Raw genomic sequence first — 124,740 nt, 5'->3', positions numbered from 1 at the left:
AGAAGTTTTCTGTAAATTTTCAAGCATTCCTGTACATCATCGCAATGCTCTTCAAACTCTTTCAAAAAATTTGTTGAATGAACTCTTATTTTTACTCTTCGGGCAACAGGCTCTGTTAAAAACGCTGATCGAAGTAGAAGACCATCTAATTTAAACGATCAGAAGCTGCTTGATATTTCGGAGCTATGACCGAAAGTCCATCGAATCCAATGCCTAAGTTAGCATACCAGAAAAATATCGGATTTGCTACCAGAAAAAAAGCTGATAAAACTGAAACGTTTGCCCTATACAATAATTTGTGTTCAAGTATTTAAACCTAAGATCACACCAAAAGACTAAATTATTCTGAATGGTTTAAACATGTTATTCATCAAAATTCCGTAGCTATCCTAGACATAAGGTTATTTTTTTACAAATAAAGCGTGGTTTCATCTAGAATGGTATATTAATTCACAAAATACACGACTGTGATCGACGACAAACCCTCATAGATTACACGTTCTTTACACAATCGAAAAATTATTTTTGCGTCGGTGTGAGTTCAACGCTCATTGTGGATCCAATTTCTTTTTGAAATTTCAAATTAAAATGATTGTTATTGTGTTGTTTTACAAATTGCATTAGTCAGTTAACGGAAGTTTCAATCGATGACGGTTGGTTAACAACAGATGGTGCCTCAGCGCATGTAGTTAACAGGTAAATGACTTTTTTTACGAAATGTCTACGGTGAATGAATAATTTCGAGGGATTTATGGCCTGCACGATTGCTCTATCTGACTCATCAGATTACTTCCTATGAGAAGCAGTAAAACAAGTTGTGTATCGCAACAGACCGCGAAAATTGAAACGTATGTACTGTTATATTGATGTTGATGGAGTTCATTTTCAACACCTTTTATAAATTTTTGTAGTTATTGTAATATCCGTTTCTATAAAATCTATATAAATAAAAATGTAAATGTTCGTTTGTTCAAAATTTCCGAAAGTTATTCACCGACTGCTGTGAAATTTTCAAGTATTGAAACCTACAGATCACGGCAAAAGACTAAATTACGTTGCATGTGAATACGCGCATATTATTATTATTATTATGCTTTTACGGCCAACATGGGACCACTTAAGTCAATTTTAGTTAGATCTTTTCTGAGAAAAGCGTGTTATTTTACTCTTCCGAGCTGCCCAGTATTTCTTCATCCGTTCAGATCTTGCTTTCTTTTCTTCATCCGTAAACATCCTCTTCGTTGTATTTTGTCGTTTGTCTGTCTTTTGTTTAAATCCAATGCTTTTGTCTTTTAGCTTTGTAATTTTTCCAGTTTTATTCTGTAGGTCGGTCAGGGAAATTCCCAATTCTTTCATATCTTCTCTAATTTCTTTGATCCATCCTACTTCTAGCTTTTGGAACCAGAGCTTTTCAATGATATTTCTTGACAGTCTTGTTTCCGGTGTCCTTATGAGATGACCAAAGAAAGAGATTCTTTTTTTCCGCATAGTATCAGTAACAAGCTCTATTTCTCGATACACCACCTCATTTGGCACAATCCACCATCGGCTGGATTTTGGTGTTTTTTATCGATACACGTTCTGACAATTCTCCTCTTTATTTTCAGAATTTTATCAATTCGGTTTTTCTAAGTGATTTTGAAAAGGGTCTCGCTTCCGTAGGTGACTTCTGGCTGTACTACAGTTTTATAATGTTTAAGTTTTGTTTTAGCAGAAAGGGATTTTTTGTTATATGTTGACCGAGTTAATTTTTGGGATTTAATCATTTTATTTGTCCTGTTTTGCCATGTCACTTTTTATTTAAATTATAAGTTATTATTTCCCCTAGATATTTAAATTGTTTTATTATTTTAATTTTCTGATTGTTTACTGTAATGCGCTCTATTACCAGAGGATCTATGGCCATTAGTTCAGTTTTTTCGAAAGAGATATGAAGCCCTATCTTTGATGCTAGGTTTTGAAGGCTCATGATTTGTGTTTTGGCTTCTTGAATATTATTTGCTAAAAGAGCGAGGTCATTTGCAAATCAACAGGCAATTTAGTGTGATGGAGTTTTTCTTAGTTCCCATTTTTATATTTTTGGGATTTATTTCATACCATTTTCTCATGACAAATTCGAGGGCGCAGTTAAAAAGGAGTGGTGAGAAGCCGTCTCCTTGCCTCAATCCAGTTTTTATGTAGAAGGGTTGAGAGAGTTCACCTCTGAATTTCACTCTGGACTGGGTAATATAATGTACGCGCATATATTATATATCTTATATTTATTTATATTGTATACCTTATATTTATATACCTACTATTTATATACCTAAGATGACACACCTATGAACGGTAAAATCATTTTTTTTTTTTAAAAAAGCGCTATCCGTTGGCTGTAAAAGCAACACACGCTATACTAAATATCTTACTATTCCATTTCAATGTTTCCTATATGTGTGTCCGCTATAGACTAACTTACTACTGGATCGATTTATGCGTGGATAAAAAGGGAGAGAGGGAAAAATCAGAAAAGAAAAATAGAGAAAATTCTGAAATGGGAAAAATAAATTGGAAAAGGAAAGGAAAAGGGGGTCGGAAAGGAGGAAAAGGGAAAAAGGGAAAGGTTTTATTTTGTGAAGTTTCGTAATATTCATTTTGTTAATGTTTTATCAAACTTTCAATTGTGTTCATTTGATCTATATATATATATATATTTATACACACATGCATATACTCAAATCTAGCAATGGCGAATCATTGCCGGGTCTGCTAGTAATTAAATAAAAATACAAATTAATAATTAAGAAATTTTCATCATTATATTTCCATAATTCCAATCCACACCAACTTTCGAACGAAATCTATGTCCTGTAACTTTTCTCTTTCAAGTTTCAATTATGTGATAATTAAAAATATTTTTAATTTATTTAGTTATTTAATATATTTATTCTGCGTTATTACATCGATTTACAATAATATAAATAAGTGTTATCGATCCAGTCTAAATTAATTATTGTGAAGAATTATCAGATTGCATTTTGTATAGTTTTTTCATCTTATTGTCTTAACAGAATATCGAGTAAAAACATTAAAGAATCAGTTTTATACATTTTTAGTACTGAAATTTTATCGGTATAAAATTCCGTATTTCTATTGTTATTATACTTACTTACATCACCAATGCTTATTGTTTAATATAATATAGGTAGAAGAATTTTGTTATTTGGGAAGTAGAATTACTAAAGATGGACGATACAGGAGCGATATAAAATGCCGAATAGCACAGGCGAAACGAGCCTTCAGTCAGAAATATTTACATCAAAAATTAATTTAAACGTCAGGAAAAGATTTTTGAAAGTATATATGTTTGTAGTGTCGCTTTATATGGAACTGAAACTTGGACGATCGGAATACCTGAGAAGAAAAGATTAGAAGCTTTTAAAATGCAGTGCTGTAGGAGAATGTTATAAATCAGATGGGTGGATAAAGTTACAAATGAAGAGGTGTTGCAGCAAATAGATGAAGAAAGAAGCATTTGGAAAAATATTGTTAAAAGAAGACATAGCCTTACAGGTTACATATTAAGGCATCTTGGAATAGTCGTTTTAATATTGGAGGGATAACAAGAAGGGAAAATTTGTGCAGGTAGGCAACGTTTGGAATATGTAAAACAAATTTTTAGGGATGTAGGATGTAGGGGTATACCGAAATGAAACGATGGTACTAGATAGTGAATCTTTGAGAGCTGCATCAAACCAGTCAAAAAAAAACTAATACAAAAAAAGACAACAAAAAATATGTAGATTTAAAATGCTTTTTGTTAATAATTGATTTTTGTATGATGAAATCAAGAAAATATTTTTCTTTTATTTGTTCATATTGTATGGAAAATTTCAATCTGTAATGTAAGTTGTATGTTATTATTTATTTACATTTCTGCCTTGTGTTTTCTCTGCACATCTGTAAAATAAGATAGTGTTATCAACACGTGTCAATATACATTATTTCATTATATGTTCAATTTAACAATTATTTTTTACTTTGGTACATTTATTAAAAATTAAAAAATAATAATATTTGCAAAAAATGTTTTTGAATAATTGACCTCTCCACCACCCCAAAACATATCTAAACTAGTGATATGCTATAACATCATAGGTGAGCGATGGAATTAAATAAATTAATAATATTTCGAAAGTAAAAAGATAACTCCGGTCTGATTAGGCGTCGAAACCCATCGGGTTGGTCTAGTGGTGAACGCGTCTTCCCAAATCAGCTGATTTGGAAGACGAGAGTTCCAGCGTTTAAGTCCTAGTAAAGTCAGTTATTTTTACACGGATTTGAATACTAGATCGTGAATACCGGTGTTCTTTGGTGGTTGGGTTTCAATTAACCACAAATCTCAGAAATGGTCGACCTGAGAATTTATAAGACTACACTTAATTTACACTCATACATATCATCCTTTGAAGTATTATCTGAACGATAATTACCGGAGGATTAACAGAAAAAAGAAAGGAAAATGATTAAATGATTAGGCCTAGAATGCGATCGCCCGGGTACCTGATGCGTAAGCCGTGAGTCTATAGCTATCTGCCGATCGTAAAATCGCAATTTATTTTATATTAGTATAGTTAGTACCGACATACCCGCACCAATTAAATACAATATGCATGCGGGCTATGGTTAGAATCATTGAATTTAATTTTAAAAAATATTATATTTAAAATATTATTAATTAAGTTATGTGTTTAAGCCATGCAACCAAAAACCGGCAGTTGTCAACGTTTTTGATAAATTAATATCTTAAGATTTGTCATAGCTATTTCATTCATTTCTGTATTAATAACGGCGAAACTGAAATGAAAACTGGCGAAAGAAGAGTGGATTAAAGAAAAGTGTTCAGAAGTGGAAAGAGAAATGAACATTGGTAAAATAGATGGAGCATACAGGAAAGTTAAGGAAAATTTTGGGGTACATAAATTAAAATCTAATAATATGTTAAACAAAGATGGTACACCAATATATAATACGAAAGGTAAAGTCGATAGATGGGTGGAATATATTGAAGAGTTAAACGGAGGAAATGAATTAGAAAATGGTGTTATAGAGGAAGAAGAGGAAGTTGAGGAGGATGAAATGGGAGAAACAATACTGAGATCTGAATTTAAGAGAGCATTAAAAGATTTAAATGGCAGAAAGACTCCTGGAATAGACGGAATACATGTAGAATTACAGCGCAGTGCAGATGAGGAAGTGATTGATAGATTATACAAACTGGTGTGTAATATTTATGAAAAAGGGGAATTTCCATCAGACTTCAAAAAAAGTGTTATAGTAATGATACCAAAGAAAGCAGGGGCAGATAAATGTGAAGAATACAGAACAATTAGTTTAACTAGTCATGCATCAAAAATCTTAACTAGAATTCTATACAGAAGAATTGAGAGTATAGTGGAGGAAGTGTTAGGAGAAGACCAATTTGGTTTCAGGAAAAGTATAGGGACAAAGGAAGCAATTTTAGGCCTCATATTAACAGTAGAAGGAAGATTAAAGAAAAACCAACCAACATACTTGGTGTTTATAGACCTAGAAAAGGCATTCGATAACGTAGACTGGAATAAAATGTTCAGCATTTTAAAAAAATTAGGGTTCAAATACAGAGATAGAAGAACAATTGCTAACATTTACAGGAACTAAACAGCAACAGTAACAATTGAAGAACATAAGAAAGAAGCCGTAATAAGAAAGGGAGTCCGACAAGGATGTTCACTATCTCCGTTACTTTTTAATCTTTACATGGAACTAGCAGTTAATGATGTTAAAGAACAATTTAGAATCGGAGTAACAGTACAAGGTGAAAAGATAAAGATGCCACGATTTGCTGATGATATAGTAATTCTAGCCGAGAGTAAAAAGGATTTAGAAGAAACAATGAACGGCATAGATGAAGTCCTACGCAAGAACTATCGCATGAAAATAAACAAGAAGAAAACAAAAGTAATGAAATGTAGTAGAAATAACAAAGATGGACCACTGAATGTGAAAATAGGAGGAGAAAAGATTATGGAGGTAGAAGAATTTTGTTATTCGGGAGGTAGAATTACTAAAGATGGACGAAGCAGGAGCGATATAAAATGCCGAATAGCACAAGCTAAACCAGCCTTCAGTAACAAATATAATTTGTTTACATCAAAAATTATATTAAATGTCAGGAAAAGATTTTTGAAAGTGTATGTTTGGAGTGTCGCTTTATATGGAAGTGAAACTTGGACGATAGGAGTATCTGAGAAGAAAAGATTAGATTCTTCTACTATGATTTTATACTGGGTGTTGGCAATTAGTAAATTATACTTCGTGCAAAACTCTCTAAGTCAGTCCCCTCTTTTATTCCTTTTGCCCAGCCCATATTCATCCTTCCTTGCATTTTCCAATGCTTGCATTCCATTCTCCAACTATTATTAAATTTTCATCTCCTTTTATGTGTTTAATTGCTTCATCAATCTCTTCATATACACACTCTACCTCATCATCATCATGGGCGCTTGTAGGCATATAGACTTTAACAATCGTTGTCAGTTTAGGTTATGTTTTTATCGTATTACAATGATTCTATCGCTATGCAATTTGAAATACTTTACTCTCTTCCCTATCTTCTTGTTCATTACAAAACCTACTCCTGCCTGCCCATTATTTGAAGCTTAGTTAATTACTCTAAAATTATCCGACCAAAAGTAATTTTCCTTTCCCACCGAACCTCACTAATTCCTACTACATCTACATTTATCCTATCTATTTCCCTAATTAAAATTTCCAAACCTACCAAACTTTTTTAAACTTCTAACATTCCACGCTCCGACTCGTAGAATGTTATTTTTTAATTTTCTGGTGACCCCTTCCCTAGTAGTCCCCAACCAGAGATCCGAACGGGGGAGTAGTTTACCTCTGGAATATTTTACCAAGGAAGGTGCCTCCATCATTGCTATATGAAAATGCAGAGAGCTACATTTTCTTAGAAAAAAAGCAGCTTTAGTTTTCATTGCGTTCAGTTGCGCAGTACTCAGAGGACTGACTGATGTTGATATGGCCGTTTAAGTCGTCCTGACTCACGCCCTTTAGGGCCCCCTATAGGGCTGCTGCCCTAAAGAGGGCAGCAGCTTAGTCTGCTCTCTAGTCGGGCTCTCAACAGATACCTCTCCGATATGGTTGCACCTTCGGCCCAGCTACTCTGTATCACTGAGCACTCAAGCCCCCTCACCAACAGCAAGGTATCATGATTCATAGAGCGTGATTAATTATTTGTTGATTTAAAAAAAATGTTTTCTTGACCTCAAAAGGACAAGGAATTAAAAATAAAAATTTAAAGATGTAGTATTTACAAGAGTTGTAACAGCAAGTTTAGATATACATATAAAAATTAAAATACTAAGAGATAGAATTATGTTTAATTGCAATAAAACAACAAATCTATTGAACCAAAAAACTTCATTCATAACACATTCAAAATCTAATTATCATAAAATAATTTTAATTATATGAAAATATTAAAGCTAATGTAACATAGAACTTTAATTATACAATAATCCTTAGTTGCAACTTTTATCGCATTACAATAATTTTCTTAATACAATTTTTTTGTAAGTAATCATCACGGTTATAATTGTAAAAATTTGATGGTATTTTAAAAAAATTATTTGGGTTTGTCATGTTGAATATTAATGTTTTTTTTTTTTTATATACACTCATAAACACAAGAGTGAATGCATAATAATATTTATGTAGATAATTTTAAAAAATATATATATCTTATCAGGTTTATAATTTTTTATGAAATAAAAAAATTTATGCTACATATATAAATACATACATCTATGTAGCATAAATTTTGTTGTACTATATGTTTGTACTATATTTATGTATAATGTTTCTGCTTTTGTTTGTTTGATTGTTGACCTTTTGAATTGCATTGAAAGTTTTCTATTAATATGGATAATTTCCTAACTTATTTGGCTTTTATATATATATATATATATATATGTGTGTGTGTGTGTGTGTGTTAAACAAAAATTGTACACTGATTTATAACATGAAAGCCAAAGTCGATAGGTGGGTGGAATATATTGAAGAGTTATATGGAGAAACTAAATTAGAAAATGGTTTTATAGAGGAAGAAGATGAAGTTGAAGAGGATAAAAGGGGAGAAACAATACTGAAATCTGAATTTAAGAGAGCATTAAAACATTTGAATGACAGAAAGGCTCCTGGAATAGATGGAATATCTGTAGAATTACTGCAGAGTACAGGTGAGGAGGCGATTGATAGATTATACAAACTGGTGTGTAATATTTATGAAAAAGGGGAAGTTCCGTCAGACTTCAAAAAAAGTGTTATAGTCATGATACCAAAGAAAGCAGGGGCAGATAAATGTGAAGAATATAGAACAATTAGCTTAACTAGCCACGCATCAAAAATCTTAACTAGAATTCTGTACAGAATTGAGAGGAGAGTGGAAGAAGTGTTAGGAGAAGACCAATTTGGCGATCTCACAACACTTCACCCATGCACCATCCTTTTTTTGGGAAAAATGGCATTTATAGTACAATGGAAGAGATTGTTATGGATGGAAAATCAAATGTGATTGTATTGTTTTTATTATTTTTATTATTACAAGCAGTATAATATATTACAATGAAAAAAAAATTATAATAAATAATAAATAGAATTACTCATTTTAATTAATAAATTAATTAATTTCCTAAACCGTTTTGTAAAACGTCAATGGAGGCACCTAATGTCCAACTAACTTCATGTTCATTAATTTTTTTCAGCAACTGTAAACATAAACAAAAAAATATAGAGTACACATATTATATACGCATATTCTATATTTGTTAATACATGAGCAGGTATACAAGTAAATATAACATCATATTACCTTAAATTCTAAATCTGTAAATATTTTATTATAATTGTCTTTTAACAGATTCATTTCTAACAAATGAATTTGGAAAGTTGGAAAAGGATTCTTTATTAAGCTTGTTACAGTAAGTTTATTATACTTAAATTATTAACTTTGTTACGTTAATTAAATGAATTTAATTACTACTCAATAAAGAAAAAATACTGTTTGCTTTATTAAAGTTATATATGAGTTTGTTTTATATGTACGCGTACCTTTTCATTAGCAATCACGTATATATACCGTTTTTCTAGGAGGTACCAACCAGAGAGCAATTCGGTAAATATACGTTTTTAAATTTACCGCAAACCAGTATTAATACTGCTTTGTTTATTTTAAGTTAGATTGATGCTGCCATCTGTTAGGAACAACTAGAACTGTTTATAGCAGATTTATTTAATAATCTCTTTGCAGGAGATGTGATTTAGTGAGCAGTATACATGTGACTTTACTGCAGTATGTTGAGAATTTATATTTTGTTGGTTATGTGTGTGTTTTATATCGTGTTAATCTGTGTTTATGTTAATAGAAATGAAATCTTTTTTATTTGTGTTAGATGAAGAAAGATAGATAACGGTTGTTTCTAAACTTTGTTTACATATTAGTTGTATTTTCCATACAGTTCGTGCGTACATTTGTAGGCTATTTAAATGTTTTTTTTTCTCCGATTTGTTTATTGATTAATATAACTAATTTATTTATTTACATTTTTGTTTTGAAAATAAATTTAGCATACTTGTAGTTTTTATAAACATTTTATTAGTAAACTTTTGACAATAAGTTCAAGATTTAGTATAAATAAAAAAAAACTTGCTCCCATACATGCAAGAAAACTCAAAAAATACGCCAATAAAAAGGTTACAAAGATTGGAATATAAAACTCTTCCACAAAGACTGAAAAATTGTACTCTTCCAACAGTCGTCTTCTAATGTTTATTTGTTTGTCACGTATGCGTACCTATATCATTCGTCCGATTGCTATGAAACTGGTGAGTTATTGTGCGCACGCTAGCGAAAGTTTATGAATTAGTTTGGACCCGCTAGGTGGCGCTGGGGGTTGAGATATTTTGAAAAAAATATATTTTGGTCCGATTTGGCTCATATTCAAAACACATATTAGTTACGTGAAAATAAATATTTGTTGCAAAAAATGGACCCGTTAGAAGGCGGTAGGGTTGAGATATTTAGAAAAATTTAATCACATAATAACTGTCTGAGGAAGTCGATATTGACATAGACAACGATCGATATAAACAATACAATCGATGTAGACGATATATCTCGATATTAAATTTAGTAAAAGAAGTTTTAGGTTATTTATTTACTCATTTTTTTTTTTATTAGTTTAATGAATACAAAGGGGTGCAGAGCCTCCTGGTTAGGTGGGAAGGGCAAGTAAAGCGAGCCTTGACTGGTTAAACATCCCTGATCGCGATGGGAAACGCAAGTAACCATATAACGCGGGCGAAGCCGCGACTGGTCTTGCAAAAACTATACTCGCTAGGTGGCGTCGGTGTCGAGATATTTACGAAACTAATATACAAACAGACTTTTTTATATATATAAAAGGTTCGTATATGTGTGTGCTATAGACTAAAAAACTACTGGACCGATTTACGCGTGGTTTTTGCAAAATTGTCCGCGTTCTCCGGAGAAAATTTTAAAGCTGTTGAAATCCTCGATCTAACCAGAATAAAGAAAGTTAGGGGTATTTCGAACCGACTACTGTCTTTACAAAGTAGTTTGAATTAAATCCGATAGGTAGTGCTATTTTGACTTTTTGTAAAGTGAAAGGTTAACATTTGTGAAGTTCTGTAATTTTCAGTTTTTAATGTTTTATTAAACTTTCAAGTGTTCATTTAATCTATATATATATATATACTCAAATCTAGCAATAGTAAAGCATTGCCGGATCACTCAAAGTTTCGGGTCATGTACTGACCAAACTGTTGCTTGGAGAAATTATAATATACTGATATATTTTCTAAATTGTTAAATTGGCTGAAATTTTTATTTATAAATTATTATTTTCACAAGGATGAATTTAATGAACAAAGCAGAATCAAAGGGTATAGAACTCTGGCTAGATGGGAAGGGTGAACGAAGAGAGCCGTGACCAGCTAAATATCCCCTGACCGCGACGAGAAAACCAAGTAACCATATACAGCGGACGAAGCCGCAACGGGAATGTTGAATAATTTTTTTCTTTACCTTTCAGTCTATATTGGATTATTTCAGTTCATGTATAAGATGGAAGGTTGTTCAATTTTCTTATCTTCCTTTTTTACTTCCTTGTACGAAGTAAAGGAAGTATTGTTTGTGATCACGAAAAATTTCGGTTTTCAGATTTCAACAGAAATATTCATTTTGACCATCCCTGAAACCATTTTGACTAGTTTCCGCGTGAAGTCTGTACGTACATACGTATGTACGTATATCGCATAACTCAAAAATGATTACCCATAGGATGTTGAAATTTTGGATTTACGACTGTTGTGCACCTCCCCTTTTGATTGCAATCGATTAAACCAAAAGTGTCCAAAAAAGTCCATAATATTTGGATTTTGGACATTTTCTTAATTGCAATAATAAGCCCTCATTGAGAGATTTTAAACGATATATCATAAGGGGTATTTATTTTCATTGCTTTCAGATTTATAGCCAAATAAAAAATTTTAATTAATGAAATATTTGGATCTTAGGGAAATCAGTTCAAACCAGACTTCATCTCCTTTTTTTTTGAACATTTTTTTAAAAATTTAAATATATTTATTTATTAATAATAATTAACTTCTGATTGTAAAAAATGTTTTACAATAAACAATTATTGAATAAGAAAAAGTAAAAAACTTTAAAAAAATTAATTAAATATGTAATTTAATAGGCGTACAAGGAAGTCTTATGGTGTCCACGTAAGTGTTATGGTTTTTATTTTTTTAAGCGATGGGAAACAATTCGTTGAATTCATTATTTATCGTACAACTTCAATAAAAAAAAAATTATTTACAGTTTCATCAGGATTTAATGAAAATATAAAAACAATATTTTTGAGTAAACAATTTTTATTTATAAACTAGCAGACCCAGCAATGCTTCGCTATTGCTATATATATATATATATATATATATATAGAGAGAGAGAGAGAGAGAGAGAGAGAGAGAGTTTAAATGAACACACTTTGAAAATTTGATAAAAAAATTAAAAACTGAACTTCACAAATTTTACCTTTCACTTATTCTCCTTACCCTTTTCCCTTTCCAACTTCTCCCTTTCACCCTCCTCCCTCGCCCCTCTCCCAGCTTCCTTTTTACCATTTCCCTTTTTCCCTTTCCACCTTAACTCCGTTTTCCATTTTCCCCTTTTTCCCTTTTGTCCGTGCGTAAATCGGCTCATTAGTTTTTTGGTCTTTAGCGGACACACATACGAACATGCATTTTATATATATATATATATATATATACACCCGAGGTGCGACAATAAAGTAAAGAGACTGATTTTTCTTTGCAAGATGTGGCAACCCTGCAGCTTGCGTAGGCACACCATCTTTTACCTTGGTCTATAAGCTACTTCTAGTCCAAGCGGCACATTGATGCAACTGCTCAGTCGTGAGTTGTGCTGTAATAAGTGAATACGTGTTTGTGTCTCCCGTCACAGAAATGAAACCGCAAAATATTTCGCAACGGTATGCCATTTGTTTTTGCGTTAAATGGGGTGAAAACGCGACGACAACTTACGGTAAGCTTCAGAAGGCTTTTGGAGAGGAAGTTATGTCGAGAGCTCAAGTTTTTCGGTGGCGTAAAATTTTTAGTGAAGGCAGAACGAATGTTGAAGATGAAGACCGCAGTGGACGACCATCAACCTCACGGACAGATGTCAACTTGACCAGGGTGCGTGAAATCGTACGATCTGATCGAAGATTATCTGTGAAAATGATTGCAAAATAACTCGACATCGATCGAGAAACTGTTCGTCTAATATTAACTGAAGATCTTGGTATGAAAAAGATTTGAGCAAAAATGGTCCCCAAAAATCTCACACAACAACAGTGAGAAACATGGAAAATGTGGCAGCCGATCTGTTAGAGCAAACAAAAATCAATCCAGATTTGTTGAGCCGTGTTATCACTGGTGATGAAGGTTGGTTTTTTCAATACAATCCAGAGACAAAACGCCAAAGTTCGCAATGGTGCTCAAAGGGATCACCCAGACCAAAAAAGCTCGCATGTCAAAGTCAGAAGTGAAATGCATGCTCGTGTGCTTCTTCGATTCCAAGGGAATTGTTCATAAAGAGTGGGTGCCTCCTGGACAAACAGTTAACCGATATTTCTACAAAGAAATTTTAGAAAGACTTCGTAAACGAGTTCTTCGTGTTCGTGCCGACATTGCTGATAATTGGATTCTGCATCACGATAATGCGCTATCCCACACTGCTCTGTCAGTACAGCAATTTTTAACCTCAAAACAAATTTCAGTACTACCACAGCCACCTTATTCACCAGATATCGCTCCGTGCGACATTTTTTCTATTTCCTAGAGTCAAAATGACGGTCAAGGGACACCATTTCATCCAAGCCACCATTCAAACAACAGAAGATGTCCAAAAAGTTGTGACGAGGGTCTTGGAGGATATTACAGAAGATGAGTTCCAGAAATGTTACCATCAATGGTAGAAGCGCTGGAATAAGTGTGTGCAATCAGAGGGGAACTACTTCGAAGGAGACAACACTAAACATGACTAAAACGGTAAGCAGCATTTTTTTTCACATCAGTCTCATTACTTTATTGTCGGACCTCGTATATATAGAATAAAAAAGTCTGTTTGTATACTTGTTTGTTTGTTTCGTAAATATCTCGACACCGGCCTCATCTAGCGTGTATAGTTTTTGCAAAAATATTTCTTTTCACGTAACTAATATTCATATTCTGAATATGAACCAAATCGTTCCATAAATATAATTTTTCTAAATATCTCAATCCCAGTGCCATCTAGCGGGTTCTTTTTTGCAGAGATAGGTCTTTCCATATAAGTAACATGTATTCTGAATATGAGGCAAATCGGACCATAAATATAATTTTTCGAAATATCTCGACGCCAGCGCCACTTAGCGGGTCCAAACTAATTCAGAAATCTTCCCTGGTATGCGTCCAACCATTCCCCAAAGTTTCATCGCTATCGGTATTACAATCCCAAATCTAGCATCCCTATCGCGGCTTCGCCCGTGCTCTATTGTTCCTTGCGTTTCCCGTCACGATCAGAGGGTGTCGGCTCGCTTCGCTCTCCCTTCCCGATTCCCTTCCCGTTTCCCTTTCCTTCTCCCGTTTCTCTTTCCCTTATTACCCTTTCTCTTCCCCCATTTCCCTTTCCCCCTTCCTCTTTCCTCTTTTCTTCTCCCCTGTTTTTCCATTTTATCCTTCTTCCCTTTTACCTTTTTCGATTTTTCCCTTTCTCCCTTCTTCCCCGCGCGTAAATCGGTCCAGTAGTTTTTTAGTCTATAGCGGACACACATATCGAAAACATTGCAATGGAATCGTAAAATATTTAGTTTAGCGTATGTTGCTTTTACGTCCAACAGATAGCGCTGTTAACACGAAATTTATTTTTTTATCGATTTGAACCCCTTAAAATAAAAATTTCGCAAAATCCTTTCTTAGTGCACGCCTACTTAAAGATACGAAGGTACTCTGAAAATTTCAAGTCTCTACCTATAATAGTTTTGGTTATACGTTGATTATTAGCCAGTGAATCAGTCAGGACATTCTCTTTTATGTAAGAGATGAACAGACGTATAAAACTGAACATACTTTTTGAAAAAATTTCTAAATGCATATCATGTAATTAAAAAAATAATAAATAAATTTTCTTCAGTATTATAGCTAATGCCAGAGGGAAAATAAATGCAATCAATTACTGAATGTGTTATAAAGTTGAGGGAAAAAAATTTGAAATAGGTTATTAAATATTTTATTTAAAAATTTATTTTATTGCAGTCACGAAAAGTTTACATTTATAAATAAGCATACAAATATTCTAATCAGTTTGAAATATTAAAATAATTTGTTCATAAGTATTAAAATATTTTTGAACAGTTATTAACAAAAAGTTATCTCCAATTAAACGATAACAAATAACAATAATTAAGCTTATCACTGTACATAATAAAAAAATTAAAAAAACTTACAGTAATTTTTTTGTCGGGCCTCAAACCGTATCCATCAACCAAAAGAAAATATATGATAGTTAGATCCATGCACAAAAATGGATAATGTTCGTTCAGATGTTTACAAGCTAAAACAAAATTATTATGTGTAAATACTTTTTGCTTGTATAAATTAAATTTACTTACCAACAATTTAAAAAGTGTAAATCGGTATTTTACACTAGTGCTTTCGGTGCTGTTATTCCATCTTCAGGTATTTTCTAAAAGATGTTAATTTAAATTCAGATCAATAATCGTTTTTAAATTAAACTGTTATGTTCATAATAGTTGGACGTCAAGAATTAAATTAATTCGTAATTCGTACGTTAATAAGACAGTAATGTTATGTTTGTAAAATGTTTGGGTCTATTATATTACTTTTTATTTATTTTTAGGTTTTTAGGAGCGTAGACTACTTTGGTCATTAGCCCCGCCCCACTTAAAAAAAAAGGGTTCATAATTTCATATTCTAATCAACTTTCGAATCCAATATTTACCGTCTAGGCTTTCCTTTCGGCCATCCTTTCTTGCACCGTTTTTCCATCCTTCGAACGGACTCTGCTTCTGATGAAAGTGTGTCTGAGGCCTCGGACATGGCATCTTCTTCTCTTTCTGATACCAATGACGTTCGCCGGCTTACATCAGGTGATGAAAGCTTCGTTGGTGCAGTTAGCATCGTTGCTATTGAATCTAAACTCGCAAGCGATGCATTTTCGGCGGCTGATGAACTGGATTCAATCTCTAAGGCTGTGATAGGGCCGGCTGATATAGTCGCTCTCACCGTAGCTGCTCTCTGAACTTTTGGAGGCTCTATAGGTACTGTTTTAATATCATCTGTGTCTGGTGCTTTCTCAATAATGACTTGCATCTCCATTCCGGTAGACTCAGATTTATCCTGTACTTTTGGCACAATTTCCTTAGCCTTCTGATTAAAAGAAGGAGTGATATTTTTTCCTTTTCCGGATAGATCAAGATTTTTCTTCATTACGTCAATTGATGGCGTTATAATCGCAGGTTTTGTCGGTTTTTTAAGCTTCGCTGGTACGTGATTTATGTCAACGACGTCAGTCCGGGAATGAGCCTTCTCATGTTTACTTTGTTCTGTCCGATGAGTCGACTCAATCTTTGAATCAATGATTCTTTCTATCATTGTCGCAAGACTCGGTGCCATCGTATTAAGCAACTACTCCACATTAATTTTAGATGTGGAAGGAGCAGCAGTTCCTTCTGCATATGTAGTCGATGGTCGAGGTGTTCGTGAGTTGACAATTTTCTTCGCTTCAAGGTAACTAATTTTTTGAAGCGTTTAAACTTTCTGAATGGCCGTTTCCAATTTATATATAGGGCAGTACCTTGAACGACAGTTGTGGTGCCCTTTACAATTAATACAGATTGGAGGGTCTTTACATGGATCACCCTCATGTGTTTTCATTCCACATATACATATTTCCTGCGCTTCACATCTGGCTGTAGTGTGTCCGAAACGTTGACACTTGAAACATCGCATAGGCTGCGGAATGAATGCACGTATATCAAGCCGATGTATGCCAGCACGTACCTTTTCAGGAAGGCTAGGCCTATTAAATGTCAATACATGCGAGGCCGACGGAAGAACCTCACCATTTCTTCTCATTGTTAGTCTGGGATACTGAATCACTCCTTGACTCGACATTTCCTGTACTATTTCTTCTTCTGTACAATTTAAAAGATCGCGGCAAACAACTCCTCTGGATGTGTTAAGGGTGCTATGCGGTTGCACAGATACCGCAAATTCATCGATCATCTTCAATGCCTGGACTTTCTGGCTTTGACTCTCGTTGATAGCTTCGACATGTAATCCATTAAAAGTATTCTGGATTTCTTTAACAGGACCACCAGCGCAATTAGTAATCTCTCTAACGATTAAGAATGGACTAGCCTTTTGAAAGTTTCCATTCTCCTTCGTAATAATTAAAAATCTTGGCTTGGGTACATTATAGCCAAATAAACTTTTCCGTAAGTCTTTACTGATTCTATCAGCATCTTTTCTTATCTTATCTGACTCCTTGCTTTTTTCCTCTTTGCTTGTGGCGAATCGGAGGTTTCTAAACGAGGGGGTTTACGTGCACCCTCTGCCACGTTTGTTTGTTCAAGTATATCCATGTAAGTTTATCCCTTCTGTAGGAAGGCTAGCCGCCGGGGTACACCCCCACTCCAGGGCTACTAAACTTAGAGGTCCGATCCGGTACTCCGGTGGAACCGGCATATGTCCTGGCAGAGAGCGGATGCGCAATCTCTGCACTGACTCCAGGCTTCTACTCACCGAAGCTTTCAGAGCTCCCATGCACATGGGAACCATTGCTACATGCTTGCCATCGCAGGGGGCATGTGGGCAACGGAAGGGTCTCCATTACACCTGCAATACCCTGGCCGCCACATCGCCAGCTCTAAATATGGTATGTGTCCACTTCCTAATCGTTTAATTGTTCATATCCTGCAGGTGGCCGAAAAATCCAATCCATCTGGTGACCTGAAGATGGAAACAGGTCAAAAAAAGTAATATATCCGAGGAATTTACTCGGAGCCCCGTTAGCCAGCTATATGTATAGTACGTAAGTACAGCTGTTACCGCCCTGGACGTGGAACGTAGATGTTCTGTTCCGGACGTGGGGATTATCTACCTCAGGGCATTATTATTATTATTAATTTTTACCTTTTACTTCCTTGTACGAAGTAAAGCAAGTATTGTGATCGCGAATAATTTCGGTTTTCAGATTTCAACGGAAATGGATTCAGGGATGGCCAATCCCTGAATCCATTTTCACTAGTTTCGGCGTGAGATCTGTACGAACGTATGTATCTCGCATAACTCAAAAACGATTAGCCTAAGATGTTGAAATTCTGGATTTAGGACTGTTATAATATCTAGTTGTGGACCTCCCTTTTTGATTGCAACCGACTGAACCAAAAGTATCCAAAAAAAAAGCCCAGAATCCGAACAAATTTGGATTTTGAACTTTTTCTGAAGTAATAAGCCCTCATTGAGAACTTTTCAATGATATATCATAATTGGTACTTATTTTCATTGATTAAGTTAATTAATAAAATATTTGGATCTTAGAAGGGGAAGGCACATCGGTTCGAATCAGATTTCAATTCCTTTTTTTTTTTGTAATTTTAATACATTAATTTATAAATAATTAACCTCTTATTGTAAAAAAAAATGTGTATATGTAATTCAATAGTCTTGCAAGGAAGTCATGTGGTATCCATTCAGATTTTGTTTCTACTTTTGTTTCAGCTACTATTTGTAGATTTATTTCATTAAAGAATAGTTTCATAGATAAATGAATCAATCAGCAGAATTATTAAACAAAAGCTAGATATTAAAAAAATAAAAACACGAGTCAGAAAAAAAGACATTGCATTCAAACATTGTTCTTTTTTTTTGAGGATTTTGTGGTCAACTCTAAATTGTTGGCAATTACTAAATTATACTTTGTGCAAAACTCTATAAGTCGGTCCCCTCTTTCATTCCTTTTGCCCAGCCCGTATTCACCCACTATATTTCCTTCCTTGCCTTTTCCAATGCTTGCATTCCAATCTCCAACTATTATTAAATTTTCATCTCCTTTTACGTGTTTAATTGCTTCATCAATCTCTTCGTATACACACTCTACCTCATCATCATCATGGGCGCTTGTAGGCATATAGACGTTAACAATCGTTGTCGGTTTAGGTTTTGATTTTATCCTTATTACAATGATTCTATCGCTATGCGTTTTGAAATACTCCACTCTCCTCCCTATCTTCTTATTCATCACGAAACCTACTCCTGCCTGCCCATTATTTGACGCTGAGTTAATTACTCTAAAATCACCTGACCAAAAGTCGCCTTCCTCTTCCCACCGAACCTCACTAATTCCTTTTATATCCACATTTATCCTATCCATTTCCCTTTTTAAATTTTCCAGCCTACCAACCTTTTTTAAGCTTCTAACATTCCACGCTCCGACTCGTAGAATGTTATTTTTTAATTTTCTGGTGACCCCTTCCTTAGTAGTCCCCACCCGGAGATCCGAACGGGGGACTATTTTACCTCCGGAATATTTTACCAAGGAAGACGCCTACATTATTGCTATGTGAAAATGCAGAGAGCTACATTTTCTTGGAAAAAAAGCAGCTGTAGTTTTCCATTGCTTTCAGCTGCGCAGTACTCAGAGGACTGAGTGATGTTGATATGGCCGTTAAAGTCATTCTGACTCACGCCCCTAACAACTACTGAAAGAGCTGCTGCCCTCTTTCAGGAATCATTCCTTAGTCTGGCTCTCAACAGATACCTCTCCGATATGGTTGCACCTTCGGTCCAGCTACTCTGTATCCCTGAGCACTCAAGCCCCCTCACCAACGGCAAGGTCTCATGATTCATAGAGGAGGATTTTGTACATATATAGTATAATTCTTTTTCAATTTTTTTTAAATTTATTTAAACATATATATGTATATATATATATATATATATATATATATATATATATATATATATATATATATATATATATATACATATATATATATAGCCTTTGATAATCCTGCATAATGTAAGGATTCCAATCATACATCTAAATCAGTTCAGCGGCTGAGTTGCTACGGTGGAACAAACATGCATAAATCCTAAATACATTACACCCCTTTTTGGGTAGTCATGTAATAAATCAAGAAGTATGTTACCTTGAATTTTAAAACTTTAACTTTTCCATGAAATAAAAGTTTTGCATTTTGTAGCGAATCTACGTTCATTTTTAATGTTATTTAAAAGGTACACCTCTAGTAAGACAATTGTAACTACATTTCTGTAGTGATAATTATTTAACTTTCCACTTTATCTCTTAAGAAAGAATTATAAACTGGTAAAAAGATTTCTTGTTAAGTTAAATTTAAAAAATGTTATTCAAAAATTGTTATTTATTTTAAAAAAATTTGTTCGAAGAAACAATAATTCGATTTAAGTTATAAACTTAAATCATATTCTTAACTCATATTAAGCAAACAGGAATCTTTTTCATATTTATTCCAGAAGATCTTCAGTTAATGCCCTGTAGAATATTAGTTTTTAGTTTAGAATTATTCACTAAACGGACTTTATAATTCAGCAATTTAAAGAGCTTTAGAAACATTTTCAAGTCTAAAACCGATCAATTTAAAATTACAAAGTTTGGTCAATTAGAGGTTCATTATCAGAGGTGTGGTAGATAAATGAGTGATTCAAAAAGGACTACTTTAAAAAGATATAAAAATCCATTGAAATAACTAACAGATTTGGTGGAGATCACATTTCATAGAAAAATACACCAAATTTCTCACCCAACTTTCACTTTGGTTTGATCTGGCTTCCACTTGTAATGTGAGTTATATCGCACCTGAAGTCATTTCATATTAAACTGTAGACAAAAAGTCAGGCTTTACCTTTGCAGCTGTGGCGTTAATTTCAAATCTTAGTTCAACAAGATTAGCAGGCAAAAGCGGTACATAAACCCGATCTTTAATGAAATTCCAAAAGGAAAAATTTAACAGAGTCAAATGTGGGAGTGAGATGGCTGTGCAATTGGACATTCATGACCAATCCACCAACCTGGGAGTTGAGAATCAAGAAAATCTTGAACCTCTAGGCTGTAGTGAGGTGGTGCTTCATCTTGCAGTTAGTAATGGTCCCCATCTTGATCATCATCATCATCATCTAACTGAGGAATTAGAAAATTTTGAAGTATGCCCAAACAAACTCTCACTTACGGTTCCCTCCTGGAAGAAGAACAGTCTTTGTATGATTAGAGCATGAAAAATATTGTCCTTAGATCTATCATGTATATGTAGCAAAGTTTATGAAGGTTTTTGCTACCCATTAATGTTCACCTTGCCATTAATGTGAAATTTGATTCATCACTAAAAATGTGTCGTTTACGATTCTATCCATCATTTCCACTCGAAACTGCAGCTGAGCAGTTTTGTTGTCATCTGTAACATGTTGAACCATAAGTAGTTTGTACTGCTTCAAGTGCAATTGTTTATGTAATACAAGCGAGTCATTTTTAGAATACCAGTTTCATGTGACGCACATCAAGTTGAGCTCTTCAAACTATGTGGAAAGTTTTCTCTGAGTTGTTCCGCAGCAGCTTCGGGAAAAAGTGGTTTTCCTGGTGATTTAGAATGTTTAACAGAATGACCTTTCTCAACAAAGGTTTAGTGCCAAGAATAAACTGTATGCCTACTAGGAGGCTCCCTACCATACTCTCTAAGAAAATTTTGTTGAACTTCAGCTGCTGACTGCAAATCATAAAACCAAAACACATAGCGAGCATGATCCACACCACTAAATGTATCCATTTTTAACAACACAGGTGACGGTGCTGGTGGTCAAATTTGGTACTAATGAACTATGTGAATCAAAAGCTTGATGTGCTTTGCTATGTAATGAGACCTTGATCAAGTTATCTAAACATATAAATTATCTCAATAAATTTTTATATCATTTTAAATTTGTGAAGTCATTTTTGAATCATCTGTTACTATAAAATACTGACACTCAAAAAGATTGCAATGAAGTAAAACTGTCTCTAATTAAACCATAAAAAAAACATTGTAATTTGTAAATATTGTCATTTTTGATGACACATCTTTATAAGTTTTGTTTTTCAAAAATTTTGTAAATTTTTATGTCAGTGTTTACTTTTTGTGAATTTATGCATACCATTTTATTCAGAATCAAATTTTAAACAAGTTTTGTCTATTACCCATTTAACAAAGTTATTTTACACCAAAAAAAAGATATTGAAAATGAATTCACAAAACATTTAATGTAGTTTTTACATGGTATTCATGGAACAAAGAGTTAATAATATATTCATTGAGGTTAGTTCTGATCATCATTCATATTTTGAGTATTTTTCTGGATGTAACTGGTGCATTCGATAATGCGTAATGGTAAATTGGTAATTTTGAAACTTTTTAATGTAAGTTGGCAAAATGGAGGAAGTTAGAACAGATAAGAGTTATATGGTGAAGGAAATCTTAAAATATAGTGGCTTCACTCTGGAAAAGTTTCTTACTTTTTTATTACTTATGGGTTCAATAATTAGCATCCTGGACTTCTGTTACTTTCTTTGTGATTTTCCTGAGATGACAATGCTCTTAAGCACTCTCACTTACATTAAATTGTTGGAAAACATCTTAAAAAAGAAAGAAAAGAAAAAACTAACTTGTTTACTAACCTTATAACTAAGTTATAGTAAAAACGTTTAAGAATGAATGTGGTCTACTAAGCCTTAGTGAAGCACGTGTTCATGACTAAAAATTGTAAGGCCTCATATATTAAAATTTAATGAAGTTAAGATTAAAATAACTCAGTTAAAATAACTCAGAGCAAATTTGGTCCTTCGTTTCATACTGTTTGATAGATTTTATGCTAAATATGAACATTAAACCTCTTTTCAAGTGTTTTCCATGCGGATACTGAATTCATTTTGGGAAAATAGGTAATGGGAATTAGCTTTCTTTACTTAATAATTACTGTACAGTGGTTTTTTTTCAAACTGGCATCTTGGTGCATCTGTCTAACCTGATAAGCCAAACTTTTCAGTGACAACAGGCTGACAAGACTAAGTTTAGTTCATGTGTATGCTAATACTAATTTCAATTGGAGAGTCTTTCTGCCTTCAAGCAACACATTCAAAGTGTGTATCTTATTTATTACAACCAAATGGCAAAGCATATTTTAAAAAAAACATAGCTACTGGTACTCAACATTCAATATAGATGGTTTGGAAAATGGCTGGATCTGCTTCTTATAGTAAGCATCTCTCTCTTGGGGTTCATAGATTTAAAGTTACATACATATATACATAAATATTATGAAGTAAACATTTTATTTTAAAAATGATAATTAAATATCATAGTTACCTACCTTCTGAAGCAGCAGTCTGATAAGCACCTACAGTTGTTTCAGCCATCTTAACTGATTCTGAAAATCAATAGTAATTAAATTATCAAATTTAAGTATCAAATAAACATTCAGATAACTTGGACTAAAATCAAACTATGAGACTAAAATCAAAATTGGACTAAAATCAAATTCAAATTCGTACAATGCTTATTCTTCAGAAAGTAAAACTAGACATCCTAATTTGTAAATTGCAAGATAATCTGAGTACAGCTTCCTGAAAATATTTATACACAGTTTTTAGAATTTATTATTACCAACACCATATTATTTTAACCGTTAAATTAATGACTTAATTTTTATTTAAATTGCAGTTTATAAACTAAGAAATAATTTTTGATAATTCATTACTATTTTTTCAATTTGCTTTTATACGTTTACTTTTTTTTATTTTTGTTACTACTGAAATCAAGTTTGAATTTTATCACAATATTGATACAATTTTTTGTTTATCAACTTTATAAAACTTCTTTTTAATTACTTAAGTAAATTTTAGTTGAAGGTGAAAGTTGATAAAAATGTTAGGAATCTAAGCTCACTTTTTTTACTTCAGAGATTTTAAAGAAGTCTAATTTAGAATATAGCTTGCTAAGATTTAGGTTACGTTTTATAAATTTCACCATCAGTGTAAAAGTCTTGTAGTCAAATTAAAAATTGTTATATTTTTTGGTACGGTACAGTATGGGTACTAAAATTCAAACTTTTATTGTTTTTTCATCTAGATATCTTAAAATAAATAGATACAAATCGCAGTCTACTAATATTATGAAATTTTATACTTTAAAACTTAAGTTTGTAATGTATTTTAGAATAATATTTTCTTATTTCTGTTATGAAATAATTTAGCCAACAGGCAGTTATCTCTTATATTATTGTTTTTTGACAGGAGAATCATTGTAGGTTTTTCTTATTATTCTTGATATAAATAAAAGTTACATTATTTTTAACCCTAGAATCATAACAAGTGATTTGCCAGACTAAAATGCAGATTTTTCCAAGTATAAAAGGGCATTGTTGAATTCAGTCTCTTGTGTGCCTTCCTATCCTCGCAAACCCTTAGTGCTGTCTTAGTCAACAACCCAGTAACTACTGTCAAATTTTCTGTTCTTAATCTTTGTAGTCTTAGTGACCAAACAAAATGAATAGTATTAATTTCTTTCCATATAACTGTAACAACCAATAAATGAAAGCAATAGTAGAGTATATCAAACTATAATTTACATTCTTACTTTGATCCTGCTAACCACTGCTCTGCTTGATTCATTTAAAATAACTTCTGTCAAAACATTAAAACTTGAAATCCCTGCTGAAATGGAATATCATAATAAAAAATTTTATTCAGAAAGAATTACAGTTGTTAGGCCACAAAACTGGAATATCACAGATTTAGGTTGTCTTTCAGATATATGGGTAGTGAGTTCATTGAGTGAAAATATTTTTATCTAATTGCAGAGAGAGTAATATCTTATGTATAATAAAACGGCTTCTATCTGAATCCCTTTGGCAGCCCAAACCCCTACTCAACCTGAAACAGTATTCATATACTATTCCTTGTTACTGTTAGTCCAATAGTACTTATTCTTTAAATGTACAGATTTTTTTATTTTCCTGTTTAGCCTCTGGAACCACCGTTCAAAAGATAATATGTATGAATGTAAATGAAGTGTAGTCTTGTACAGTCTCAGGTCAACCATTCCTGAGATGCATGGTTAATTGAAATCCAACCACCAAAGAACATTGGTATACTCAATCTAGTATTCAAATCCATATAAACATATCTGTCTTTACTAGGATTTAGAACTCTCGACTTTGAAATCAGCTGATTTGCGATGATGAGTTCACCGCTAAACCATAACGTTGAGTTTCTTTGGATGTACAGACTAAAGAAACAACTGTTTGTGTAACTTCTAAGAACCAAAAGTATTAAAATACCAGAATGTTAGCCATCCAATTTACATTATGCCTATCTCAAAAATTCTTCATATGATTTCTACAGTATTAGTGTATCAGTGTAGTTAAATATGTAGTTATACAGTAAAGTATAATTTTTCATATTTTGATATGCAATATTTACTAAGGAGGTATGAATTCTATGATATTGTTTCATAAAAAATATCAACATTATTATACAGTCACAAAAATTAAATTATGAAGAAAAGAATCTGTTATTGTCAAAATGTATGTCCAATTGCATAATAGAGCAAACAATTTTGTTCAAAAAGTAAGATAGGACAGCTATAAAAATGCTGCGTATAAACAGAAAAGATTCAAGATGATATGTAAAGTGGAAAATTACCCAAATATTATAGGACTCCATTAAATTCTAGTCTGATTAAGCATATCATTAAATCTGACTGATGGGAATGAGATAATGCTGTATAAAAAAAGTTATAACAATTAGATAACTGGAATTATCATGTAGAAATGGACAAATACTCATATTAATCATATGGTAAATTTACTTTTTTAGTAAAGATTTCAAAGTAAAGAAAAACAAAAAAAAAGATCAACAATCAATAATATTACATTAAGAGGAAAAGGGTTTTGTTTGTTTGGGATAAACAAAAATACTACCTGATCAAACGCAACTAAATTTTTACCCATGTTTCTTGGCATAACTGAGAATGTTTTTAGATATATTTCATCTCAGAAATAAAAAAAAAAAAATATATATATATATATATTTGTAATGGTGGAGATTTGCTGGTTGAAGTACAAACTTTAATGAATTGAATTAATGAACTGTGAACTTTGAGAATATATCACTGTGGGAGCTGTTTGAACTGAATTATTTGAACCAATCGAATGAATAATATTAAAAAATAATAAAATTAAGTTCAAATAAAATAATATTAAATAAATTAAAAAAATTTCTGTTTAATAGGCTTCCTGTGGGGACTGCATGTGAGGCTAAAGTGGTGAGATATGCAAACACTTCATGAGAGGCTAGACCAATTATCATCATTGATTGGCCCTGGGCCACTGTTTTGGGAGGTGCAACGGGGCACTGTTATAATATTTCTGTTAAAAAAAATCCAATTTTCAAAATTCATATGTGGTATTTGTTAGTAGGTTCAAGGCCAACTTTTGCATGCATCAGGAACTCTCTCGATGTAACAGGTCACAGTTATTTGGAAATTACCTAAAAATTATTTATGAAAATATATAAATAATAAATAATCAATGACCGGTTGAATATGTTCATGACTGTGAGTAAATGTTAATCTAGTCTCCCTATTTTAATATTTGATGTAATCATTCTAGTTTAATTTATAAACACTTGGGTTTTGTGTTCATAAGTGGGTGGATTTTTATTGTCAGGTTTGTCTGATGATGTTACAAATTTTGTTTTTGGTTATTAAATAATGGAGAACCCACTTACCTCAAAATGGGTGCAATTTGCATAAAAAGCAATTTTTTTTGGTCACTGTTATTGTTCTTTTATTGATTTTGTTCTATATTTTTTTTGTAACATATTAATGTTCAGTTGTTACATGTTAATAAGTGTCAAAGTTTACCTTAAATGATGTAATTTATTTTTCATCCCTATTATAATATTTATGAAATAATAATTATTATGTAACTATGAGATCACATTTAAAATTATAAAAAAAATTATTACTTACTTTCAAAGATACCAGCTTCAGTAGCTAAACCGTAAAAATTTGAGAATGCAGTCAGTTTAATATCGCTTAATTCAGTCGGTAAGTAAACATTTTGACTTTTAATATATTTTCTTACAATTGCATTACATTTTTCTATACTTATTACACCATTAGCTGGCCCTCTACAATTAAAAAAAAAAAAAAAATTGAAATAATTCTTGTTATTATTTCCAGTAAAAGTCTAATTACAAGACAAATTGAATAAAATAAAAGCTGGAGTATAAAAATTATATCCTTGAATCCCTTACATCTTAAATCTTTTCTGTCATATTTCATTATCACTGGTTACTTTAAATCCTTCACAAGCAGTATTCTTATGAAAATTATTCTTTATATAAAGTAAAAAATAAATATTTATTATTTCACAGAGAAATTTCTCCTCCAAGTCTGTTTTTTAGTGAAAAAGTGTTTCTAAATATTTACTTGTGAATAATGATCAGAATAACAATTTGACTACTGCTTACTACTGTCATTTTTAATATCTTCTTATAAGAACGTTATTGTTTTTTTAAACGATGAAGTTGCTTAAGTCCATGAACACGTATCTAATGATAAAATTTAAATTAATTTAATATCTGTAACATGTAGCCAATTTTAATAAAAATGTAGATTTTTATCATTCATTTTGACAATGCATGTTTTTGTCATTGAATTTATTGTAAAAATTGACATTTGGCAACTAAGCTATGTGAATGGAAGTTACATAAAAATGGATAGTTTACGTTATTAACAACAAAAAAAAACTGATATTTCCTGTTTTTCTTCAAAGACGGTAAAAATTAGTATATATACATAGCCTTTTATTGTAGTTTTTTTTTAAGTGTTCAAAATCCAGGATCACATAATAGAAATATTCCAAATTTTATATTAAAATTCAAAACATTCGAAACTATCTTCAAAAGAATTAACCTTCTCCCCGTTTTTGGTTGTTGAGTTAAATAGTTGTTTAAAAGATCTTCTTTGGTTAACAACCGTTAGGCTCGTTAAATAGATGAAGAAAGAAGCATTTGGAAAAATATAGTTAAAAGAAGAGACAGACTTATAGGCCCATACTAAGGCATCCTGGAATAGTCGCTTTAATATTGGAAGGACAGGTAGAAGGGAAAAATTGTGTAGGCAGGCCACGTTTGGAATATGTAAAACAAATTGTTGGGGATGTAGGATGTAGAGGGTATAATGAAATGAAACGACTAGCACTAGATAGGGAATCTTGGAGAGCTGCATCAAACCAGTCAAATGACTGAAGACAAAAAAAAAAATAAGGCTCGTTGACAACAGCTCACCACTCTTTTCGCTTATCAGCCCTTCTCTTCCCAGTAAGAATAACAGTTCATATCATCCATTATCTGTTTTATAAACTCCGACTGAGGCTTCCCCCCACAATTCTGACCAGTCAAAAGGCGAAGGAAAGCGAAGCGAAAATGATGAAGACTAAAGCTAAAATACAGATCGAAAAAATCCCCACTCAGCAATCTGGGAAACCAGAAGGAAAGGATTTTTGAAAAAAAAAAGATTTCTAAAAAAACAGTAAAGGAGCCTCCGAAAGCACGGAGGCCTTTTAACGAGAGGGCGAGTATTTCAGCCGCTTCACAAGCTCTAGAGGGAAGTACATCGAGTCTTGACTCTGATGATCTACATACCGCACCATCTGAGCCGGTGTCATCTGATACCGTCAGCAGGAGATCCTCCATGATTTACTTAAGAGGATCAGAAGAATCGATCTAGGTCTCTGATACCTTGGAGTTTGTCATAGAGGCCTTCAGGAGGAAGATGGAAAAACGGGAAAAAAGAACTGCCTAAGGGAAAACCTAGACGGCAGAATTACTGATTGAATTTTTTTATGAACCCTTGAAGAATTTTATTACTTCTGTTTGACAGTGAATTTATTTTCATAGTATTTCGTTAGAAATGGAATGAGCTTTTTTAAAGTGTTTTTTAATTTTTTTTTTTCTTAAGTGGAAAGGGTGCTTTTCACCCTTATGTTGTATTTCATTTGAGTTTTTTTAATACCCTTGACAAGTTTATTTCTGGATGATTTATTATAACAACACTCGCCTACGGAATATGTCGCTTTAACAGGAAGGGTGAAGAATCTTTTCATTTTGAATTGGAAAGAGGATAATGATCACACAACTCGATTCTCATAAAACTTCAAAAAAATAAATACATTCTATAATCACATGAGGAATGGTTGAATACGGAATTTCATGGATGAAAAACGGAACTAACAGATGTGATTAAAATCAAATTAATTATTTAAAATTTAATCATGTGAAATAATATTAAGATGACCATATTATTTATTTATTTTTTTTTTTTGGCAAAGATTGATCATCGTAAATACAAACAGAAGGATACAGTAACAGGTTTATTTTTATAAATATCAGTCTTTCTTTTTCCTGTTTAGTCTCCGGTAATTACCTTTCAGATAATACTTCAGAGGATGATATATGAATGTAAATGAAGTGTGGTCTTGTACCGTCTTAGGTCGACCATTCCTGAGATGTGTGGTTAATTAAAACCCAACCACCAAAGAACACCGGTATCCACTATCTATTATTCAATTCCGTGTAAAAATAACTGACTTTACTAGGACTTGAATGCTGGAACTCTCAACTTCCAGATCAGCTGATTTGGGAAGACGCGTTTACCACTAGACCTACCCGGTGGGTTTATAAATATCAGTCTTCTTCTTTCTTTTTCCTGTTTAGCCTCCGGCAACTACCGTTTAGATAATTCTTCAGAGGATGATATGTATGAGTGTAAATGAAGTGTAGTCTTGTACATTCTCAGTTCGACCATTCCTGAGATGTGTGGTTAATTGAAACCCAACCACGAAAGAATACCGGTATCCACGATCTAGTATTCAAATCCGTGTAAAAATAACTGGCTTTACTAGGACTTGAACGCTGGAACTCTCAACTTCCAGATCAGCGGATTTGGGAAGACGCGTTTACCACTAGACCTACCCGGTGGGTTTATAAATATCAGTCTTCTTTCTTTTTCCTGTTTAGCCTCCGGCAACTACCGTTTAGATAATTCTTCAGAGGATGATATGTATGAGTGTAAATGAAGTGTAGTCTTGTATATTCTCAGTTCGACCATTCCTGAGATGTGTGGTTAATTGAAACCCAACCACCAAAGAACACCGGTATCCACTATCTATTATTCAATTCCGTGTAAAAATAACTGACTTTACTAGGACTTGAATGCTGGAACTCTCAACTTCCAGATCAGCTGATTTGGGAAGACGCGTTTACCACTAGACCTACCCGGTGGGTTTATAAATATCAGTCTTCTTTCTTTTTCCTGTTTAGCCTCCGGCAACTACCGTTTAGATAATTCTTCAGAGGATGATATGTATGAGTGTAAATGAAGTGTAGTCTTGTATATTCTCAGTTCGACCATTCCTGAGATGTGTGGTTAATTAAAACCCAACCACCAAAGAACACCGGTATCCATTATCTATTATTCAATTCCGTGTAAAAATAACTGACTTTACTAGGACTTGAATGCTGGAACTCTCAACTTCCAGATCAGCTGATTTGGGAAGACGCGTTTACCACTAGACCTACCCGGTGGGTTTATAAATATCAGTCTTCTTCTTTCTTTTTCCTGTTTAGCCTCCGGCAACTACCGTTTAGATAATTCTTCAGAGGATGATATGTATGAGTGTAAATGAAGTGTAGTCTTGTATATTCTCAGTTCGACCATTCCTGAGATGTGTGGTTAATTGAAACCCAACCACGAAAGAATACCGGTATCCACGATCTAGTATTCAAATCCGTGTAAAAATAACTGGCTTTACTACGACTTGAACGCTGTAACTCTCGACTTCCAAATCAGCTGATTTGGGAAGACGCGTTCACCACTAGACCAACCCGGTGGGTTTATAAATATCAGTCTATATGATTCAGTCGTAACGGTGCCATAAAACGATCTGATAATCCAGTTTTGTATCTTAAAAATTCATTCTGGCTTTTGGAAAAACCCCTCCCCCATAATCCCATAATGAGAGAATATTTTACTTCAGATGGGATACGCATAATCGTAATAAATATCTAATAATAATGATGAACCTTTATTTTATTAAGACGCTTCAAAATAAAACAGTAATTTAACAATTTGTGAAATATACTTACGACAACGAATATGTAACACCAGTATACGTCCAATCATGGTTTTTAATTTTAGGATTAATGCATTCATTATTAATTTTTGTTTCTTCTCTAACATTATCAATATTCAGTACCCCTTTTCTAGAAGAATTTAAACCTAAATGCTTGTAACTGAAATAATAAAAAACAGTTTACAACATATTATATTTATATATATATATATATATATATATATATATATATATATAAATTGAAAATCAGATATCCTTATAGATATCAGATAACCTTTATGCTAACATGAATAAAAAAAATCTAATAACATAGTTGTAGGAATTTCCCATCCCGTTGTTTTTTTTTGATGCACGACTTGCACACAATTTAAAATACGTCAGTGCTACATTAGCACTTCTTGTGGTGACAGGAGGTACTGTTGACGCATATACCCACTTAGCCACTAGTTTAGAGCTTTTTTTGGAGGTGGGGGTGCGATCTTGCACATTTTTTTTCAAATATTATTTTTTAATTATTGACATATGTCCCTGAGAAAAACAAGACCTAAATTAGGTGAAATCTCGAGATACTGAGGGTGACCTTGGTGTATAGCCTTACCCCGTTGACTTTTTAAGTTGAAAATTTAATGGCATCTATTGGTCAAAATCGGTCTAGTAGTTCTGGAGTTCGCTTTATATGGTAGTGAAACTTGGACGATCGGAGTATCTGAGAAGAAAAGATTAGAAACTTTTGAAATGTGGTGCTATAGGAGAATATTAAAAATCAGATGGGTGGATAAAGTGACAAATGAAGAGGTGTTGCGGCAAATAGATGAAGAAAGAAGCATTTGGAAAAATATAGCTAAAAGAAGAAACAGACTTATGGGCCACATATTAAGGCATCCTGGAATAGTCGCTTTAATATTGGAAGGACAGGTAGAAGGAAAAAATTGTGTAGGCAGGCCACGTTTGGAATATGTAAAACAAATTGTTAGGGATGTAGGATGTAGGGGGTATACCGAAATGAAACGACTAGCACTAAATAGGGAATCTTGGAGAGCTCCATCAAACCAGTCAAATGATTGAAGACAAAAAAAAATTCTGTAGATAGAAAGTGATTTAGAGGCCAAAATCGAACACATCCGGAAAATTTCCATCCGGTTTTTTGGGTTCCTTAAATGTCAAAACGTCAAGATCTGGTGAAAACCGCTTATGCCCAAATTGGAGAGATTACAATAATGTAAAAGATATAGTATTGTAATCAGTCAAACTGGGGCATATGGAATTTTCACCGGATCTTGACGTTTCGACATCTAAGGAACCCAAAAAAATCAAATGGAAATTTTCCAGATGTTCGTATATACGTATGTGTGCTCAGCGTCTCACACCATATATAACCAGAACTACTGAACCGATTTTGACCAAACATGGTCAGTTTACTTCTACAGGGCACTGAGGCCATTAAATGTTAAAGTTAAAAGGTCAACGGAGTGAGGCTGTAGATCAAAGTCATCCTCAGGATTTCCTCTCGAGATTTCGTCTAATTAAGGTATTATTTTTCTTACACTCATTTATTAACAATTAAAACATAATACTTGCGAAAAAAACATTTGTAAGATCGCACCTCCATCCCAAAAAAAAATGCTCTTAACTTATAGCTAAGTGGGTATACTGCGTCATTAATACCTCCTGTCACTACAAAAAGCGCTAATGTAGCACTGACGTATTTTAAATTAAGTTGTGTATGTAGGTCGTGCTATAGAAAAGAGCTGCGTGACGGGAAAGTACTGCAACAGTGTTGTCAGCTTTACTTTTTTAATTAATTAGTTTTTTAGCTTTTTTAAAATATGGGTAAGTTCACAAAAACACATCCTTGCCATCTAAAACAAGTAATTCCCAAGAATTACAAATCAAAAATCTGTATGTTGATGATAGAAAAGGGAGGTTTAGAGAATAATTACTGACACTTAAGCTAAGGCTACCTTGAACATAAAGATTTCAAAATCTTTAAGTTTAAAATTCAAATTTTGTTTTCGATTTTTGGGCTTTTTTGGACACTTTTTGTCTAGTCGATTGCAATCAAAAAGGAATGTGCATAATTAGATGTTACAACAGTCCTAAATTCAAAATTTCAACATCCTACAGCTAATCATTTTTAAGTTACGCATGATACATACGTACGTAGGTACAGATGTCACGCCAAAACTTGTCAAAATGGATTCAGGAATAATCAAAATGTATATTTTGTATTGAAATCTGAAAACCGAAATTTTTCACGATCATAGTACTTCTTTTACATCGTACAAGGAAGTAAAAGTATGTTCACATACAGCAAACAAACAAACAAACCCACGCACCATCCTTTTTTATATATGTACTAGAAAAAAGGCGCCGCGAAAATTTTACGTGATTTATGTATATGATTTTGTTAAATGTTTTTGCCAACTATAATTAAATAATGTTCATGAATTTTTCTGTACTAACAACAAAAAAAAAAAAAAACGTTTACAACGAAAAACTTCAAATCCTCAACATTTTTATCTGTTTCTTGAGTTATGATTTTTTAGCACAGCTCTAACCCTAATATTTTTCTTTTTTATTTCAAAAACACAAATATAATTTTAGATAAATCGTTCGTAAAAGAAGTATAAGTAGTTCAAACGAGTCAATCGTTCGTGCACTGCGCTCAGCTGCTTGGCGCATCACATGGTCCGCTCTGCGCCAATAGCAGCTAAAATAAAAATGTGAGCGCATACAAACAAACCCACGCACCATCCTTTTTTATGGTAAGGTTTATATTATATAGTAAATAAAACATAAGATTTTATTACTAATTTATATTATCTCCGTTTGGTTTTGTTTATTTTTACTTCACACTGACTACAGGAAGGGCACATCACAATTTTTGTTGAAATGCATAATCTGAAATATGTGTATTAATTATAATTTCGTTCAGGCAAATACTGTACGCATTCATAATCCCAAGATATAGAAAAAAATAAATTTATCAGCTTGATTTTCTTATCGAAACATAATGTCATAATATTTTAATATCGCAAAACAAACAGTAATTATTCAATAATTGCAAATTAATATGTGAGAAAAACTATTTTTAACTAAATTAATATAATGAACAGGGTGGATAACTTCTCAAACATTTTCTATCCCTGATTACTACAGAGTGATTTTTTAGTCCTGTTACCCAATTTTAAATGTAATTTAAGAAAGGGAAATTTAGGTGGAATAAAAAAAATGTATTTGTTACTTACAAAAGAGATTTAATAAAAAGCTATTACTTACATAATTATTAAACAATATGCTCAAAATGCCCACTCCTTGCGGTTATACACGCACGGACTGTTTTCAGCATATTAGCAGAAACCTTTTTAAGAGTCGCATTGGAAATATTCGCGATTAAGTCTGTAATATTGACTTTAAGTTCATAATTAGTGTAAGGATTGTTTTTGAAGACCTCGGACTTAATATAGCCCCACAAAAAGTAGTCAGAAGATATGAGGTCTGGGGACCTTGGAGGCCATAAGCCCTTGGTTATTATTCGATCATCAAAGAACTCTTGCAGAAACTCCATGGTTTCTTGAGACGTATGGCATGTAGCGCCGTCTTGCTGAAACCAGCAATACCGTTCTTGAGGTTCCAGGAGTGACACAAATTGGCGCACAATATTCCTGTATACTTCACCATTTACTGTCTGTTTGAAGAATATGGGTCCGGTTATACGATGACGATATATCGCACACCACACACCAATTTTTTCAGGATGCAAAGATTTGTCTTGTAAAGCGTTAGGATTTTCAACCGCCCAAATGAGACAGTTTTGACTGTTCACATAACCATCGAGATGGATCCAAACTTCATCACTAAAGAACATCCGTACGCGATACGGATACAATTTCAATTATTTAGCGGCTTTCTGAACATTCGAATATTACAAACCGACTTGCGTGGAAAGTTTTCGTAAACTTTTCCGTGAAGAATTGAGCAATCTTGTTTTCACATTCTCTAAAACGTCATCTGTCAAGCGAGTCGGTCGATCGCTATGTTTTCTGTCGCAAACACTACCTGTCTCTCGAAATCGGTTTGCTAGCCTAGAAATTGACATTTTTTCTGGTGGAGAAACACCACCAAATTTAATTTGAAATGATTCTTTTACACTTGCGTACGATTTCGTAGCAAAATATTGTTCAAGAATAAAAACTCGTTGTTCTATGGTAAAAGACATTCTGTTCATAACACGACCGGAAACGGCACAAAAGTATACACAGCTCAAGGAGAATCAACTAACACTGCCGTATCTATACCGGTTGAGTAGCGCTACCAACTTCGTGTCACAAAACAAAATTTCCCTTTTTTAGAAAAAAATTACCAGACATTAACAATTGGGTAACAGGACTAAAAAATTATCCTGTAGAATAAACTCAAAAATCATAAATGTTATTCATTTCCACTCAACAGTATTTCAAATCACTCCTTGTATACGAGGTGCGACAATAAAGTAATGAGACTGATTTTTCTTTTCAAGATGTGGCAACACTGCAGCTTGCGTAGGCACACCATTTTTGACCTTGGTGTATAAGCTACTTCTAGTCCAAGCGGCACATTGATGCGACTGCTCAGTCGTGAGTTGTGCTGTAATAAGTGAACACGTGTTTGTGTCTCTCGTCACAGAAATAAAACCGCAAAATATTGCGCAACGGTATGCCATTTCTTTTTGCGTTAAATCGGGTGAAAACACGACGAAAACTTACGGTAAGCTTCAGAAGGCTTTTGGAGAGGAGGTTATGTCAAAAGCTCAAGTTTTTCGGTGGCATAAAATGTTTTGTGAAGGCAGAACGAATGTTGAAGATGAAGACCGCAGTGGACGACCATCAACCTCACGGACAGATGTCAACTTGACCAGGGTGCGTGAAATCGTACAATCTGATCGAAGATTATCCGTGAAAATGATCGCAGAAGAACTCAACATCGATCGAGAAACGGTTCGTCTAATATTAACTGAAGATTAACTGAAGATCTTGGAATGAGAAAGATTTGTGCAAAAATAGTCCCCAAAAATCTCACACAACAGCGAGAAACACGGAAAAATGTGGCAGCCGATCTGTTAGAGCAAACGGAAATCGATCCAGATTTGTTGAGCCGTGTTATCACTGGTGATGAAGGTTGGTTTTTTCAATACGATCCAGAGACAAACCGCAAAGGCCCTCAAAGGGATCACCCAGACCAAAAAAAGCTCGCATGTCAAAGTCAAAAGTGAAATGCATGCTTGTGTGCTTCCTCGATTCCAAGGGAATTGTTCATAAAGAGTGGGTGCCTCCTGGACAAACAGTTAACCGATATTTCTACAAAGAAATTTTAGAAAGACTTCGTAAACGAGTTCTTCGTGTCCGTGCCGACATTGCTGATAATTGGATTCTACATCACGATAATGCTATCGCATACTGCTCTGTCAGTACAGCAATTTTTAACCTCAAAACAAATTTCAGTACTACCACAGCTACCTTCACCAGATATCGCTCCGTGCGACATTTTTCTATTTCCAAGAGTCAAAACGGCGGTCAAGGGACAGCATTTTCAAACAACACAAGATGTCCAAAAAGGTGTGATGAGGCTCTTGGAGGATATTACAGAAGATGAGTTCCAGAAATGTTACCATCAATAGCAGAAGCGCTGGAATAAGTGTGTGCAATCAAAGGGGAACTACTTTGAAGGAGACAACACTAAACATGACTAAAACGGTAAGCAACATTTTTTTTTCATATCAGTCTCATTACTTTATTGTCGCACATCGTATATCTCTATGGAAATAGTAAAAAATAATTTGTAGATAAGATAACTGGAATGAAGTAGAAAAGGACTGTCAAAACCAAATTAAGATGAAATATTGTTTGTGATGATAATATACACAGCTGATAAGGAGTGTTTCAAAAAGGACGTAACCCCTTTGTTTGACGAAGTAAATTTATTTAAAAAAATATTAATGTTAATAAATTACTTACATAACAATATTCAAATTGCCTTTAATAACTTTACAATAGATGTTCAAAATGATTTCCACTAATCCCCGTGCAAATTCGTAACCATTTCATAAAATTTGCAGCTACTTTTCGTAATGTTTGCCCAGTAATGTTTGTAATCTTACTTTCAATTTTTTTCTTCAATTCGTCAAGCGTATGAGAATTGCTTTAAAAATTACATTTTTTAAATACCCTCGAAGGAAAAATTCTGCCGGTCTACTGATCTCGGAGGCCACAACCCTTTTGATATCAAACGATGGCCAAAAAATTCCCGTAACATATCCAACGTTTCATTAGTAGTATGATGCGTCACGTTATCCTACTGGAACCAACATACTCGTTTGTGAAAAATCTAACAGAGCAATAAACCATTCGATTAAGTTGCAATAAACTACACCGTCTACAGATTTCTCAAAAAAAAAACCCCAATTACACGACGCCGGGAGATCGCATACCAAACGCCAATTTTACGTGCGTGTAACGGTCGTTCATGGAACGCGTAAGGATTTTCAGCGTTCCATATTCAGCATTTTTAGCTGTTAATGTAGTCATCCGAGTGAAACCGTGCCTCGTTGCTGAAATAAATACGATCCAAAATTTCAACACCGTTGTCATCAGCGTGAAAACGAAACCGATGAAAATACTGTAAACGGTTTCCTCAGTCTACTTCTTTCAGTTCATGAACGAAACCGATGCGATTGTAATTTTTTAATCCTGAAAGCTGTAAATAGTGAAAGACTGGTCTGTAAATATAACTTTCTGAGCGATTTACTGTGCGAGCGAGACAAACGTTCTTTCATTTTTTCTAGAACAGTGATGGTCGATCTGTGCTTTTCCGATCGTGTACACTCCCTGTTTCATGAAATTTATTACGCGATATTGTCGATTTATTAGCAATTGAAGTCGGGAAATTTTACTCGAAACTCGTCTTATTTATACACTCAATAAGGTGGTTCAATAATTAACACACGTTTGTCCTTGGAAAATGATATAACACAATAGAGGCGAATTTATACTGGTATAGAACTAGTGTATAAGAAGGAAATTTCAACTGCTGGAAGCTGTTAGCCTTGAGTACAGTGTTGCCAACTGATATGTAGGGAAAAATAAAATTTACGTATGCATAATTTTTACCTTCTTAATCTTAGGATTGCGTCCTTTTTCGAACACTCGTTATATTTCATCAGAAAATATTAAAAAAATATATTAATTCTAATAACAATTTTTCTGCTGTTTACCTTTGAATATAAACTGTTATTTTTTTACCATTTATTAAAGTTTCTCGAAAACAATTATCACTGTTACACTTAATACTTTCAGGGTTGGTTGGAACAAAAGCAATTTGCGTAGAGCCACCACCAAGTTCTAATACAGCTGCATATTTCTGATAACCATCATACAAATAGCCTAAAAAAAAAAAAAACATGTAAAACTTTATAATAATAAAATCATAATTAAAGATCTATTTCAATAATAATAAAAAATTGAACTTTTATTCAAAAGCCCTTCTGTAGAAAGCCCTTTGTTTTGAATTTATAAAATCAAAATTTTATTGTTTTGAAATAAAAATTTTAATAAAAAATTCTTCTGAATTTTTTTCATTTCAAACATAAAATCTCCAGTACAAAAAATAGTAATCGTTTGGTTATCAGTATTGGTTTGCTTGGCATTTCTCCCGCCCAGTTAATTTGGGGACAAATCAAAATTTACGTAGCGTCAGAAAATACTACTTTTAAAAAATCTAATATTAAAAATGTATGCTTAAGTCATCGACAAAACAGGCCATCAGGAGTGGAAAAACTGTAATGGATACTTGTTGAACCATGTAACGAATACTGTTGAACCAAATTATTGGGAATTGAGTAAACAGATAAACAAAATTGAGCCTATCATTGTTCTCTTTATACTGACACCACTACAGATTCCTCACAATTATATGGTAATAACTGAATTGAATTTATTATTTATTTATTTTCATAAAAATTCAATCAAAAATATTAAAGAACTTTTACTGTTAGTAGACAATTGACAATTTCATAACTCTTGAAAAACTTAAGGAAATTACGTAACAATAAACGATTTTAACGAATAAAATACTCATGGGTTATGAGATGTGCCGAACAAGGTAAGAAATATTTGTTAATCATTTAACAGATTTAATTTATTTAAAGTTAAAATATCTGTATAATTTTTGTAAAATATAATAGCGCGTGGGTGCTGAAGATAACGCTTTTTTTTTTTTGTATGCATCAGGATTTTCACGAAATGCAAGTACAGGCAATTTGTCATCAAAATAGGCTATATTTGAAAATCCTTCCTACCGATTGATCTTTTGTCCATGCGTTAGGGGTGATGAAGGAAGCTTAACTCCATATTTTTAACATTCCCCCTCCCTTAGATTTTTGAAAAACTCGAAAAACTCAAAAAGTTTTTGAATGCGGTTTTCTCTGAATTTATGCATTTTAGAGAAAAATTTTACAAACAAAAAATGTAGAGGACATTCTCCTCCACAATTAATGTTTTTGAAGTTATACCGTATAATTTGAAATTGAAATACTAGTTGGCGCTGAAGTTGTAAAAAACGTTGTAAACGAGTAGACCGGTTTCGAACGCTTGCCCAATTCACAACATTTCCTCACTTTCACAAGCTACAGCTCCAAAACGGTAAGTCGTACAAGAAAATTATTTCAATAAAAGTTGTCTGTTATTGAGATTAACAACTTTTCCAAATGCAATACAGACGAAAAACAATTTTTTCCGGTGAAAAAATCGAAAAAAAACGTTTTTACAACTTCAGCGTCACCTAGTATTTCAATTTCAAATTATACGGCATAACTTCAAAGACATTAATTGTAGAGGAGAATGTCCTCTACATTTATTGTTTGTAGAACTTTTCTCTAAAATGCATAGATTCAGAGAAAAACGCATTTCAAAAACTTTTGAGTTTTTCAAAGATCTATGGGAGAGGGATGATAAAAATCTGGATTTAAGCTTCCGTCATCACCCCTAACATATGGAATAAACATCAATCGGTAGGTAAGGATTTTCAAATAAAAATACAAATTGACTGTACTACCACCTGAACGGGAAGAGGAAGGCGACTTTTGGGCAGGTAATTTTAGAGTAATTAACTCAGCGTCAAATAATGGGCAGGCAGGAGTAGGTTTCGTGATGAACAAGAAGATAGGGAGGAGAGTGGAGTATTTCAAAATGCATTGCGATAGAATCATTGTAATAAGGATAAAATCAAAAACTAAACCGACAACGATTATTAACGTCTATATGCCTACAAGCGCCCATGATGATGATGATGAGGTAGAGTGTGTATACAAAGAGATTGATGAAGCAATTAAACACGTAAAAGGAGATGAAAATTTAATAATAGTTGGAGATTGGAATGCAAGCATTGGAAAAGGCAAGGAAGGAAATATAGTGGGTGAATACGGGCTGGGCAAAGGAATGAAAGAGGGGACTGACTTATAGAGTTTTGCACGAAGTATAATTTAGTAATTGCCAAGACCCAATTTAAAAATCATAATAGAAGAATATACACTTGGAAAAAGCCAGGGGATACTGCAGGGTATCAGATAGATTATATCATGGTTAAGCAAAGATTTAGAAATTAACTCGTTGACTACAAAACTTACCCTGGAGCAGACATTGATAGCGACCATAATTTGGTGATAATGAAATGTAGATTGGGGTTTAAAAGCCTGATGAATCGGTGGAATTTAGAGAAGCTTGAGGAAGAGGAGGTAAAGAAGATTTTTGAGGAGGACATCGCAAGAGGTCTGAGTAAAAAAGATAAGGTAGAAAATGTGGAAGAAGAATTGGAGAATGTTAAAAAGGAAATTCTTAAATCAGCAGAAGCAAACTTAGGCGGAATAAAGAGAACTGGTAGAAAACCTTGGGTTTCAGACGATATATTGCAGCTGATGGATGAACGTAGAAAATATAAGAATGCTAATGATGAAGAAAGTAAAAGGAACTACCAGCAATTAAGAAATGCTATAAACAGGAAGTGCAAACTGGCGAAAGAAGAGTGGATTAAAGAAAAGTGTTCAGAAGTGGAAAGAGAAATGAACATTGGTAAAATAGACGGAGCAGACAGGAAAGTTAAGGAAAATTTTGGGGTACATAAATTAAAATCTAATAATGTGTTAAACAAAGATGGTACACCGATATATAATACGAAAGGTAAAGTCGATAGATGGGTGGAATATATTGAAGAGTTATACGGAGGAAATGAATTAGAAAATGGTGTTATAGAGGAAGAAGAGGAAGTTGAGGAGGATGAAATAGGAGAAACAATACTGAGATCTGAATTTAAGAGAGCATTAAAAGATTTAAATGGCAGAAAGGCTCCTGGAATAGACGAAATACCTGTAGAATTACTGCGCAGTGCAGGTGAGGAAGCGATTCATAGATTATACAAACTGGTGTGTAATATTTATGAAAAAGGGGAATTCAAAAAAAGTGTTATAGTCATGATACCAAAGAAAGCAGGGGCAGATAAATGTGAAGAATACAGAACAATTAGTTTAACTAGTCATGCATCAAAAATCTTAACTAGAATTCTATACAGAAGAATTGAGAGGAGAGTGGAAGAAGTGTTAGGAGAAGACCAATTTGGTTTCAGGAAAAGTATAGGGACAAGGGAAGCAATTTTAGGCCTCAGATTAATAGTAGAAGGAAGATTAAAGAAAAACAAACCAACATACTTGGCGTTTATAGACCTAGAAAAGGCATTCGATAACGTAGACTGGAATAAAATGTTCAGCATTTTAAAAAAATTAGGGTTCAAATACAGAGATAGAAGAACAATTGCTAACATGTACAGGAACCAAACAGCAACAGTAACAATTGAAGAACATAAGAAAGAAGCCGTAATAAGAAAGGGAGTCCGACAAGGATGTTCCGTATCTCCGTTACCTTTTAATCTTTACATGGAACTAGCAGTTAATAATGTTAAAGAACAATTTAGATTCGGAGTAACAGTACAAGGTGAAAAGATAAAGATGCTACGATTTGCTGATGATATAGTAATTCTAGCCGAGTAAAAAGGATTTAGAAGAAACAATGAACGGCATAGATGAAGTCCTACGCAAGAACTATCGCATGAAAATAAACAAGAACAAAATAAAAGTAATGAAATGTAGTAGAAATAACAAAGATGGACCACTGAATTTGAAAATAGGAGGAGAAAAGATTATGGAGGTAGAAGAATTTTGTTATTTGGGAGGTAGAATTACTAAAGATGGACGAAGCAGGATATTGGAAGGACAGGTAGAAGGAAAAAATTGTGAAGGCAGGCCACGTTTGGAATATGTAAAACAAATTGTTAGGGATGTAGGATGTAGAGGGTATACTGAAATGAAACGACTAGCACTAGATAGGGAATCTTGGAGAGCTGCATCAAACCAGTCAAATGACTGAAGACAAAAAAAAAAAAAACCACCTGAACACTCGGTAATCGCAGTTTGTTTACATCAAAGCTAACTGAATGTGGTACAGAACAATTTGAATTTTATTTAGAAATATTGTATTACTCCTTTTTTTTCAGAAAAGTACTTATTTTATGTAAACAAAAACCAAATTCTTTTTTATGTTCTGAAAAATTTGCTGTAAAAAAATTTAAAAAAAAACTAGAATTACACAACAATTGTAAAATAAAAATAGATGAATAATTTTTTTTTTATAATAGTTTTTTTATTAATGACAGAAATACAATAAATTATTTGAAAAAAATATTATTTCAAAGTTGGCAATAAAGTAACAACAGCTGATTAACAATGAGCGATATTGTATTAAACTTTAAATAATTCTGTAATGTTCGTACATTAATTTTATCGGGTAAGTGAACTGTATTGTCGTTAGCGAATTTTCTCAATGAATTTTAGTTTTGAACCTGATCGTTTTGCCACTGAAGTAATCCCGTACTTGTTTTCAGCAGAGGAATACGATGATACGGTATTCATTTAAGGTGTTGTAATGGTAACGCTACAGCTGCTGCACTAGTATATGAAATACGTTTTCGTAATCGCATTATTACAGATCCCAAAACAGTTAGCACGACTTTTCTCAATGTTTGGGAAACAGATTCACTACCTAATGTTTGTACCTGCTACGAACGATCTGTCAAACACTATGTGTTATTGATGAAATTATTATCTTTGCAGTCCAGGCATTAATACACGACGCCATTCTTTTTATTTTATAATTGTTCAATTACTAGTTTTTTTCAAAATTTTTAACAGCAAATTTTGTCTTTACAAATATTTCAAATAACCAAAAAAGAATTTGATTTTAGTTTACATTAAATAAGTTTTTTCTGACATGTAGTAAAGAACTGTTCCTAAAAACATTCAAATTTTTTTAACTTTTCTTTGTTTAATTTAAATTATCTTTTACCATTTTATTCAGAGTTAAATTCTCCACAAGTTTTCTTTAAAAGTTTTATGTATTTATTACCCATTTTAACAAAGTTATTGTACGTCAGACATAAAAAACAAGGTTTTTATCACCCAAATTTCTCATTAACTACTACAGATACGGTTCTGGAACCTATTTTATTTGATTTTTCAGTTCAAAAACCATAAGAAATTGCTAATTTTGCCTCTTAATTAACTTCCTAAAAGTTTCATTATGACCTCATTTCATCATGGTATCAGAAATTTTAGTAAAATCTTTCACCAACCGTAATTTTCGAATGAAGCATTTTAGTACGTATGTTTAGATGAACTTTTTTCATTATTTTCACTAGTAGAATAGGTTATGAAAGTCTCTGTAGAACTTCATGGTTCCGTCAGTAATTTATGTGATCATGAAATTGTGTCTGTACTGATTCATGCTGCAGTAGAATAGTATTGTACATATGTGTTGTTCAGACTAATCTTTCTAGCAGTAATACACATGTTCAGACTGAAACGCGCTACTGCCTCCATTATTCTCATTTTTATTTTTTATACTGTGCTCCATAAAAATTATAATGGATTTGAAAGAATGAGCTCATGTATGTGGGCATTCAATAACTCGTAAGTCTTCCTTATATGGAACAGATGCTGATGAAAACACTACCCTATGCAGAAGCAGCTGCATCTGATCATTAATCAGGCCAGTCTGTTTATGTATAAAAGAAAAGTGTATTTGTAAAGGAGTCTATGTGTGTGCACGCGTGCACATGTGTGTAAAATGTTATGTAGATTTTGTAAAACGTATATGTTCTGATAGCATAGGTGTTTAAGTGGGTGAGGTAATAGTGGTGTGTTCTTCCTCTTACTATATTTTGCAAGTATAACTAGGCCAGGTTCTGGGATTGTTACTTCTCATAGCATCAAATGCTGAAAGTAATAAGGAAAAATAATAGTAATAAAAATAGTAATGTCTTCTGCGAGAGAGTTAACTATTTCTTATGACCTTACAGTTGAATAGCTCAAAAATACCTGGAATATCCCAGGAAGTAGCAACCTGGAAATTGAAGGGTTCAAATTTAAATAAAATGCCAACATCTCTATAGAGTATTTAAATCAAGCATGGCGTAGGACATAATTACATGCTGTTGGAAGTTTTAGAGGCTAATCAAAATAGTTAATGCAACTTAAAATATAAAAAATAAACTTAAAAATAAATCTCATTACTATTACTACATAGAATTATTTATCCCATTTCTAATAACTTAAATCAGTCTGTATTCCAGACAATAACCAAATAAATCAAACATACCTAGAAGAAAATTAACTGCATACCATGCATAAAAGGCTTCAGTAGCACCATCTATTATTCTAAAAGATCTATCTGTTGTAGCAAAATGTGAAAGTTTAAATAAATTTAATACCTAGACAAAAGGAAATAATAATAAATTAGTATGAAGTTGTTAATACACATAATATTATTGAATTTAAACTTCTGAATTTTTAATTTAAATTTCTGTAACAATACACCAAAGCAAATGGTATAGTAAACTATTAAAAAAAACCATCGAAACATTTGCAGTTGTTTGTTACCACAGCAGAATCAATTGATGTTAATGCTGACAATTTTCTTGAATTAAGCAGACACATGTCAATTTGTGTTAACAAGTGTAATGTTGTATTGATTTGTGTGGCTCATAGGTTTCATCAGATTGGATATTGAAAATCACATTCCTTTGCTTAAGTTTGAATTTGTGTGATTGCAATCCATCAATATAAAACCTTACAATGACTTCTCCTGTTTGATTGGTGCTACAAATAAACTCATTGAATTTCTTAATTTCAAAATGAAATTCTTTTTTCTCGCAGCACATTTCTTCCATTTGAATTATCAGGTAAGCAGATACGTTTGTAGCAGGTTCTTGACCAACACTTGAAGTTCAGAATCATATCTGTTGTTGGATAAATTACTGAGAATCTATTGTTACTTGAAGCTCTTTAACATTAACTCTCCATATTGTTCAGCAGTATAAATCCTGTCTACTCTCTGAATTAATCTTTTAATTTGCCTGAAGTCCCTATCACACAGTAAAAAAGAGTGACCTCTAAGAGGTAAGTAGCATGTCATGTGTCTCTACATGTTTTCTTGTTCAGTGAGGGCCAACAAACATTCTAACCATGGTGTTGTTTCTATTCTGCCCACCACAACCGTCATTAAAGACGATTAAATTTTGCATTTCCTCTGTTTTATGGCTTTATTATAATCTAAAATAAAACTGTAAACTTCATTTTGGGCATTTCTTTCTTATACCCTTGTGGTTAACTCTATATGAGTTATTTGTCCATATTGTGAATGCAAAATGTAAATACCCAGAATTGTCTTAAATAAAAAAATGTCCTGGACTGGTATGTTGGGTATCTGCAAGTTTTGCATATAATCGAATGCTAGATTTACTTTTGAGATGTTAGATGTCTTATGGTCTTAATTTGTTTTGCATTTCGCTTGTGCACTATTAATTATGTAGCAACCATTCTGTTAATGTTGTCACTCAAAGAGATGTTTTTAACTTTTGACCCAGCTCCTCACAAGTTATACATAAATCAACTTGTAGCTATCCAAAAGAATAACTGAAATTTCTATTGTAATAGAACTTATAACAATCACATGACAGTTTTGGCTAGTGGATCAAAGTATTATACAATATTTTTCTAAAGCCTTGAATCAAACATTCTTATCAAGGATAATACTTAGATACTTCTGCATCAGAATATACCTAACTCGATGACCAGCTACTGATGGACGAAGTCATCGTGTAACAGCCAGTCCTGACCTTGAGCAATATCATCATTGTTTTTTTCAGGGCTAAACACAATCTTATGTTGCAAATTCCACAATTGGACTTGCCGCCCTAAATTCGATCTCATTCCTTGAATCTCCTTTAACTAACAAAAGCCGATCATCCTCATAAGCGATGACGCAGCATCGATTGGATAACCTCACTGCATCAAAGAATTCAACAACCCTTTGAACCTTTTGAATAGTGTCAAAAGAAAGAAAGAAGATCAACACTCAAAGAGTAACATCTCAATTGCTAAAATAACTATATAACATGTTCAGCTCATTCTGCGTACAATTACACTTCTGCAGATGAAATAGGGCAGAGGGCCTTGTACAAAAAGATACCAAACACATACTCAGACTCACTAGAACAAACAATGCTCATAACCTTAATACTCATATGTCTATATTATATTATTTTAAGGTCTATTATTATAAGGTATATTATTATTTTATAAGTGTATATATTTCTGATGACCTGTCCTTGTACCAGGCATGCCATGACAAAACATTTTGATAATTTATGATCAGGAGTTCTGAAGTAAATCTTTTAAAATCATTTTACATACAATTTAATTCACATATGTTAATAAAAGTTAAATTTTAGATTAAAAACTTCAATACATCATGTTTTGGAAATATTTCCATGTAGTCAACATATACTTATGTGCAAAATGACTACCACCCAACCCATGCAACAGTTGAACTCCTTATTCAAACAACCATCTAGTAGATTCAAAATTGTTCTAAATTCCTAAAGTAATCGATCAGTTGAACTTTTAAGCCTTTTAACTGCTTTTATTGATAAGGTAGCAACTGAGTTTATTAATTTCTATTGCAATAGTTCTCTTTTTTACTTAAATGACATTTTGTATAATGTCTTATAAATGCTAAAGGAAATACAAAATATGTTTTTTTATTATATGTTGAACAATGCACAAACAAATAAATTAAGCATTTTTTAAAAATGTCTTATGTGTCATATAATATAATAATAATAAAAATATATCATTACTGTTTCACGCAATCCTGTAATTTCACTTTCCGTTAATAACCGCACACCAGCTGTAGCTTTAAGAACTAATAGTGTTCTTTTCCGTTCATCAAATGGCACGAAAGATTTAGCCTTTTCCATTAATGGTATCATTGTTTCCAAACACTGAAATAACAAAAAAAAAGTAATTTTAATAGATGACATCAAACCATTTTTATTTTTTTTTTTTACAATCTTGTTTGTAATATGAATTCGTTATAAGAGACTATATTGCATTTAAAAAACATAGGTTATGTAGTGTGTGACTGGTGTAGGCAATAAGTTAGAGAAATCATATGCTCCAATCATTATCAGTTAATTTTGTAAATAATATGAAGATCAATTTGTTTTATCCTGATTATTTTCTCTCAAGATGAATTTCTAAAAAAAAAACAAAGTTACTGAAATTTCTACCAGTTTCCACTTCTTATCAATATCAGTAGAGAGGTATCTGGACAGAATTCCACAAACAATGTTTTTTGTAATAGTTTTTATTTTATTTAGTAATTTATGACAGTTAAAGAAACTAAGAAGGTTTATGAGCAAAGAATACAAATAAAATATTGGTTTTTTACCAATAAAAGGGTAATTGTCATTTAAAAAAGAATTCATGAAAATTAATTTTAGAAAACTTGTAACTTTTTTAAATTATATACATTGAAAATGAATAATTTATGAAATGTAAGTACTCTGACGTCTATGTTGTTTTTTAATTTATTTCCATTTTCAAACTACTACAGGTTAACGGATAAGTTACAGCCACTGATGAGAGGTAAATTTTTGAAGAATGTGAAAAATACCATGTGTAATTATGATTTGAACTCTGAAACCTTAAGATGGAAGAAAAAAGTTCAGGCAAAAGACGTGCTCTAAAGATAGTATTTTTTACAAAGGGTTTTGCATTTATATAGGTTTAATTAGTAGTTAATAAGTACAATTTAAATGAATGAACAACAAAAAACTACTTATCATCAAGACAGACCGAAGCATTTTATGAATAATTTAAAACAATATCTTCATGTCACTAAATCACAATATTAATGATTTTATTTTTATCAACTGATTAAGAATTTAAATCAATAAAAAAACTTTAATAAATCATACATTTCTGCTGAAAATAAATGGTACTTATGTATTAACGCCACCGCAGCTACAGCTTTATTTAAAAACAAAGTAATCAATCGAATTTCGGTGGAAAATGGGCCGATATAGAGGTTAAAATAAATAAATAAATATTTATTTTATAAATATAATTTAACCAGACTTAACCTACGCTCGCTTCGCTCGCTAACCTTGACTAATTAACACCGTAATTTTTTGAGTATTTATTTAATAAATTCAGTAATTATTGCAATTTGATTATTTAAATAATAAATTAAATAAATACTCAAAAAATTACAGTGTTAATTAGTCAAGGTTAGCGAGCGTAGGTTAAGTTTGGTTAAATTATATTTATAAAATAAATAAATATAAATGACCATTTATATTCTGTTTTGAATCTGTTTCGGCCCATTTTCCACCGAAATCCAATTGACTACTTTGTTTTTAAACAAGGTGTAATGTGCGGTGGTGTTAATATGTAAGTACCAAATAAATTATCAAAAAAATAAATAAAATAAAAAATATTAGGCTTCTGCAAAAGAATTACAATATTTGGTAACTTTTTGTTTTAAGCAATTAGGAAGTTCATTTTTTACAGTAATGGTCAGCAAATATCAGCAATCTTTTACCTTTATATTTATTGGGAACATTTGTAACATAACTGACTTCAAAATTATATTCCATTTCAGTCCAACTTCACTCTATTAACTGTGGTTTGTTCTTAACATCATCATTTCATGGTATTTTTTAGATCACAAAGTTTCACAGAATAATTGAGATTTTCTTGCCTGCCTCCATAAAAAGATTCCAATGGTGGTGAAGATGCAACTTTGAATTGATTGTGGAATTATGCCTTTCTCAACATTATCGGCTAGAAAACCTTTTATTGAGGACATTTTTAAACTTCAAAGCAAAGTACAGTGGTAACTCTTGTCTGTTGGTATAGACCTGTCTCTATTTCCATTAATTTTAGTAAAACAAATAATTGAAGCTTATGGTATTCAGTGTGTAGCAATAATGATTTTATCTGCTAATAAAATCACTCCTTATAATGCTTCAATAATTAATCTACAACAAACTTACAGTTGGAGAATCTAAAATTCAACTATCTCATTTGACAGCTTTGATCCTGATTTGACAGTTATGCCAATCGATATAACCATTGGCACAAAAGAATGGATGCTAAAGAAATTTTAAGAAATTTAAATTTAAGATGTTTTAAGAAATTTTCAATCTCATAAATCTCGGCTAACAAAACATTTTAAATGTTGCCACTCTTGAGACAATCATCCGATTTGGTTTCATGAAGTAAATATATATTTAATCGTAATCTCTTTTAATAGCATCATGAAAACGGATTTAGGATATAGCTAAATTATTTTTGATGAATGAAATATTTCAGCTCCTAACAATACTGTGTGTGATATGCTCAGCATCGTATTTACTAGTGCAAGACCTAAAAGACGTATGCTTTTCTATGTTACCTATTTTTTATACTTTTTTAATAATAACTGTGGAGTTATTAACAAATATTTTGATTACTCTATTGTACGTTTGTCTAAATTTCTGCTCGACAATAAAATGACAGTAATATTTATTTTACTTTAATGGCATTATCAAGCTGCTACGAATTTGCAACAAAATTCTAGCTGTAATGCTACGAGTGAAATTTAGTATTGTCCACATAGATTTTATAAATTACTATCTCTGTAACTAAAAAGTTATCCTCCTAGGTCCCTTGATTGGGTGTTTTAGAATGATTTTTTTGTGAAACTTTATAAGTAAACATATTACAGTTTACCCTTCCAGGATTTTTATGATATGATGATAATCCAGGTTTAAGTTCTTCAGTGAAACTTTTTACCAATTTCAACCCTAGAATAAAAAAAAAATAAAATCAAGAAACATATAACTTAAATTTGAAAAATAAATTAATTAATAATTATTTAATAAATTAAATGATATATATTTTATATTTGATACAATATACATTTAATACAAATGCATTAAACAAATTTTATCAGTAATGGGTTGGTATTCTACTACATGAATTAAAAAAAAAAATTAAAACATGCTTTTAAAAAATTTTAAAAATGGATTACCCAGTAAACACAAATAGAAATTTTTTTTTTCAACAAAATAATATGTATAAAGTTTGTCTATTTTTGCAAGATCACAATGAAAAGCATGGGACGCAACCTCAGTTCATCCAAAGAGATTTACTTGATATTGTATACTAGCAGACTCGGCAATGCTTCTCTATAGCTAGATTTGAGTATATATATATATATGAGAGAGAGAAAGAGTTTAAATAAACACAATTGAAAATTTAATAAAAAAAATTAAAAGACTGAACATTACAGAACTTCACAAATTTTACCTTTCACTTATTCTCCTTCCCCTTTTCCCTTTCACCCTTGTCACTCGCCCCTCTCCCAGTTTCCTTTTTTACCCTTTCCCATTTTCCCCGTTTTCAATTTTTGCCCGCACGTAAATCGGTCCATTAGTTTTTTTGTCTTTAGCGAACACACATACAAACATGCCTTTTATATATATATACATATACACACACAGAATAAAAAAGTCTGTTTGTATATTTGTTTCGTAAATATCTCGACACCGGCTCATACACTGACACCGGTTCATATTCATATTCTGAATATGAACCAAATCGGTCCATAAATATAATTTTTCTAAATATATCAACCCCAGCGCTATCCAGCGGGTCCATTTTTGCAGAGATAATTCTTTCCATGTAAGTAATATGTATTCTGAATACGAGGCAAATCGGACCATAAATACAATTTTTCAAAATTCCTCGACGCCAGCGCCATCTAGCAGGTTCAAACTAATTCAGAACCTTCCCTGGCATGCGTCCAACCATTTCCCAAAGTTTCATCGCTATCAGATGAACGGTTTAGGAAGGCATAAGACATACAGACAGACAAACATTCATTTTTATATATATAGATTGAAGCTATCGTTTCCATTTTGCATCAAAACCCAAGTCGTATTTAAAGAATTTATATGCTGTAAAAAATATGGCAATATTAAATAACAACAAATAATTATTTAAGGCAGTCCATATTGAACAGAAACCAGAAATTCCGGATTTTTTTTCGGTTAGTATCAATTAAAAACTCTTAAGCAGGATATTATTTTTCTAAAAAAAATTGTCAATTTTATTTTAAATAAACTTGTAAAAAGATCTTTTAAATGAGTCAGTAATTTATTAAATATGTTACAGAGCACAAGAATGTGTTTTCTCATACACCTGTACTGAGCTGAGCTTGTTGCCTGGTTTGATGGAGGAGAATATTGTTTTAGGAATAAATAATTACTTTTTGTAGAGGTAACGTACTCTTAAATACAAGCGCATGGATAAGTTCAAATTTTTATTTATTGATTACATACTTCTCTGGTCCTTTTAAATAATTAAATTTGGATATCGATACAGTAATAGTATCTATAAGATGATATATTGTATAGAAAGGTCATATAAAAATTTACAAAACATTTGTTCATGCAATTCATTATGAATCACTTAGATGGCCATTCTTCACCAACCATCCTGAGTAAAACGCAAATAAAAAAAATTATTTGAAATATAAATTCAGAGTCTTGGAATCCCAGATTTGGAAATATCCTAATTTATAGATAAGACATTTTTCAGGTAAATGGCCTGAAGAAAACATAAGATTTCCCAATAATTTTTTTTTTTTAAATGTCATTTCTTGCATTCAATAATGAGGTTTACGCAGCAGGTAAGGGACATTCATCCAGGTTCTGCGATTAGTAGGGAGATATGAACTCTCCTGCTATCCTTACGTTTAATAGTGATGTAGTAAATCTTTCTTTTTCCTGTTTAGCCTCCGGTAACTAACGTTTAGATAATACTTCAGAGGATGATATGTATGAGTGTGAATGAAGTGTAGTCTTGTACATTCTCAGTTCGACCATACCTGAGATGTGTGGTTAATTGAAACCAAACCACCATAGAACACCGGTATCCACGATCTAGTATTCAAGTCCGTGTAAAAATAGCTGGCTTTAGATGTAGTAAATCTAAAATTTTAATTCAAAACTCTAAAGTGTCGGGTAATCTTAACTCTACAATAAAATCATGCAAAAAACTCACTTTATCATGCGATAAGGTGATGTTAATGAATAGTTATTTCTTCTTTTTCAGGGTTTTATATGTATTCAGCTTATAAAAGAATAGAAGCCAGAAGAAAATACAAATATAATTATTAATTAGTTTGTCCTAGTAGTCTTTAATAAATGAAAAAAAAAACTTTTTTTTTACATTTTACCATCATAACTCAATTACTCTTCTGCCTCATTTTATAAAAAAATAATTGTGTGTAAAATTTAAAGAGGATAGACAGGTTCAAAAACAGGTTTTCATAATTTATGCTCTGTAACAAACATTTTAGGAATTATAAATATTAGTAGATAATATCACCAATTAAATAAATTGGCACCAATTATTTTTTTTAATATATATTTTTTTGACCCTATAAAAATTTTTCAAACATTTATAAAATTATTTACATTTTGTTCAATAGCACAATGAAACGTCATATTATCACTTTAATAATAATTAATTACTTTAAATGGTTCTTTCAAATTAATGGAATCTTTTCTTTTAAATGCTTTCAGGAACTAACTGTCAGTACCTTTCTAATTGGAGTTCAGTCGCTACTGTTACCATCTTAATGAGAATGGATATGTGGAGAACTCTGTAATGGAGCTACGATGTGGAAGGATGTAGGAGGCATTAACCTCGCTCCTGAAAGCGGACTGCAGCAGAGAGAGATAGGGTATATTTTCATTAGAAGTTTATTAAATTAGTGAATTAGTTTCTTGATTTTTGAGTAAATCAAGAGATCTTTGAGTGAATTGAATCTTTGGACAAAATTGTCGTCGCTGTAATCAGCACTAGTTATGTCGGTAATGGATACTATTTTTAAACTCAAATCAAGTAATAATCTGAGTGCATAGTCTAACCCTGCAGTGCATGATGATTTTTTTTTATTTTTAGTAAAATAATATGTCTTGTTAAAAACAACTTTCTAATGCCTGGGAAAGTAGTAAAAAAATTTCATTTTGTTTTTTCCTCAGTTTTGTTCGAAAGTTTTGGTTGTGCTAAAAATGGTACTACAGGGTGTCCCATATAAAACGCAACCCATCAATCAGTCATCCATGAAATTTTAAAAGTCAAGCTTACTCCCTTACTCGTTACTGAAATGGACTAGTCCAACATCTGAACATCGCGGTGACGCAGTAGAACACTACCTATAGTAACAACAATGCAATCATAATGTTCAGTGTATTGCTAGAGACAAGATAGTGTTTTCGCTAGATGAATGTGTTTTCATTGTCGAGTCGTACTTCAGTACGAAATCAGCGGTTGCAGTGCAAGATTTGTTTCACTATAAGTACCAAGATAAACCAGCTCCTAACAAAACATCAGTATTAAGGTAAGTCGCAAAATTTAGAGGACTGGTTCTGTTAATAACAAGGAACACAAAAGATCTGCGTCAGTGTTGAATACAGATACAGTCACTGAAATCAAAGACCGATTACTCACCTCGCCAAATAAATCGATCAGACGTTTGTCTGCTGAAATTAATTTGTCTAAATCAACTGTTCATCGGAAGACCAAACGATTACAATTATGACCTTATCACATTCAAACGCTTCATCGACTTCTTGATCCCGACAAAGGAAAATGGCTACAATATTGTCAACGGTTCCATCGATTTCTGCGTGAGGGAATTAATGTTATGGATTCTTTATTTTTCACAGATTAATCACGGTTTCATTCAGATGGCTACGTAAACCACCAAAACAGTAGAATTTGGAGCGCTGTAAATCCCCACGTTTATTACGAAAAACAATTACACCCGCAAAAGTTGGGCGTGTGGTATGCGATATCACAGAAGAAAATAGTCTGCATTAATACACCATTAATGCAGAGCGATATCAGGATATTTTATTTTCGTTCATCGCACTCTTGGAAGAGGAAGACACACTGCCGGCTACAATATGACTGTGTGACATCGCACTACGCAGGTTCAACTTCTGATTTTGTCGAGGAATTCTTTGGTAATCGTGTTATCGGTTGAGGCTTGTGGCCACCAAGATCTCCAGATTTGACTGCGGCCGATTTTTTTCTACGGGGTTACCTCAAAGAAAAATCCTACAGCGACAAACCACGAACACTTGAACGATTGAAAGTCAATATTGAACAAGCTGTATTAAATATCCAGCCACAAACTTTGAAAAAAGTTGCAAGTAACGCTGTAAAAAGAATTGAAGCTTGTATTCAATAAGATGGCAGCCACTTCCAACATTTACTCTAAATGTAAGGTAATGGATGGTAATAATAAAAATTACATTTACAAATGCCTTTTTATTATTTCAATACCTACCAATATAAGGTTGGGTTGCGTTTTACATGGGACACCCTGTACATGCGATTAACTCATTAAGTGCATCAATTTACAATAATTTCAGAAATTAGGTAGTAGGCTTGTCGCAGAACTATGCGATGTTTAAATGTTGTTCATTCCATAAACTAAATTCTTTCACTTTTTTGGTTATTATATACAGTTTATTTTTATTGTTTATGCTTTTTATTACAATTGTAAAAAAAGTGATAAATAAAAATAAAACAGTGTATTTTTAATTAGTATAAATGAAATACTCTAAAACAGTTTTTATCATTTACAAAAACTATAATTACACTTTTTCACATTTAGAAAACGATTTTCCTGAACAACCTGGTAATTTACAGTGCTGGCGCACTTTAGTCTAGACTAGCTGGTGTCCTACTTCTCTTCTTACCTTCTTTGGAGGAATCATTGACACATAGGTCTCTTATTTTCTTTTATGATTGCTTCAATTTCTACACCGGGTCTTCCTCTTTTCATTGAATCTTAACCCTAATTTGCAACATATTCTCTGAATTGAACAATTGTTATTGTATTTGACTGATCTTTAGTAGCATCTGCGATTTAAAACTTATAAAACTCCGATTAAACTCTGACTATTTAAAACAGTAAAATCAAGTAAACGATAAAATGCCCTCGTGTACCATTTTTTAGTTCTCATTCTTATTTTTACAGCGAGCGAAGATAGAGTTTATTTTATCCACTCCACCCGTATGGCAATTATAGACAGCCGCAACCTCAGGACAATTAATTTCTAGAATATTTTTCGATTTTTATCGTATCATGGCACTTTTCTTTCCACACTGACACCAACAAAAGTTGAAAGTAAGGTAACTTTTTTTTATCTTTCCAGACAACATAAGATAAATCAGTACCATCCAGGGAAGCACTGCATTCAGCTGGAAACCCCCTGCTTTTAATTTTTAATTCAGTCTCCATTGGTAATTTGATTTCTGGCAGTGGATTTTTGAACAGAACCCAAAGAATGTATGCCATTTTTTCATATACACCATAAAAGGTACAGTTGTATAAAAACTATCATAATATGTCTTATGATTCTTGTGTTTAGGAATACAGCAACTTAATCGCCTAACTACATTTGCTAAAGCTCCCAAATCTGGTTCACCAGGTAGTATAAATTTATTATTTTCTTGTCCACTGTATAATTTAAAATCATAAGCGTATCCACTTACTCCGCTTAAGACAAACTATTTAAAGACCCAGTTTTGGGGTTTCATAGGAGGATGCTGTTTCCTATAGTTTCTGAACTTAGTCGCACAAAATTGTTCATCAAGTGGTAAGTTCTCTTTAAGAGAAATTGACCTAAACTTGGTAAAGTGTTTAATATGGGCCTGATTTTGTGTAGTCTATCATGACCACCTTCTACACCATTAGATACAGATGTATTCTTATTATTAAAATGCAAAAATTTTCTAATAAATTCAAATCTATTGATTCCCATTGCTTCTTTAACAATGTGACTACCAATATGTACCTTCCAGCAACTACATACATTAAGAAGGTGATCCACAGTCATTAGTAAAATGATCCCTAAGTATATTTTTAAATCTGTAATTGTAATGTTAAAATTTTTGTTTGGATCTGTCTGTATGCAATAAAGAAAGCTTCATTAAGAATTAACCTTATCAGTTCATCATCAAAAAAAATTAAAAAGAACTCATAAGCAGTTCTAAATTAAAAATATCTTCAGGCAATACTGAATTATTTTCAACAAAAGGAAACTGCTTTGGTGACTGGGAATACTTTTCCAAATAACAGGTCTTTCGATGTAGTTTGAAAATGAGCTCTTACTAAACTGAAGTTTTGATGTAGAAGGTGCAGATACATTGTTTTCAGTTGGCAATTAACTGAAAGATCATCAGCATCACTCACAGACTGTATATTTCTTCTATTACTATTTACAAAGCAAAAATTTGTTGATTTTATTTCTTTACCTTTTGGTTCATCTTTCACCAGACCACCTGATCTATGCTGTGCTGAATCCTCTTCATTAAGATTATAATCAGAATCTTCATCTGTATTAATCAGCACAATTTTCACTTAAGTCTGACAGTGGAAAAAGAATATTGTAAATTTCGTAATCTTGTAAAAGTGGAATATCCATTCCCCCAAAACCAAAACAGATTATAATATAAAATGGAACAATGAAGTAAATAAATAGTAGATAGGGTAATAGCGTAATTCTGCATTATCAATATTATTCCTTCTAAGGTCCCAGCTGTATCATTCATATATTAGGCTGTATAAAAATAATATAAAAAACATTTTTTAAAGAAAATTTGAAAGCAAAACCTTGGCAAATTATCAAACAGGTAGTTTTCATTTTATTTTATTCTCAGTGCATGATGGGAAATATCGACACAACAAATTTATTGGTTATGTAGTAGATGCATGTTGTGCCAATTGTGGAACATCTAAAAAATATACCAATATTTCAACAATAAAACTAATATTCTTAAATTTTATATATTTTGGACAGTACATACCTCTGATTTACCATCTGTGGTAAATTTACGTAACTAATACAGAAGGAAAAATATAAGCATAAATTATAGCTGTGACACATATGGCACACTATGCATTGTAGCACTAATTGAAGTTAGATATAAGAAGAGTTTTTTTTTTGGTACCTTCAGTGTTAGATGAAGGCAGAAAGATCACGCTTCTGAGAATTGATTAATTTGATAGTTAGAGGATTTTAAGTTAAGGTAGGCGGTCATGGTTAGAAGAGGCCGTACGAAGGCGATAGTAAATTGTGTAAACTGATAAAATATGTACTGAGGCATGTGAATTGGTGGCACCCTGACAGAGGCAAAAATTAATGACCGTGTTGTTTTATCATGTTTAGAGAGTCTAAAAGATGACCTTCGGTGAAGCCTGTCAGGGGTAGGAACAGAGATGATGTAGCGACTGGGAACGTCCCCAAGAGAAAACACGTAAGTATGTAATTCAGTTATATATTTAATTGTAGTTAAACATTAATATTCAGCTTTATAAACAGTTTCTCATTTTACTCCTGTCATAATAATTATGTCCAATACTACTTTGTGAGTCTAATGGTGATGAATCTTTTAGCAGGACAAATCAATGATATCTCAAATAAATTGAATAAACACTTTATACTATGACAAAACTTTTCAATAAAATTGAAAAAGGAATTCTTCAAATGGTGTGTTATATCTTTACAAATTTACGTAACATTTATATCATATTTTTAGGTAAATCATTGTTATAGACTTTGCCTGGCTCTAAAACAAATAATGTGACTAACGGCCTAAGTAAAAGTCACAATTGTATTCCTTAATGTATGAAATTCTCAACTATTATCCATTCAGCCTGGTTTCGCCAATTGAAACTGAGATCCAGCACCGACCCGATAATATCAAGCTTACAGATAGTGTGCATCGATTCATACTTTGAATGAACATACAAGTACATGATGTACATCGTGCAATTGCTCGCACTGTGGACACATTCCTGAGTCCAGCAGGCCGAACCTTTGCAGCCTGTCCTGGAAAGCACCATGCCCAGAAAGATATTTTGTCACGTTCTCATTCAGGTGTACCCAAGAGGCACCCTGCAAATCAATAACATTATGGAAACAGACCATGCGTATAATAACAGGCCGTAACTTTTTACTTTTATACAGATATTAATACTAGATCTTGGATACCGGTGTTCTTTGGTAGTTGAGTTTAAATTAACCACACATCTCAGGAATGGTCAAACTGAGACTGTACAAGACTGTATTTCATTTACATTTTTGCATTTCCATTAAAAAAAAATTTAATAAATGCCATTAATTTGCAGAAGCTTTTGCAAATTTTTGAATTTCCATTTCGTAAAATTTATTTCATGAGAAAATTATGGTATTTTGTGTTTTCTATTGATAAATTCAGTAATTGAATGATTTTCAAATGTAATTTTTATTTTAATAAATTGGTATAGTTTGTCCAAGTCAAATTGGTACAGATCTGATAATCAGCATAGCTGTATATCTTGCTGCCTAATGAGCATGGGTTTATAATACTACTCGATTAAAGACAGTATGTATACGGTACAACTTTTGTTTATTCCAATCAATGAACAGATTCATATCTTGTATTTATTAGTTACTTATTTAATCGTGAGTTATATGTTATTAAATTAATAATTTGTTTATTAGATACTGAAATAGATATGTTATGAAATATTATGCAGACTAATCGGCTGTTACTGATTAGTGTTTAAGCCTAATGAATTTATTTTTAGTTTTTAACTGTATAAAATATCCAAGCTAAACATGCACAAGATTGATGTTTACTGTTTATGTTATGCTTTTTGCCCTTTGTTCTGGGAGTGGGCGAACAACCGTATGCTAGCTTAGGCTGTGAGTCATACATAAGAAAAATTTCTTTATTCAGGTTTGTGCAAATAATAACCGAACAAGGTGTCATTCTAAACATTCAAATGACACATTAAATCTCTATTTATACAAACTAGTGGTGGGATAAATGATTCTTTTTCAGGAATCTATTCTTTCGGTTTGATTCTCAGAAAAGATTCGTAAAAAAGAATTGTTCGTCTGATTCAATGATTCTTTTCCTTGCCCCCACTACCAGTACTATAAACTCTAATGCGCATGCTCTCTTTCTCTTCTTCACCCATGTTTAGAGGTTCATCTCTCTTGATACTCCTGCTCGACTCAGCTGATGCATATGCATACCTACTTAATGTCTTAGATTCTTCTCTTTTCAACTCTTATTAGACTCCTTAAGAAGGATGATTCGAATCGAATTGAATCGTAACTGAGAAATATTTGGTTTCTTATAGTCTACTCAATTCATTGTTGAGAATCGTAAACAGAATTGGTTTCTCTTGCAAACCAGTTCTCGATTCTTTCGTTCAGTATAAAGAATTGAATCGAAGGAACAACTCGTTCATGATTCTTCCTGTTATTTAATGCAAATCGTTCGTGATTTAACTTGTTTTTGTAAATTATTCTGTTCTAATTTATACTGTATTTACAGTTAAAACTTGCCCAGTTAATTGTGTATATCCAAAGACTGTTATCCGATTAAAGCATTCTTTGAATTTCAATTCTTGAAAGTAGTTGAAGTCATAAGTGAAATTTTAAAAATAATTTATTCACGTTAAATTAGTAAATTTTTTTCAGTTCTATTCTTATTGTAGTGAATTGATTTTATGATTTTGCATATTATGTTTAATTTACTTGGAAAAGACATTCACCACTAAGGCAAAGACATTATACGCAACGTTTTTAATTACATGTTGCGTATGGCGCAGGATTTTCAAAAAGAATGATTTTTCAAATTAAATAACTTTGGAAAAGTATTCAGTTCTCCTCGCAAAGAAATAAAATGCAAAAAGGAAGTGACAAACCCTGACAGTTTTGATTGTAATGCCATACGACATAAAGTGTTAAATTTTTACTTAAACGAGGGCTGCTTGTTTTTTCTAAGGAAACTTATCACAAAATTAAAAACTGATGGGGTATTTAATGGGATAAAGAGTAGCTTGGGACATTTATGTTAAGCATAAACTTCAAATGGAAGAGAATCAGAAATAACATAGCAATTCTTATTGAAAAATATGATATTCAGTACAAACGGTTTGTGTATTTGAATAAAGTTGAAGAAAACGTAGATCGAATTGAAGTAAGACCAACACCGATGAGACTTTAAGTGTTTTGCTGTGCCAATTTCATAAGGAGAAAATGGGAATAATTACCCACGCCAGTAGTGAAATGGATTCATTCCCAACTGCATGACAGTATGGAAAGCCATATCTACTCAGATTATCATTCTCAGATGAACTGCAACATGTTTTTAAATTGGATAAGAGACAATTAATGCCTAACTTGCCAGTAAAGAGTGTCGTTATTTTAGATAATGCTTCTTATCACAATGCTGAAGAAAGCCAAGCACTGAATTCAGCATTAACAAAACAACCACTGATCGACTGGCTGCTGGCTAACAGCTTACCACTCCATGATTATTTGACAGAAGTTCAGTTGTATGAGAAAAATAAAATAAATAAACATCATCTAAAAATATATGAGATGTTGGAGGAAGATGGATTCCATGTTTTACGCCTACCCCCATATCATTGTGATTTGAATCCCTTCGAGATGTTATGGGCTCGGGTGAAGAACCAGGATGCGGCCGAAAATGTACAATGTACGACAGCTGCAACAAAATTTGTCATAAAAATTTAGCAGAGCTCATAGTCAAGGACTGATGAAAATATTGTGAATATGTTAAAAAACAAAGATGAGTATCACAAGCTGCAAGAACCTCCAGAACAGGAAGTTAAACATGTTAATATCAATTTGGTAAGTGAGAGTTCATCAGAAGAAGATGAAAACATGCAGTAGGGAATGAAGTGCTATATATTCAGCAACTTTGTAATTTTTTACTTTAGTTTATTTGTATTATACTGGTGCTAGTTACAGAATTCATAACGAAATACATTATAAAGTAAAGTGTAAAGGTTTTACTGAAAAAAGGATTGCCGGGCAAGTAAAAACAATTAAAAAAACAGAGAAAAAAAAGAAATGTCTACTTTTCAAGGTAATAATTGTATTTAATTTTTTTTTTACTTTAAGTATTTAAAAATAAGTTATGTAAATATTTATATATTGTTTTTTCGGTTATGAATTTATTTATGTTTTTTTTTATAAATGTAAGTCTAAAAATAATTTAAAAATTAATGATGTGAGTTTGTTTATTGAGTAGAATAAACATTACTGTAAAAAATACAAAAAAAAATATATACCATTAATTAGTACAAAAAAATTAGTTAAGTTAAAAATTACTATGAAATAAATAAAAAATTATACTGTGTACGTATATAATAAATTTACGGTATATATATATATATATATATATATACTGTAAAATTTATTATATCGTATATATATTGTCTCTTCCACAAGTAGCATATTATAGCCGTGCGCTGGCTAGGCAACCATTAACTAGATCAGATCTGTGCCAATTCGACTTGGACAAGCTATAACAGTGTAATTAAAGTAGTTTTAATAAAAAAATTGAAATTGGAATAATTACTTGATTTCCCTTTGCGGAATAAAAATCCCACTGCACGAGTACCAGTACTGCCTGCATCAAAGATGACGACATATTTATTATGATTCATTTCATCCATATTACAATTTATAATCAAACGATAAGTGCCTGGAAATAATAAATACAAAATATAATAAAGAAAATAATATTCCGGTTATAAAAGTCAAGTAAAATAAATGAAGTATGCTAAATAAGACAAACAGAATGTCTTTAATAACAAGGATAAAGCAACAAAAATATTGTCTAGTAACAAAGAAAAATGATAAAGCAGTACAGTCTAAAATAATGAAGTCGAGAGAGAATGAGGGAGAGGAATTTCTTTGTAAACGTATACTTTAAGGAAACAGATAATATGAAGGACTTACAATAAGAAAATAATGTCCAGGTTTAAGTATGATGGAAATAGGTAACAAAAGTAAGAGAAACCTGGGAAACTGATAACCTAAGAAAAATGAAATATTTATACGATTCATCTGGCATTAATAAAGTAATAGATAGGCAAAAGTACCGCATTAACTCTTTCACCAATATCTAACGTTACACAACGAGAGAAGAATAAACATTAAAAATTGTACTTTAAGCAGGTTTAAAAGTAAAAAATATTTCATATATGAAATAAACCTTATAAAAAAAATATATCATCAATTTTCTGATGCAAAAATTTCCAAATTTAAGAATCTTCAAAAAGAATAAACAGTTTAATTTAATGAATTCAACAATGTTAGTGAAAAATGGGGTTTATTTTGTGATATACAATCATGCATGCTAATCGGGCACTCCTACCTTAACACCAGTGGTTCCTAAACTTTTTGGAGCCGCAGTGCCCTTGTTCAATTAAAATTTTTCCATGGTGCCCTACCATAAGTAAAAGTATGACTACTCGTCAGTAAGAGATAAAAATAAATAAAACTTGTATCTTCATTATTTTTTTACTTTATTAACATTAAATAAATGTCTTGGTTCAATTAATTATAAAGCTCTTACAATATTTAGCAGTGCCCCTGTGAAGAGGCTGGGTGCATAGTTTGGGAATCACTGCCACACACTACACAGTATTATATAACGTTCATAACGCATAAGTTAATAAATCATTTAAAAGTGAAGTTTACGAGAACTGTTTAAAAAGTTAGAAAGAACACTTGTCCAAGATTCAAGTCAACTGCATATCATTGTATTAAGTTTACTGATAAGAAAGACAAATCATGTGGCAGATCAGTACTTCAGTTAACTGTATTTAAGATCACTGATAGCATTAACAATGATCTTAACTTTAAATAAATTTAATTTAGCTTTGCGGTCTATTATTTAAGTATTGTACTTTCAGGTCTATTATACCAGTCTCACTGCCCATACTGATCTCTATATAACTGGGTTGAGGATCCTTATGCCGTAAAATACAATTAAGTATTCAATGTTGAAGCATACTCCAGCGCCACAGAATGAGCAGCTGGGTAATAAATAAAACCATTGTACGCTTGCGCGACTATATTCCTGATGGTAGGAATTTTTATTTCATTCAAGTCAGATAACCAAGCCGGCTTTCGTGGCATGAGCGGTAGCATCTCAGCCTTTAATCTGGAGGTCCCGGGTACGAATCCCGGTCAGGTATGGAATTTTCACATACGCTAGAAATCATTCATCTCATCCTTTAAAGCAATACCTAATGGTGGTCATGGAGGTTAAACAAAAAAATAAAAAACCAAAAGAACGACCATTTTCGCAACACAAGCAGAATTTTACACACAGTTGTATAAAAGTTTAGAATTTTTTTTTTTTTAAGTAATTAAATAGCTGATATTTATACAGAGCTAAAAGAAAATATATGAATAATTTTGTAAGCCAATTTGAATAACCAAAATACAATAATGTTCAATTTATTTATTTATTTATTTTTGCATTTCAAAATACAAAATCGGAACACTTCTACTGCATCAGTTAAAACATGATTTTATCCCTACTCTTATACTTATTTCTACGCATGCACAGTTTCCTTTTATTTAGTTCTAGCCACTCACTTGGTGACTTGGAGTTTATGGTTCAAATTTTACCAACTTTAATTGTACGGGATCCTCTATCAAGTTATATAGAGATCAGTGCTGTCCACCAATAATCGAATACTCGCTTTAGGGTATCACAAAACTTCATTAGCCAATAATAGTACAATTCATCGCTACTTTTTCTTGAATTACATGCCTTATAAGTTCAGGTTCAACAACATTCGTAGTTTAACAAATGATCTCGCTTTTATTAGGTAATGTAAATACACCTTTTACGTATTTTTGGCAGTGTTTTATTGATGTTCGTGTGCTTTTCTTTAATCTTAATTTAATATTTCCACCGAAGATTAATTATTAAATATATTGATTGTTTTGAGAAGTTTTACATAGTACAAAATTATAAATGAATCACATGACAAGTTACAGAAAAATGGTTGTTAGTTTTTTACATATTTTATTAAATATACAGTAATCACAGCGTTTTAAATTTTATGAAATTGTAATAGGAACGCTTGTATTTTATAAACAATTATCACATTTAATGTTGTTTTATTTTGTTTTAGAAGTTTCATACTGCAGAAGATAATAAATAAAACAAAACAGTAGCTGCAACTTTAGTATATATTTTATTAAGTACACATTAATCACAATAGTTTAAATTCTATAAATTTCAATAAAATATGTTTACAATAATAACAATTTCTATTTTTTATTTTAAGCTCCTTAAAATGATATGATGTAAGGGATTTAAAATAAGATGGGATTAACTTAAAACTAAGACCAACTGTTTTCAAAAACAATTCAGACCTAGCTGAGCCGATAAGACAAGATGGCTGTAGAACGACGCGAAAAAAACATATTGGGCAGTGTGACTATCAAATGAGCTGAGAGGACAGGACGTATGTATCAAACAATATGAGTAGAAGGGGAATATGTTGGCCAGTCTCTAAAGACCACAAAGGGTTAATTTATTTTACTATAGAATTAATCATTTTTCTACTAGTATTTAAATTATTTTAATGTAAATTAGATATATTTACCTTCATTAAAGTAAACAAAAGAAAGCAGTATTACTAATATCAATTTAACGTGACCCATTTTCTCTTCGTTGCCAAATCTGAAAATTACAAAAAAGTAATATATTTTATTTCCGTTTTTTTTAATATATTTTTTTTGTTTATATAACTTTATGTAAATTACAGTTAATTTGAGTTGGACCAAATCAACTGATGGCTGATAAGATGGAAGATTAATCAAACGAAGCCGAGTCGTATTACATTCGTAATGAGGAGAGGAGACTGCCAACGGGTCCATTTCGATGGCGTTCTCAGACTGCATATTCAAATTGTATGGTACATTGGTCTTAATCTTGATTCTTGTTGTCTGACAAGGCAATGGAAAACTACTCTATATTAAGAAGGAGACGTAATGGTTACTGAGCAAGAGATTACAATTTTCATTATCCAACAAACGATTATTGTACACGACAATTCTGAAACCAATTTGGAACTATGGGATACAACAAACGGTGATAAAATTGAGATTATATAGCGATTCAAGAAGAAATTATTGAGGAGCGTCATAGAAACGAGGTGCCTTGGTTCATAAGAAAAGTGAGATCCATGAATGTATATTTGAGTGTATATGAGATCCAGTGTGTATTTGAGGAGAAATATAGTGATTCAATACAAAATATAAATAGCAGCTAAACAACTGCATGAACTATTTAGCATTAACATTCTAAAAAATTGTAAAGTAGTTAGTTGGATAAAATTACTCCGCGTGTTGGATCTGGTTGACTTTAGATGATTTGAGGTGTAACTACGTCAACTTAGTATTTTTTTAGCCTCTCGGAATCACCGTCAGGTGTTACTTCAGAGGATGTATGAGTGTAAGTGAAGTATGTGTAGTGTTGTACAGTCTCAGGTCAATAATTTTTGAGATGTGTGGTTAATTGAAATCCAACCACCAAAGAACACCGGTATCCACGATCTAGTATTCAAATCCGTATAAAAGTAACTGCCTTTACTAGGATTTGAACGTTGGAATTCTCGACTTTGAAATCAGCTAATTTGCAAAGACGCGTTCACCACTAGACCAACCGGTAGGTCAGCTTGGTGTAACCTATTGTATAATTATTTCACCGTACAGTTTTAATTATTATTATTTCATTGTTAATTATATAGTTTTATTTTCATTTTTCTGTCGTTTATTAATTCGTACGATTGTTTTTATTTTGTGTTGAGCTGCCGATGGTATTATTCTTTGATAACTTTACGTGTTTACTTTGAATATTCCGTATAGGTAATTTCTGAGAAGCTTTGATGGAAGCCTCCCTGTATGTGATCGTATTTACTTGTGGAGTTAACTGATAGTAAATTTAATTTCACAGTAAATAAGCCAAGAAATAATATATAAGAAATAAGATTGTATATTTTTGTTACAGTACTTCTTTGTACACCGCCAATACCATTCTAAAATCCTTGATCTGTTATTGCAAATGTTTTCGCTCCGTAATGCAAAGTGATAATTTTTATTCTTACTAGTTATTTAGTAGAGGAAATAAAAACAGGTAAGAAATTATCAGCTTGCATTACGATGAGCAAGCGTACTGCCAGGTTAATTATCTGCAATAACTCGATTGTTTGTAAATGGATTTTTTAACAACTGAGCAGTCATTTTGTTCAAAATGAAATGCTTAATAAATTTTTTGCACAGTGCAGGTGAGGAAGCGATTGATAGATTATACAAACTGGTGTTTAATATTTATGAAAAAGGGGAATTTCCGTCAGACTTCAAAAAAAGTGTTATAGTTATGATACCAAAGAAAGCAGGGGCAATAAATGTGAAGAATATAGAACAATTAGTTTAACTAGTCATGCATCAAAAATCTTAACTAGAATTTTATACAGAAGAATTGAGAGGAGAGTGGAAGAAGTGTTAGGAGAAGACCAATTTCGTTTCAGGAAAAGTATAGGGACAAGGGAAGCAATTTTAGGCCTCAGATTAATAGTAGAAGAAGATTAAAGAAAAACAAACCAACATACTTGGCATTTATAGACCTAGAAAAGGCTTTCGATAACGTAGATTGGAATAAAATGTTCAACATTTTAAAAAAAATTAGGGTTCAAATACAGAGATAGAAGAACAATTGCTAACATGTACAGGAACCAAACAGCAACAATAACAATTGAAGAACATAAGAAAGAAGCCTTAATAAGAAAGGGAGTCCGACAAGGATGTTCCCTATCTCCGTTACGTTTTAATCTTTACATGGAACTAGCAGTTAATGATGTTAAAGAACAATTTAGATTCGGAGTAACAGTACAAGGTGAAAAGATAAAGATGCTACGATTTGCTGATGATATAGTTATTCTAGCCGAGAGTAAAAAGGAATTAGAAGAAACAATGAACGGCATAGATGAAGTCCTACGCAAGAACTATCGCATGAAAATAAACAAGAACAAAACAAAAGTAATGAAATGTAGTAGAAATAACAAAGATGGACCACTGAATGTGAAAATAGGGGGAGAAAAGATTATGGAGGTAGAAGAATTTTGTTATTTGGGAAGTAAAATTACTAAAGATGGACGAAGCAGGAGCGATATAAAATGCCGAATAGCACAAGCTAAACGAGCCTTCAGTAAGAAATATAATTTGTTTACATCAAAAATTAATTTAAATCTCAGGAAAAGATTTTTGAAAGTGTATGTTTGGAGTGTCGCTTTATATGGAAGTGAAACTTGGACGATCGGAGTATCTGAGAAGAAAAGATTAGAAGCTTTTGAAATGCGGTGCTATAGGAGAATGTTAAAAATCAGACGGCTGGATAAAGTGACAAATGAAGAGATTGTGGCAAATAGATGAAGAAAGAAGCGTTTGGAAAAATATAGTTAAAAGAAGAGACAGACTTATAGGCCACATACTAAGGCATCCTGGAATAGTCGCTTTAATATTGGAAGGACAGGTAGAAGGGAAAAATTGTGTAGGCAGGCCACGTTTGGAGTATGTAAAACAAATTGTTGGGGATGTAGGATGTAGAGGGTATACTGAAATGAAACGACTAGCACTAGATAGGGAATCTTGGAGAGCTGCATCAAACCAGACAAATGACTGAAGACAAAAAAAAAAAATAAATAAATAAATTTTGTAATAAGTAAAAATTTAATCAAACAAATAATTGCAAAGATATTTAAGATTGAAAAATTAAAATGGGCGCCATTTTGAAATTTTGAAAGGTGATGTTTTCAATTTTTTTTATTTTTACAACAGGACACTTAAATTTCCAAAATTTAATTAAAATAGGTTTTCCCTTTCTTGAAAGGTAAGTTTTTGTTGAATAACAAAAACTGTTGGACTTTGTTTTCCTGTTGGACAAAATTACGTCCAACAGGAAAACAAAGCAAAATAGGACCGTCGATATGAATTGTTTTGATCATTTTGGTGTCCTGAATCGGTTCCTGAAGTTCAGCGAATACGTCTCTGAACACTCATAAAAAAAAATCGGGTGGAGCTGTCTCAGGGAACACATTTGTTAGTTTAATGTGCAACTTTACAGACCTTGGATGAAGTTCCTCCTAGTTACAGACCGACCAAGAGTTAAACGGGATAACCACCGTTGTATTTTTTTTAAACAAAACAGAAAATTTCCGATGGAGAATTTTAGTTCCTTCATTTGGCTATTCTACAGATAAGTTGGTCGGTCTCTATGTCAGCGAGTGATTTTTAGTGTATGGGATTGAAATAAAAACGAGACATTGACTGCGTACTAAATTTAATTTTAACAAAACAGTCACTGAACGGTACATGATATTTATTTCGACGACAATTTTGTTCAACATTGGTCTCGCCTTGGAAAAAGCATCGGTTTGCTTTTTCGTCAACATGTCTTGGATATATGAGATAAGGTAAAACGGTTTGAGCACTAAATGTTCTCCTAGCAGGACATCCCAAACCATTAGGGGAAGACACCTGCCTAGTAACGTTACTTCATGTGAGAAGTAAGATACTAGACGTAATAAGGTAGAGGTACTCACGCCGTCGGCATCGTTCACTGAGCGCGGCGTGCCAGTTTTGCGACGCCCCCGAAACAGTCTTCGCTCGCTCGGCACTGGTCAACGGGGGGGTACCAATCCATGGCCCATAACCTCCCCTTTTCAGCGATATGCGTAATTTATATTTCCGGCTGACATATTGAATTTATATACTTTTTTACACATAAATATTGTCAAAAATACACTAATAATTATTAAAATCGATCCATCTGGACTGGACAAACTCTAAACATAAATACGCGAATCACCACGCTATCACGTCTAAATTGTGAGAAAATTTTTTTTCTGTAAATAAAAAAATAAAAGTATTAGTTTACAAGAGATTATACTAGTTTTATTAAAAAAGGAATAAATAAAACGGAAATAAATTCGATGGGTAAAATCGAATTTAACGATAAAAATTGAGGGTTACACTTAACAATATTAAGGTATGTACAATATTACATCACGGATTACGATTCGTAAAGGTCATACTAGTTTAATTAAAAAAGGAAAAATGTGGTATGAAGTAAATTATATGGCTATAAACAAAAAAATATTTATTGGTCGTGAAATTCAATTTGTTTGTTCTAAGGCTATAAATTTTAATAATAAATCCATAAAATAACAATCAGTAATTCATTAAAACTAAAATTTTTGTTTTTGCATATCTTTATATATATATTTCTGTGTGCGTGTGCATGTCACTGAACTACTCCTAAACGGCTGGACCGATTTTGATGAAATGTGTGTTCAAGGGGACTCGAATATTCACAATTTGGTCCACTGGAAAATAGTTTTTTAAATTAATTTTTTATTTATAAGTAGTTGTTGATTTTGGAATGTTTTACATTGGATCCGGCAGACTGCGCAACCATCGCAGTATCGAATATTAAATAATATTCTATTTTAGTTTGTCTTGACAGTTGGTGCTGCGATCAAATTGAGAAAAATATTTCGTAATTTTGTGGTATTAATATGTTAAAAAAAATCGCGAGAAAACAGTTTTTTAATAAATACGAGGCTAATAAATCAGATGGAAACGTAAACAAAGGAAAACTAATCAGATCAATGCAAGGTGGCCGCTGTCAAACACAACGACCAATCACAAAGAGCCCGTATGGCCGTTGCCAATGTAAACAAAATCACAACTGATTAAGTAACAAGTAGGCAGTACTGCGATCGCGTTTAGAATTGTGCGCGTATTGAGAAATATTATATTATATTTTTATTTATTGAAATAACGTTTTAAAGTTTAATTTAAACAATGTACATTGTGCAAATTTGTAAGGTGTAGTATTGAAGTGAGTATTTTACATGATTTTTCATGAATTTTAATGATGTATACACGTGCATTCAATAACTATGTGTAGTCTTTTCTCGGCTACGGAACCCTTCTAATCCGCGGGTTTTTCTGAACAGAGAGCTTATTGCTGTCTCTACTTACGTCAGGTTTTTACTGGGTTTGCTTTTTGATAGCCGTCTTACCTGGGTCACACATATAAGGGAATTGAGGACAAAGTGTTCCAAACTTTTGGATATGATGCGGGTCCTTAGTAACACCAACTGGGGGGCCGATCGGTCGTGTATGTTACGTTTTTACTACTCCCTTGTTAGTTCCCGTTTGGATTATGGTTGTGTCGCCTATTTTTCAGCTCGTCAAACCGAACTTAAGATGCTGGACGGTGTGCATCATTCTTTTCTTCGGCTTGCCACAGGTGCGTTTACATCGAGCCCTATCGCAAGCTTACTTGTAGACAGTGGCGAGCCATCACTTTGGGAGACCACCTTTTGTTGTCTTATTTTGCCCGTCTCAGCGGACAGCCGAATCACCCAGCTTTTGACCCAGTTATTAGGAATCCTAATTTGAGGAAGGATGAGGACCGTCCACGTTGTACTGCGCCTGTGGGTGTCCGTACACGACGTCTGCTGCAGCGTATGAATGTTGGCACTCCCTCGTTCTTTCCATCATGTCCGTGCTCGAATCCCCCGTGGAGAATAAACCATGTAAATTTTACGTTTGATCTTACAACATATGATAAACGATCAACGCCACCTATTGTTTTCCAGCAGATGTTTCAGTTTCTCCTCAACAAGTCGAACCCAGACGTGGTGATATACATTGATGGGTCGAAACATGACGGTAACGTTGGTTGTGCTTTTGTTTTCGATGAACAGACTTATATGTTTGGCCTATCCGGTGTTACGAGTGTGTTCACCGCGGAACTACTCCCTGTGAATAGGGCTCTAAGTATCGTTGGCCCTAACTATAGGAGCATTTTTATTTGCAGTGACTCGCACAGTGCTCTCCAGGCGTTGGAAAACCTTTATTCCGGACATCCTGTCGTCGTTGGCATTTATGATAAAATAGCTTAGTTAAACGAAACAGGGGGGTAGGTTTTTGCTGGATCCCTAGCCACGTTGGAATTCTAGGTAACGAGAGGGCAGATTCTGCTGCGAAAAAAGCGTGTATTCAGCCTCCTTTCACCACCTGAGTTACTACCTTTAATTTTATCAATCATATAAAACAATCACTGCGAGCGAGGTGGCAAAGTGGCTGGACTGCTGCTGTCGATAATAAACTTCGACGGATTAAAGATTCAGTGTTGCCGTGGGGCTCCTCTTGCAGGAACTCTCGTCATGAGGAAGTCGTCCTCTGCCGGTTACGGTTGGGGCATACTAGGATCACACACGAATATCTAATGTCAGGAGGAGACCCGCCCCTGTGCACACGATGCAACTGCCGCATGACTGTACACCACATTCTCGTGCATATGCGGCGTTGCGTCGTCAGTTTAATATACCCAGCAGCATTCGTGATATCTTGTGCAATGATGGCGGGATTTTGGTACGGATGTTTCTCTTTTTGCATAGTACTGGGTTACTGCAAAGGATTTAATATACTTATATATGTTTTTCTGTAAGGAGAGTTTTTTAATAATTTTAACCTTTATTTTCGATTTGATTTTTTGGTTCTATGTGTTTAATTTTACTATCCGGGGAGGGGATTTTTGCACAACCCATCGGAGTTAGGTAAGTTTTTATCCTTTCTTTATTCTATTATTTTTGCTTTTATATTTTATCAACTTTGTCTGTGGTATTAGTTTTGGTTTTTATTTTGCCTTCTTGGCTTGTTTTAGTAAATTTTTATTGTATGGTTAATATTACGTTTACAACTTGTATGGTTTATTATTTTGGAGTTATTTTACCCTTTTAATAATAATTACCGGGCGATGATAATGCCCAGGTGTTTTTCGCCCACAAACAAAACTAAATAACAATCAACTTAACCTACAAATTTAAATTGTCAGTTCTCATTTGATTCTATGCAACTTATGAAGTATTGAATGGCTCTTTGAAAATAAAAATTTAAGTTTGTAAAATAAATTAAAATATAAGTTACTTATAATAATTATAATTTACAAGTATATTTAAAAAATTTAATTTATAATGTTTTAGCTGATTAATTTTATAAAAAGTTTTCTAAAATTATTTTTAATTTACAATTATCTCAAATTTGGTAAAATAGATGTTAAAATAAAGAATGAGAAAAATGATAAAAATTTCTACTAAAATTTTAACTACGTTGGTTTTTTACAGCGCTTTAATTTTTTTTTTTTTATTAATTAATTAAGCTGTTACATGGTTATGAAACATCAAAATTATTAAATAAATAAAAAATATGTAGGAGGTACTTTTTTAGAATGATGTTAAGTGAAAATTAGTAGTAATGTGGATGAAAATTTATTAATTACACTAATTATTAATTTTACGACGTTTCGAATTTTTAATTCAACATCTCAATATTTAGTGAAAATAAATATTAATTAATCAATAAACCCATTACAATAATACAACAATCACAAACTGATAATATCATACTAATAGTCATTTTAATGAAATTTAGAACACATTTCTGCTAATTTTAACTTAATTAAGTTACTTATGTTTATGTGTTTGCATTTATTACAGAATAATGCCGCGTCGGGTCCGCTAGTATATATATATATATATATTCTTTTAAATGTACATCTATCATTAAAATTAAATATTAAATCAATACGTATTGGATTAAATCATTCTTATTTAATTTAATTATTACTTTTAAATTAATTGTAAATCAAAATATTAATTAATTATTTAAAAGAATTTAATATATTTTTAAATTAAATATGGTGAATATTAGTAATAACGTAAGAATAATAATTACTTGAACTCCAATTCAGATCGCTGGTAACCTCAACTTGATGCAGTATCGTCAGAACAAAGTAATAATTATAACACTTGCTTTTGTAACTGATCACATTAAAGAATGTACTTGTCTCTTACGTGAAAAATAAATATACAATCCTGTATATGTACGTTCTTACGTAAAAACAATGCAAACAAATATTAATGGAAATAACATATCTTAAATACCTACTACTGTACACGTTACAGTTTAAAAACAGACTCTTTTATAAACTAGAAAAAAAAAATTATATTATCGCTCGTTTAATTATATTATAGTCCACTGTTTGACGGTTTTTCGCTCAGAATTCTTTTGGACAAAACTGATTGACGTGAAATGTAGAATGTAATTAGGGAATAGCTCAAGGAACAAAATTTATATAGTGTTTATGAGTGCTTTTCTCCTGGAGGTGGATGCCACCCCTTCTCAGGGGTTGAAATTATTGTATTCAAAATACCACAGAAATCAATGGAAGAATAAAATTTTAATCATAAAATGTTCTACAAAAATCTTTTGTAGAATCAATACTTTTTGATTTATTCGTGATTGTGAATGTTGATTTTTCACGAATAACTGAAAAACCATACGTTTTTTTTTCAAAAACATTAGTATCTAAAATGAAGCTTACAAAATAACAAAGAAATTGGTTTTTCTTTTATTTCTGTAGATGCAATACGAACCGATTTATGTCTCGTCGAAGGTAATTTTTCATTCACTGAAAACTGAAGTCTAACCTTTCATCGTTAAATTTTTCCTAGAAAACTTATAGAATAGTTTTCAAAATACTTAAAAGACCTTTAAAATTAGCTTTAGTAACAATCATTAGCATGAAAACCAACGGAGTTATGATAGAAATAAAATAAAATAAACTCGTTTTCGCGGAGAAAAAAAATCTGCTATGAAACAAATGACTCTTCCGCAAGAACCGTAGTCCTCTTTTCAGTTTCCTTTATTTAAGTACTAAGAATATGTTTTAGAAGTTTAACCGGTTGAAAATGCCTACATTAGAAAAAAGGTTGATTCAAATTTGAAAAGTTTTTTGCTTTCTTTTCTCACAGTAGTTCAAAAATTAAAGAAAATACATCAAAAATATTGGAATATAAAAATTTATATTTTTTTACTGAAAATTTTTTATTTCCGTAGAATAAAAAATTGATTGAGATATCACCGTTAGAAGTTTGCATTGGAGTTCAAGGACCATCTTCTCCAAGCCCTTTAAAATCAAAAATTTCAAAAACGAAGGGCTCAAAGAATTTGAACTATACATACCTTGTAGCCTTTGAAATTCCTTGGTTATTAAGGGTTGAAACGTTGCAGTAAATCTTAAAATTATAATATAAACAGTAAAAAATTTTAATTCATTATAAATGCATCATTAAAACATTTCAAACTGTTGAAAACTAATATTTTTTTTAATATTTCATCATAAGGGGTGGTTTTTAAGGGTTGAAACGTAGTAAACCATCATAGATTATATTTCCACAACGTAAAAGAATGTTTATTATTCTACATATTTAAACAGGATTTCAATCTATCAAACGTTTAAATCTATAGTTTTTTGATTTTTTTAACAAGCTTTCCAACCCCAAAAACAAAAAGCACACATCAGGAATATATAAGTTTTGAAGCAGAGGGTTAGATAAGCTTAATTTAATCTTCATGAAAATTAATATTGTCCGAAAGAATTCTGACGTAATAATCTATTTTTACCGTCAAACACTGGAATATTGTTATCTATAGAGAAAAGACCTTAGTATTTCTTTCAACAATCACTTAATGAAAATTTTTTCCATTTAATTTTCCTGCGTTAATGTGTATATTTTATTCTACAGGGTGTCCCATATAAAACGCAACCCATCAATCGCTCATCCATGAAAGTCAAGCTTACCCCCCTACTCGTTACTGAAATGGACTCGTCCAACATCTGAACATCGCGGCGACGCAGTATAACACTACCGATAGTAACAACAATGCAATCATAACGTTCAGTGTATTGCTAGAGACAAGATGGTGTTTTCGCTAGATGAAAGTGTTTTCATTGTCGAGTCGTACTTCAGTACGAAATCGGCGGTTGCAGTGCAAGATTTGTTTCGCCATAAGTACCCAGATAAACCGGCTCCTAACAAAACATCAATATTAAGGTTAGTCGCAAAATTTAGAGAGACCGGTTCTGTTAATATCAAGGAATACAAAAGATCTGCGTTGGTGTTGAATACAGTACAGTCATTGAAATCAAACACCGATTACTCGCCTCGCCAAATAAATCGATCAGACGCTTGTCTGCTGAAATTAATTGGTCTAAATCGACTGTTCATCGGGCGACCAAACGATTACAATTACGACCTTATCGCATTCAAACGGTTCATAGACTTCTTGAGCCCGACAAAGAAAAACGGCTACAATATTTTCAACGGTTCCGTCGATTTCTGCGCGAGGGAATTAAAGTTACGGATTCGTTATTTTTCACAGATGAAGCACGGTTTCATTTGGATGGCTACGTAAACAGCCAAAACTATAGAATTTGGAGCTGTAAATCCCCAAGTTTTATCACCAAAAACAATTACACCCGCAGAAGTCGGGCGTATGGTGCGCGATATCGCGGAAGAAAATAATCGGTCCTATTTTTTTCGAGTACACCATTAATGCAGAACGATATCAGGATATTTTATTTCAGTTCATTGTACTCTTGGAAGAGGAAGACACACTCCCGGCTACAACATGATGGTGCGACATCGCACTACGCAGGTTCAACTTCTGATCTCGTCGAGGAATTCTTTGGTAATCGTGTTATCTGTCGAGGCTTGTGGCCACCAAGATCTCCAGATTTTTTTCTATGGGGTTACCTCAAAGAAAAAGCCTACAGCAACAAACCACGAACACTTGAACAATTGAAAGTCAATATTGAACAAGCTGTATTAAATATCTAGCCACTAACTTTGAAAAAAGTTGCAAGAAACGCTGTAAAAAGAATTGAAGCTTGTATTAAAGAAGATGGCGACCACTTCCAACATTTACTCTAAATGTAAGGTAATAGATGGTAATAATAAAATTTACATTTACACATGCCTTTTTATTATTTCAATACCTACCAATATAAGGTTGGGTTGCGTTTTATATGGGACACCCTGTACTAACTATACATTTTCCCCGTAGAAGGTATAGGGAATAATATATTTGAAGAACAAATACGTGTGAAATGTTTTTTCTGTTTAAAAAGAAAACGATAACTAAACAATCAATCTTTAATTTTTATATTTTATTTTTTCTTCTAATATTATCTAGCATAATTGTTAGTGTTGCTTCACGAAAGGGTTGGGCACCGATGATTGCATCTCAAATGCTTTTGCCGAGGTGGAAAGCGCCGACTGTAAATACGTTTTGGCGATTTTTATAGACACAGAGGTAGCATGTCCTTCCTAATATTTGAGTTCTCTCCTCAATGAGTTGGAACGCCGCAATGTTCTCGTAGCCCTGCAGGCCGTAGTGTGTGACTATTTGTCTAATCGTACGGCTCTGTTTAAAGATGCGCACGTAGTTGTGAAAAAAATCCGTTATCAAGGGAAGTCCGCAGGATTCCGTTCTCTGTCCTCTACTGTAGAACCTGGTATTTGATAGGTTTCTGGAATTGACATTCCCAGAAGGGGTCACGTCCCAGGCTTTCACCGATGATTATCTTCTTTTACTTCGGGATAATTCACGACCGCAGCTGAAGATCGAGCGCAAGCGGCCTTGTCAACCGCGGAGGGCTGGATGGACATTCAAAATTTAAATATTTCTGTGCCCAAGACGAAGTTTATGCTTCTCAAGGGTGCAGACAAATTATCGTACAGTCGAAACACCCTAACTAAGTATAAAGGCTGTGTAATCAGCCGAGTGAGAGTTCGTAAGTGCCTAGGTGTTTTTTTTTTATGAGAAGTTGCTATTTAGCAACCACATTATGCAAGTAGCGGCGAACGCCGTCTCAGTGACGCACAAACTTAGAAGGATTGCTCGGAAAGACTATGGGTTGTTTGGCCGTCAAATGTACATGGTGTACCGAGGTGTCTTCGAAAGAAAGGTCCTCTTACGCGGCGCCCGTTTGGGCGCATACGTTGGATAAGAATAGAGCACTTGTTCAAAATTTAAGGAGTGCCCAGCGCAGAGCCTTAATTGTATGCACTGATGTTTTTAATAGAATCTCTTAGGAGGCTACCACCGTATTGGGAAAGGCTCTCCCACTCTATTTAATGGTGAAAGTTCGGGCAGCCAGGTGGTGATTGTGAAGAGGTGGAGAGACCGAGGTATTTGGGATGCGGTTTCGAGCCAGTACCGGAGCGGAATGGTGATCATAATGCACCGGATCTAAATTTCGTTCAGTCGCCTATCTCCCGCCTGCGGAAGAGTATGCAGAGCCTCGCGATGGAAACATGGAAGCTGGAATTTGACATCACGACTAAGGGAAGATCCCCGTACAAATTTATACAGCATCTGGGGGGGATGGTATGCCTCCAGTTCGGTTTTAAGGGCAACGGGTGCCTAGGTGCTCATCAACCATGTTAATTTGAACCAATGTCTGTTTCGGTTCCGCCTGGCAGCTGATGAGCTGTGCGTCTGTGGGGAGGTCAAGTCAAATGAACACCTGATGTTTGACTGCCCTGCTTTTGGGGGGGGGGGGCAGAGACCAGGCCACCCTGGAAGTTAGAGGTCAAGGAGAAAATTGGCCAATCATAAGCGGTGAGGCAATGTGGCGAGAGTCGCATTGTCGGGCCGTGTGGGAGTTTCTTGATGCGGTTGTAATGTCAACCGACATCAGTAGTTTACCTAAGGGAAGACTCCTGCCGCACCGCTATCGGAAGCTAACCTTAAAATATATAGCTGACCACTAACCAATTAAGGCTCCAATTACGGTGTACAGGTACTTGCTGGCATTCAGCGACCTAGGCGTGGCAGCGAATTACTGTCTAGACAAAGTAAATTATAATTTATGGATGTCATATATATATTTTTAGTAGTTGACGGGTTCGCCTACCCTTTTTAGTAAATATATGACAAGTGAGCGGTTGGGACACATATGCCGGTGGTGTATGACACCGCGCTTATTCCGCTCACGCTATTAGGTAAGCTCTAGGAGCTATTTAGGTCGCTAAACTGTTTCCGAGGATCAATAGCCGTTTGTGGCACAAACATTCGGTCTTATGCGTTAGGGCGACCGAATGGGGTGGTGGCGGGAGAAATGCCAAGCAAACCAAATCTCCTTCACATTTTAAGTTGAAAATTTAATGGCATCAGTGCCCCATATATAGAAGTAATCTGACACTTCTATATATCCATCAATTTCGACCAACCTTTACCAAATCGAGATGATCGAAATCGATGGAGTACATACATCTGGAGTACATACATCGATGGAGCGCGCATACATCTGGAAAATTTCCATCCCAGGGAAACCGCATACGACCCAATTGGACCGATTACAATACTTTCCCTTCTAGAGCTACAGCTGTCTTGACTGGAAAGTAAAAAAGTTATATGTATCGTATCTGTAGTATCATTTGTAATCGTTTTAGTTACTTTGTAAATAATACAATACCTGTTTATAATTGCTAAATATCAGCTCAAATATAGTCTATTTAGGAACTTCTATAATAAATAAAATAGATAAATGTTATGTTGCTCTTGCATTGTTGAAGGACTTGTTCTTCCTGGAAAATATGAAGGACAATTACCAACAAAAAAAAACAGATGTGTTAGAGAAATTCAGATTTTATTACAAAATCATTACTCAAAAATACATAAGATTAATAAAATGTTGACCTCGTAATAAAATCATGGTTGTTGTGGACAGGATCTTAAACATAAGGGACCTGCCGTAGAACAGATAACCGACCGTAAGTTGGTAACGAAGAAAAATTATAAACGTTTCTTTTTTAACAAACAAATAACATGTTTTTCTTAATTCTATTTACACAATTTGAAAAAAAGTAATGTCTGTAAAATAATTTACGTCAAATTTTAAGAATTTACGTAAGAATTTTTCTGTTATTTAAAACGTAAACAAGTTGTGTACACAAATTACTTCTTTGAGTACTTAATGTGTTTTGCAACGCTTATTACGTTAATCAAATAATTATTCTTTAATAAACACTTTACTCGCTGTTTTCATTAATAAAACACACACACACAAACACATACACAAAGCAACCTGAAAAATTCACATGTACAAGTATTATGATTCTATAACTATACACGGTCTGTAAATAAAGTAATGAGATTCATTGTTTTCTGACACCCAAAGTGGCAAAACTAAGGATTTATATTAGGTATTAATATTTTTAGTCTATTGTTGCCACGTGAGACGTAAACAAACTTTTCGTGAAACGAGTTTTTCTTGTGCGTTACAAAAATATGTGGTACTAATTATGAGAAACTTTATGCAATCACATTCTTTGTTAAATTCTGTGAGAATGTTATTGAAACTTTTTAAAAATTGAAAAGCGCATATGGAAATGACGCTCTGTCACGAGCCCAAGTTTTTAGTCGGTTTAAAGCATTTTCAGATGGCCGGGAATCAGTTGCGGACGATCCACGCTCTGGAAGACCGTTAACGTCAAAAATGGACGACAACGTTGAGCGAATCAAACTTTATACGGTACGATCGGCGATTAACTGTCAGAATGATTGCAGAAAAATTGGATTCGAAAAGGTACCACAGACCATCAAAATTTTATATGAAAATATTTGTGCAAAATTAGTCCCAAAAAACCTCGATGTTCTACAGAAAAACAACAGGGGTAAGTGTGTCGCGATCTTCTGGGCGAATTGAAACCGATTCTGATTTTCTAAAAAAAATGTTATTACTGGTGATGAATCTTGGATATTTCAGTACGGCCCAGAAACAAATAGCCAGAGAAAGGAGTAGCACACTTCACCACGTCCCAAAAAAGTAAAAATGAGCAAATAAAAAAATCAAAACCGTGCCAATTTGTTTCTTCCATAGTAATGGCATTGTCCATAAGGAGTTTTTGCCTACAGGACAGACTGTAAATCAATAAGTTTACCGAAAAATTCTTGAAAAACTGAGGGAAAGAGCTGCCCGCGTGAGACCAGCCATCAAAAACAACTGGATGCTGCATCATGATAATTCACCTTGTCACACTGGATTCTCAATTGATAAGTTTTTGGTAAAGAAAAACTTATAAATATAAGTTTATAACTTTTATAAATATAAAAACTTTATTTATGAAAAAGGGGAATTTCCGTCAGACTTCAAAAAAAGTGTTCTAGTCATGATACCAAAGAAAACAGGGGCAGATAAATGTGAAGAATACAGAACAATTAGTTTAACTAGTCATGCATCAAAAATCTTAACTAGAATTCTATACAGAAGAATTGAGAGGAGAGTGGAAGAAGTGTTAGGAGAAGACCGATTTGGTTTCAGGAAAAGTATAGGGACAAGGGAAGCAATTTTAGGCCTCAGATTAGTAGTAGAAGGAAGATTAAAGAAAAACAAACCGACATACTTGGCGTTTATAGACCTAGAAAAGGCATTCGATAACGTAGACTGGAATAAAATGTTCAGCATTTTAAAAAAATTAGGGTTCAAATACAGAGATAGAAGAACAATCGCTAACATGTACAGGAACCAAACAGCAACAGTAACAATCGAAGAACATAAGAAAGAAGCCGTAATAAGAAAGGGAGTCCGACAAGGATGTTCCCTATCTCCGTTACTTTTTAATCTTTACATGGAACTAGCAGTTAATGATGTTAAAGAACAATTTAGATTCGGAGTAACAGTACAAGGTGAAAAGATAACGATGCTACGATTTGCTGATGATATAGTAATTCTAGCCGAGAGTAAAAAGGATTTAGAAGAAACAGTGAACGGCATAGATGAAGTCCTACGCAAGAACTATCGCATGAAAATAAACAAGAAGAAAAGAAAAGTAATGAAATGTAGTAGAAATAACAAAGATGGACCGCTGAATGTGAAAATAGGAGGAGAAAAGATTATGGAGGTAGAAGAATTTTGTTATTTGGGAAGTGGAATTACTAAAGATGGACGAAGCAGGTGCTATATAAAATGCCGAATAGCACAAGCTAAACGAGCCTTCAGTAAGAAATATAATTTGTTTACATCAAAAATTAATTTAAATGTCAGGAAAAGATTTTTGAAAGTGTATGTTTGGAGTGTCGCTTTATATGGAAGTGAAACTTGGACGATCGGAGTATCTGAGAAGAAAAGATTAGAAGCTTTTGAAATGCGGTGCTATAGGAGAATGTTAAAAATCAGATGGTTGGATAAAGTGACAAACGAAGAGGTTTTGCGGCAAATAGATGAAGAAAGAAGCATTTGGAAAAATATAGTTAAAAGAAGAGACAGACTTATAGAGGCCACATACTAAGACATCCTGGAATAGTCGCTTTAATATTGGAAGGACAGGTAGAAGGAAAAAATTGTGTAGGCAGGCCACGTTTGGAATATGTAAAACAAATTGTTAGGGATGTAGGATGTAGAGGGTATACTGAAATGAAACGACTAGCACTAGATAGGGAATCTTGGAGAGCTGCATCAAACCAGTCAAATGACTGAAGACAAAAAAAAAGAAGAAAAACATTCCTGTAGTTCCTCAACCACCTTATTCACCTGATTTGAGTCCCTACGACTTTTCCTGCTCCGACTTAAACACCTCAAAGGACAACATTTTGGAACAATAGAAAACATTAAAAAAATATAACCAATCATTTGAAGAATATTCTGGTTTTGAGTTGCTATGAAGAGTGCAATGACACTGCTATGAAGAGTGGGAAACCGTTTGAAGTGTTGCGTGGCTTCCCTTAAGAAGCCACGCAACCAAGGGAACTATTTCAAAGGTGATAATTGGGTTGTAAATAAAATGTTTTTCTGAACCAGTCTCAATACTTTATTTACAGATCTCGTATTCTTTAATATAAAAAATTTCTCCACCATAAACCTTTAACATAAAAATAATCACCAAAAAACAACTTCAAACCATTAAAAAACATGTTCTGAGACATTCTTACCAAATACTCTTCTAAATTTTAAACTTTAAAAATTGACATTCATCTACAGTATAGAAAGGCTGCCTATTTTAATCAGTGATATTTATTTAGAAATGGCAACCAATCGGAAATATATTTTAAAAAAAAAGAAGAAAATAGATATTGATTTACGAAGAACATAAATTCAGGACACGAAAATAGAATTATCAATCGATCTTTAACCAGTGAAAATAAAAAGTAGGGCTTATTTTATTTCAAATGGCTATTTATTTCTTTTCAAAATGACGAATCAAAGGATTTTCATTAAATTTTGCATTTAAAAAAATCAATAATGTGCAATAAAAATTGGATATCGGTGTTTTTTAGTGATTTTTTTTTTTATACCTCCGGCACCTCCATTAACTATTAGCTCAAAGGATGAGGTTAATGACAAGTAGCGTGTGAATATGCCATGCCTGACTAGGATTCGAATCCGGGACTTCTGGATGAAAGGCCGAGACGCTACCACTCGTGCCATTCAAGCCGGCTTCTTCGGTGTTTGGTTTCAAAACCACACATCTCAGGAATTGTCGAACTGAGACTGTACAAGATTGCACTTCACGATTATTATATCATCCTTTGAAATAATATCTTACGATGGCTAAACAGAAAAAGAGCAACATATCACAAGTGTTTCAAGAAGGCCGTGAAGACGTTGAATATTATTAATAAAACATTAAAGAGAAAATTATTTGCGACGATATATGAAATCTGATGTGTACACCACATGACTTCCTTGTACGCCTATTAAATTACATATACACATTTTTTTTTTAAATGAAAAGTATATAAAAGTTTATTAAACTTATAATATTTTTTTCACATAATTATTGAATGACTTTATCGTAACTTTTTTTTTACAATCGGAGTTTAATAATTATCAATAAAAAAATATATTTAAATTTTAAAAAAAGTCGATGTCTGATTCAAACCGATTTGCCATCCCCTATAATCTAGTTATTCCATTAATTAAAATTTTATTCGTCTATAAAGAGGTTGAGAAACCTCATTTACGGGCGCCTAGACAGTGTCGGGTTCGCTAACTGGTTCCGCAAGATGTTATTAAATGCGTATGTGTTCCTGCGCACTACCGACTAAACCTCCACCCCTGGTTATCTATCCTTCGTGTTACAGGTGGTGTGCATTACTTCAGGAAGAGGGGGAAATACGCCCCTCACACACCCACAAGCTACCTCACATCATACTAAAATCACACCACACACTCCACGACATCCAATCATCACTTCATAAGACATACCTCATTCCGCACACTCCACACATCACATCAATCACATAAACAAGCATCTCACAGACAACTGAACACTACAGAACACTTAACGGGTCACCATCGGACGCGGGAGCGGAGTGCTCACGTCCTGATCGCACCCAGGGTACCCCCACACGTACAGGGAACCCCCTAGGCTCTCAGCCGCGCGCCTGTTCGCCTCCGCATTTTTCGACGACCGCTTCTTGGTCTACGACTTTCCTCGATGGTGGGTAATTTCGTCATTACCGCTCTTTCAAATCCGGAAACGGCAGACCAATATTCTTCATTATACAGCATAATTTTCATTAGTTCCTCTGGTTCAAACGTTACGTCTATTCTAATGGTATCCATCAACTCCTCTCTTTCTGTGTTAAAACGAGGACAACAAAAGAAAACATGGAACGCCGACTCCTGAACCTCACAGTCTGGGCATCCAACCCAAAACGGAATAGATATTCTCTAAATCCCCCATGGCCCGCCAGCAACTGAGTTAAATTAAAATTCTGCAAGCTATGGTTTCTTCTGGACCATATTCCAACATCCTTTATTACTCTATAGGTCTACCTGCCCTTCTCAGATCCGTCCTATCTTTCTTGCCATGCCCTGATCAATTCTTCCGTGATCGCCGAACTCGCCTCTCTCTTCTCAGTCAGATTCAAGGTACCAAGTTCTCGTAGATTTGGCTATAACTCTGGAACCGATGAAAATAAGTACCACTTATAGAAAAGATCTCAATGAGGACTTATTACTGTAGTTAAGAAAAAAGTCCAAAATCCAAATCTATTTGGATTTTGGTTTTTTTTGGACACTTCTGGTCCAGTCGATTGCAATCAAAAGGGGAGGTACATAACTAGATGTTACAACAGTTCTAAATCCAAAATTAGAACATCCTACGGCTAATCGTTTTTGAGTTATGCGAAATAAATACGTCACGCCGTAACTTGTAAAAGTGGATTCAGGAATGGTCAAAATGGATATTTCCGTTGAAATCTGAAAATCTAAATTTTTTGCGATCACAATACTTGCTTTACTTTGTACAAGGAAGTAAAATCTGTAAGTGATTTGAGCTGCTCTACAAAAAAGTTTTTTCTACAAATGTTTTGAACGTTGGAAGAAATTCTGGTATCTTATCTACGGGGGCTAATTTGAAACAGACTATCAATGTTAAGGACTAAATAAGTTTTGATAAAAATTAGAATTGTTATTATTTTTAACACACCTCGTGTATGTATGTATGTATACACGAAAATTATTTTCGTTTAATATCTAGTTAAAGCGTACCTTATTTCAGATATATTTTGTTTTTATAAACTTCGAAATTCTTATCTTTGTATTCAGTTTCTTTTTTACTTAATTCATACCATTTTTATTTCCTTGTACGAAATAAAGGAAGTATTTTGATCGCGAATAATTTCGGTTTTCAGATTTCAACGGAAATATACATTTTGAACATCCCTGGATCCATTTTGAATAGTTCGCTGTGACTTCTGTATGTATGTCACATAAGTAAAAAAAGATTAGCCGTAGGATGTTGAAATTTTGGATTTATGACTGATGTAACCATCTAGTTATGCACCTCCCCTTTTGATTGCAGTCGACTGGACCAGAAGTGCCCAAAAAAAGCCAAAATCCAAAAAAAAATGTATTTTGGACTTTTTCTTAACTGCAGTAATAAACCTTTATCGAGTGGTTTTTAACGATATATCGTAAGTGTAACTTATTTTCATTGATCCCGGAGTTATAGTCAAATAAAATTTTAATTAATAAAATATTTGGATTTTACAAGAGGGAAAGGTACATCGGTTCAAACCCTATTTCAACTTTTACTTTTTTTTTAACTTTTTTTTTAATTTAAATATATTGGTTTATGAATAATAATTAACCTCTGATTGTAAAAAATCTTTAAAAGTTATTTATGAAATAAAATTATTTGTACTTTTCATTTAAAAAAAAAGTGTATATGTAATTTTACCGATTTGAAAAAATAAACGTCCTTTTGTTCAAAATAAAATGCTTAAAATTTTAGCAAATAACATACGTTCTAATAAAACTAATATTTATGAAGGATAATAACGGATTGAAAAATAAACATAGCCGCCATTTTGTAATTCTCAAAGGTATTTAAGACTTGAGTTTTTGGTAATTTTATAACTTTATTAGCAAGACCCTTACCAAATTATAATGAAATTCCTTTATCCGATCTTGAGATATAAATTATTATATAAAAATAAGAAAATGACGGACAGTGAGAAAACGAAGGAAAATTTTCCTAAGGATATTTTTTGTTTAGTTTTACAAGTAGAAGAATTAGAAAGGGATGGTTATTGGTCACGCACAGGTACCCCGTTATCAGGTGCCGAGCGAGCGAGATTTTCGGGAGCGTCGTAAAGCTGGCACGACGCGTTCAGTGAAGGACGCTGACGGCTCGAGCACCTCTACCGCTACTTATGTCTCTTACTTATCATAACACAGACCAATATTGAACAAAGTCGTCGAATATTAATCGAAATAAATATCATGTATTGTCGGTTTTATGTTACAATTAAATTTAGTACGCAGTATGTTTTTGAACTGGGAATTTTTACCTTAACTTTCTGGTCGAAGGGAAATTTTATAGAGAGGACGTTAATAAAAATATATCCAAAATTACAAAATTCAGTATATTATTGGTGACTTATTGCAAAAAATGTTTTTTTCAACTTAATTCTGACCCGAAAACTGGATACAGTAATTAAAAAATACGCTACGTTTGTGTGATGACTGTACAATTTTTTGGTCGATGGTTTTTATTAAATATTTATAAAAAAATTTCTTATTTCCGTAATTTAAAATTTAACTAACACATACAAGAAGTTTGATAAATCTGGATGGTCCGTGCCATGCAATTAATTGAATTAAATTTCACAAATTAATACGCGTATAAATTAGTAATAATAATTTTGATTATATTAATTGAAAAATGGAAACAGATTTTTAGGGCTGACCGGTGTAGCCGCGAGGCTAACGCACCAGATTAACTTGGTTAATCGGATGATCCGAGTTCTAGACCCAGCCAAACCGGATTTTACATTTAAAAAAAATCTTTATTAAAATAAATTTCTTACTTACAATAAAATATTATCTAAAAAAAAAATATATAAATAATCCAAAAGGAAATGTAAAATTAAATAATCCAAAAATAAAATTTCAAAACATCAACCCCTACCACTTACAATTGAAATATGTTTTGTGTGCGTATATATAGGAAGAGGAGGTAAAGAAGATTTTTGAGGAGGACACCGCAAAGGGTCTGAGTAAAAAAGATAAGGTAGAAAATGTAGAAGAAGAATGGGAGAATGTTAAAAAGGAAATTCTTGAATCAGCAGAAGCGAACTTAGGCGGAATAAAGAGAACTGGTAGAAAACCTTGGGTTTCAGACGATATATTGCACCTGATGGATGAACGTAAAAAATGTAAGAATGCTAGTGATGAAGAAAGTAAAAGGAACTATCGGCAATTAAGAAATGCTATAAACAGGAAGTGCAAACTGGTGAGAGAAGAGTGGATTAAAGAAAAGTGTTCAGAAGTGGAAAGAGAAATGAACATTGGTAAAATAGACGGAGCATACAGGAAAGTTAAGGAAAATTTTGGGGTACATAAATTAAAATCTAATAATGTGTTAAACAAAGTGGTACACCGATATGTAATACGAAAGGTAAAGTCGATAGATGGGTGGAATATATTGAAGAGTTATACGGAGGAAATGAATTAGAAAATGGTTTTATAGAGGAAGGTTGTAAGATGTAGAGGGTATACCGAAATGAATCGATTGGCATTAGATATGAAATCTTGGATAACTGGATCAAACCAGTCAAATTATTAAAGACAAAAGAAAAAAAAAAGAAAAATATGATGAAATACATGTGGTGGAATAATCATTTTCCATACTGATAATATATATGCTGTTATCGTTTGATATTTATTCAGTTGCAGTGAAAAGTTTTTATTGTAAAAATCGTAATTATTGTTTTACCTCTCTTCATAAAAAAGCTGATAACAAAGTTGTTCGATTTGCCCATCACACGCGGCTAAAAAGCTGCATTCCGGGAATGTACAACTGGATTGTTTCTGATGTACGGTTTACACACACAACTTTATTTAATATATTTATCATTTTATTTAAATATTACATTTTTTCGTCTATTTAATTCAATTATTATAACTAAAGCTGGGCGCGTACCGTATTTAATTCGCGGGTGTGTTGCGGTATTAACGGCGATGGTCGGCATTTACTAAACTAATGTAATTTCACGACTTAACATAAAACAAATTTCACTTATACGTTTGGCTGACCGGTGTAGCCGCGAGGCTAACGCGCCAGATTAACTTGGTTAATCGGATGATCCGAGTTCTAGACCCAGCCAAACCGGATTTTACATTTTAAATATTACTCATTTATTTAATTCTACCGTTCACCTGTGACGTCACAACATAAGCGAGGACTAATATATCATTTTTTGGGGTGGTATAAATAGTCTCCCCCTTGACTATTTAAGTTGAAAATTTAATGTCATCATATGCCCCATATTTTGAAGTAATCTGACCCAAGTTTCGAAGAATCGGTTCTGTAGTTCTAGAGAGATAACGTGATTTAAAAGACAACACCGAACACACATATACGTATATACAAATATTAACATCCAGAAAATTTCTGGTTTTTTTTTTGGGGCCCTTAGATATCAAAACGTTAAGATCCGGTGAAAACCGTCCCAATTCCCAAATTGGACCGATTAATATATTTTCCGTTAGCTCTACTATATCACTATCTAGACGGGAAAGTAAAACTTTTAAAAATTCATTACCTTTGAAAGGTTAAATTAAATAAATAAACGATATAAATTATGTCCCTCGAATATAGTATAATTAAGGGGAAAATACGGTAATCATGTTAAATAATGGGGTATCTGGTAGTTTCCATATACAGAGTGTCCCATATAAAACGCAACCCAACCTTATATTGGTAGGTAATGAAATAATAAAAAGGCATGTGTAAATGTAAATGTAAATGTAATTTTTATTATTACCATCCATTACCTTACATTTAGAGTAAATGTTGGAAGTGGCCGCCATCTTCTTGAATACAAGCTTCAATTCTTTTTACAGCGTTTCTTGCAACTTTTTTCAAACTTTGTGGCTGAATATTTAATACAGCTTGTTCAATATCTACTTTCAATTGTTCAAGTGTTCGTGGTTTGTCGCTGTAGGCTTTTTCTTTGAGGTAACCCCGTAGAAAAAAATCGGCCGCAGTTAAATCTGGAGATGTTGGTGGCCACAAGCCTCGACCGATAACACGATTACCAGAGAATTCCTCAACGAAATCAGAAGTTGAACCTGCGTAGTGCGATGTCGCACCGTCATGTTGTAGCCGGCAGTGTCTGTCTTCCTCTTCCAAGAGTACAATGAACTGAAATAAAATATCCTGATATCGTTCTTCATTAATGGTGTACTCGAAAAAAATAGGACCTATTATTTGATTCCGCGATATCGCGCACCATACGCCCGACTTCTGCGGGTGTAATTGTTTTTCGTGATAAACGTGGGGATTTTCAGCACTTCAAATTCTACTGTTTCAGCTGTTGAGAGATGAAACCGTGCTTCATCTGTGGAAAATAACAAATCCATATCGTAATTCCCTCACGCAGAAATCGACGGAACCGTTGAAAATATTGTAGCCGTTTTTCTTTGTCGGGCTCAAGAAGTCGATGAACCGTTTGAATGCGATAAGGTCGTAATTGTAATTGTTTGGTCGCCCGATGAACAGTCGATTTAGACAAATTAATTTCAGCAGACAAACTTCTGATCGATTTATTTGGCTAGGCGAGTATTCGGTCTGTATTCGACACCGACGCAGATCTTTTGTGTTCCTTGTTATTAACAGAACCGGTCTCTCTAAATTTTGCGACTAACCTTAATACTGATGTTTTGTTAGGAGCCGGTTTATCTGGGTACTTATGGCGAAAGAAATCTTGCACTGCAACCGCTGATTTCGTACTGAAGTACGACACAACAATGAAAAGACGTTCATCTAGCGAAAACACCATCTTGTCTCTACCAATACATTGAACGTTATGATTGCATTGTTGTTACTATCGGTAGTGTTTCTCTCCAAGATTCCCTATCTAATGCTAGTCGTTTCATTTCAGTATACCCTCTACATCCCACATCCCTAACAATTTGTTTTACATATTCCAAACGTGGCCTGCCTACACAATTTTTTCCTTCTACCTGTCCTTCCAATATTAAAGCGACTATTCCAGGATGCCTTAATATGTGGCCTATAAGTCTGTCTCTTCTTTTAACTATATTTTTCCAAATGCTTCTTTCTACATCTATTTGTCGCAATATCTCTTCATTTGTCACTTTATCCACCCATCTGATTTTTAACATTCTCCTATATCACCGCATTTCAAAAGCTTCTAATCTTTTCTTCTCAGATACTCCGATCGTCCAAGTTTCACTTCCATATAAAGCGACACTCCAAACATACACTTTCAAAAATCTTTTCCTGACATTTAAATTAATTTTTGATGTAAACAAATTATATTTCTTACTGATGGCTCGTTTAGCTTGTGCTATTCGGCATTTTATATCGCTCCTGCTTCGTCCATCTTTAGTAATTCTACTTCCCAAATAACAAAATTCTTCTACCTCCATAACCTTTTCTTCTCCTATTTTCACATTCAGTGGTCCATCTTTGTTATTTCTACTACATTTCATTACTTTTGTTTTGTTCTTGTTGATTTTCATGCGATAGTTCTTGCGTAGGACTTCATCTATGCCGTTCATTGTTTCTTCTAAATTCTTTTTACTCTCGGCTAGAATTACTATATCATCAGCAAATCGTAGCATCTTTATCTTTTCACCTTGTACTGTTACTCCGAATCTGAATTGTACTTTAACGTCATTAACTGCTAGTTCCATGTAAAGATTAAAAAGTAACGGAGATATCGTATGCCTTTTCTAGGTCTATAAACGCCAAGTATGTTGGTTTTGTTTTTCTTTAATCTTCCTTCTACTATTAATCTGAGGCCGAAAATTGCTTCCCTTGTCCTTATACTTTTCCTGAAACCAAATTGATCTTCTCCTAACACTTCTTCCGTTATCAGTTTCATTCATACTGTGTTGTTATTGTTCCGTGTAATATTTTTATGTTACGTGTTGTGTGTTGAACTCACTTTTATCTTCTACGGGTAGGTAGTTCAATTTTTTTTTTTTTTTTTTTTTTTTTTTGGTTAGGTACTTTCAGTACCTAATTAATTAATTTAAATGTCAGGAAAAGATTTTTGAAAGTGTATGTTTGGAGTGTCGCTTTATATGGAAGTGAAACTTGAACGATCTGAGTATCTGAGAAGAAAAGATTAGAAGCTTTTGAAATGCGGTGCTATAGGAGAATGTTAAAAATCAGATGGGTGGATAAAGTGACAAATGAAGAGGTATTGCGGCAAATAGATGAAGAAAGAAGCATTTGGAAAAATATAGTTAAAAGAAGAGACAGACTTATAGGCCACATACTAAGGCATCCTGGAATAGTCGCTTTAATATTGGAAGGACAGGTAGAAGGGAAAAATTGTGTAGGCAGGCCACGTTTGGAGTATGTAAAACAAATTGTTGGGGATGTAGGATGTAGAGGGTATACTGAAATGAAACTACTAGCACTAGATAGGGAATCTTGGAGAGCTGCATCAAACCAGTCAAATGACTGAAGACAAAAAAAAAAAGATGCATAATATTGTTTGATTGAATTAACCGATTTTTATGAGATTTAGTACAAAGACCCGGGTAAACGGAGCAATTTATTTGTAAAAATGTTGGGTCAATATCTCCACGGGCTGGAGTAGATAGTTGCTTGTAGTCAATTATCTTAAAAGTTTTTCAAACTAACCTTACATTATATAAAGCTATCTTACTATTTAAAGAAAAATAGGATAATTTTCACACCTATTTTCAATTTTAATATGTATGGTGGCATCCCTGGCAAATCAAGTGAGTTTAAAAATTCCGTTGGATAATTAACTACTTCATCTGCTTCAACAACGGTGTCTATCGACTTATGTGTAATTTCCTCACTTTGAATGCCGGATTGAATAACATTATTAAGTCGATAGACATTTTTATTTTTTGCGGCAAGGATAGCTCGTTCACTGAGCCGATCGTGATTTCTATGATTAATTTGAATATCAGGAAATACTTTTTCGATCAGTTCTTTTTTCGATGTTACTAAATTACAAAAATTATCAGGAAATGATATTCGTCTAGACGTCTCATCGACTGGCAGCTGTCCGTTTCCAATGTCCAGTAACTGTAGTAAGAATACCTCAGCTGATGGATCATTCTGCAACTGGACACGCGTATTCGAAGTCGACTGCAATGTACGTACGTGTCGCCACAGTGTTGAACATTTCAGGCAAGCATTTATTTCGTCTGCTGGTGTCGATCGAGAAATTACAGGCAATGTTTGCCTAAAATCTACTGCGAGCAATATCAAAGCGTTCCCGAACGGTTGAACGTTTCCACGCAAATCTCGTAACGATCGATCAAGAGCTTTAAGCGATTTTTTATGTACCATCGTGCATTCATCCCAAACAATGAGTATACATTTTTGAAATACTTTTCCCATACAGAATGCTTTGGAAATATTGCACTCGGGAGTCTCGATGATTTGCATGTTTAATGGCAACTTCAGAGCTGAATGCGCAGTCCTTCCACCTGGTAACAATGTCGCAACTATTCCAGAAGAAGCAATATGTCATTTTTTGATCGAACCGTTGCTAGAATCAATCTAATGAGGAAAGTTTCCCAGTTCCTTCTGGCGCATCCAAGAAGAAGGTCCCCCCAACTCCGTCATTTATCATTTGCATTATGCGATCATAAATGCCTTTCTGTTCACGCGTTAATTTGGGAATGTTTGATCGGACATATGACTGAAGATCACCGATGTTGTAACTCTGTTCACGGCGTAAATCCACATCAAATGAAGCATCCGCAGCTCGGGTGGGTGCTAGCATTCCCAATCGACTAAGAACTTTATTTGCATTAGCTAAGCACTTGTCTTCAATATTTATCAATGCTTCGTTGTAAATTCCTTCTGTAAATTCAGACAAAAGTGAATATTTAACCTAGCAAAGGATTTTTTGGTCTTTATGTAGGGATATTATTTTCTGTGTATTTTGTTATTTTGACTTTTTTTGTTTGCATAGTCTTAAGTCTATCTGGGCTATAAGAAGTCGGGTGTTTTAATTTATTTACTGTAACTCATCCTTCTTGGTGGCTTTTCTTTTTGTTTTTTTTAATAAAATACAGATGTTTTAGCTGTTAAATATAATTCAAAGAAATTTGTTACCTTATCAGTTGTGATTTTGTTTATATTGGCAACGGCCATACGGGCTCTTTGTGATTGGTCGTTGTGTTTGACAGCGGCCATCTTGCATTGATCTGATTGGTTTTCCTTTGTTTACATTTCTATCTGATTTATTAACCTCTTATTTATTAAAAAACTGTACAAATTAAAAATAGATAGATAGATTTATTAAAAATAGATGAAAACAATCTTTGATGCGGGTTATATATCGTGCTAAAATTTGAGCTCAATCGGTGCAGAACATTTTGAGTTTTTGAAGCGAACACAAACGAACTTAACATTTTTATACATATAGATAAATATATTCAATCTGATTCCTCGGAATAATGAATAGATGTGTTAAATTTCTATAACTTACTTGAAAAAAGAAAAGCAAACAAGTCCTTCTGGCAACCTGTTAAAAGCTGTCGATTGATGATAACGATTAATTAAATGTTTTGTAGTTGTGAAAAAATGCCACGCCTGATCGAAATTCGAACCTAGAAACTCCAGATCAAAGGAAACTATTCCCTCAGTGAGATCGGTTTATATAGTTGATAGATCAGGAACGCATCGGGATGGTCTACTGGGTGATCTTGTCATCCCAAATCGGCTGATTTGGAAGTCAATTGTTCCATCCTATTGATAGCAGTTATTTTCATACGTATTTGAATACTAGATCGTGGATACCGGTGTTCTTTGGTGGTTGGATTGCATACAATTACTAATACCGAAAAACCGTATTAGTGTTTAAATCATTCTGTAAGGTAGATTAAGTATATCGGGTTCTGTGAACAATGCTGTCGTCAGCGAATTTTTTCTGTGAATTTTAGTTAAGCGTGATCGTTGCGTCGTTGAAGTAATTGCGTACTTATTTATAACAGGGAAATACGCTGATATGGTATACAATTTGGGTGTGTGTAATGGTAAGTAATGCTATACAGCTGTACAATAGAATATGAAATACGTTTTCTGAATCTCATTATTCCAGACCCAAAACAATTAGCATGAGTTTTCGCTATGTTTGGGAATCGGGAAATAGGTTCACTACCTTGTATTCTTGTATTCTTGATTAAATTATTATGGATATAATTCAGTGCAGTCCAGACGTCAGTACCCGATTTTTTCGAAGAGGATCGGAGTTTCCTGTTCGATGGTTTGGAGGTCACCTAAATAAAATAATTTTTATTCTATCGAAAACAACCGGTTTAGATGTTAACCATTCAGGAGACAGTCCGATTTCCTAAGAGTTCTGTAACTGATAGAATACAAATCGAAAACTGTATAAGTTTATTTTGTTTACTGACGAAGCAAATTTCATTCCAGATGACAACATACGCAGCAATATTTGACACCGATTTAGCGATAATGTATGATGCGGTTTTCTTCCCAATCAGCTGTTGTGACCATACATATAGTCGGGCAATTTCAATGCTGAGGTCTACTTGAACTTTCTTCAAAAAAGGCCGTAGCTGATTGACGATTTTCTTCTAGAGTCAAGAGGAAAAGTATGGTTCCAGCACGATGGGCGGCTCACCACTTCACTTGTCTCGCTTCTACATATGTAAACCATCATTTCCTTGTGAAAGTGATCGGTCGTGGCTAACCACAAAGATCGCCTTATCTAACATTTTTAGATTTTTGTGTTTGATGATGGATGAAAAATTCTGTATACAAAACAAAAATAGATTCTCTGTAAGTATTTTTTTCGCTAGTACCATCACACCCGCGTGAATTAAATACGGTATGCGCGCGTGGTTTAGTTAGAATCATTAAATTAAATACACGAAAAAATATTATATTTAAATAAAATGATAAATTTTTTAAATTATGTTGTGTGAAAGCCGTGCATCAGACACGACCCACAGTTGTTGGTTTTTCACGCGGGTTGAGCCGCGTTCCAGGAACTGTGTACCTACAACTGTGTTACCAGCTTATTTCTTTTAATAACACAAAATATTGTGAAATTAAGTAGGTTTTTATGCAGTACATCTTGAGTTATATATTAATGACACAGCTCAATATTGACTATATACTGATGTAATAGTCCCTGATCTAAAGGATTCGTCTTCTTTTTTTCTCCTGTTTAGCCTCCGGGAATTACAGTTTAGGTATTAATTCAGAGGATGAATGAGGATAATATGTATGAGTATAAATGAAGTTTAGGTTTGTATAGTCTCCGTTCTACCCACCGGGTTGGTCTAGTGGTGAACGCGTCTTCCCAAATCAGCTGATTTGGAAGTTGAGAGTTCCAGCGTTCAAGTCCTAGTAAAGCCAGTTATTTTTACGCGGACTTGATCGTGGATATCGGTGTTCTTTGGTGGTTGGGTTTTCAATTAACCACACATCTCAGAAATGGTCGAACTGAGAATGTACAAGACTATACTTCATTTACACTCATACATATCATCCTCATTCATCCTCTGAAGTATTATCTGAACGGTAGTTACTGGAAGCTAAACAGGAAAAAGAGAGAGTCTCCGTTCGACCGTTCCTGAAGTGTGTGGTTAATTGAAACCCAACGAACGCTGGAACTATCAACTTCCAAATCAGCTGATTTCGGAAGACGAGTTTACCAGTAGACCACCGCGGTGGGTTTCTGATCTAACAACTATATAATCCGATCTCGCTGAGGGAATGGTTTCCTTTGATCTGGAGTTCCTAGGTTCGAATTTCGGTCAGGCATGGCAGTTTTTCACACTTACAACAGATTTAATTTATCATTATCATCAGTCCGGCAGCATTTAACAGGATGCCAGAAGGACTTGTTTAGTTTTCTTTTCTTCAAGTAAGGTATAGAAATTTAACACATCTATCCATTATTCCGAAGAAACAGATTGGAGATATTTAATTGTGTATAAAAACACAATACAAATCTAGTTACAAATTACATTAAAAAAAAACAAAAAAAATAAACTGAAATCAATAATTTTAATTTCCTGCAAATTATTTATTCTTATATATTAGAAAAAAAAATTATATATGCAAAAGTTTTAAAATTTCAAAAATCGATATTTTTTTCCTTTTTTCTGCTACACCACCCCCAAAATTACATCAAAAACAAATTTTTTCTTCGTTTACTATGTTATATGGAAGAAATTAAATTAAGTTCCACTAAAAAATGTACAACCAATAAGAAGTAAGCTAAGATTACTTTTTTGGGCGATTTATTACGAAATTTTATAGTAATATTATTTATAACATTAAGTAATTGAATAGAATAAGAAAATATTTTTTAAAAAACCGGTATTTTTAAACTTTAATAAAGCACTTCACCCAATATATTATCCCCAAAGTACTTTTACTGACCGCTTCAGCTGTTTTTATGTTTATGAAGATACAAAATAATATTTGGTAAAAAACATGCAATATACTCATGAATAATGATTTTTCCAGAAGGAGGAATATTCGTGGGTCAATTTTTTTTCTTAATAGAGTAACATAAGCATGTAAGTAAGTAATGAGCTTAATATAATGTAAGGTTAGTTTCCAAATTTTAAGAAAATTAACCACAAGGATCTATTTACTCCATCCCCGGGAGACATTGACCCCACATTTTTGGGGGGTTAATATCTCCCGGAGATGGAGTAGAACGTTATTAACAATCGAAAATACCACACATTTACATACGTGCGTACGAATATTACCATATTACATTTTTTTAAATTTCATTTGAAGTGTTCCTGATTCCAAATAACGTCGAGAAATACGAAAAACGTCATGCCCCAAATTATTATTGATAACCATACTTTATTTATGCAGCACAGCTCTAAGATGTAATTAACAAAATTTTATTCCTATTTTGATTTTGTTTTGTGAAGTTTTAATTGATTTAACTCGACGTTAATTAATGAAATTTTAATATCAAATCTTAACGAGCCACAACATAATAATATTTTAATTAATGCAGATATAAAACCGCTCATTTTTCTAAAAAGATATCCTTAACATACGGGATTATCTTTATACAGATAAAATTTTGGTTATATTTCCTTTTTTAAAATGATATAAAGTGGGCAGATCTTTGTCTTATTTAAACAGTGTTATTTCTGAATTATTACTAGAAAATCGTATTTTCTTATTAACAATGAGATTATCAAAATTATTCTTCATTGTTTTTGTAGCAATCTTCGCTATGACTACGACTGCAACTGCATATCGTAGAAAATATAACAAATACGGCAGAAATGGTAATGTAAATTAAATTTGATTCTTATTTATTTCTATAAATATAATGAATCTATAAATACAAAATATCATTAATTTCAAGTACTATGTGATTTGGAGCACTTACTGAAATATGATTCGAATCATAGCCTTTTCTTTTTGTCCAGACTGTACCATTTATTGGTTGGTTTTTTCTATATGATCGCTAATTTATTACTTTAATACCTCCGTAATATCATCGAAATGATTATTACGTTATGTGCCAGTTGGAAAATGTATGTTTAATTTTTATTAAACAAAATGAAAAAAATCTGATGCGAACACCACGTATCTTCCTTGTACACATATTAAATTACATATACACATTTTTGCTGCATTTCATTTAAATTTATTTCGTTAGAAATAGAGATACGATCCGCAATTCTTTAATAAAACTGAACAGTTACGCAATTAGTATAATGTTAGTTTTTATTAACATCAAACATTTATTCAATTAATTTCTCCAACATGTTACCGCTGATGTGTTAAACCTATCAGCACATAGTTACATTCTGCATATCTTTCGGCTTACATGGAAACCATTATCAGGAATTAAAATTAATGCATTATAGTCAATGTCAGTAAACTAGGAAGACCGGTACAGTTATGACTGTTTTTAAATTTTAACTAGGTTTTTAAAAAATGACTTAAATGCGTTAATTTTAGTTTCTGATGATGGCTTCCAAGTAAGGCGAAAGATTTAGAGAACGTATCAACGTGCTGGTAAAGTGGATTATATTTATTGTTAATTTATACAATTATTGATTCAACAATCTTACCTGACATATTAGGTTACAGTAAAAGTCCCTTTATTAGTCTGTAACTCGATGTAAGTCGAGTATCGACTATCGACTATCTAATACCATGTTTTTAAATTATTATTATGTACCCATCAACAAACTTAAAAAAAAAAAATCGCATTACTGCACGCCGGAAGGCGGAGTAAGATTTACCGGTGGTAAGTAGGGTTAAAACCTATGAGCAATACCTGCATAGGTTTGGCAGGAGAGAGTCACCAATCTGTTGTTACTGCGATGCGGTTGACGATGCCGAACACACTATTTTTGAGTGCAGAAGATGGAAGGAACAACGTATAAATGTAGGACTGATGCATACCCGACCGGAGCAGCTCCTGGCTAAGTCCGGAAACTGGAATAATTTTGCAATATTTTCAAGAACAGTTATCAGAATAAAAGAAGATGAGGCAAGACGACTGGGATACTGAGGGGTGTAGTTTATAGTAGGGCTGGGCCCCCGTTCCTGAGGGCTCGCATGCCCTGGTGTGTGGGTTTCCTTGATGGAGCGGGGACCCCTGAGGTCCGTTACGTTGGAGATTAGAGGCAGGCAATTAAAAGGTCCGGAAAGGACACGTTCCCGAGTCGAGTATACTTAATTGGATGTCCGGCTCGGGGATGTAGGGTAAAAAAAAAAAGTAGGGTTAAAACAAATTTTCACCTTAAAAGGAGAAAAAGCATGTGAAAATTTCACATTTTGGCATACGACAAGTCCAATCTTCTAAAAAAACCAGCAACAGTTTGGTCATCCCTTGTCGAAAGGGTTGCTCATAACAAATATTGTTTCAGACAAAATGTTATGGAATGTTTAGAGGAATAACGACTACTTTGTATCTCTTAAGGGAGGTATGATATTTTTCCCTTTGAAACCCGATTTTTTCCAACCCGTAAGCCAACGGTTGGTGATTTAAGAATTTTTACTTAAACAGTTTTTACGCCCTTATCCAACGGTGGTAGGAACGTAGACGACTTCGTTATTTTACTTAATAAGAAAGTTATAGCGATATTTTTTTTCGTTAGAGCCCCTTCATTTCTACTCCCGTCGTCCGATTTTGCCCATAAACGAATTTGACCTAGATTTTTGGTCGTTAAATTAAAAGAATGTGTACGAAAATTTTCCGAAATCTACCAGGCCGAATTTCGGAATTTTGTCCCGAAAAGCACCATAGCCAAATACAAATTGCGTCACGTACTTATTAGGGTGTACCCAACAGGCGTTCCAGAAACTAATATTTGGCAAGAAATCATGCATTTAACGCCCGCCCTCTGCCTCAACCAATCTGATTGTCACAAGGCATCGCCGTGTTGTTCAATCTCTAGAATTTAGTCCTGCAATCAGCTCACCAGACTTCTGTACATCAAAACCTGCTCTGACGGAGTCAAATTTGCAATCACTAAGATACGAGACGAAGAAAACGTTGGATTTTAGGAACTCCCTTTTTCCATTTAGAGTAATTGTGTAAAATTAATGTTATAAAAGTAGTCCCGGCAATAATAAATTAAAAAATCTGATGTGGACAGCATATCCTTTACCTCTATTTAATTACCGTTACATATATATTTTTAAATAAATGTACATAAAATTTTATTTCATTAATACTTCTGGTATTTTTTTTTCGTTATTATTGAATAAAAACTTTATTCATCAAGAGCTTAATAATTATTATAAAATCAATTTATTTAAATTTAATAAAGAAAGAAATGTGAAGTCTGATTCCAACTGATGTGTCTTCCCCTAAAATCCAAATATTTCAACAATTAAAATTTTATTTGGCTATATCTCTGGTACCAATTTAAATAAATACCACTTATGATATATTGTTGAAAACCTATGAATAAAGGCTACTGCAGTTAAGGAAAAGTCGAAATACAATTTTTTTTTTTGATTTTGGGCTTTTTTGGACACTTTTTGTTTAGGTGGTTGCAATAAAAAAAGGAGGTGCACAACTAGATGTTACAACATTTGTAAATCCAAAATTTCATCATTCTGCGTGTAATCGTTTTTAAATTATGCGAGATACATACGTACAGACGTCACAACACCAAAATTATTCACAATCATAGTACTTCCTTTACTTCGATTTAAAATAAATTATGTATATTTAATTACTTTTCTATGTTACGGAAGTATTGTGTTCGCAAAAAATTTCGTTTTTCAGATTTCAAAGGAAATATCCATTTTCTCTATACCTGAAATCAATTTTGACTAATTTCGGCGTGACATCTGTACGACCAAAAAGCCCAAAATCAAACATATTTGGTTATAGAAATTTTTTTTAACTGATGTAATAAGCCCTCATTGAGAGCTTTTCATTGATATATCATAAGTGGTACTTATTTTCATTGGTTCCAGAGTTATAGCCAAATAAAGTATAACTAATACTTTTATTTGGATATTAAAAGGGGAAGACACAGCAGTTCGAATCCGACTTCATACACATATATTTTTTTTAACCTTTTTTTTTAATTTATATATATTGATTGATTAATAATTAATTACTGACCAGAGATTTTAAGATAATTTTTACGATGAATAAAATTCAATAATATCAAAAAATATCATAAAATGCATTTATTCTATCTGGTGAAAAATTCCCGATTGGGGTTCAAATTCATATCCTTCGGATGGAAAGCAGAGACGCTGATACTGTACTACGAGGATAAGACAATAATATATTGTTATGTAATTTTTTCACTGTACTATGTCTAATTCTTTTCATAAAATAACAAAATTTATTTTATTTTTCTCAGGTGGGAGACCAGGTACACGATTTTGGGGTTGTAGACACATGGGGGGTTGCGCCTTAGGAGAATTTGGCTAATGGAGATCTCAATGGATAATCGTTAAAACACTTCGTTTATATCACAACTGGAGTTATACGAGGAAAGACTGTATAATTATAATAAAATGTTGTTAATAAGACTAAACGATCAAACTGTATTTATTTTATTAAATATTTATATTGAATATCCATTTTCAGGTTCCCAAATCTATTTCATCTCTTTAAAAGTATCTTCCTGAAATTTCTCTCCTCTTCTATGCATCTTAACATCTCCTGATTTCTATAACTTCCGTGGTGTATGAAGGTATTGTGGTCTCATACGGAAAAATTGTTCGTTTATTGGCAACATTTGTTAAATATTTATTTAACTATTGAAAAATTACAATAGCGAAATCGGAATTTCTTAACATTTTCTCTTTGGTTACCTCTATAAATAAATATACATACGAGGTATGGCTATTAAATAATGAGACTAATCCTGTAAAATATTTTATTTTAAATTTATACATATTTAGTTAATATCCCACCCAACATACACTCTCCTCTATCCATGCAACGCTCCAAGCAAATTTTCCGCTCGATACAGTGCTGGAAGTCTTCTTCTAGGAAGTTTTTCATGACGCGTGCCTATTTTTCTTTCACAGCTTCAACGGTCTGAAATCTTGTTCCTTTTAATACAAACTTGATTTTGGGGAAAATTTAAAAGCCTGGTCAGTCGAATAATGTAGTGGTCTATCAGTGGGTTATTATACTTAGCTAATTTAATTTCATCAAATTCGGTTTACCTGATCAATCGTTATTAACCATCGAAAATAGCATACATTTACATACGTTTTTTTTTTTTGTCTTCAGTCATTTGACTGGTTTGATGCAGCTCTCCAAGATTCCCTATCTAGTGCTAGTCGTTTCATTTCGGTATACCCTCTACATCCTACATCCCTAACAATTTGTTTTACATATTCCAAACGTGGCCTGCCTACACAATTTTTTCCTTCTACCTGTCCTTCCAATATTAAAGCGACTATTCCAGGATGCCTTAGTATGTGGCTTGTAAGTCTGTCTCTTTTTTAACTATATCTTTCCAAATGCTTGTTTCTTTATCTATTTGCCGCAATACCTCTTCATTTGTCACTTTTCCACCCATCTGATTTTTAACATTCTCCTATAGCACCGCATTTCAAAAGGTTCTAATCGTTTCTTCTCAGATACTCCGATCGTCCAAGTTTCACTTCCATATAAAGCGACACTCCAAACATACACTTTCAAAAATCTTTTCCTGACATTTAAATTAATTTTTGATGTAAACAAATTATATTTCTTACTGAAGGCTCGTTTAGCTTGTGCTATTCGGCATTTTATATCGCTCCTGCTTCGTCCATCTTTAGTAATTCTACTTCCCAAATAACAAAATTCTTCTACCTCCATAATCTTTTCTCCTCCTATTTTCACATTCAGTGGTCCATCTTTGTTATTTCTACTACATTTCATTACTTTTTTTTTCTTGTTGTTTATTTTCATGCGATAGTTCTTGCGTAGGACTTCATCTATGCCGTTCATTGTTTCTTCTAAATACTTTTTACTCTCGGCTAGAATTACCATATCATCAGCAAATCGTAGCATCTTTATCTTTTCACCTTGTACTGTTAGTCCGAATCTAAATTGTTCTTTAACATCATTAACTGCTAGTTCCATGTAAAGATTAAAAAGTAACGGAGATAGGGAACATCCTTGTCGGACTCCCTTTCTTATTACGGCGTCTTTCTACAAGTAATAATGAAATAAAATATTATGTACTTTCATTTAAAAAAACTATATATATTTATTTTAATAGGCGTACAAGGAAGTCATGTGTTGTCCACATCAGATTTCTGACTGGCACACTGTAATTGCTGCTGATGAATGATAATAAAATATATTTTTTCTATCTCGTGAAAAAATGCCCGATTGGGGCTCAATACATATTTTTAGGACGGAAAGTAGAGACGCTGATACTGCGCTACAAGAATAAGGCAATTTTATATATATATTATTTGATGTTTTTAATTTTTTTTGGGCTGTACTATGTTTCATTGTTTTCATAAAATAATAAAATTTATTTTATTTTTCTCAGATGTGAGACAACATTTACAAATTTGGAGTTGTACACGTGGCGGGGGTTGCCGTAACGGTTAATGGAGATGTTAATGGATAACTATCAGGCACCTTTTTTTATATTACAGTTGGAGCAGTAACACGAAGCAAGCGTTTATTTATAATAATTTGTTTTAAATAAAACTTAACGATCAAACTGTATTATTTTATTAAATATTAATATTGAAAATCCATTTTCAGGTTTCCCAATTTCTTCCTGAGTATCTTTCTGAAAATTCTTTCTTCTTCTATACTTTCGAGAATCTCCTGATTTCGTATTTTATCAACTTCCGGGATGTGTGACGGTGTTGTGGTCTCATACGGAAAAATTGATCGTTTATTTGTAGCAACATTTGCCAAATTTTTTTTATTTTTTTAACCATTGAAAATTAACAATGGAGAAATCGGAATTTATTAATATTCATTCTTGGTTCTCTCTATAAATAAATATATATATATATACATATATATACAGGGTATGGCTATTAAATAACGAGACAAATGCTGTAAAATATTTTATTTTACACTTATAAGCGTTTAATTATTACCCCTTCTCTTTCCTTACAACGCTCCAAGCGAATTTTCCATTATTCGAAACAGTGCTAGAAGTCTTCTTCTGTGAATTCTTTTATGACGCGTGCCGGTTTTTCTTTTACAGCTCCAACGGTCATAAATCTTGTTCTTTTTAATGCAAATTAGACTTTGAAGAACAGATAAAAGTGACATGATGCCTGGTCAGTCGAATAAGGTAGATGGTCTAACACTGGGTTATTATATTTCGCTAGAAATATAATAACCCAGTGTATAACACTGGGTATTTTATAATAACACAGTATTTTTTCTTGACAAAAAATACAGTGTAAGTTTGTGCTTTGTAATGATGAAGAAGAACCCATGACTTGTTCTTTCACAATTCGGGTTGTGTTTTCTTACTTTTTCACGGAGTTGAGCAAGAGCATTAAATAAAGACAAGAATGATGGATGGTCAGATCGGATCAGATTACCAATTTTGGTAATCGTAGGCCGTCAGTCGTACAATTTTGTTAAGCTGTCAGTCGTACGAATTTGGCGCATGCGCAGTTCTTCTGAAGCAGCATTAGTTTTGTTATTTTATAGTCAAACCTTGTAGATATCCAGGAATAATCAGAAAATAATGAAAGTTCTTTTATCAGAGATGTATTTCTTTTTGTCCAGATTAATCTCTTTCCCCGGCGATAACTGCTCTCACACAAAAAATAGAAATCTTAGGTAAGTTTTTATTGGTTGCACATTTTTCGGTAGCAGTTAAAAGAATAATATAAGTGTATTTATAAAGAAATATACCCTATATATATATATATATATATATATATATATATATAGAAAGAGGGAGAGAGAGTGAGAGAAAGAGAGAGAATATAAAAGGATTAACAAATATTAATACTTGATATGGAATTCAAATTTGCTCTATATTTATGGCAATTTTTTAACTAGTACATCATCAGTTTATATATTTTATAAATAAATTGTGAATAAAAGTTTATTTTAAAATGTTCTTCGTACGTTAAGTCCAAATGTCCATTTGTAATCCACTGCGTTAACCACATATTACTACAACGATCGTGTATGAGTCCTAACGTGCGGTTAGATTGGCCATAAACAACCATACGGACCCCAACAAGGTGGAAAATTTTCATAGTCACTAATTACATTCTTTCCTGTAAAAAAAAAAAAAAACATAGATCGATTGATTGTAATAACGTTAAATAAAATAATATGTAAGACATACAATCTAAATTACTTGATATTCCCTTCAAATAGCTGTGGTACAGTTATCTAAACGTCCCGGTGATCAAATTCCAAAAATTTATCCGAATAAATATTGTTTATCCGGTTGGAAAAATTTTATTTCCTAGCATCATGGCTCTAGATATATTTTGCCAGAAGGAAAGTATAGTAATCAGTTAAAAACATGGTATATGTTTTTTTTTTTTTTGCATTTCTCGACACTTCCTGCCCCAGGGACCCTAAAAAATAAGCTTGAGTTAATGTATATGTGTACGTATGTTGGCGTGTTTGATGCTTAATAACTTATGATTAGTGAAAGTAGTTTTTATGAATTTTTTCCCAGTGAATCTTGTTTATTCGGTCATTATTTTAGTAAATTTTTGGAGTTTATCTTCACCGGATGGGGTAGAACGTTTTTTGGAGTATATTATCTCAAATCTTTACAAATCTAACCTCAATTTATGTTAAGCTCAGTACATGGGTACCAGTACATGGTTATTTTATCTTCTAAAAATATATTTGCTTCCAAGTCAAAGAATTTTCTATGAAACTATTGCTCAACAATTAAGTAAATTGAGTATATTATTTTTGAAATTAATGATATTTCGTATTATAGATACATTTATAAATAATAAATAAGAATCAACCTTAATTTACATTCAATTTCAATACAATTTCTACCGTAATTGTTATATTTTCTAGTATATGCAGTCACGGTCGTAATCATAGCGAAGATTGCTACAAAAGCAATGAAGAAAGTTTTAGATAATATCATTAACACCAAATTACAATTTTCTTATAATAATTCAGAAGTCACACTGTTTAAATAAGACAAAGATCTACCCACTTATATATGATTTTGAAAAAGGAAATATAACCAATATTTTATTTATATAAAGATAATCCCGTATGTTAAGGATATTCTTTTAGAAAAAAATATGCGGTTTTATATCTCCCTTAATTAAAATATTATTATTTTGTGGCTTATTAAGATTTGATTTTAAAATTCCATTAATTATCCTAGATTCAAGTCAAGTAAAACCGTAAAAAAAAAATGAGATTTTTTTAATTACTTCTTATGTTAACATAAATCAAAATATGGGGTATAATTTTTTCCCTATTTCTCAACGTCTCACGAAACCTTAAATAACGTAAAAAAATTTAATGGGGTAATATTCGTACGCACGTATGCGGTATGTTTGATTTTTAATATCGTTTGATTGATTAACCGATTTTGTAGAAATTTAGAACAAAGACTCACGTATTTGGTGGATTTTTGTAAAAATGTTGGATCAATATCTCCAGGGGATGGAGTAGATATTTGCTTGTAGTCAAAATTCACAATAGTTTTGCAAACTAAGCTTACATTATATTAAGCTTATTACATATGTACAAACTTATCTTACCATTTAAAAATAAATTTGACCGCAAATCTTCCTCCTTCGAGCAAAATCATCTTTTACTAATATGGTGCATGTTTTTTTAACAAATGTCCTTGTATATTCATAAGCATAAAAGTAGTTGAAGCGGTCAGTAAAAATACTTTAGGGACAACATATTGGAATGGAATGGAATGCAAAGTTGGCAGGAGTCTATTACTCCCTACTTTATCGCAGAACCTGGACAGAGTCCCTTGCTGCTGGATCATTCTAATCGGGCTTGTTTTTAAAAGGGTTATTTTTTTAATCTCGGATTTAATTTTTCAAGTTTTGTCTATTATTATTTTAGTGAATTTAAGACGGATTTAATTGCATTCCAATCCGTTGTTAAATCAGCGTTATCGAACCCATTTCATGGGCCGACCGCGGAAGGCTAGGCTTATAAAGTCTGTCCTCCCGACGTAATTCCCCTTCAGACCGTCCACTGAAGTCCTTTCGGTGCTAACTCTTTAATAGGCTAGCAGGAATACGCCACAACGGGGCACTAGCTATAAGGAGGGAGCAATGCGTCCCCTTTTCCGGAGGAGTCGCAATTGCTGGGATATTTTGTCTTACTGTAAGTTTTTTTTAAATTTAGACCGCGTTTTTGTTTTATGCGCGACTTACCGTGTTTGACGTCTTCAAACTATATAACTCGCGAAAACTTTTCACTCGCGACCCCGGAAACGCGTCTGACGCACTATTCCGTTTATGGCTCATGCGATATGGAGGCCCCTAAGCCTGGTTTGTCGATTTTCGGCTACCGCACCGCACCATCACGGTGGTTCGTCCAGTACGGCGTGAGGCCGCTTCCTTACAACTGTCGGAGTTGGGTCCTCTCGGCAGATGTCCCGAAGATGACTGTGTTCGGACACAGCCGCTCTCCCGAACAGTCTGCGCGCCTGCGCCACCCCCACCTCGGACACGGATTGAAATCTCGCATCAGATCGGAGAGTGGCGTTCCTGACGAACCACGGAGCTCCAAAGATCGTCCGCAACGCAATGTTTTGGACGGCCTCGATCTTCTTTTGAAGCGAGGAGCTCAACACTGCCCCCCATGCCGGGTAAGCATATGTTAGAATCGGCAGTACGTACAGCCGAAAAATGAGGAGCTTAGTTGCCAGTGGGTACGGGCTGGCACTGTTCAGCACTTGGTATAGCGAGGCTCTGGCGGCCTTAGCCCTCCGGGTCGCATAATTTACATGTTCGCCGAAGGTAAGCCGCCTGTCCAACACCACCCCCAGGTACTTAACTGTTTTACAACATATTGGGTGAAGCGGCTGATAAAAGTTTAAAAATATCTATTTGTGTAATTTTTTAATTTTTTTTTGTTCTATTTAATAATTTAATTTTAAAAGTATTATTAGTACAATATTTCGTCATAATTCCATTTCCAAGCCCAAAAACGTTATCATAGGTTTTTTCTTATTGATTGTACATTTTTTAGTGAAACTATGAATAATATCTTCCATATAACATAATAAACGAACAAAAAATTTACCTGTGATGTGATTTTGGGGCTGGTGGAGCAGAAAAAAAAAATATCTATTTTTTTGAATTAAAAAAATTTGTTATTCATGTTTTTTTTTTCTAATATATTAGAATAAATAATTTATCACGAAAATATAAAAACCTTGAATAAGGTTTTTTTTTAAATAGAATTTTGTAACTAGACTTGTTTTTAGTTGTTTATACATAATTAAATATCTTCAGTCTCCTTCCTCGAAATAATGAATTAATGTATTAAATTACTCTAACTTTCTTTAAGGAAAGAAAACTCAACAAATATTTCCGGTAACATGTTAAAAGCAGCCGATTGGTGATAATGATAAATTACATCTGTTGTAGTTGTGAAAAAATGCCATACCAAACCGAAATTCGAACCTAAAACCTCCAAAGAAAACCAATTCTCTCAGCGAGATCGGATTATATAGTTGTTAGATCAGGACCCCACCGCGATGGTCTTCTGGTGAACTCGTCTTCCCAAATGCTGATTTGGAAGTGCAAAAAGCTGGTTTGAAAGTCAAGGGATCCAGCCTATTAAAGGAAGTTATTTTAATACGGATTTGGATAATAGATCGAGGATACCTGTGTTCTTTGGTGGTTGGGGTTCAATTAACCACCCATTTCAGGAATGGACGAATTGAGACTGTTCAAACCTACACTTCATTTACACTCATACATATTATCCTTATTCATTCTCTGAAGAAATACCTAAACGGTAATTTCCATAGACTAAACAGGAAAAAGAAAGAAGTAGCTCTTAGATCAGGAACATCAGTATATAGTCAATACTGAGCTGTGTCATTAGTATATATCTCAAGATGAACTGTATAAAAAAACAATTATCTCGCCTTAAACATACAAATCTGTAATTTTTTTATTCAGAATATGTCTTTTTGAAGAACTACAAGTTAATAAATTGTTGAATCTTGATTTTTAATTTTTGATGTCTTCAATTAACGAAAATCTCTCGCCGAAACCTTAACAATTTTATTGTTTTAGGAGTTTGATACTTCCTTTACTTAGTACAAGAAAGTAAAAAATATATTATTAATATATATTTTGCATGTATATCGATATATATGCGATAAATCGATATATAATAATAAAATAACATGTAAAAAACAAATCGGGATTTTCCGTTAGTGCTCGGTACACTCCGGTGCTAACCTAAGAGCGACGGACACACTCACAGACACACATACAAATGACCTTTAGTAGATTAGGATTATTTATTGATCACTCTATGTTGTAAACAATCACACAAAATCTGATATTCACAAATTAAATCAGAAAAAATGCCTTTCAATTGGGTAATCAAAATTACCAACAGCTAATTATGAATAACTAATAACATTTGAAATCAAGTATCCAAAAATACTTTTAAAAAATAATAATAATGTTTTTCTTGGTTATATTATTAACTTAAGTAATAATTTAGCTTTGTGATAAAATTATTTTAAGATAAACAAAAATACATTCGTTTAAGATGTTAAACTTCTAGCTTATCGTTTAACGCGTCATTTGTAATGCAAGATTATCAGAATTTTACTTTGCCAGCATTTCCAAGTAAAATGGAAATTTTTCTTGCCATTTTACAATTAGACTGTGGTGATCATGATGAAATGGAATTTTGTAAATCTTTACTTTTTTGTTCCCGACTGTTTCATTTAGACCAGCATTTCTGAACGAAGGGGTGGCTGTGATTTTAAAGGAAGATCCAGAAATTAGCTTACAAATTTATACGTAAACAATAATGAAATCATTTTATAAGAAAAAATCTTTTATTATAAACATTTTAATTTTGGAGAGCAAAGATTTATACTTTGACATGAGCTCCCCACTCTTTAGACGATTCATCACGTATATGCAAAAATTGGGGAAAACATCAAATTTTTAATTTGAAGCTATGACTTTCTTATATCTTATATATCACCCCCAACTTTGTCGGACCCTAATTTTTTTAAAATGCTGAACATTTTATTCCAGTCTACGTTATCGAATGCCTTTTCTAGGTCTATAAACGCCAAGTATGTCGGTTTGTTTTTCTTTAATCTTCCTTCTACTATTAATCTGAGGCCTAAAATTGCTTCCCTTGTCCCTATAGTTTTCCTGAAACCAAATTGGTCTTCTCCTAACACTTCTTCCACTCTCCTCTCAATTCTTCTGTATAGAATTCTAGTTAAGATTTTTGATGCATGACTAGTTAAACTAATTGTTCTGTATTCTTCACACATTTATCTGCCCCTGCTTTCTTTGGTATCATGACTATAACAATTTTTTTGAAGTCTGACGGAAACTTGTTAGCTATATTTATATAATTAACATTAAAAAGGTTATAAGTAGCAATTTCATTTTCAATTAATAACATAATAGTTACCATTGCTCTACGTTTTTGTCCAATTAGTTCATTAATTATTTTCTATTCAGCTTTTGTATTTACTTGACATTTTTTAAAAGTGTTATGATAGATATAGTTTTTTCCTATTTTTAATTTCAGCTTGTAAACCGTGCTTAAATGATTAAAACTATATTTTCAGTTTTTTCCGATCAATGTATAACACTTATTTAGGTTTAAATTTTAAAAATATTGGTCTATTAATTTTATCCCACAATTCTAATATATTTAAAAAGAAAAATTGGAAAAAATTACGACGATTATGGATATATTTAAAATTAAAGCCTTTTTTTGTAGATTAACAGCATTAGAATAATGTTCCAAAAAATTAAAAAAATTAAATAATTTTGTTTAATTAATTAACGATATTGTACATTAATTAATGTAATAATAATTTTATTAATATAAAAATATAGCCACATCCTTTTCCTTAAAGGATATAATAATCTTATAGGATGAGGTAAATAAAGCGTGCTTTTAAATTGGATTTCCTTCCAAAGGGTAGATTTTTTCAATTTAATACATAGTTATTTCTGAATTAGTAAAAGAACGATTATTATTGTCAATGAGATAGTCGATAATTTTCTTGTTTGCTCTTGTAGTAATCTACGCTGTAATTACGACCGATACTGCGTATTCTGTAACATTTTTGTATATATATATATATATATATATATATGTGTGTGTGTGTGTGTGTGTGTATATATCTATATATACATAAATGTTAAGTTCGTTTGTGTACGCTTCAAAAACTCAAAATGTTCTGCACCGATTGAGCTCAAATTTTAGTAGGCTATATAACCCGCATCAAAGATTGTTTTCATCTATTTTTAATAAATCTATCTATCTATTTTTAATTTGTACAGTTTTTTAATAAATAAGAGGCTAATAAATCAGATGGAAATGTAAACAAAAGAAAACCAATCAGATCAATGCAAGATGGCCGCTGTCAAACACAACGACCAATCACAAAGAGCCCGTATGGCCGTTGCCAATGTAAACAAAATCACAACTGATTAAGTAACAAATTTCTTTGAATTATATTTAACAGCCAAAACATTATTTTATTAAAAAAAAAAACAAAAAAAACACCAAAACAAAAAGAAAAGCCACCAAGAAGGATTTTTTAACTGTGCGTTAGCAACGGGTATGAACATTCATATGTGAAGTGTACTAAAACGAGCAATTTACAGGTTCTAACTTGATGCAAACATGCGTTTTGTAATTTAGTTTGCATGCATAATATTTTCTGCGAGAACGTCATGTTAAACTATGCACATTATACGTTTGAACACAACATGCTCTCATTAGTATGAAACAAGCATAAGCGATTGTAGAATGTCATTTCACTTTCGAATGCGATGGGTGCGTCTGTCACCTTTATTTAAGTTTTTAAAAGTGTAGATTTATTAAAAAAATAATAATTGAGGTTTCGGTTTCGATTGGTAAAAAAATGTAGAATAACAATTATTTAAATTATGTTTTTATTTTATATGGTGAAAAGTGTATGTTTGGAGTGTCGCTTTATATGGAAGTGAAACTTGGACAACCGGAGTATCTGAGAAGAAAAGATTAGAAGCTTTTGAAATGCGGTGCTATAGGAGAATGTTAAAAATCAGATGGTTGGAAAAAGTGACAAATGAAGAGGTATTGCGGCAAATAGATGAAGAAAGAAGCATTTGGAAAAATATAGTTAAAAGAAGAGACAGACTTATAGGCCACATACTAAGGCATCATTGAATAGTCGCTTTAATATTGGAAGGACAGGTAAAAGGGAAAATTGTGTAGGCAGGCCACGTTTGGAATATGTAAAACAAATTGTTAGGGATGTAGGATGTAGAGGGTATACTGAAATGAAACGACTAGCACTAGATAGGGAATCTTGGAGAGCTGCATCAAACCAGTCAAATGACTGAAGACAAAAAAAAAATGGGGAAAAGCCATTTTGTTGTTAAAAACAACTTGTGTTGTTTTTATAACAAGTCTTCTCTGATGAAAGCATGAAGCCATTAAAATTAATTCAACTCTTGATTCTAAACACTTGGATCATAAGAACAAACCATTTGAAATATTTGCAAGAAAATTACATACTTTGAAGAATCAACATGTTTTGTCTTTTAAATCAATCAAAACTGATAAAAGTACACTTGAAGCATATTATGTCTAAGCAATAAGTAGCTAAGATGGCCAATTCCCATACAATTGATGAAAACCTCATATTGCCTGTTGCAATGGATATGTTCAGTGTTTAAATAGGCGATATATTATCAGGTTTGCTGATAATTTTATCAGGAAACCTAATTATTACTTAAGTTAATAATAATTAAGAAAAACAATATTATTATTATTATTATTAATTAAAAGTATTTTTGGACACTTGATTTCAAATGTTATTAGTTATTCATAATTTGCTGTTAGTAATTTTGATTACCTAATTGAAAGGCATTTTTTCTTATTTAACTTGTGAATATCAGACTTTGTGTGATTATTTACAACATAGAGTGATCAATAAATAATCCTACTCTACTAAAGGTCATTTGTATGTGTGTCTGTGAGTGTGTCCGTCGCTCTTAGCTTAGCACCTAAATGTACCGATCTCTATCGGAAAATTCCGATTCGTTATTACATGCTATTTTATTATTATATATCGATTTATCGCATATATATCGATATACATACGAAATTTACATTAATAATACAATTTTTACTTTCTTGTACAAAGTAAAGTAAGTATCAAACACCCAAAACAATAAAATTGTTAAGGTTTCGGCGAGAGTTTGCCCTCAATTGACATAAAATTAAAAATCGAAATTCAGCAATTTATTAACTTATACGTACTTCTTCAAAAAGTCATAGTCCGTATAAAAAAATTACGGATTTGTATGTTTAAGGCGAGATAATAATTGTTTTTTTATACAATACATCTGGAGATATATACTAATAACACAGCTCAGTATTGAATGTATGCTGATGTAATTGTTCCTGATCTAAGAGCTACTTCTTCATCCTTTTTCCTGTTTAGTCTATGGGAATTACCGTTTAGATATTACATCAGAGGATGAATGAGGATAATAAGTATGAGAGTAAATTAAGTGTACAGTCTCAGTTCGACCATTCCTGAGATGTGTGGTTAATTGAAACCCAACCACCAAAGAACACCGGTATCCACGATCTATTATTTAATAAATCCGTATAAAAATAACATCCTTTAAGGCTCGATCCCTTGACTTCCAAATCAGCTTTTTTGGACTTTCAAATTTGCATTTGGTAAGACGAGTTCACAAGTAGACCATCCCGGTGGGTTGGTAATCTAACAACTATATAATCCGATCTTACTGAGGGAACGGTTTCCTTTGATCTGGAGTTTCTAGGTTCGAATTTCGGTCAGGCATGGCATTATTTCACAACTAAAACAGATGTAACTTATCATTATAATCAATCGGCAGACAGGTTCCCAGAAGGATTTGTTAACTTTTCTTTCCTTAAAAAGTTAGAGTAATTTAATACAACAATTCCTTTCCATAATTCAAGGAAACAGACTGAAGATATTTTATTATGTATAAAAAAACTAAAGATAAGTCTAATTAAAAAAATTCTATTTAAAAAAAACTGTATTCAATGTTTTTATATTTTCCTGATAAATTATTTATTCTTATAAAATAGAAAAATAATGATACATGAATAAAATTAAAAAAATTCAATAACCGATATTTTTTTCTGCTCCACCACCCCCAAATTATCATCACAAAAAAAAAATTTTTGATTTTCCTTCGTTTACTATGTTATATGGAAGAAAGTGAATTAAGTTCCACAAAAAAATGTACAACCAATAAGAACTAACCTAAGATTACTTTTTTGGGGGCGTGGGAATAATTTATTACGAAATTTATAGTAATATTACTTGGAACATTAAATAGAATAAAAAAATATTTAAAAATTTTAAGAAAACTGTATTTTTAAACTTTGATCAGCCACTTTATTCAATATGTTGTCCCCAAAGTATTTATACTGACCGCTTCAGCTTTTTTTATGATTATAAAGATACAAAAAATATTTGTTAAAAAACATGCAATATACTCATGAAAGGTGATTTTTCGAGAACGAGGAATATTTGGGAGTCAATTTTTTTTTTAATATAGTAACATAAACACGTAATGAGCTTAATACAATGTAAGATTAGTTTGGAAAATTTTAAGAAAATTAACCACTAGGATCTATCTTCTCCATCCTCGGGAGACATTGACTCCACAATATATACGCGAGTGTTTGTACAAAATTTCATCTAAATCGGTTTACCCAATCAAACGTTATTAATTATCAAAAATACCAAAATTTACGTACGTACGCACGAATATTACCATATTACATTTTTTTTAATTTTATTTGGGGGGTTCCTGAGTCCCGAAACGACGAGAAATACGAAAAAGTCATGCTGTAAATGTTTATTAATAACCATACTTTATATGTTGCAGCACAGCTGTAGTATATAATTAACAAAATTGTATTCCTTTTTCGATTGTCTTTTGTACGATTTTAATTGATTTAATTCGATGATAATTAATGGAATTTTAAAATAAAATCTTAACTAGCCACAATGTAATAATATTTTAATTATAGCAGATATAAAACCGCATATTTTTTCTTAAAGGATATCCTTAACATCCGGGATTATCTCTATACGAATAAAATTTGGTTATATTTCCTTTTTCTCAAAATGATATAAAAGTGAGCAGATCTTTCTCTTATTTAAACAGTGTGACTTTGAATTATTATAAAAAAGTTGTAGTTTGGTATAAATAATGAGAATATATAAAATTTACTTGATTGCTTTTGTAGCAATCTTTGCTATGATTACGACCGCAACTGCATATCCTAGAAGATATAACAATTACTATACAAATGGTAATGTAAATCAATTTTGTTTCTTATTTATTTTTAAAAATATATCTATAAATACAAAATATCATTAATTTTAAAAATACTATATTCAATTTACTTAATTGTTAAGCAATATTTTAATAGAGAATTTTGTGATGTCAAGGATTTATTCAATTATGATCGGAATCATAGTTTTTACTTTTAATCCAGGCTATACCGGTTTTTGGTTGTTTGTTTCTATATGATCGCTCAATTTTACTTTAATGCCTTCGTAATATCATCTAAATGATTACGATGCGAACACCACGGAACTTCTTTGAACATCTATTAAATTTCATATACACATTTTTGCTGCACTTTAGTTAAACTTATTTCGTTAGAAATTGGGATACGATCTTCCAACTCTTTAATAAAAGTGAATAGTTACAGAATTGGCAAAATGTTAGTTTTTATTAACATCAAACATTTATTCAATTAATTTCTCAAAAATGTTACAGGTGATGTTTTAAACAAATAAATTAATATAATCAAACCTATCAGCAAATAGTTACGTTCTCTATATATCTCGGCTTACTTGGAAGCAATTATTAGGAATTAAAATTAACACATTAGTTTACAGTAAAAGTTCCTTTATTACTCTCTAAGTCGATTTTAGTCTTACATCTATCTAATACTATGTTTTTTAAACTATTATGATGTAACCATCAACAAAATGAAAATAAAAAAAATCCCTGTCGGCGCGCCGGAAGGAGGAGATAGATTTCACCGGTGGTAAGTAGGGTTAAAATAGATTTAACATCTGTGGAAAAACAAGTAAAAAAAATGTTTAGCATACGACAAGCTCCATCTGCTAACAATTCCGGCAACAGTTTGGTCATCCCTTATCGTAAGGGTTGCTCATAACAAATGTTGTTTCAGACAAAGTATTATGGAATATTTAGAAGACTAACGACTACTTTCAACCTATACTGTATCTATTAAGGGAGGTATGATCATTTTTGCCTTCGTAACCCGATTTTTTCCACCCCGTAAGCCAACGGTTGGTGATATTAAAAAACTTTAGAAAAATTTTACGCCCTTATCCAACGGTCGTAGGAACTTAGACGAATTAGATATTTTACATAATAATATAGTTATAGCGATATATTTTTTCGATAATGTCCCCTTCATTTCTACTCCCATCGTCCGATTATGCCCATAAACGAATTCGGCCGAGATTTTTTGTCGTTATATTTTAAGGAATGTGTACGGAAACATGCCGAAATTTACCAGGACGAATTTCGTAATTCTGTCCCAAAACGCACCATGCCTAGAAAGAAATTGGGTCACGTACTTATTAGGATGTACCCAATAGGCGTTCCAGAAACCAAGATTTGAAAAGAGATCATGCATATAATGCCCACCCCTATTCCTCCTCAAATGTGGTTGTCACAAGGCATCGCCGTGTTGTTCAATTTCTGAAATTTTTCCTGCGGTCAGTTCACCGGACATCTGTACATCATAACCCGCTCTGTCGCAATCGAATTTATTGGTTTCACGTTTGCAATCAGCAAGATAGCAGGCGAAGAAAAACGTTGGATTTTAGGAGTTCCCTTATTCCATTAGGAGTAATTGGGTTTAATTAATATTACAAAAGTATCCCGCCAATAATAAATTTTAAAAACCTGATGGCAGCACAAGACATCCTTTACCTATTTTTAATTACAGATACATATTTTTTTTAAATAAATTTACATAAAACTTTATTTCGTTAATAACATCTGGTATTTTTTAATTTTTTTTAGTTATTATTGAATAAAAAGTTTATTCATCGTAAAATTTGTTTTATAATGAGAGCTTAATAATTATTATAAAATCATTTTATTTTAATTTAAAAAATAAAGAAGTGTGAAGTCTGATTCCAACTAATGTAGTTTCCCCTAAAATCCAAATATTTCAACAATTAAAATTTTTGGTTATAACTCTGGAACCAATGTAGATAAATACCATTTATGATATATTGTTGAAAACCTATGAATTAAGGATTATTACTGCAGTTAAGGAAAAGTAGAAAATCCATTTTTTTTTTTTTTGATTTTGGGATATAAGGGAATAATAAGCCCTTATTGAGAGATTTTCAACGATATATCATAACTAGTAGTTATTTTCATTGGTTAGTTATTTTCATTGGGAAGACACAGCAGTTCGAATCTGACTTCATACACATATATTTTTTTAACCTTTTTTATTTAATTTAAATATATTTATTTATTAATAATTAATTACTGACCTCAGATTTTAAGAAAATTTTTACGATGAATAAAATTCAATAATAACAAAAAATATGAAAAAATGACATATAATTTTTTGTCTGTTGAAAAAATTCCCGATTGGGACTCGAATTCATATCCTTCGGATGGAAAGCAGAGACGCTAATACTGCGCTACGAGGATAAGACAATAATATATTATTATGTAATTTTTTCATTGTACTATGTCTAATTCTTATCATAAAATAATAAAATTTATTTTATTTTTCTCAGATGGGAGACCAGGTACAACAAAACCTTGGGGTTGTAGACGCATGGGGGGTTGCTTCAGAATTAATGGCTAATGGAGATCTCAATGGGTAATACGTTTATATCACAGCTGGAGTTATACGAGGAAAATTGTATATTTATTATAACTTGTTAATAAAACTAAACGATCAAACTGTATTTATTTTATTCAATTTTAATATTGAAAATCCATTTTCAGGCTCCCCAAACTATTTCATCTCTTTAAATGCATCATCCTGAAATTTTTCTCCTCTTCTATGCTTCCTAACATCTCCTGATTTCGTATTTTATCAACTTCCTTGGTATATGAAGGTATTATGGTCTCATACGGAAAAATTGATCGTTTATTAGCAAAATTTGCTAAATATCGTATTTATTTCTTTAACCATTGAAAAATTACAATAGTGAAATCGGAATTTGTTAAGATTTTCTCCTTGGTTACCTGTATAAATAAATCTATATACGAGGTAGGGCTATTAAATAACGCCTTTAAATATCCCCTTCAAAATTTTCCATTTTTCGAAACAATGCTCAAAGTATTCTTCTTTGTGTTTCTTTCATGACGCGTGCCGATTTTTCTTTCACAGCTTCAACGGTCTGAAATCTTATTCCTTTTAATGCAAACTTGATTTTTGGGAACAGATAAAAGTCACATGGTGACTGTTGATACGAATAAGGAGTACGGTTCAACATTGGGATGTTATACTTGACTAGAGACATCTTGCCAGGCGATGCAGTGTGAGCTGGTGCGTTGTCACCAGCCATGAAGAAACCAATGACTTGTTCTTCCATAATTCGAGTAGTTTTTTTCTTATTTTTTCACGAAGTTGAGCAAGGACCTTGAATAAAGGCAAGAATAAATCGATGGTCAGATCGGATTAAATTACCAATTTTTTCAATATTTTTATCAGTTTTTGACGTGGAAGGGTGAACAACATCTTCAACGTCTTCTCCGCCATTTTAGAAACGCTGCAACCACTCAAAAAATCGAGCACGTGGTAATTCTTCGCAATATACTTTTTTTTATAAAAGATAAGTTTCAGTAGCGAAGAATTGTCGTGAAATTTCATATGAAATTTCACTAAAATTATTTTTTCTAATAAAAAATTCCAAACGAAGCATACGGGCAGAATATTATTCCTACAGAAACTGGAGCGGCAACAATCGAAAGAGAAGGCTTTAGTCTACACAGCTGTCAGTCGTACGAATTCTGCCCATGCGCAGTTCTTTTGTAGCAGCATTAGTCTCGTTATTTAATAGCCACATCTCGTAGATATACAAGAATAATCAGAACATAATGAAAATTCATTAATCAGAGCTGTATATATTTTAGTCTAGATTAATCGCTTTCGCCGGCTATAACTGCTCTCACAAAAACGCTATTAAATTTATATATAGCGCTGAAATGTCAATATTGCGTTTTTCTCAGCTGTATCACATAACTATTTCAAAATTTACAGCCGGGGTATTAGGATTTATTTTACTTGCACTGGCAATTTATTTTATTTCAAAATTACAGGATAAACTATTCAGATTTTCTTTTGCGTTGAAAATGAATATTGTGCGATTAATTGATAAGGATGTTGTAAAAGGCTTTTAGAAAGGGTAGAAAGAAATATTTTAGTTAATTTTCAAGAAATTGGATCAGTGAATATTGAGGTACAAGGACCAATGCAGGGTGACATACTTACACCCATAGCTGTTTCCATATGTTTTTTGTGTTGTTCATTCTCAATTTCTTTAGCCCGAAAACTCCGCAAAAATTTTAAAAAAATGTTATAAATAACATATTGCTACCACAAACCAAAAGTTCATTAAACCTAGTTAAAACTTTTTGCCTGTGTTGTTAGCAACGTGTATGAAAGTAAATATGTTAAGTGTACAAAAACGAGCGATTTACACTTTCCAACTTGATGCGTACATGCGTTTTGTAATTTAGTTTTCATGCATAATATTCGCTGTGAAAGCATCATGTTCATGCATATTATACGTTTGAACACGTCGTCCTTTCAATAGTATGAAACAAGCATAAGCGATTGTAGAACGTCAGTTCAATTTCTAATTCGAAGCGTGTGTCAGTCCCCTTATTACAGTTTTTAAAACCGTAGATTTATTAAAAAATAAGAATTAAGTTTCGGTTTCGATCGGTAAAAAGATTGTAGAATGAGAATTATTTAAATTGTGTTTTTATTTTATATGGAGAGAAGCCACGTTCTTTGTTTTTATTACAAGTCCTCTCTGATGAAATTAGAAATTTGTAAGCTAATTTCTGGATCTTACTTTCAAATAACCGCCACCCCCTTCGTTGAGAAATGCTGGTCTAGATGAAACAGTTGGGCTCAAAAAAGTAAAGATTTACAAAATTCCATTTCGATATGATCACCACAGTCTAATTGTAAAATGGAAAGAAAAATTTCCATTTTACTTGGAAAAGCTGGCAAAGTAAAATTCTGATAATCTTGCATTACAAATGACGCGTTAAGCTATAAGCTAAAAGTTTAACGTCTTAAACGAATGTATTTTTTTTTCTCTTAAAATAATTTTATCACAAGCAAAATTATTACCTAAGGTAAAATAATAACAGGGGAAAACAGTATTGTTGTTTTTTTAAAGTATTTTAATTTTAAATTTTACTTTGTTACACGTACTTAGCTGTTGGTAATTTTGATTAACCAGTTATAAGGTTTTTTATCTGATTTAATTTGTGAATATCTGACTTTCAGTGATTATTTCTTACAGAGTGATCAATAAATAATCCTACCCTACTAAAAGTCATTTGTATGTGTGTCCATCTCTCTTAACTTACCACTTAACTGATGCGGAAATTCCCGATTCGTTGTTACATGTTTTTTTTATTATTATATATCGATATACATGCGAAATATATATTAATAATATATTTTTTACTTTCTCGTACGAATTAAAGAAGTATTAAACTACCAAAAAATAAAATTTTTAAGGATTGGGCGAGAAATTTTCGTCAATTGAAGAAATCAAAATTTGAAATTCGGAATATAACAATTTATTTACTTATAGTTCTTCAAAAAGACATTTCCGAATCAAAAAATTACAGATATGTATGAAAAAAGAGATAATAATTTTTATACTATATTTTCTCAAACACAAAATATATTTGTGTAAAAAATAATTTATATATTTTTATGGTGATGAGGAATATTTGTAAAAGCAATTTACGGTTAAAAATAAAAACAAGAAATTGTAAAATAAAAATAAATAAATTAAATTACGTAATTACATTTTTTTTTTATGAATGACAAAACCCAATAAGTTAAAGATGGCAATAAAATAACAACAGCTGATCAACAATGTGCAAAACGGTATTAGTGTTTAAATCATTCTGTAAGGTATATAAAATATACGGGTTCTGTGAACAATGCTGTCGTTAGCGACTTTTTTCTGTGAATTTTAACGTGATCCTTCTGTAATTCCGTACTTATTTACAAGAGAGAAATACGCTAATGTGGTATTCATTTTGAGTGTGCCTAATGGTAATGCTATATAGTTGTACAATAGAGTATGAAATATATTTTCCGAATCGCATTATTCCAGACCCAAAACAATTAGGATTACTTTTCGCTATGTTCGGGAAACAAGTTGTTATCTTGTATACGTACCCGACGACCTGTCTAACACGATGTTGTTATTGATTAAATTATGATGGATGTAATTCAATGCCGTCCAGACGTCAGTACACGACTTCTTTCTAAGCGAATCGCAGTTTCCCATTCGACGACTTGGAGGTCACTTAAACAAAATAAATTTTATCTTATCATAAACTACCGGTTAGCAACTACACTCAGAAGATGATGAGCTTTGCTTTAAGTTCTCTAATTGGTTGAATACAAATCGAAAACGCTATAAGTTTATCTTGCTTACTGACGAGACAAATTTCACTCGAGATGACAACAGCGTACGCAGCAATTTTTGACACCGATTTAGCGACAATGTATGGTGCGGGTTTCATCACAATCAGCTGTTGTGACCGTACACATAATCTGGCCGTTTCAATGCTGAGGTCTATTTGCATTTTTTTCAAGAAAAATAGCCGTATCTGATTGAAGATTTTCTTCTAGAGTCGAGAGAAAAAGTATGGTTCCAGCACGATGGGGCGCCACCTCACTTCGCTTGTCTCCCTTTCACTTATGTAAACCATCATTTCCTTGTGAAAGTGATCGGTCGTGGCTTAACAATAAGGTCGCCTTAGGTAACACCTTTAGATTTTTGTATTTGAGGATGGATGAAAAATACTGTATACATAATAATAATACATTCTCAGTAAGTATTTTTTTCGCTAGTACCATCACACCCGCGTGAATTAAATACGGTATGCGCGCGCGGTTTAGTTAGAATCATTGAATTAAATAAACGAATAAATATTATATTTAAATGAAATGATAAATATTTTTAATTAAATTGTGTGTAAACCGTGTACCAGAAAAGACCCACAGTTGCTGGTTTGTCACGCAGCTTAGGCCGCGTTCCGGGAACTGTGAACCTACAACTGTGTTATCAGCTTATTTCTTTTAATAACACAAAATATTGTGAAACTAAGGTGATTTTTATGCTGTACATCTTGAGTTATATATTAATAAAACAGCTCAATATTGACTGTTTACTGATGTAATAGTTCCTGATCTAACAGATTCTTCTTCTTTTTTTTCTCCTGTTTAGCCTCCGGGAATTACGGTCTAGGTATCACTTCAGAGGACGAATGAGGATAATATGTATAAGTGTAAATGAAGTGTAGTCTTGTACAGTCTGAGTACGACCAATCCCGTGATGTGTGTTTAATTGAAATCAAACCACAATAGAACACCGGTATCCATGATCTAGTATTCAAATTCGTGTAAAAATAACTGCCTTCAATAGGATGGAACTATTGACTTCCAAATCAGCTGATTTAAGAAGACGAGTTCACCAGTATACCATCCCGGTCGGTTCCTGATCTAACAAATTTAGAATCCGATCTCACTGAGGGAATTGTTTCCTTTGATCTTGAGGTTCTAAGTTGTAATTTTGATCAGGCATGGCATTTTTTTACAACTACAACAGATGCAATTTATCATTATCACCAATCGGCTGCTTTTAACATGCTACCGGAAATATTTGTTGAGTTTTCTTTCCTTAAAGAAAGTTACAGTAATTTAATACATCAATACATTATTTCGAAGAAAGAGACAGAAGATATAATTAAATATCTTTTGTCTCTTTAGTTGTATAAACAACTAAAAACAAGTCTAGTTAAAAAATTCTATTTAAAAAAAAATAAACAGTATTCAATCTTTTTATACTTTTCTGATAAATTAATAGAAAAATAATGATAAATAAAAAAAAATTTTTTAAATTCCAAAAATTGATATTTTAATATTTTTTCAGCTACACCACCGCCAAAATTACATCACAAAAAAATTTCGATTTTTCTTCGTACTATGTTATATCGAAGAAAGTAAATAAATTTCCACTAAACAACGTACAACTAATAAGATGTAACTTAAGATTACGTTTTTGGGCGTGGCAAAGATTTATTACGAAATTTTATAGTAATATTACTGAGTAAAAAAGATAAGGTAGAAAATGTAGAAGAAGAATGGGAGAATGTTAAAAAGGAAATTCTTAAATCAGCAGAAGCAAACTTAGGCGGAATAAAGAGAACCGGTAGAAAACCTTGGGTTTCAGACGATATATTGCAGCTGATGGATGAACGTAGAAAATATAAGAATGCTAATGATGAAGAAAGTAAAAGGAACTATCGGCAATTAAGAAATGCTATAAATAGGAAGTGCAAACTGGCGAAAGAAGAGTGGATTAAAGAAAAGTGTTCAGAAGTGGAAAGACAAATGAACATTGGTAAAATAGACGGAGCATACAGGAAAGTTAAGGAAAATTTTGGGGTACATAAATTAAAATGTAATAATGTGTTAAACAAAGATGGTACACCAATATATAATACGAAAGGTAAAGTCGATAGATGGGTGGAATATACTGAAGAGTTATACGGAGGAAATGAATTAGAAAATGGTATTATAGAGGAAGTTGAGGAGGATGAAATGGGAGAAACAATACTGAGATCTGAATTTAAGAGAGCATTAAAAGATTTAAATGGCAGAAAGGCTCCTGGAATAGACAGAATACCTGTAGAATTACTGCGCAGTGCAGGTGAGGAAGCGATTGATAGATTATACAAATTGGTGTGTAATATTTATGAAAAAGGGGAATTTCCGTCAGACTTCAAAAAAAGTGTTATAGTTATGATACCAAAGAAAGCAGGGGCAGATAAATGTGAAGAATATAGAACAATTAGTTTAACTAGTCATGCATCAAAAATCTTAACTAGAATTTTATACAGAAGAATTGAGAGGAGAGTGGAAGAAGTGTTAGGAGAAGACCGATTTGGTTTCAGGAAAAGTATAGGGACAAGGGAAGCAATTTTAGGCCTCAGATTAATAGTAGAAGGAAGATTAAAGAAAATCAAACCAACATACTTGACGTTTATAGACCTAGAAAAGGCTTTTGATAACGTTAATTGGAATAAAATGTTCAGCATATTAAATAAATTAGGGTTCAAATACGGAGATAGAAGGCTAACATGTACAGGAACCAAACAGCAACAATAACAATTGAAGAACATAAGAAAGAAGCCGTAATAAGAAAGGGAGTCCGACAAGGATGTTCCCTATCTCCGTTACTTTTTAATCTTTACATGGAACTAGCAGTTAATGATGTTAAAGAACAATTTAGATTCGGAGTAACAGTACAAGGTGAAAAGATAAAGATGCTACGATTTGCTGATGATATAGTAATTCTAGCCGAGAGTAAAAAGGATTTAGAAGAAACAATGAACGGCATAGATGAAGTCCTACGCAAGAACTATCGCATGAAAATAAACAAGAACATAACAAAAGTAATGAAATGTAGTAGAAATAACAAAGATGGACCGCTGATTGTGAAAATAGGAGGAGAAAAGATTACGGAGGTAGAAGAATTTTGTTATTTGGGAAGTAGAATTACTAAAGATCGACGAAGCAGGAGCGATATAAAATGCCGAATAGCACAAGCTAAACGAGCCTTCAGTAAGAAATATAATTTGTTTACATCAAAAATTAATTTAAATGTCAGGAAAAGATTTTTGAAAGTGTATGTTTGGAGTGTCGCTTTATATGGAAGTGAAACTTGGACGATCGGAGTATCTGAGAAGAAAAGATTAGAAGCTTTTGAAATGCGGTGCTATAGGAGAATGTTAAAAATCAGACGGGTGGATAAAGTGACAAATGAAGAGGTATTGCGGCAAATAGATGAAGAAAGAAGCATTTGGAAAAATATCGTTAAAGGAAGAGACAGACTTATAGGCCACATACTAAGGCATCCTGGAATAGTCGCTTTAATATTGGAAGGACAGGTAGAAGGAAAAAATTGTGTAGTCAGGCCACGTTTGGAATATGTAAAACAAATTGTTAGGGATGTAGGATGTAGAGGGTATACTGAAATGAAACGACTAGCACTAG

At 32.7% G+C, this 124,740-nt stretch overlaps 1 protein-coding gene and 1 long non-coding RNA gene across 8 annotated transcripts; one reads left to right on the top strand and one right to left on the bottom strand.

Annotated features, from left to right (window-relative positions):
- Window positions 1-7,445: 7,445 nt before the first annotated feature.
- LOC142333719 (ectonucleoside triphosphate diphosphohydrolase 5-like) lies at window positions 7,446-73,251 on the bottom strand. The gene is made up of 12 exons (XM_075381162.1): window positions 73,099-73,251; window positions 64,896-64,972; window positions 61,841-61,966; window positions 50,096-50,169; window positions 47,176-47,319; window positions 44,634-44,745; window positions 38,150-38,318; window positions 30,914-31,060; window positions 26,733-26,893; window positions 23,071-23,127; window positions 15,117-15,223; window positions 7,446-8,810 (listed from the first exon to the last, which is right to left on the bottom strand). Exons 2-12 carry the CDS (start codon window positions 64,951-64,953, stop codon window positions 8,727-8,729), a joined length of 1,239 nt encoding a protein of 412 aa, XP_075237277.1. The 5' UTR covers window positions 64,954-64,972; window positions 73,099-73,251; the 3' UTR covers window positions 7,446-8,726.
- On the top strand, window positions 9,748-102,818 carry LOC142333720 (uncharacterized). 7 transcript variants are annotated; one of them, XR_012758666.1, is made up of 5 exons: window positions 9,748-9,927; window positions 51,542-51,646; window positions 52,957-53,117; window positions 57,622-57,709; window positions 64,419-64,554. It is a non-coding gene; the product is annotated as an uncharacterized LOC142333720 (long non-coding RNA). The 7 variants fall into 7 exon arrangements; XR_012758668.1 differs by lacking the exons at window positions 9,748-9,927; window positions 64,419-64,554 and adding exons at window positions 42,684-42,764; window positions 102,698-102,818; XR_012758665.1 differs by lacking the exon at window positions 9,748-9,927 and adding an exon at window positions 42,684-42,764.
- Window positions 102,819-124,740: the final 21,922 nt, after the last annotated feature.

The sequence above is a fragment of the Lycorma delicatula genome, chromosome 13 (assembly GCF_047948215.1).
Source record: "Lycorma delicatula isolate Av1 chromosome 13, ASM4794821v1, whole genome shotgun sequence".
NCBI classification, from domain to species: Eukaryota; Metazoa; Arthropoda; class Insecta; order Hemiptera; family Fulgoridae; genus Lycorma; species Lycorma delicatula.
The sequence above is the reverse complement of the archived record's forward strand: the minus strand, read 5'-3'. Positions and strand labels throughout refer to the sequence as shown.

Excerpts from the sequence above, each read along its gene's own strand:
- LOC142333719 (XM_075381162.1), bottom strand. The coding sequence starts at position 64,953 with ATGGGTCACGTTAAATTGATATTAGTAATACTGCTTTCTTTTGTTTAC. Across the intron at positions 61,967-64,895 it reads TTTTGTTTACTTTAATGAAG|GCACTTATCGTTTGATTATA; the intron begins GTAAATATATCT and ends TATTATTTCCAG. Across the intron at positions 47,320-50,095 it reads ATCATAAAAATCCTGGAAGG|TGTTTGGAAACAATGATACC; the intron begins GTAAACTGTAAT and ends TTGTTATTTCAG.